The 104,423-nt window shown below is 40.3% G+C and overlaps 2 protein-coding genes across 12 annotated transcripts; one reads left to right on the forward strand and one right to left on the reverse strand.

Annotated features, from left to right (window-relative positions):
* Positions 1 to 14,012: 14,012 nt before the first annotated feature.
* tnfrsf21 (tumor necrosis factor receptor superfamily, member 21) lies at positions 14,013 to 86,383 on the reverse strand. Of its 2 annotated transcripts, XM_025899049.1 has the most exons (7): positions 85,986 to 86,383; positions 77,030 to 77,129; positions 63,981 to 64,680; positions 60,092 to 60,658; positions 30,347 to 30,612; positions 17,745 to 17,997; positions 14,013 to 16,122 (listed from the first exon to the last, which is right to left on the reverse strand). In XM_025899049.1, exons 2-7 carry the CDS (start codon positions 77,042 to 77,044, stop codon positions 15,893 to 15,895), a joined length of 2,031 nt encoding a protein of 676 aa, XP_025754834.1. In that variant the 5' UTR covers positions 77,045 to 77,129; positions 85,986 to 86,383; the 3' UTR covers positions 14,013 to 15,892. The 2 variants fall into 2 exon arrangements, with proteins under 2 accessions (XP_025754834.1, XP_019201833.1); XM_019346288.2 differs by lacking the exon at positions 77,030 to 77,129.
* On the forward strand, positions 40,898 to 49,086 carry LOC109194513 (uncharacterized). 10 transcript variants are annotated; one of them, XM_025899051.1, is made up of 9 exons: positions 40,898 to 41,068; positions 42,023 to 42,079; positions 42,201 to 42,248; positions 43,641 to 43,744; positions 44,722 to 44,867; positions 45,555 to 46,566; positions 46,758 to 46,914; positions 48,022 to 48,114; positions 48,257 to 49,086. In XM_025899051.1, the coding sequence occupies exons 6-7, from the start codon at positions 45,730 to 45,732 to the stop codon at positions 46,875 to 46,877; spliced, it is 957 nt and encodes a 318-aa protein (XP_025754836.1). In that variant the 5' UTR covers positions 40,898 to 41,068; positions 42,023 to 42,079; positions 42,201 to 42,248; positions 43,641 to 43,744; positions 44,722 to 44,867; positions 45,555 to 45,729; the 3' UTR covers positions 46,878 to 46,914; positions 48,022 to 48,114; positions 48,257 to 49,086. The 10 variants fall into 10 exon arrangements, with proteins under 10 accessions (XP_025754836.1, XP_019201838.1, XP_019201839.1 ...); XM_019346293.2 differs by having other exon boundaries at positions 42,201 to 43,744; XM_019346294.2 differs by having other exon boundaries at positions 43,641 to 44,867.
* Positions 86,384 to 104,423: the final 18,040 nt, after the last annotated feature.

Consider the following 104,423-nt stretch of genomic DNA (forward strand, 5'->3'; position numbering starts at 1 on the left):
GTGCGTTTCTGGCTGTTACATGCATTTGAATGGAGTTCTCGCTGAAACAAAGTATGGTTTTTAATTTGGGAATAACTTGAAAATTAGCTCAAACAGCTGCAAAATATTTCCCCAGCATAGAAATGCTGAATTCTATAAGACAAAGCCTTGAATATGTGTGTCAGAGTATTCTATCAAAAGTTACAGCTGTCTTTATGAAGTTAATGAAAATCGCTTTAGTTCGGCGAGACAGTGCGTTTCTCGCTATTACATGCATTTAATGGAGTTCTCGCCTGAAACACATTATGGGTTTTCATTTTGTGAATAACTTGAAAATCTTAGCTCAAACAGCTGCAAAACCTATTTCCCCAGCATAGAAATGCTGAATTCTATAAGGCAAAGCCTTAATATCTGTGTCCGAGTCTTCTATCAAAGGTTACAGCTGTCTTTAATGCAAATCGCTTTATTTCGCCGAGACAGTGCGTTTCTCGCTATTACATGCATTTGAATGGAGTTCTTGCCTGAAACAAAGTATGGGTTTTAATTTGTGAATAACTTGAAAATCTTAGCTCAAACAGCTGCAAAACCTATTTCCCCAGCATAGAAATGCTGAATTCTATAAGGCAAAGCCTTGAATATGTGTGTCCGAGTCTTCTATCAAAAGTTACAGCTGTCTTTAAGAACTTAGTGAAAATCGCTTTATTTCGGCGAGACAGTGCGTTTCTCGCTATTACATGCATTTGAATGGAGTTCTCGCCTGAAACACATTATGGTTTTCATTTTGTGAATAACTTGAAAATCTTAGCTCAACAGCTGCAAACCTATTTCCCAGCATAAAAATGCTGAATTCTATAAGGCAAGCCTGAAATATGTTTGTATCTGTCTTCTATCAAAGTTACAGCTGTCTTAATGCGAATCGCTTATTTCGCCAAGACAGTGCGTTTCTCGCTATTACTGCATTGAATGGAGTTCCGCCTGAAAGAAAGTATGGGTTTCAGTTTGTGAATAATTGAAAATCTTAGCTCAAAAAGCTGCAAAATGTATTTCCCCAGCATAGAAATGCTGAATTCTATAAGGCAAAGCCTTAAATATGTGTGTCCAGTCTTCTATCAAAAGTTACAGCTGTCTTTCTGAAGTTAATGAAAATCGCTTTATTTCGGCGAGACAGTGCGTTTCTGGCTGTTACATGCATTTGAATGGAGTTTCTCGCCTGAAACACATTATGGGTTTCATTTTGTGAATAACTTGAACATCTTAGCTCAAACAGCTGCAACCTATTTCCCCAGCATAGAAATGCTGAATTCTATAAGGCAAAGCCTTAAATATCTGTGTCCGAGTCTTCTATCAAAAGTTACAGCTGTCTTTAATGCAAATCGCTTTATTTCCCAAGACAGTGCGTTTCTCGCTATTACATGCATTTGAATGGAGTTCTCGCCTGAAACAAAGTATGGGTTTTCATTTGGTGAATAACTTGAAAATCTTAGCTCAAACAGCTGCAAAACCTATTTCCCCAGCATGGAGATGCTGAATTTTATAAGGCAAGCCTTTGTGTGTCCGAGTCTTCTATCAAAAGTTACAGCTGTCTCATGAAGTTATGCAATCGCTTTATTTCGCATGTAGGAATAAATATATTAAATTTTGATGATCACTGGGTTTTCATTTGTTTGTTGTTATGGGAGTCACGTGGGTGTAGCGGTGAATAAAGGGCGTTGTCTGTCTGTCATTCACTGGGTTTGATTTTGACAGAGAGGAGGGGCTGGGTAGCCGTGTTTTTGTTGACCGCTGCACAACATGTTTTGCTTTGTTACATTAGAGCCTGTGACGTTGTAAGAGTACAAATCGTGAGATGATCACTTACTCTGTAAACTCTCAAAGCACTTTAATAAATAAGCAACAATTCCACCTTTCGCATTATTGCATAAGTGACAGCGCGTCAGGCAAGAGGCAAGCTCCATCCCCGGCCTCTGGCGACTGTGGAAGTCGCTACATTTTAGTCAACAAAAACGGCATCTGGAGAAGCAAGCTGCAAGCAGGATCAAATAAATCAGATCAAGGAACCTGAAAGACGCCAAGTAAGTGCAGCGCATCTGTATGAGTGAGCCAGCAGCACCGACACACCTGACGCAATTCTGAGGAGCGCAGGTAAGAATACCTGTGCATGTCTGGTTGTCGAAAAGGAAGCCACATTGCATTAGCGCTAAGATGTTTCAAGAGAGACACTGAATGGAATGAATGTTGGTTAAATATGCAACGTTTTTGGCTGCACTCTTGGATTGATGTCTGCGCTGCGTCTCATTAATTATGCTGCTTGGATGACGTTCAAATGGACAATTAGAGTGCCGTTACGTTGAAAGGATTTTATGGTCAATGTTTATTGTGGCTTCCAGTGGATATATGTTTTATGGATGATCACTGAAGATTAAATTAAAAAAATCGAACAAACAACGGGAAATCATGAGTCAAACAGGTGGTGATGATTGTTCCTCTATGATTTGGGGGAAAGAGAGAAAGCAAAATGACTGGAAAAGCATTGTTGAATAAAACTGAAAATTTACAAAATGAATGCAAAAGATATGTCAATAAATGAAAGGACTAATACAAAAAATGAAAGAGCTCATGCAACACAATGAAAATCTTTCTCAAATTAAGCAGTATGTGGTGGATTTAAAAGCACTGTGTCAAAAGGCTTCAAGTTCACATGTTGAGGTGTTGCCTTTGGTGCCAGAGGAAGAAGTAATAAAACAAGAGGAATGGTTTTCAAGTATCATGAAATACACCAATGTGTTTTTAAATGAAATTCAAAATTGGATAAATCAAGAGAACAAACCCTGCTGTTTGTCCAAAGCAAATTAATTTATTGGAAAACAAAGTTGCATCAAATACTGAGGCTGAAGTGGAGGATGATGTCAAGCCAAGTGACAGTGTTTCAAATGTTGAAAGCCACAAAACTTCTTCATCAAGATCTTCAACTTCATCTGTTCGTATGAAAGCTGAGGCAGAGTTGGCAGCTTTAATGATAAAGCAGAAATTATTGGCTGAAAAACATGTACTGGAAGAAGAGGAGGAACGTCTTCGTAAAAGAAAGGAAAGGCTAAAGTTGAACACTGAAATTGCTGAAAAAATGGCACAATAAATGTCCTTAAAGCTCAAAGTATAACAAGTAAAAAGGATCTTCAAAAGTTTCAGATGGAATGAATTCATACATTTCCAATGAAAGATCTAAACGAACCCTTAATGTTGATGCATTGGAATTTATACCTCACATCTCTGTAAAACAAAATTCATTGAGTAATGCTGAAACTCAAAACAGGAGAAAAGAAAAAACCCAGGAATGTGTCATGCAACAAGCAGTGTTGACTGAATCTTCTCAAAATAATCATCCTCGACAATATTCAGTTATTCCTTCAAACCCATCTGAGGCAAATGGACAAAATGACTGTCATACAAATGGTATGGTGGAACTGGAACCCCAAAATGATGTTATTGAAATAATGACTAAACAAAATGAAATAACAACACTTTTAATTCAACAGCAAAGCCTCTTTTCCTTACCAAAGAGAGAAATACCTCATTTTGATGGAGATCCACTTCAATATTATTCATTTATTAAAGCATTTGAGAATGCAGTTGAGTGCAATACAAAAAATAACAGTGATCATTTATATTTTTTGGAACAGTACACAAGAGGCCATGCAAAGGAATTGGTGAGAAGCTGTCAACAAATGAACTCAGATCGTGGTTATTGGAAGGCAAAATCACTGTTAAAGGAGCACTATGGCGATGAACAGAAGGTCGCAGCTGCATATCTGGACAAGGCACTTTCATGGCCGTCAATTAAAACAAAGGAAGTAAAGCTCTTCAGAACTACAGTTTGTTCCTCAGGGATGCTGTAATGCAATGGAGGAGGTGCAGCATCTGAGTGATTTGGACATGCCTTCTAATATGGTGAACATTATTAAAAAATTGCCGTATAAATTTAGGGACAGATGGAGAAGCCATGTTTGTGACCTGCAAGAAAGGCATAAAGAAGAGCTAAATTTATGGATATTGCAGACTTTTTGGAGAAGCAAATAAGAATATTAACTGATCCTGTATTCAGTAATATTCAAGATTCTCCGCTTTCTTTACCAACTAAAGGAATGAGTAAACCCAAGTATCAGGCAGACCTGGAAATAAAGGAACAAGCTTTGCCACCACCATGCAAGTTGTGGAGAGTACACCTAAGCCTGCGGAAATGGAAATTAAAAATAATCAGGTTGGAAGGAACATCTGTATTTGTTGTGGAGGAAGACACATGTTGGACGTATGTGCACAGTTGGGAAAAATGGCTCATGAGAAGAAGATAACCTTCTTAAAGGAAAATGGCATCTGTTTTGGCTGTTTGTGTATAGGACACATCAGTAAAGATTGCCGTAAGAGGATTTCCTGTTCTAAATGCAGCCGGAAACATCCCACCATCCTGCACAAAGAAAGTACACCCTCTGAAAGACCGACAGGAACATGCAGCCGCATGAGAGCACATTGGTGTCGAGTGGTCTTACAGGGGCTGGAGATCAGGACTGTAAACTGCCCATTGTACCTGTCCAAGTAAAGTCAAAGAAAGGAAGCAATATTATCACAACATATGCTTTTTTTGGACCAAGGGAGCACAGCAGTTTTCTGCACTGAGAGTCTAATGTGCAGATTACACCTTGAGGGAAGGAAAGGAAACATCCTCCTCAGAACCATGGGCCAGGAAAGAATTGTGAGCAGCAACACTTTATCAGGACTGGAGGTTGCCGCTCTTTGTGGGGACGAATTTCTGGAGCTGCCAAAAGTGTACACACAGGAGTCCATGCCTGTACATAAAGGAAATATTACAACACCAGGAGATATAAAAGGATGGTCACATTTAAAACACATAAACTTGCCTCAAATAAATGCAGGAATCGAACTTCTGATTGGAACAAACATTCCCAAAGCCTTGGAACCTCTGGAAGTGGTGTGTAGTGTTGATGGAGGACCATATGCCGTAAGGACAAGGCTTGGCTGGACCATCAATGGGCCACTTTCAGGAAACTGTGAAGCTACAGGTGATCAGAAGCATCCACAAGTTACAGTCAACAGAATTTCTGTTGTCACGCTGGAGGAGCTTTGGCAGCAACAGTTCAAAATTGACTTTCCTGAGAGCAAAGTTGATGAACAGGTTGGATTGTCAAGAGAGGATCAGAGATTTCTGGAAATAGTGACTAACTCTGCCAAATATGTGGGTGGTCATATCCAGATAGCGTTACCTTTTCGGAATGCCAGTATCACTATGCCAAACAATAAGAAAGTTGTTCAACAACGTCTGCACTTTCTAAAAAGAGATTTGAGAGAGATACAGTGTTTCATACTGAGTACAAAGTCTTCATGAATGAGCTCCTGGCTAAAGGTTATGCTGAAAAGGTCCCGGAAGAGGAGATCGATCCAATGATGGCAAGCTGTGGTATATACCACACCATGGTGTTTACCATCCGACCAAGAAGAAACTCAGAGTTGTGTTTGACTGTGGAGTGAGTTATCATGGAACGTCTTTAAACTCCCAACTCTTACATGGACCTGATCTTACAAGCTCTTTAATAGGAGTGATCACAAGATTCAGGAAGGAGCCAGTTGTAATTATGGGAGATATTGAATCCATGTTCCATCAAGTCATGGTTCCAGCTGAAGATAAAGATCTATTGAGATTTCTCTGGTGGCCTAAAGGTGATCTGGAACAACCAACATCTGAATACAGGATGAACGTACATCTCTTCGGGGCAACTTCATCACCAAGTTGCGCCAATTTTGCACTCAGAAAGTGTGCAGATGACTTTGGACATCTCTACAGTGAGGAAGCTGTGAAGAAGTTGTTGTACTGTTTTTATGTGGACGATTGTCTTGTGTCCGTTGGAACTGATGAGGAAGCAGTTTTAATGTACCAAGAGTTGGTTTCTTTGTGTGCCAAAGGAGGATTTCTGCTCAAAAAGTGGATTACCAACAAGCCTGGAGTGCTGGAGGCCATTCCTGAAAGTCACAGAGCAACAGGCATGAAAGAGTTGAACATGGAATTGGATTCCTCAATGATTGAGCGAGTTTTGGGTGTGGAGTGGTGCATAAAATCAGACTCTTTAAGTTCAAGATTTTGCTCAAGGACAGACCACTCACCAGAAGAGGAATCCTTTCAATTGTCAGTTCTATCTATGATCCTCTAGGAATGCTAAGTCCTGTGGTCTTAACTGCTAAGAAAATCCTAAGAGATCTATGCAAGGAAGGAATCGGCTGGGACGATAATGTACCAGAGCTGTTTTCCAAAAGATGGTTAACATGGCTCCAGCAGCTCCAACTATTGAGCAAGTTTGAAGTGAGTCGATGTCTGAAACCTGATGGATTTGGAGAAATCACGAGTGCTCAGTTGCACCATTTCTGTGATGCCAGTGAGGATGGGTATGGAACAGTGACCTATCTGCTGATTGAAAACATCTGTTCAGAACAACACTGTGCGTTTGTTATGGGAAAGGCTCGTGTTGCTCCTCTTAAATCCTTTACCTTCCCGAGAATGGAGCTCATTGCAGCAACCATGGCCAGTCGATTAGATGTACTCTGGAGGAAAGAGCTGCAGATGGAACTTCTGGATTCTGTGTTTTGGACAGACAGTGCTTCTGTTCTTAAATACATCAGGAGTGAGACTTCAAGATTCAAGGGTTTTGTGGCCAACAGAGTTTCACAAATCTTAAGAGTTTCATCATCCTCACAATGGAGATATGTGGACACAGTCAGTAATCCAGCAGATATGGCCTCAAGAGGAGTGAAAGTCGATGTTTTTATGAAGAATACAAAATGGTTGTCTGGGCCTCCGTATCTTCTACAATCTAGGAGTGAATGGCCTGTCTACCCAGATGACATCAGTCTGCTTTCATCTGATGATCCTGAGGTAAAAACAGTTGCCACAGTGAGTGTTGAGCAAGCTGGAGAAAATTCTGTTACTCGCTTGTTTAAACGTTTTTCCACCTGGACACGTCTTAAGAAGTCAGTGGCATGGCTGCTGAAATTTAAGGACTTGCTTCTGTCCTTTGTGAAGAAAAGGAGAGAATTGTGTTCAAGCTTACCACAGTCAGAGGTCAGTAAAGAGCAACAGAAATCATTTGTGGAAGAAAAGCTGAGGAACTTTAAGAGGACATCTGTGATTAAGAATCTTACAGTGGAGGATCTGGACAAAGCTGAGGTTGCCATCATCAAGTTCTGTCAGAGGATGAGATTTTCCTTGGAGCTTGTGAGTCTGGAGAAGGAGAACACATCTCTGAGCTCTTGCTTAGACATATACATCAGGAAGTTGGACATGGTGGTCGTAACCACATGCTGTCTAAGCTAAGAGAAAAGTACTGGTTGATTGGAGCTAGTACAGCAATAAGAAAAGTGTTATCTAAATGTGTCATCTGTCGACGTCTTAATGCTCCACCAGTGAATCAACAATGGCGGATTTGCCCAATGAAAGAATCATTCCAGATGAACCTCCATTCACGCGGGTGGGAGTGGATTACTTCGGACCCTTCAGTGTGAAAAGTAGGAGGAGCGTGGTGAAGAGATATGGTGTTATATTCACCTGCCTTGCTATCCGTGCTGTTCACATTGAGGTTTCTCCATCACTGGATACTGACTCTTTCATTAATGCGTTCAGACGTTTCAATGCAAGAAGAGGTCAGGTTCGAGAACTGCGTTCTGACAACGGAACCAACTTTGTAGGTGCTGAACGTGAACTTAGAACTGCCATTGAACATTGGAACCAGGCGAAAATCAATGACCTCTTTCTGCAAAAGGGAGTTAAATGGACCTTTAATCCACCTGGAGGTTTACATCACGGAGGAACCTGGGAGCGACTGATAAGACTGGTTCGCAAAGTACTTAATTCCATAATGAAAGTACAAAACCTGGATGAAGAAGGTCTTCATACAGTACTTTGTGAGGTTGAAGCCATCATTAACAGCCGCCTAATTACCAAAGCCTCAATGGATCCTAACGACCTGGAAGCTTTGACCCCTAATCATCTTCTTCTGTTAAAGACCTCCCCGATATTACCACCAGGAGTATTCCATTCCACTGATATGTACACACACAGAAGATGGAAACAAGTCCAATACATGTCTGACTTGTTTTGGAAAAGATGGGTGAAGGAATACCTACTACAGCAACAGGAACGTCAGCGATGGATTGGAGTAAAGAGGAACCTCATCGTGGGAGATCTGGTTCTCATCATGGACAGTTCGGCACCTCGAAACTCTTGGCCAATGGGACGTGTGATAAAGACTTTTCCGGATCGAAGAGGATTTGTTCGTCAAGTTCGGATTAAGACTCAGACTAGTTGCCTGGATCGACCTATTACCAAACTGTGTCTACTGCTGGAGGCAGATCACAGTTAAAGACTTCTAGATCCAATTATCAGACTTTGATTGTAGTTGGACATAAAATGTCTCTCATTTTCCTTTAAAATAGACTTTAAGACTACCTATGGGATTCCTGTGGATAATATTGAAATACAGTAAATGATTGACTTTTCTCTGCATGTTTTTATGTGTCCTACTTGGTTAATTCTGGGTAATTATTAGAAGGGATCCTAATAATTAGGGGCTGGTGTGTAGGAGCCATAACTAAATATATAAAATTTTGATGATCACTGGGTTTTCATTTGTTTGGTTGTTATGGGATTCACGTGGGTGCTAGCGGTGACATAAAAGGGCGTTGTCTGTCTGTCATTCACTGGGTTTGATTTTGACAGAGAGGAGGGCTGGGTAGCCGTAGTTTTTGTTGACCGCTGCACAACATGTTTTGCTTTGTTACATTAGAGCCTGTGACGTTGTAAGAGTACAAATCGTGAGATGATCACATTACTCTGTAAACTCTCAAAGCACTTTAATAAATAAGCAAACAATTCCACCTTTCGCATTATTGCATAAGTTGACAGCGCGTCAGGCAAAGAGGCAAGCTCCATCCCCAGCCTCTGGCGACTGTGGAAGTCGCTACATGCCAAGACAGTGCGTTTCTTGCCTGATACAAAGTATAGGTTTTCATTTGTGAATAACTTGAAAATCTTAACTCAAACAGCTGCCAAACCTATTTCCCCAGCATAGAGATGCTGAATTCTATAAGGCAAAGCCATAAATATGTATATCTGAGTCTTCTATCAAAAGTTACAGCTGTCTTTATGAACATGTACAAAAACGCTTTTTTTTTCGCCAAGACAGTGCATTTCTTACTATTCCATGCATTTGAATGGAGTTCTCGCCCGAAAAAAAGTATACGTTTTCATTTTGTTAATAACTTGAAAATCTCAGCTCAAACAGCTGCAAAACCTGTTTTTCCAACACGGGGATATTGACTTCTATAGCATGAAGCCATAAATATGTGTGTCTGAGTCTTCTATCAAATGTTACAGCTATCTTTATGAACATGTACAAAAATGCTTTATTTCGCCAAGACAGTGCATTTCTTACTATTCCATGCATTTGAATGGAGTTCTCGCCTGTAACAAAGTATACGTTTTCATTTTGTGAATAAACCTGCTTGCCAGACACCTGGATATTGAATTCTATAAGATAAAGCCATAAATATGTGTATCTGCAACACGTTCTCACTCCCAAAGCCTAACATTTTACGCTAGGTGACAAATCCTCAACATATTACGTTTTCGGGCACCCAACGCGTTCCTATGTGACGACATCGGAAAACTGCAGACACATGAGAGCCGTTTGGACTCAATCTACACATCCTCGCTCTTTCCCTTAAAATCGCTTGGGAAAACACTATTTCACGTCATTAAAGTGCTGGTTAAGGTTAGGAATGAGGTTATGGTTAGGTTTAGGGATAAGGTTAGGTTTAGGCGTAGGGATATGGTTATGGTTAGGCTTAGGGATAAGGTTAGGTTTAGGGCTGCAATACAGGGCTGGAACCCGCCGCGTACCATAATAACGTGGAAGGTCACCTTTCGCGTTCCTCAGGAAAGCCGCAGGACGTGACAAAACGTCCGGATGTTACGCCTTGGGAGTGAGAACGGGCTCATCCAGCAGACTCCAAACACAGCACCCTCAGGCCCTTTTCCTGATCTCTGGGGACTTTAATCACATCTCCCTTTCCTCCACTCTCCCCACCTTCACCCAGTATGTCACCTGCCACACCAGAGACAATAAAACATTGGACTTATTATATGCCAACACCAAGGAGGCATACAGCTCATCACCTCTCCCTCCCTTGGGGGCTCAGATCACAACCTGGTTCATCTCCAGCCTGTGTATAAACCTCTAGTACACAGAGAATCAGTTGTGAAACGCACAGTAAGGAAATGGTCGGCAGAGACTGAAGAGGCCCTGATGGACTTTTTCCGTTCTACTGTGTGGGACAACCTCTGCAGCCCCCTGGAGGATGACCTCATCAGCATCACAGACTGCATTACGGATTACATGAACTTCTGTGTGGACAGCACCGTACCCAGCATAAAGGTACGGTGTTTTTCTAACAACAAGCCATGGATAAATCCTGAAATAAAGGCTCCCCTCAAGGAGAAGGAAAGAGTCTTTAGATCTGGAGACAAACAGGAGCTGAGAGTTGTCCAGAAGAAGCTGAAATGGAAGATAAGGTAAGGGAAGGAAAACTACAGGAGGAAGATGGAAGAGCAGCTGCAACAAAACAACATCAGAGGGGTTTGGAACAGCCTGAAGACAATCTCAGGACAAAAACTAACCCCCCAGGCGACAGGAGACTTGGGGTGGGTGAATGACCTAAATAAATAATTTTAATAGGTTTGATCAACCAACCACCGTCCCCCAGCATCATCCCCCCTGCTGCAATCTCCTTCATCTTCAGGGACTGCCTGTCCTTCATCTCAGGACTTCACACCTCTCAGCTTCACACCTCCCAGCTCCCAGTCATTACACCCACCCCCGGCTTCTGTGGACTCTAACATACACCCCCCTCCCCCAAAATCCACTCTTTCTATCTCAGCACTTCAAGTGAGGAACGAGCTTCGCAAGATCAAGGTGCGGAAGGCTGCAGGTCCAAATGGCATCAGCTCCAGGCTCCTGAGGTGATGCACAGATGAACTGTGTGGCATCCTCTGTTCAACCTGATCCTGTCACTGGGGAAAGTACCACAGCTGTGGAAGACATCCTGTGTGGTACCGGTACCAAAGACCTCCCATCCCAAGGACCTCAGCAGCTACAGGCCGGTAGCCCTGACATCACATCTAATGAAGACCCTCGAGAGGTTGGTTCTAAACCATCTGCGCCCCCTGTTGAGGTCTTCATTGGATCTGCTGCAGTTTGCTTACCACCCTGGCATTGGGGTGGAGGACGCCATCATCTACCTCCTGCACCAAGCTCTGACTCACCTGGAGAAGCCTAGAAGCACTGTGAGTAGGGATGGGTATCGAAAACCGGTTCTTGTTGAGAACCGGTTCCCACTGTTTCAATTCCTTGGAATCGTTTGCCATTTTTGCAAACGATTCCCTTATCGATTCCAGTCGCCCCGAATGACGTCACCACGTTGCGGAGCGTCGGAGCGTACCTGGCAGGAAACATGGCGCCTAAGCGGCTCAAACGCTTAAAAGTTTGTTTATACTTTACGAGAACGGATGACAACAGGGCAACTTGCAATACTTGCAAAGTAGATATTTCATTTAAGGGAGGAAACACTACGAATATGCAAAAGCATTTGCTCACAAAACACGCGATGACCTTAAATGAATGTCGTGTTTTTAATTCCACTCCGGACTCGTGAATCTCAACCCAGCAGCAGCGGTAACGTTCGCACGTCCTCTCCCGTTAATGCGGCAGGTAAATAATCAACTAACAGTGCATATTATGTTAGCGCAATCTGCCTTATTACAAAACCTGCCATTACTGTGCATTTAGGTGACTGTGATGAGACAGACAGAGTCTGGCTGGCGCTCGCTGGCAGTTGTCGCTGCAGTCCACCGGTAGCGTCTCTTTTCAGGCCCGAATGTCACCGAGCAGTGACTAAGTTTGTGGTCAAAGCCTTGCAGCCATTTGCCACAGCAGATGGTAAGTGAATGTGTTTAATTGTAGGCGGGGACATTACTGAATATTCTTGTGTAATTGCTACAGAATAATTTATGTTATACTTTGTTATTGCTACAGAAGAATATTTATTTTATTATTTTACGTTTACAATTTTCCCCGGGGACCCTGTGACACCCCATTGAAGAGCCGTAGGCTGGATCTCTTAAGATCTCACTGTTGGGTTTGTAAGGCCATGTTACTCCTAAATTTCTATCTTGTTCAAAGAGAAGATATAAAACAGTTCTAAGCTAATCAACCTTAGTGTTCTCCTTTTTAAAACTAAGAATCGATAAGAGAATCGATAAAGAATCAAATCGTTAAACAGAATCGAAAATGGAATCGGAATCGTTAAAATCTTATCAATACCCATCCCTAACTGTGAGGATCATGTTCTTTGATTTCTCCAGTGCTTTCAACACTATCCAGCCATGACTTCTGAGAGACAAGCTGGAGCTATCGGGAGTGGACCACCACATGTCCCAGTGAATACTGGACTACCTACAAGGACGCCCACAGTATGTGAGGACACAGTGCTGTGTCTCTGATATGCTGGTCTGCAGTACGGGGGCCCCACAGGGAACTGTGCTGGCACCGTTCCTCTTCACCCTCTACACTGCAGACTTCTCCATCAACTCCCCATGCTGCCACCTACAGAAGTTCTCTGACGGCTCTGCCATAGTCGGCCTCATCACAGGTGAGGATGACTCAGAGAACAGATAGTGGACTCTGGACTTTGTAGACTGGTGTCAGTGGAACCACCTGCTGATCAACGCCGGGAAAACCAAGGAGTTGGTGGTGGACTTCCGGAGACGCAGACCCACCACACTGACACCGGTGAACATCCAGGGAGTGGACATTGAGATAGTGGACTCTTATAGGTACCTGGGTGTTCACCTGAATAATAAACTGGACTGGAGCCACAACACTGATGCTCTTTACAGGAAGGATCAGAGCAGACTCTACCTGCTGAGGCGGCTGAGGTCATTTGGAGTACAGGGAGCGCTTTTAAAGACCTTCTATGACTCTGTGGTGGCATCCATCATTTTTTACAGTGTTGTATGTTGGAGCAGCAGTTTATCGGCAGCTGAGAGGAAGAGGTTGGATAAACTCATCAGGAAGGCCAGCTCTGTTCTGGGATGCACCCTGGACCCAGTGCAGGTGGTGGAAGACAGAAGGACTCTGGCCAAAATAACATCTCTGATGGACAGTCTCCCACCCCATGCATGTAAATGTTGCAGAACTGCAGAGCTCCTTCAGTGACAGACTGCTACATCCTAGATGCATGAAGGAGCGTTTCCGTAGGTCCTTCCTCCCTGCAGCTGTCAGACTGTACAATCAAAACTGCTCCCAACAATCATAGATGTTTACATCTGCGCTGTAACTGCAATAATTTAATCAACCGATTTGCACTACAACCTGGGTTCGCCTCTTATCTGTAGTTAATTTTATTTAATTTAATAACTGTACAGTACTGTTTATAGTAACCATTGTCCTTGATGTAAATATGTAAGAAAAAAAAATTGTGTATGTTTCTGTTCTGTGTCCTGTGTACTGTTTGTTTGTATATGTGTCTTTCTGGCTGCTGTTACAACCAAATTTTCCCTTGTGGGACAATTAAAGGATTATTCTATTCTATTCTTCTAATCAAGTCCATTTTTCCTGCTGTCAACTTTTAACTTTGAGGACAAAATGTTCACTTGCGCCATGATACATACTTCACCTGTCAGTGGTCATAATGTTATGCTTGATACCCTACAGTGTTATTTATAGTTTTCTTTAAAATTCCTTTTTCTAAACTAGTGAAACAACCTTGATTTTTACCCAGAACAGTTCAAGCCATCATAACTAATACTGTTACACTCATACTGTTAATGTTCCACTTTAAGCAGCAGTCCTGCAATATAATGTATACACCGAAATTGACATAACACAACAGCTACTCATTTAAATGGACACAATCACACGTAAATTTATGACAAATATTTTAGCTTTAATTTGTGGATTTTAAGAGGTTACATAGTAATAAACTTACTGGTTACATGTGTGAAATTTGATGATCAACCACTCAATCCCCATGTGCATCAGAAAATAAAACGCTCACATCCAGCAGTTAATTTCTACCACCAATCTAGGGTAAGGGCAGTGGGCACGGCTAGGGTTTGAGTTTGATTAACATGCACCACTTACAATGTTTTACAGTACCTGTTTGCAGCACATGTATGGCAAAGCTTTTAAAAATGTATTCCAATTTATAAAATAACATCCTGTAGTTTCTACAAATGTGTCAATTTAGCTTGTGAATAAAATGAAACCAAGCCCTAGCTTTGCATCACCAGTGATCTGGTGGATGTTCAGATGTTGAGAAAGCTCACAGTCCTGCAACACAACCACAACTCTTTCATTCAGTCAGTATTTTTCTTCTTTACCCTGGATTCGCATATCTCTGCCCTTGTAAGGCCAGCCAGTGAGAGATCAGACGTGCACCAAATGTTGATGTTTTGTTTTTTGTTGAGGGGAACATTGAGGGAACGGAAATTGCATTTTTTTTTTCTGTTACATCATGTAAAAGAACCAACTAGACAAACTTAAAGTAGAGTATGGAGTATGTATACGTTACATCCTGGCGAGGTGGTCTCGTACCACCAAGTGGGAGCACATATGTCTGAATGCTGGTGAAAGAAAAATGGAAACATTGTGACAGAAGTATAATAAATGGTAAAATGGCCTGTATTTATATAGCGCTTTTCTAGTCCCTAAGGACCCCAAAGCGCTTTACATATCCAGTCATTCACCCATTCACACGCACATTCACACACTGAATAACCAATAAAAACCAATAAAATCAAATGTTAGTTATAAAACATTAAAGACAAAGAAAGTACAACATCTGTATCTCCAATGGAAAATAGTGCATCATTATGACATTTTCTCATCAACTACATAGTACAGGTAGCAAAATACTACTGCATATAAAAGAAAAACACTCTTGTATTTTATCATTTTTACTCTAGCACTGAAACACTCAGTTTAGTTCAGCTTTTTTTTTTTTTTTTTTTTTTAAAGAGTTCTTTTGCAGAACCATATATCAGAACATTAGACAAAGTTTAGAAAGTCATTTAGTCCAATATTTTTGAACTATGGTTTTGGATGCAGAAAAGCAGGACAACCATCTAAGTAATGCTGCTCCCTGCTGGTGGTTACGGTAAGAGGGAGGGAGGAACAAAGCTTTGGAAGGTTCAGGCACATGACTTACAGTTAAACCTACACATGGGCAAAAATATTCTTTACAAGAACCCTAAAACTTAAGAATAATACCAGCATTGTTTGAAGTTATAGCTTATTTACCTTTACCATGTTCATTGTTAAATGTAGCTTGTTACACTTGATCCATATTAAAGGCATGAGAAGCCTGAACGACAGGCACAAACTACAAAAAAACCCCACCAGTTTTATTCTTTAGACGTGAAGGCATGAAGACCGTTTCAGATAAAGAAAGTGCTACGTGTGATTTTCTATGGAGTCCATTTACGTCTCGCTACTTTTCAACCCAGCAGGCTGTTGAGCCTTTCTCTCTGTTACATTGAGTTCATCGTGGTATAGGCTGGGTTGTTTTAAAGGACTACTTGTGTTCAAGAGAAGGACAAGAAAAGGAATAAAGTAAACATTTGAAAGAGTCACTGGAGGGAGCAGACACAGACCATGCTCAAATGAAGTGGCATGAGGACAGCTTTTTAGATGAAATGCCACCCCAGACTTAACTGGAACACCACATTGTATTCATCCCTCGTACTTCTTTTTATTCTTGTGCCAACTCCAGTCTGTGCTGTTTCCTGCTCTTTCCTCCGCTACAAGAGGTCAGGGAGATGGCTGTACACAGAGTCCAGCAGCTTCTGGCTGGCCTCCTGACTCTTCACTCCCGCAATCTCAAAGAGTCTGTCCAATTTGTCCTCAGCGGCTGGGATCTGTTCGATGATATGCAACTCCTCTGGGTTCAGGATGTGCAACATGTCATCAAAGATGGGCTGCAGGTCACATGGGTCCAGACGCACCTGCCGGAGCACCGTGTCTTTCTTCTCTGAAAGACAAAAAAGAGACAAAGATTACCCTAAGTAACTAAATACTTCCCCTTAAACAGGTGTAACTATCAAGGTTGCAAGCTGGCTAACTCAGTGAATTTTGTTCCAAACTTTATACTGCCAATGTGGTCTAGCTTTTTCAAGTTTTTCATTTATTTATTCAATTATTTTTTGCTTAAGCAGAACTAGGAGTTTTATTTGTGCAATATATAAACAAAAATATCCCCTTTTTCTTAAAATAAAGAAAACTGAAGGATCTTCAGAGCAGTGTTTTTCTATAAATATTTATTAATCCCAGACATAGGCACAAAGGATATCAAAAACATGTAACAAGTGACAACTTTGACCACATGAGGGCAGTCGGCACTCACACATTGGTGTTTGAAGTCGGTGCCCTCAGGTGGTGACACAAGGTTTTCAGAATCGTGTGAAAACAGCCTGAACCATGTGAAATTGCTTCTATACATTGTATTCATTTCCTTTTATATTAATGAACTGTCTTGGAGACCAGAAATCTGCCTCATCAGATTAAAACACAGGGTTAAACAGTGGACAGACTTAATAATGTTGATGAGCAGAGAAGCTGCGAGGATGTATTTAAACACTTTCTGCTCACAGTCATGTGAAGATATCGAAACACTATAGCTACACAACTGTAAGTAACAACAGTAATAACAACAACATAATAATAATAACAGTAATAAAAGTATCCACTAGGCAGTGCAATAACAACACAATGAATATGTTCAATTTCAAACTTGAATATGGTGTTATGGAGCGTTTATTGAATCAGACCAGAAATTTCTTCTTTGTCTTCATTTCAGGTTCCTAAGATTTAATATATAGACTGACTGAGCATGCACCTACTGCATATTTAAGTCAAAAATTAATATATATGCATATTAAAATTAATATTATTATTTTCTGTTATTTGTCTTTCTTTTTATTTCATAAGAAAGTTCTGGCATTCTGTTCATGGTTCAGGCTTTAAAGGGCTAATTATTAGGCTCAAAGTAAAAATATGTTGACTTACTTATTTACTGTATAGACTACTTAGTCAAAAACAACTGTAATATATAACTCGTAACATCTACCAATGGTATAGATTTTAGAAGTGTGATGGTTTGTCCATATTTGCCGATCCCAGCAAGTTCTGCCCACAATCAGATTTCTCATAAAGCCTCATAATTCCATTCCGGGATCCCATATCAGCTCGAACTGGATGGAAGGCATACTAGACAAAAATTTGATGCTTATTGGCATAACTACATTTTTTCAGTGAGGATCTGCTTGTTCACTGAAGGAGAGGTCAATACGACCTGAGATTTGTTTTGGTGAGACTGTTGTGGTCTGTGGGTGGTTTTCCATTTTGTGGTTACACTGCATTCTGTGTCACATTACAAAGTACCTGCAGGTCATGTGGGACCATCTATCCTTCTAGTTTAGTTGAATATGAAGTGCAAGTGGATGCTTCTGGAGGATGCAAACGCACCGAGAAGTGCCACTAACCAAGGGGGAAGCTGGGAACTGCAAAGGTGTCCCAGACCACCAAGCGCCCCAAAAGCACCAAATGAATTCAACGAACTTAGTTGGAACAGATCAGTTTGTGGTCATGTCTCACCTTTGGTAATGAAGGAGCCATTCCGACTCAGGGCGGAGTCTTTGCTGGAGGTGGAGTCGCAGCGAAGCAGGGGCTCTGATTCATCAGGGAAGAAGCCTTTGGTCCGCTCCACTGGTGAGTGCTCCACACCCATGCCACTGACCCGGCCTATGCTACTGTTGCTGGCAATGCTAATAGGAGACTCCGTGGGCTTCTGGATTGGACTGTGACTATTGCTTACATTCACTGAGGTCATCAGCTGGTTGACGTCAAACTGTAAATATGAAGGAGGAGTGGAAAGTGAGGAAAAGAAGAGGAAGATGAGGAGGAGGGGAATTGAGAAGAGGAAAAAAAACCAAGTATTTTAGGAGAATGGTGGAAATGGCTTTTAATGACAATTTGATTGATGATATATGGCACATCCATAAGATAATGACCTTTAGTTGAATCACTGAAAGTGCAGAGACATATCATATTTATGTAAAAAAGATATTAAGTTTGACATGCAGGCTTTCACAAAGTAACTTTTAATGCACTTGCCGGAGAAACTCACGATAAGATGCAATGTGATAACTCCAAAAAGTTCCTGGCTCCAGCTGACTCCCATTAACAAGATCTGAACATTTATTGATGGCTCAGAATGTCTGCTGCATGGTCATCAGTTGAACCTGTACTCTCTTCATCTGAAGATGCTGCTAAGGAATATTTAGGTAATACAGAACTATATCTGCCCAGTTTGCATAATATAGATAATCAGAATGTAACCTCCAGCACTGCTATAAATTTGGGTATTAACCTATATGTTAAATTAAATACTACTGTAGTCACGCTGGAAAGCTAGTGAAGTAATCTTCTGCTTCCTTTGTCACTAGCTACAGAGCTATTGTTAGGCTAATAAGGGGGAGATGTAGCTGTCAATGATTAGCAGAGAGAAAAGCAATCAGGAAGGAAAAGGACACCGAAAATAGACCTCCACCAAGAGAACATCTGACGCTATCCACAAAACAAGACTCATTAATATGGCTTGAATACCTTGCAAAGAAAAAGCCATCATCCTAAGCTGAGTCATCGTAAGTGCTAATACTACCCCCAAATTATGGACAAAGGCCAAACTGACTTTTTTATGTGAATAGTTTTGCTTATCAGTTAGAATGATCATTTGTTCCTATGTTCCCTGGTTGCCAAAACTGGAGAAAGTACAATCTAGACTTCAGAGAGTTAATAATGTCCATACTACCATCTTAGCTGGCTTAGTGATTTTCCATCTTTCTCCTTCTGTCTTCTTCTTCTTCTCATGTTTCTCCCTATAGTTGCACCACTTCTCATCCCCTCTTTTCTCTCTCTCTCTCTCCCTTTCTTTAGTGCAGCAGCGGACCTGTGGTTTGAACTGGTTTTTCGGATGAGATCATGAGAGTACTTGTTGTTTTTCACAGCCCAGGCGGGCCTAAAGGTCGCTGCACAGGTCATTTTACTCACCACATGCACTGGAAATGGAATGGTCTGAAAACTAGACGGGACAACAATAACACAAATGGAATTAAAGTGCTTTAAACTCAGCTTCTTTCTCCTTTGTTTTCTTTCTCCATTCCATAATGTCTGGGCCGGTGCGCTGCAGCATGACACAGCTTACATGACGTTAATGGAACAAATGCACTCTGTTTGTCTAACAAAGGCAAGTTTACTTAATATACTTTAGTATATGCACAGACGCACATATGCACACAGTCACAAAAACACACTGACTTTCACACAAATCAGCACTAGAGCAGAACAGTTTGAAGGGGCAGATGGAGAGAGACACAGATCCTCACAGGATGCGGCGTCAAGGTAAAAGGAAGTCACGTCAGCGTAATAGCAGATCTTATTCTGGCTGCTGAATCTGCCATTTCCATGCAGTTTAAACATCTTTCATTTAGTCCGCCACTTCAGAAAACATATACTGGCCTGAAGTTTCTCACTAAAGTTTATCAAAGACTAGAACACAACCGAATGAGCATAGAAAAGTTAATTGGAAAGGTATCAGAATAAAGAGATTAAAAAAAATCAATATATGTTATCAGTTACAGCTGCAGTATTTCTATATTTCTTTCATTATCTGCCATGTGACAAATTTAGGCTACAAAAACAGCAGTTCAGTCAGGACTGCTGTTGTCCAAACAAAATTATTTTCATTTGCAGTGACTTGGCAGTATGGCCCCCTTCTGGGGTATCCCTATAGTCTGATCTGGGAAGCAAAAGGTAGAAGAAGCAACAGCAACGTTTATCCGTCAGTCCATCCATCCATCCCAATCCAACTCAGGGTTGTGGCAAGAACCTATCGCAGCTGTCACAGGTTGAGAGGTGAAGTGCAACCAATCCTTCACAGAGCTATAGATTAATCAGTCAGACTTATAAAAGGACATTAGTCCATCCATCAGCTTAAATACAAGGATTCAGCTTAAATACAAGGATTCAAGCTGAGCCTGCCAGATCTAATGCAACTTCCATTCATCCCATTAACAATCTCTCTGACTTCTACTAACCCAGACAAGTCATTCAACACTCTGTTTACCACATCTCCAAAAACAGAATGAGACGCTAGCATCATAACCCACCATGCAGGGTACACCATGGACAGTCACATAGAGGCAGACAACCATTCATTCCAATGTTCACACTGACGGACAATTTATAATCTCTAATTAACCTAATTCCATGCATGGCTTTGGGTTTCAGGAGGAAGCTGAAGCACCCGAAGAGAACCCACGCAGACAAAGGAAGAGTATGCAAACTGGGGGACTGATCTCAGACTGCATTACAGCATTCTTAATGTCAGATACACTCACAAACATATGCAAGTAATCTCCCTGAGCTGCCTTTAAAAGAGTTAGTGCAGTTTCTGGGAAATTTGTGTCCTTTTCCACAGAAAGTAATGGATGTGGTTTCCTTTTATTATCTATGGGGCTTTTTATGAAAGGGACTGAAAGGCATCTAATGGGACTTCAGTCATAAACACTCAATTAGGGCAGGGTTTGTATTTAACTGTGCCTCACTGTGGCAGGAAGGGTAAAAAAAAAAAAAAGCCAGTGTTGCAGTTTTTCGTATATTCACTTCACACAGAAGAAGAGGAAGAAAGCTAAGAGGTCGAAAGGACTCCAGACAAACAGATGGAGGATTCTGTTTGTCTCCTCATATGAACCACAGAAAATCCATCCATCCATCCATTTTCTTCTGCTTATCCGGGGCCGGGTCGCGGGGGCAACAGCCCAAGCAGAGAAGCCCAGACTTCCCTCTCCCCAGCCACCTCCTCCAGCTTGTCCGGGGGAACACCAGGCCAGCCGAGAGATATAATCTCTCCAGCGTGACCTGGGTCTGCCCGGGGCCTCCACCCGGTGGGACATGCCCAGAACATCTTACCCAGAATGCGCCCAGGAGGCATCCTTGTCAGATGCCCGAACCACCTCAACTGGCTCCTTTCGATGTGGAGGAGCAGCAGCTCTACTCTGAGCCCCTCCCGACTTGGTTGAACTTCTCACCATATCACTAAGGGAGAGGCCAGCCACCCTTCGGAGGAAGCTCATTTCCGCCGCTTGTATCCGCAATCTCCTTCTTTCGGTCACTACCAGTGATAGGAATAACACCGTTACGTTTTTCAGTAACGAGTAATCTAACTAATTACTATTTCTATCGTCGTTACCGTTACTAACCAGAAAATGAGGTGCGGTCGCGTTACTATTTTTCAATTCATTTTTCGCATCTTATATCAGTTGCACGGAAGTAGCTGTAAGTAATCTGGGCACTACAGCTTTAAGCAGCTGCGCGCGCTCCCGCGGGCGGCAATCACTTTCTAGCAGACAATCACTTTTTGGCACAACAGCTGCAGCTAGGGGGGAAAACAATCGGATGAGTGCTGCTGTTTGACTGAGGAAAAATAAAGTAGTCGTGGTAAGCCAATCACATGACCACTTCAAGATGACAAACCAACAAGGTAATATATACCAGTTTTTAAATTGTGTTGATAGGCCACGTAAAACCAGAGTCATGATAAACAATATATACGCAGTGTTTTTTCCTGAATAGTTTCGTCACGTGTACTGTCTAAGGACAGCGTTAGCAAGCACTCTGTGCTTATGACCAAAAAAAAACAAAAAAAGACAAAACAAAAAACAGCCCTTTCGTTTTGGTGGGAAAATGCACCATGTCGACCAATCAAAAATGATATGGCAACATGACCTTTGGTTGTTTAGGAAGAGGGGGAAGTTTTAGGAGTGACGGCGAGAGAGAGAGAGTGAGAGAGAAAGACAGCAGAAAAAGAGAGAGAGCGAGTTTTGAGATGTGAGAGATTTGTGACGTTTAGTGTGATGGAGTGTGTAGTTAATGTGTTGTCTTGTGTAGTTAGTGTGTAGTGTTGTGGATAGTTTTGTGTTGTCTGTCAGAACAATGAGGTGACTGCTGTCTCCAGGTAGAAAACAGGAGTGATACACCTCCTGCTGTCAGACCTGCAGGTATCAGGGCTGTGATGTTCTCCTTTATAGTGGACAGAAGTTTTTGGAGTGGCACAAATAATTTGTGTGGCATCTTATTGAATGCAGAACACCTGATTGTTATGTAAATAGTTTGAAATGGTTATTAAAAAAAAAGGGGGGTAAAAGGTAAATGGCTGCAAATAACTTTGTTGTTTGCAAAACTTGTCCATATGATTTTAAAATTGACAATTTGTATTTGCATTTAAAGTTATGAAATATGATTCATTAATGTTTGTGGTTGTTATAGTAAAAAATATAACTTTTTCTACTCAGATTTTATGTTTTTTGTCTGATTTTAGATCAATTGTGTTAATACAGTATGCCAAAATGAAAACATAACTGTAAATTCAGACACGTGAGGTTGTGCTGAAAAGGATGATACCAAACAAGGCAAAGTAAATAGTTTTTAAAGGTGAAATGTAGAGGTAAAATCAAAAGTAGTTAAAAATGGCCAATTATAACCTGGACCCCAGAGGGTTAAACATTTTTTTTAAAGTAACGCAATAGTTACTTTTCAAGTAATTAATTACTTTTAGAATCTTGTAACTCAGTTACTAACTCAGTTACTTTTTTAAGTGACGTAACTACTAACTATAATTAATTACTTTTTCAAAGTAACTTGACCAACACTGGTCACTACCTACAGCTCGTGACCATAAGTGAGGGTAGGGACATACAGCGACCGGTAAATTGAGAGCTACGCTTTTACACTCAGCTCTCTCTTCACCACAACAGACCGGTACAGCGGCCGCTGCCTGTCGATCTCCCGCTCCCTTCTCCCGTCACTCGTGAACAAGACCCCGAGATACTTAAACTCCTCCACTTTCAGGCAGTAACTCGTCCCTGACCGGGAGTGGGCACTCCACCCTTTTCCGGCTGAGGACCATCTAATCACTGAAATCTGAACACTGAAACCCAGAAACCATTTGTACAAAAACCAAATATGGATAATCACATAGAAGAAGAAGTTTACTCAAGAATAAACTTCACACAAAGTTTATTCTTTTTTTCTTTTTTTACAATGGGACTGAATCCAAAGATTATCATATCGTGTATGTCATGATCCTCAGATGATGAATACTGCTGACATTGGTGATTGCTTCTATTATTTGCTCTTGGGCAACCGGAGGAAGACGTTTTGCTTAGTGAAATATATAGTGTCAACAGGTCTAGTGTCAACAGGTCAAAATTTCAATATGGCTGGCGCCAGTTTAGCTCAGTGTGTTGAGCGGGCAACCACATGCTGTACGGCTGAGAGCTACTGACCCGGGTCCGAATCCGACCCGATGGCTAGTTTACGCACCTGTACTTGGGAGTTTCCTTGTCAGACTTGGTCCAAGAATAATAATGATTTTTTTTATTGTAATATTCAACTCTATACGAGTGGACTGACTTAAAATTTGAGACTTTTCTGACTTCCTGTTCTGACAATTTGTACTCTGCTTTGTTTGGATAAATAGGAAAGACAGAAGGGCAAAAAAAATCCTCTTCTTTCCCCTTCGCTGATACCTTCGGGTTTTCATCTTTCCCTGAATACAGCAGCTGCATGACACGATACATTCATTACCCACTGACAGGAGACTTATCGAAATGAAACAGTATGGCAACTCTTTAATTAGTTTTTTGCACACATCGATGGCAGGGAAACAAAAGCAGGCAGCCACATCAGTAAGCCTATATAACATTAATTTGACACATGAATAAAACATATTTTTGGACTTTACTAAACTGAACTTGAGTTAGTGAAAAGACATAAACTTTGTGCTAATGACTTAATGCAGATTTTGCAGCACTTAAGGTGCAAATATATCTGTGACTTGTGGAATCCTGTGTCAGTCTCACTTTAGAAATTATAACTACCCAAGATTTTATTTTTGAGATTGGTTCTTTGTGTGGCAAACTCACATTCTGAGAGGATCCTCATAGTAAGGAGGGAAAAAAAACGTACGGGTGAGAAGGAGAAGGGAATCAACTCCCATGCAGCACTGGAGATAAAAAAAGAAACATCCATCAGACTGCTGATGCTCAGTTTTTCCACTGGGAACACCATCAATACTAAGATGATCCAACATCCAATGGCATGCATCTCTGTTATGTAACACACACACTGATATGCTTCCCATAAGTGAATGACACTGACCTAATGGGAAATGGGTGAGAAAATACAATATAGCGCCCGACTGATCAGAGCCTTCATAAAATCCCAAACATGTTCTCTTTGATGCACTTGTTTTCTATACGTCTTTTGCTTAAATCTACCATCACTTAAGTCCCAAAAACTCAAATTTCTTGATTGGCCACTTAAGGCTGGGTCTAAATGCTGATCAGTCCCTACAGACTATAATATTAGAATTCTCAACGTCACAGCAGACATAAACATATTTTTAGCCTGGTGTTAAAACAACCTAGATACAGGTTTGGCCTCCATGGCTGGTTTTCCCCTTTGTAACAACTGCACGGTGGTGAATTTTTTTGATAACCCATGCATTTGCTGGTAAAGTTTAAAGTATATCTCCCAATAGTTATCTGCTAGGCCTCACCTCTGCTATTTCAAATGTCTGAACTGGACCTCTTGATCTTATTGATGTATTTTAGAACTATTAAGAGTTACAACACTGTGTGAATCACAGAGCATTTCTTTACATTTTGCTAAAATAATGGGAAATAGGTGCAGTGATTTATTGAAACGTGCAAATATACATGGAATAACTCAACTGAAAAAAAAAAAAACAGAACTTTCACCTTTCCAACAAACTTGAGAATAAGCCTTGATATGATTAATCTTTGACAGTCTAAACTCTCGTAGGCAGCTTTCTGTCTTTAAGCAGTCTTCAAGAATAGGTCCCAAAGGTTCTTCAAGGGCGTTCAAAGCTCTTTTTCAGATGTTGGCTGCCTTCTGTTTAGTTCTCTGTCAACATGATCACAGTGCTTCATTAATGGTTAGGTTTGGGCTCTGGGGAGGCTAATCCATGACTGATAGTGTTTTGACCATGTGTTTTTCTGTCCAGGTCTGCTTTTACTGCATTGGCAGTGTGTTTGAGATCATTGTCATGCTAAAAATTGAAGCCAGACACATTGCAGATTGGATTGTACTGTACTGTTTGATTTTTAATTCTAAAAGAGAACTGAAAAACAGAAAACCTAACAAATAAGGCGTACTTAAAATCCTTGCGCCTTATAATCTGGTGCACCTTATGTATGAATTCTGGTTGTGTTTACTGACCTTGCACCGATTTTATGTGGTACACGGCGCTCAAAAATCTGTCAAATCTGTTAGTACAACTTTGGTAAGCTACAAAGCCGCACCGCTTGATGGATTGTCAGAGCATTACGGCTACTGTAATCAGAAGCCTCGCGGAGTAATCTGGATCCAAAACTCCGTTGTCTTCAGGTCCCAAAGTCAAACGAACACTGCAGCATTACTGAGAGTTAAAAACTGTTTAAATTCTTTCATCTTTAATAAAATCATTAGCGTTGCTGCTTAACCAGGTGTAACAATTAAGTTTAACATCCAGGCATCCATGAAAACAGAATTTATTACATTTAACGGAGTTAGAAGTTAACAGGAAGTTAGCTGGCTAGTTTCTCACCTAAACATGATATACCATGTTCTGACTGAGAGATTTGTGAAAAAATTAAAATGTACAGCTCTGCTATCACTTCCAACATAAATGAAGACAGAAAACTAAACAGCAGTGACTTTTGTAGGGTTACTGAAGTTGGACTAGCTGGTATATAATGATGTGCTACGTGATCACTAGCAACACAGCTATGTTAGCATAACATAAACACAGTGAAGCTGGAGGATGAAAGATAACTTTTTTCCACTTGATAAAAGTTAACACGAGGTTTCCCAATGATTAGGGACTAATGCAATTGTATGGCAGGATGCTGTAAACGGACCAAACTTCAGTCAGGAGAACAGCTGAGATAATCCATCTGAAATATGAGGTTAGTTATTAATATACTGCAACAACATGGGATTAGAGCTGTGAGAGAATTCAACATTAACGAATAAATGGTACGGAAGTAGAGCTGGCAAAAAGAATGAGTTGAGTAAAGTCTGACTGACTGTTTTCTTTCGCTTAATGTGCCTTATAATCCGGTGTGCCTTATTCTCTGTCTAGCTCTAGACAGAGAATATAAAATATGATGTGGAAATCCCTAGGACAGGGGTCAGCAACCTTTAACACCCAAAGAGCCATTTGGACGCGATTTCCACGCAAAAGAAAACACTGGGAGCCGCAAATACTTTTTGACATCTAAAATGAAGATAACACTGTATATATTGTTTTTTTTACCTTTATGCTTTGTGTAAACAACTAAGGTGTGTTGCTTAAATCCATGAAGTGCTACAGAGAAAATTACATTTTATTTATGTAATTAACACATTTTGAACTTAAAGAAATATAACAAAAGGAAAGACACCCAGCTGAACTAAAATGATCCATGTAGCAAACAAAAACTGTTGTGAGCCGCCACCCTTATATCGCCTTTGGAGCCTTGACCTGACTTTTAAAAAATAATTGGAAAAAAAGCACTATGCTGCTAAAAAATGAAAAATAGATATTTGCAAAATTCTGCCTAAATATGTATTTTACCTGGTTAATGTGTGTGGCGGGGCGTGGTCTGCAGCGCTGCTGCAGAGGAGGTGGACGCACCTGAGCGGCACCCGCAATCACGCCTCGCCGCCTTTACGTCTGTGCTATCTGTGCTGTTGTGTTGGTATGTGTCGGGCTGTGAGCTTTAACACCAGCTGTATGCGTACAGCAACCGTGTGTGAAAAGTGGTCAATAAAGAGATGCTGAAAAGCATGTTCATGGAAACATCGTCGGGTCTTCCGTGGTATGTTTACAATGGGACTTCTGCTCCTGAACCTCTGCGCACAGTGTCTGCAAATCGGGGCTGTACGAAGTCACTTTCATCTTTACGCAGGACTGTAAGCTGTCGTCTGTGAGGCGTGAGCGGTGTTTGTTTTTAACATAGGTCACGGTGGAGAATAGCTGCTAACATAATGTGGATCCGAAGATCCATAATTGGCCTACCTGGGGTTGAAAGTCTCGATATATGCATGGCGTTTCAGCGGGTATATCGGCTTCTGCAAGTGTGACGCTTATTTTGAGCGATCAAAAAATAATAGAATATAATTTTATATTTATATTTCAATATCACAATAATCTTCCAATTTAGAACTGCAAGTTAAAAAAATAACTAACATAAATAAAATACACTTCAGCTAATTACTTAAAAAAATATATATATTTTCCCAAACCACGCAGAGCCGCACTAAAAGGACTAAAGAGCCGCATGCGGCTCCGGAGCCACAGGTTGCCGACCCCTGCCCTAGGAATTTCTGCTTCCTCTGGGTGTGCAGGCAATTGAATGGTTGGTGTAATTAACTGTTGCTCTTGAGCTGAATCCAGATTTGAATTTGAATCCAGGAACTGCTTTAAGCATTCTTTACCAATGGTGTGGGGTTAATTTAGCCTTGGCAGTGGTATGCAGTCCCTGATTGTTATCTTATACCTGATATCTTGTCACTGGAAATAATATCTGATTATTAGTTAGTGATGAAAGACAAATTTACAATTAGATGGTGCATTTATTTAATTTTTTTTTTTTTTTTACAAGAACAAGGCTCTGAGTGTGTAGCGCTGACCTTGGTGAGCATGCTAAAGAGCACTAATTTGATACACATCATTGGTAGGTTAGAAGTGAAGGATGAAGGAAAAGGAAGAGAAAAGTAAATGGTGATGAAGGATCCGGCATGTTCTCTATGGCTACGTTCACACTGCAGGTCTAAATGCTCAATTCCGATATTTTTGTCTGCTTGTTCACACTACAAGTAAAATGTGACAGCAAATGCGCTTTAGTGTGAACCCTCAAAGCGGCCCGCATGCGGAAAAGAAGACGTCACACACAACGCGCTCTGTTTAGACCCAGACCAAACAATATTGTTTGACTGATGGCCCTTAATATAAAGACTTGTTTCGGACTTTACGTTTCCCAATTTTCCTTGAAGTTATAAAGTTATTTTGTTATTTAAATATGGCCTAATAATTATCCTTATTGCTGTTTTAGAGAGGAGCGGTGCTTCAAAGGATAGTTGCAGATTTCTGTCAGAATCTGCAGATTATACAGTACAAATTAAATGTTCACGTTTCTCCAACGTTGTCTTCCAAACAGTTTCACTGACATCTACACGGGATGGCCAGGAAGCGTTCGCGATGTCTTCTCGGGCGCTTCTCCAGCGCTGATAATTGGCGTCTGTCTTGTGTCAGTGACGTAAAAGACAGATTTAATGCGACATGACCATTCAAACAGCAGTCGCTTTCTAAAACATCAGATATGTATCGGACTCAGTACCACATACGAAAGTGACCCAGATCGGATTTGAAAATATCGGATTTGTGCTGTTCACACTGTCATACCATGATCGGATATGGGTCGCATAGCGTCAAAAAATTTGGATTTGATGCGCTTTCGCCTGCAGTGTGAACGTAGCCTATGTGTCCCCATCTGACTACAGCAGGAGCCTGAAAACAGGCTGTTCACTGAGGCTGGACACATGTGCTGTTTACTGAGATTCATCTTATTTCATGAATACCAACGAGAGACGAGAACTTTAATGAAACCCGCAAGGTGTCATAAAAGTATGGTTGCTTGCTCCCTATAGAATCAATTCATAAAAAATTAAATTGGACAGGGAGTTTTCACTTCTTTTTAGCTGCAATGCGGTACTGTGCATAAAAAATTGTTAGCAGTTTGTGGTCAGGTACAGCTACTTATAAGCTGTAGTCATCAACCCTTGCTTTGAATTTGGATAACTACCAATAAAAGGTAGATTAGTGTTGCTTTTGTTTTGTTCTTTATTCTGACTTCTCTGTTGCATTCTTTAGTTCAATTACTGTATGTGAAATGCCAAGTCACTTTGTTTCAATAAAAATGATTTTAAATTATTTCAATATAGTGGGAAAAATCCATCCGTTCGCTTATCCTTTTCAGGGTCGCTGGAGCCTATCCCAGCTCACTGTTGCTGTGCTAACGCACAGAGACAGACAACCATTCGCACTCACTCCTACATTCACACCTATAGGCAATTTAGATTGATCAATTAACCTATCCCCACTAACTGCATGTCTTTGGACTGTGAGAGGAAGTCAGAGTACCCGGGGAGAACTCCATATAGAAAGACCATGCCTGATGGTAGAATTGAACTCAGAACCTTCTTGTTGTGTGCCAGCAGTGCTTAGATATCATTGATATATAAATGCAGTAGTATTCTGGTATATAACCAAAGATCGTTAACACAGAGTGTTTGTAGCAAACCAAAGGCCTGGAAAGATTAATGATTTATTTTCCATTTTTCTAGCAAAATATAAAGAAATACATGCTTATAGAACTTTAAACATGAAAAAGGCATGTCTCAAGACTTTTACACTATCCTCTCCAAACAGCAACGGTGCAATGGAAGATGATACACTAGGTGCTTGGACAACATAAGATGTTCAAAACACCTCTCAAAAAAACATTTTTCTCAGAGCCAAATGTACCCCAGATGTTGTCTAAGCTACAGCACGCTAGCAAGCTATTCCTTCAAAGCTTTGTAATACTCTGATGATCCTATTAACATCTAACATGTTTTGAATCAAATGATACAGCATCCAACTTAAATACTAAGTACTGTCATGTATTTTAGACACAGGCAACAAATGACACCAAAAAAGAATAAATAACTGAAAAGCTCTAATGAACTGCTGCCTAATCCTGGCCTCAAAGAGACTGAAATCTCATCCAAAGTCGCACCACATCCTCACTAATTGACTTATCCTAACGAGTACGCATAGAGAGGTTACAGCACCATGTGCAAGTGCTTTTTAGATGTCAACTCTATCTGTCCAAGTGAAGTAACCCAGAGGGATCAACTTCAGAGGGACATATCAGAAAGATGTCCTCAAAGATTAGCTGTCAGTTGAAGAGACATTCAGAAAACAGTTTGTACTACAGAGCTGCTGATGTGATGTGAAGATGTGAAGAAAGCAACATTACAGATATCCTTAGTGAAAACAGGGCAAGGGGGGCAGTAGACTGTCTGTCCTCGACATTAATTAGACCTACCTGTGGGTTGTCCTCCATTACACAGCGGATCTTCTCCACCACATCGATGCGGCGCTGCCGGTGCAGGGCGTTGATCAGCTTGGCCAGGTTGGCATCGCTGTCCCGGATCGTCCAGTGCTGCAGCGCAGCGTACGCCCTCTCATGATCAGAAGAGTAGCCGTTGGAGAAGGCAGCCACCTCACGCTCGGTGACATTAGCCAGCGACTGATATATGTCGATCCACTGTGCGCCCACCTGGGCTGCCACGAGCTTGAGGATATCCACTCCTGAAACACCAAAAGATGGAGAAAAAACAGTTAGAGAACACAAATGATCATTTGTTCAGGAACTAATGGGTTATTCAAAGAGAAAAAATGCAGAAAGGAGGCTCAGATGGTTTATTAATTGTGAGAAGCAGGTCAGCAGACTGGATGTAACAACAAACATACTGCCTCATATCTCACTCATGAAGCCCTGTAACTGTTCTTCAATGAAGTAAAAAAAAAACAAAAAAAACCCAACATCCACATTTCACCAGTTTTAACTGTTCTTGTTGTTTTTAATGCACTACAAAGCTGTGAGAGTGTTCACCTTTTTGTAAGTATCTTGTGATTCCAGCTGAAAGCAGAACAAAGTCAAGACCACAAATTATTCCGGCACAGAGACAGAACTATGATTCCAGTTAGGCTTGTAAGTTTCACTGAAGATGCGTGTCCACTTCTTTTGCCCGTCACTAAATATTGTCCACTCTCTATAGTGTCTTGTCACCATGTCGCTGCAAATCACTTCCAGTGTGCACAAAGCTTAAGGCCTCTTAGATTAAAGCCAACCAGGTTTTACTTTGTTCTAATTGATCAAAGAGGAAAAATTACTTTTACATACATGGTAATAATACAAGAACACAACATTAATCACATTAATTTACAAGCTTGGGTCATCACTATGTCCGTTCTACTGCATTGAAAACCACAGCCTGTACACAGAGGTGACAAGACTCACAAGTGTTACATTGTGTAACCAATACAGGAGGTCGAGGGTTTTCATCACCACCCTCTGCTGTATATGATGTACATACACAGCATAGATAGATAGATAGATAGATAGATAGATAGAAATTCCTCTCTCGCGCGGTTTTTATCCTTGAGCTTGAGTGTCCTGCGCAGCTGTGCCTAGGACTGCGCTCTTCTGGACAGAGATCTCCGATGTTGTTCCCGGGATCTGCTGGAGCCACTCTCCTAGCCACTGGGACCATCTTGATACTTCTCAAGCTGCTCGTGTTCCTTCTTCCTGATGTTCCTGTCATACGGTATCGCTACATCTATCACTACGGCCATCTTCTTCTGTTTGTCTACCACCACTATGTCCGGTTGGTTCAACACATCGCTTTGCTTTTTCAAATTTTACTATCAAATATAATTGGTATTCAGTGGTGCATTACTATAAATTATTATCTCATTTCAGGATACTGGTGCTGTGCATGCATCTATGAGTCACTGTAAATTGTAATGAGGAAACATGATCAATCAGAATGCCTGCTTTGAATAAGGTTGCACCTTTCATTAAGACATTGATCCTGTCCTGTTTCTTTTCAAACTACCAGAACTTTTTTAATAAGGATTACTGAAAGTGGCTTTTGAGGAAAGGCCTTCTCCAGCCTAGACTTGTAGTCAAGACCGCCTAAACCAAGACCAAGACAATACCAAGACCAGAGGGTATCGAGACCAAGACAAGACCAAGACCAAGACAAAGTCGAGATGAGACCAAGACAAAGTCAAGACGAGACCAAGACCGAGACAGAGACAAAAAAGTCTTTAAACTGCAGCCAGATGCTGCTTCGTTTACGGGTGTCAGGCATATTTATGTGTTTTTGTGATGCACTCACACAGCCCTCTTCACCACTGTCTACTGTCTTACTCACTTACTGAGAGGACAGACGCACGTTCCACTTCACTGTTGCGTCTCTCACCCTCTCTGTTTTTCACATAATGATATTATCCTATATCCTCGCATGGGATTGGCCACAATATGGAGGGATTGGAGCATAGCTGAGCCACTGTGTGAGAGCTGAGCAGCGAAAGGAAATTAAGTGAGGAGCCGGCTCTCGCTCAATGGGAGTCGACTCTTCTGATTCACTACAAAGCACTCTCTAAGCACGGCTCTTAGAGCTGATGCTTTTGCGCATGACACATTATCGAACGTTACGTTGTGTGTCATGGATACTGTTGACTCCAAATCACCTGACCACTATGTCGATCTGAGACAGCAAGACCGAGACAGGGAGACCAAGACAAGACCGAGGGATCCGAGACCAAGACAAGACCAAGACCAAAGTCCGTCGAGACCAAGACAAGACCAAGACCACGTAAAAGTGGTCTCGAGACCAAGACCGGTCTTGAGACATCCAACTCCCCTCCAGCCTATAACAGCTGTAGTTTTTAGAGAAATAGAAATGGCTGTGACAGATTTAGTGATCAACTAAGAAGTTGTTCTCCTGACTGAAATTTGGTCTGTTTACAGCATCCTGCCATGTGATTACATTTGTCCCTAACCTTCGGGAACTCTTGCGTAAACTTTTATCGAGTGGAAAAAAGTTACCATTCATCCTCCAGCTTTATTTTATGGTAACATAGCTGTGTAGCTAGCCACCATGCAGCACATCATTATATACCAGCTAGCCCAACTTCAGTAACTCTACAAATGCCACTGCTGTTTAGTTTTCTGTCTTCATTTATGTCTGAAGTGATAGCAGAGCTGTACGTTTTAATTTTTGCTGTGGCGGTTAAGCTGGCAGATTTTTGGCTTCACGACCCTCCTTCGTGGTTCATGCACATCGAAGCTCAGTTTGCTTTTCGTGGCGTTTCAGCCAACATCATGACCCTCTTCTGGGATCCCCCCACCCAAGGGAAATACACCGCTCTCAAGGTGCTGCTGCTGTGGCGCTACTCCATCTCTGATGCAGAGCGGGCCAAGAAACTCCTCTCTCTCAGGCCTGGGTGATGGTACTGCTCTTTAGCTCATGGAGGGCACACTGTCCTTGCTAGGAACGGATGATGGCAGATTCCTCTTCACACACGTCTCCAACAGTTGTTGGTACGAGCTGGCCTCACCTTTTACTGCTCACTCACACAAGAAGCGGATCACATTCTCGTGGCTACCAGGAGCTTCGGGATCCAGGCGATAGTTCCCGATTCACCAACGGCATCTCCCGCGCTCCCACCATTTCTCCTAGAGGCCTGCAACTCATCAATGGTGGCTGGGATCGCTGCACGGCAGCACTGCGGAAAAGGGCTGTGTTTTTATCATCAGCATGATAGCGCTGTGCCGCCTTTGCAGTTTTAAGGCCCAGGGAAACTAGGCTGCCAGCATTCTGTATCGGCCGCAACCGCAGGTGATTTAGGTATGCAAAGACGACCCTGAGGCCCTGAGTACTGATAAATTGCTGACACATTGCAACCATGAGGTCTGCTATTTGCAGTCAGTTCAACAAACATAATCATTCTGATTTTCTCAAGGTAAATACTAGTAATATTGTTTGCTTTGCACCAGGCTGTCAGAGATGCAAAAATTGCATTCAGGTAGTTTTCTGCTTTTTATTTTGGTTTTTTTGGTTTTTTAAATTAAGGACAGTAGGAAGAGGAGGTCTATAAATGAAATGTTTTTGAGTTGATTTTGTTCTACATCTATCTACAAGTTGTTATAGTTGTCCTTTTGTATCCATTTGATTAAAAATTACAGTTGATTAGCTATTAAAATGCCATCTTTTCATATGTTGTTTTATTATGTCAGCAGAATGGCAAGTGAGTTTGACCAGTGCAGTGCGGGACGGATGACTACTGGAATCTCCAGCGATAATGATGTTTGTCAAATTGCATAATAATCAATGGAAAAAAGGTGCAGGAGAAAGACGGGTTGTCGCTGTTACAGCAAAACCTTATTATTACCCACAGAAGCTTCTTGTACTACATTAACACAGCATCAAAAAAGGATTAATTCTTCCACTTTCAATAAGGATCAATTTGATCTCTGATTAATAGTGAAGTGCATAAATCTGGGATTATTTAAAGAGACTGGAGCAGAGAGATTAAAAGCATTTTAGCCAGCAATAGTACTTGAAGGCTTAAGCATCTACATACACACACTCACGCGCACATAAACGTATACACACAAAGATGCAAGAACACTCAAGCCAAGAAGCAGGTATACACAGACATGTGAAGTCTGTACACGTTTGTAGAAAAAAACGTGTTTACTCTAATTTCCCATCTGAAATTTTGAACCCTTTCCTTACCCAAACGTATGAAGCTAAATCTAAGCTGAAATCAGAGCCCTAATTCTAAACTAACCCAACAAAGAAGTGACCAGATCAGTTTCATTTGACCTCATTTTACAAGCTTCTCCCAGTCCAAAAGGCTTTACAACTCATGACTGAAAGAGCACACACATGGACACATATAAATACATACACACAGTCAATCCCCTACTACACTCTAGATTAATACACTCACACAAATGCTGGAGCCACCCAGAGGACCTCGTGTGCCAGCCTTCTGGGCTGGGAGACTGTCGACTCTCATCGACATCGCTGGCCATAAAACACAACAATAGACAAGAAATCCCCCAGCTCTGCATGCCTCACTGCCACAGCTAGCTGGACACATTTAAATAACCTACATAGGTCTTGTTATTTACTATTTCAGTCAGCAGATGCATTTACATGTACTCTTTTTTTTTTTTTTTTTGGATAGAGGATTTTATCTTCTCTACCTGAACACTCAGAGGACTTTATGCAACTTTCTTCATTCACAACCATGCATACAAACCCTTTTTTCTATGCTTTTTTGACCTTGGTGCTCTTCTATCTAGCATTCACACACATTCATAGTCTGATGGATTCATCAGACAGAAATTTGGGGTTAGTATTTTGCCCAAGGATATTTGGTATGCAGGCTGGAAGAGCCAGGGATTAAACTAGCAACTTTCCAATGAGCAGATGACCTGCTCTACCTCCTGAGCTACAGCTACTCCACTTTGCAAAAGGCATGATTACTTTCTTTGTCCCCTATATATCAAGACCTTAGTGGAAAAATCTGTGAATTTGTTTTTTGATACCACAGAGTTAAAGTTTAGTCTCATCACTGATGACTTCACAGGATTAAGAAAGTGTTTCATTTTTGCATGAATGACTGGAAGGTTGGAAGGGGTTGTTTTACCTATTTCTCTTCCTCCATTGATCAGAAGCACTGATTAACAGTTGTGAGAGATTTGTTTTTAATGTTGTGTTCTAAATCACTGAAAGTTCAAAACTATTGTATGCATAATTACAAAAACTGACTAATACAAATGTATAAATCTTTGCTATTGAGTCAGATTTTTTTTTTAAAAATCTGAGTTACTGTTAAAACCAACTTGATATGAACTCATAACTGACAATTAAAGTCCAGTGGTGCCTTGTTTATCGCGGGAGTTACGTTCCAAAAATAACCTGCGATAGGTAATATCTGCGAAGAAGCCAAATTTATTTTTTACAATTATTATAGATGTTTTAAGGCTGTAAAACCCCTCACTACACACTTTATACACTTTTCTCAAACAGGCATGAACATTTTCACACTTTTCTCTCTTGTTTAAACACTCTCAAAGTTCAAACCTTCGTAGAAAAATAAGTCCAGTATTATAGAATGAAACCAAAGGCACGACAGTGCAAACCGTTTCGTCAACATTTTTGTGTTTGTTGGGGAGAAAACTTACAAACATACAGTACAGCAGAGGAAATAAACGGCTTCTTCGCCCACTTTAAAACACCACAACACCAGCACTCATCTACTTCAGCTCTGCTCCCATCCTTACCTGGTTCCTGCACTGCTCCAGTCACTGTAACATAACATGATGTCAGACGTGTGTTCCTAGCAGTGAACCCCAGGAAGGCTGCCGGTCCAGACGGAGTACCTGGCAAGGTGCTACGAGCATGTACCCACCAGCTTACCCTCATCTTCACCAGACTCTTCAACCTCTCACTGGATCAGGCAGCCATCCAATTCTGTCTAAAATCAGCCACAATCATCCCAGTGCCGATGAAGTCTCCCATCACTAGCCTGAACGATTTTCGCCCTGTGGCTCTCACACCCAGGGCACACACAATCATGAAATGCTTCGAGAGATTAGTCCTTCAGCACATCAAGGACTACCTCTTCCCAGACTTCGACCCCTACCAGTTTGCATACCGCGTGAACAGATCCACAGAAAACGCTATCGCCATAGCCCCCCACTCTGTGCTGAGCCACCTAGAACAGCGGCAAAGCTACGTCCAAATGCTCTTTGTGGACTACAGCTCAGCTTTCATTACAATCATCCTGGACATCCTCATCACCAAACTGGTCACTCTTGGCCTCCCCCCCCCTCACATGTGCCTGGATAAAGGACGTCCTTACAAACCGGCCCCAGACTGTAAGACTTGTGCTCGGTGTGCACCGGCTCCCCAAAGGGCTGTGTGCTGAGCCCCCTCCTGTATTCTCTCTACCCACAACTGCAGTTCGACCCACAACAACAATCTCATCATCAAAGCTGCTGATGACACTACGGTAGTCAAACTCATCTCAAAAGGGGGACGAGGCAGCCTACAGAGAGGAAGTCCTGAAGTTGGCAGCATGGTGTTCAGAGTTGATATATTTTTTTAGTCTAAATACTGTTCATATGTATATGGTGCTGCAGAACTGTTCGCACCCCACCCCCCACCCACCCACACACCCACCCACACACACACACGTTTGCACTGCATAGGAGATGCTCTGTATCTCACTGTACATGTATAGTGACAATAAAGGCATTCTACTCTATTCTATTCTATTCTACTCTATATCATGAACGTGACACTGACTTTTTGATCAAGAAAATCAAATCAGTTCATCCTTGAGTTTACCTGAATGTTTGTTTAAAGATAAAACTGTCCTTATCAAGGATACCTACCATCTGTTACAGGTCTCATCTGTACCCCTCAGAACCCAAACCCAGACCCACAGACATGTTTCAGTTTTTGTTTTCTGTCTTTTTACATTTACTAGCTTGCATACATGTTCTCATTCATTTTCAATTGACCTCCTAAATGTGATGTTAATTGAACCAAACACTGGCGAGGTTCAACATGCCACCCACGCCGATTACCAGTCATGACTCACCTGTCAGTGGAGCCAGAATCCAGGAAAAGGTCACCAACATGTAGCCACACATCTGAAAGCATTTTGATTTGCTCTCCTGATATTTAGACTGTAGTATTGATATTGATAGTTCTAGTTGTTCCCAGAACGTCACGTTCACAATAAATCCTCTGAAAAGAGAGCCGCAGAAACAACATAAAAGTATATTGCATAAATGTTGACCTGTGCATGATTTTGGACATAATGGTAAATGGCCTGTATTTGTATAGCGCTTTACTAGTCCCTAAGGACCCCAAAGCACTTTACACAACCAGTCATCCACCCATTCACACACACATTCACACACTGGTAATGGCAAGCTACGTTGTAGCCACAGCCACCCTGGGGCGCACTGACAGAGGCGAGGCAGCCAGACACTGGCGCCACCAGGCCCTCTAACCACCACCAGTAGGCAACGGGTGAAGTGTCTTGCCCAAGGACACAATGACCGAGACTGTCCAAGCCGGGGCTCGAACCGGCAACCTTCCAATTACAAGGCGAACTCCCAACTCTTAAGAGTTGGGAGTTCAATATTTTGACCTGATTGCAATGCCAATGACACCACTTCTGAGACTTATTAGCATAAAAGCATAGTCTAAGCAGTTAACACTTAAAATTTTAGAATTCAAGAATATTAGACTTCTCAGTAATATGGACATGCAGTAAGCCCCAATTACTGATAATATTGCTACAGAACATGGTCCAGGAAACTCCTTAAAACCCAACTGAGAATTGGGAAATTGGGGAAAACAAACATTAGATCCAACAGGTGGTCTCACCTCTGTATCGTTATTTTGTGTAGCACGATGGGAAGCAGGGTGCTGTGTGCGTCAGCGTCTTTACAAATACCATTTTGTTGAATTAATCACATCAGATAGTCCTCTCACGTTCATCCCAATTTAGGAACACAAAACAATAAATTAGTGAATAGTTTATGTGGCTGTGTGGGAGTGCAACAGGAACTGTGTACCTTTAACCAGGCAACAAACCCCTCAAACTCTACTCCACAATCAATCCCAGGCCGAACAGAGAGCAGGCTACCCCAGCCCACCCTGTTACTGCACAAAGTATATTCTAACACGACTCCCCACTGGGCTTGGATGTGGAACCTGGCATTATTAACGGTGTGGATGTTTAATGAGGAAGGATGGTGGGTAGTTAGAATGTTGTTTTCCTTCATGTTTTCCTCAACAGTGTGCAACTTACTTTGGAAATATAGGTTGTAAATAATATGGCTGGAACCACACTAAGTGCAGCCTGCCTTTATTTGATGTCATCAGACAGGAATACAATGTGTGTTTTTCCATGTTTGCAAGCCATCACTAAAAACTGCATACACCAAATGTCACAGCTGTTTTGGACTGATTGGAAAGAGCAGTTTTAATAAAGCAACAAACCTTGTATGAGAAACATAATCACATCACTTTACATTATTACATACTCAAACACAAGCGATGAAAGGAACACATATCAGTTTCATTATGCAGTGTCAAAAAGCACTTTTCGGTCCAAAGAGTTCTAGGGACTCCCCTAGGTTATCTGATCACTGTTGAATTTTCCAAGTAATATATATCTGCTGTATGCATTTGCATCACAAATAGGAATGCTAAAGTCATGTATTAGCCAACTGCTGGTTGGCACAACAACATCTACAACCACAACAAATAGATGGATGTCTTGATAGCAGCTATCTGTTGACAATACAGAAAACGTAGTTGCAAAGGCAGGGTTTCAACCATGAAAGCTGTTAGCCAGGCAACTGGAACCTGCTCAAATGGAAAGAACGGAGTTGCAGTTTTAAGTTGTAGCGCTATGCACTTGCTGAAATGCTATGATGCTACACCTGGCACAGATGGAACAGTGAAGCTGTATCGAAACAGCTCTTTCCAGATCAAACTGAGAAATAACTCAAAGATTTCTCTTTGCCTCAACATTGCGCTGTAATTCTTTCATCGCAGTAGACTTAATAAAGTGGGAACTTCACTATCCTTCCTGTCGTGTTCAGGTCAAATCTGACCAATTTATAAATTAAAAAACTTATAAATATTGTGTTTTACGTCCCATTGCCTCGAGGCCAAATGACATCCTCCACACTATGCATTTGAACATATAAAAGTGATGAGCACCTCTATCGTTGATTTTTGAGTGTTTTAATCAACTTTGTTACATCTGTATGGGCTCAAAATGTGGTCATAAATATTTTGTACTTGTAAATCAGGATTTGTATGTGTAAAAAAGATTTGTGTGTGTGTAAAAAAGATTTGTGTGTGTGTAAAAAAGATTTGTGTGTGTGTAAAAAAGATTTGTATGTGTAAAACGAATTTGTGTGTGCGTAAAAAAAGATTTGTGTGTGGACTTAGCCAAAAAAAACCCCTGCAAGTTACAAGTACGAATTTTGACCCTATTTTTCTTCCTTTCATCTGATTGGTCAATGTCATGTCAATCACAAATGTAACAATCCAATCAGAGAACAGACCGCGGGGGGGTGGGCAGTGTTTTGGAAATGACAGTCTTCATTACAAAGCTTTCTTCCTTATGAATTAGCATACATGTTTTTGTTGAGCATTTGATGAACTAGCAAAGAAATACAGAAACTCTTGTAGAGGACATAAAGTCCGAGACAGAAACGACAAGGAACAGGTGCATCTAGTACAGGTAGAGCTGCTGCAAAAACCCACAGAGCCCAGCAGCCAGCACAACAAATTCTGGATCCTTTGCTTTTAGTTAGCATTAGCAGCACATCCTGCGTCCGATGTGAAAGGACTTTTATGCTGCGCACTGTGACTCACAGCAATGGTCCCGGGTCAGCCCTGACTTTGTGTTAAACTAATCCTAAAGTAATAATGGTATTTCTAACCACTGACATACCACAACTTTATCCTTTCAACAGCTGCTGAAAGTTAGGGGACCTAGCTGCTATCGGATATTTATATAGAGATCCTCCAGCTTCAAACTGTATTACCCTTCAAGGACCTGCAGTTCAAAAAAGTGCCCCTCCGACAGCCAAACCCATCTGTTCTCTGATTGGATTGTTACATTTGTGATTGAAATGACATTGACCAATCAGATGAAAGGAAGAAAAATAGGGTCAAAATTCGTACTTGTAACTTGCAGGGGGGTTTTTTTGGCTAAGTCCACACACAAATCTTTTTTACGCACACACAAATTCTTTTTACACATACAAATCCTGATTTACAAGTACAAAACTGCACTCTAAGAAATGACACACTGATGTTGTTAGCATTATGTAAATGTTTTATGTTAAAACTAATGCCACCAATTGATTTTTAACTTTAAACACAAGTATGTTGTTTTAAATTTAATTAACAACACAATATTTCAATACAACAAAATTCAGTAAATTAAATCCAATGTAAAAAGTTCATTTAAAATGAAGAGCACTTTAATTTAAAGAGGATTGTCCTAATAGGCTCTCCGTACTTCTGAGTTTGCACATGTGCAGTGTGGAAGTTTGATCATCCGCCATTTTCAACTGAGATTTGCATGTGCTTAGTATCCTGGATAGAATCCATCGCCATCTGAGGATTATTTGGTAAGTACAACAATTTAAGGATGACAAATTTGATTAATGTATACTAATTGATAAACATCTGACAATTTCGGGAATACTTTTGCATTTTTTTTTTAAACAAATGATGCCTGGTAAATTTTTTTTAACACTCTAGCTTAGCGGTCCCCAACCCCCGTGCCTCGGACCGGTACTGGTCCGTGAGTCGTTTGGTACCGGACCATGAGAGTTGAGGCTCAGGTGTGAAATGTATGGTTTTCAGGGTTTTTACCGGTTTTCAGCGTTATTTTGTTATCGTTTTTATCATTAACTTGGTTTTCCTGGGTCTTTTCACGTGTGTTATGAATAAATCATCTTTTTTCGGTACCGGTACTAGTTTTATTTTGTTGTATTTATCCGCGACACCTTAAAGGCCGGTCCGTGAAAATATTGTAAGCAATAAACCGGTCCGTGGTGCAGAAAAGGTTGGGGACCACTGCTCTAGCTTGTATACCTCTCTCACGTGTTAGAAGTATGAAGACATTTAACAAATATTGCTGAACCCGCTTCGGTGTAATTTTCCAAAATCTTTTGCGATTCCTGTTAAGGTGAGACTTGCCTACTAAGACTGATAGTTTTAAAATTACTCCCAACATCTACCGCACCTGCTGCCTGACATCAGTAATGACCGCCGGGAGCGCCAGCGATCCTGTAGTTTGAAGAATGAAATGTATGTATAGTGTGTTTTAGAAACATGGATCAATTAAGTTGCTACATTGTTTGAAAGAATTCGACTCCATGTTGATTTCTGGTTTAGTGTCAAACTCGGGGATTTGAGCGATTAACACTTTGATTTGTAAAGTATAAGACATGCGTTCATCTGTTGTCATTGAAGTGCAGAATAATGTGTAATACTGTTATATATAATGCATTTAACTCCTTGTATCAGTTTCCATTGCTCATCAAAGTAACAATTTGTGTGTTCCCTTTTCATTTTAGGTTGGTTAGCTAGTTCTGTCTCTCAATAGATGCAACAAAAGTGGCTCAGATGTGGTTGTAAGTATTTGAGGTATCAATGGAACATGTACAAAATAGATAAACAAATCTATGCTCTTTAAAAAAAAAATCAGTTATTGATGATGACTAACAAACTTCATTTTTTTCATTTTTTTCCTAGGTTTTAAATATGGAAGTGCAGACAGTGTGCTGAAAGTGTTTTGACAAGGTACCAATTACTAAAGCATTACAGATTAAAGCATGGCCATTATGGTCAAAGACACTCATATCCATGCACATACTATGAATGCCCTTGTTCATTTAAAACATGGAATGCTCTCAAAACACATTTGAGTCAATGTCATATTGATTCTTCAAGTAGATCAGGAGAAACAGTTATCTTTACATGCTCCTTGTGTCCTGGAAGCAAACTGATATCAGTTAAAGAGTATTTCTCCCATATAAACAACCATCTTAAGTGTTTTGAGACAGTCACTTGTATCTTTCAAAACTGTTCATTTCAAAATAATATATATGGTACTTTCAAATCGCATAAGAATAGAAAACATGGAAATTGCACAGAAAAAGACTTTAAACCTGAAGTTTTGAAAGGGTTTGTAAATGAAGATCAGCTATCTGAGGAACACTTAACAGATGATAGAGAAAATCACTCTAACTCCAGTGGTCCTAGTTTTGTTGAAGCTGAAAATGAGAACTTGCAGGAAACCATAATTAGGAAATTTGCTGCTGTCTTGCTCAAATCAGAGATTTTTTCACATGTACCCAGCTCTGCCATTGATGAATTGTTGGAAGAATTACACTTCATTTTTACTTCCGCTGTAGTGCCCATTTCAAACACAACCGCTGTTGAGGTATTCAGGAGGCACGAAGTTCAGGCTGACTTTCAAATAATTAATGAAGTTAACCTTGCCATTAATGCAAATAATCCTGTGGTGAAAGCTATAGCGAAGGGTGGTCCGCTTTCCACCTCATTTAAACGTAAACAATATTATAAAGAATATTTTGAAGTTGTGGAACCTGTTGAGTATAAACTTGAAGCATATTCCAATAAGACTTTTCAGTATGTTCCCCTGCTGAAGTCTTTACATCAGTTACTTTGCCGTAAAGATATAATTGATAAGCTTGTTGACAACTACACAACCTGCCTTGAAAGTAATAACCAATACACTTGTTTTCAAGATGGTGAATATTACAAAATAAATCCTTTTTTTTCTAGTGAAGTTTTGCAGATCTCTCTGTGTTTATATGTAGATGATTTTGAAGTTTGCAATCCATTGGGAACATTACGCAAGAAACAAGCTTTGTGCTGTATGCTGGACTTTTGGTAACTTGCCCCCTGGTAGCAGCTCAGCCCTTTCATCAATCTATTTAGCACTGCTGTGCAAAGTGGATTTTGTCAAAGAACACGGCTATCAAAAACTTTTTGAGCCACTGTTGCATGATCTAGTAACTTTAGAGCAGGAAGGTGTTTTTATTCCACAGCTTGGGTCATTCATTAAAGGGACAGTTCAGTGCGTTATAGCTGATAATCTTGGGGCTCATGGCCTAGCTGGATTTATTGAGAGTTTCTCAGGAAAATACTTTTGCCGCTTTTGTACAGCTCAGCTTTCAGACATCCAGAAGCTCGAAGTGAAATCAGGAGTCTTTGACCGCGGGACCAAGGAGGTTCATCAGTTGCACATTAAAACCTGTGAGGAAAAAGGGGTAAGCTGCTTTGGTGTAAGGACAGGATGTGTTTTAACTAAGAGCTTATCTCACTTTAATGTGATAAGTGGATACCCACCTGACATTGTCCACGATCTATTCGAAGGCATAGTTCCTGTTGAACTGGCAAAGTGCATTGCAGTGCTAATATCTAAAAAGTTATTTACTCTTCAACATCTGAATAATCTCATACTGTCTTTTCCCTACAAATGTGGGGATAAAACTAACCGTCCTCATGTGTTACCCAAAAACCTGCAGCAGAAGCACACAATTGGTGGGAATGCACATGAAAATTGGTGCCTTCTTCGATTACTTCCACTAATTGTTGGAAAACTTGTTCTTATTGATGAACCTGCATGGCAGGTGATATTGTATTTGAAAGATATTGGAGATTTGGTTGTGGCAAATGTTCATACTTTAGAATCTATTGCATATCTGGAGTGCACAATCTCAGATCATCGTAAATGCTACCAAGCACTCTTTCCTGATCAAAAGTTGTTGCCAAAACATCATTTTCTGGAGCACTATCCTGAAATGATTAAATGTTTTGGTCCTCTTGTATCATTATGGACTATGCGGTTCGAGGCCAAACATAGCTTTTTTAAGCAGGTTGTTAGGCACATACATAATTTCAGAAATGTAACATTTACACTGGCAAACAAGCATCAGCTAATGGTTGCTTATAATTTGCTTCGCCCTGACAATGAGAAGTCTTCATTGGAAGTTTTGCAAACCTCAAGAGTCTCAATTGATATCCTTCATGATGATGTTGTGAACTCGCTTGTACAGAAGCACCCAGAAATCTCTGAAATAAACCTGGCCCAAAGTGTCACTGTCAATGGTATCAGATATAAAAAGGGCATGATAGTTGTACATGGATCCTGTGGTGGTCTTCCAGGATTTTCAGAAATAATGCAGTTGTGCATTATTAAAGACGAGTTGACTTTTATTGTTAAAGAACTCAACTTCTATTATAGAGAACATTATCGAGCCTTTGAGTTGCATCCAACAAGAGAGTTCGCAGCAGTTGATCAGAAGGAACTTGCTGACCACTATCCATTGGCTGAATACAAAGTTGGATCACTACGAATGGTAACCTTAAAAAGATTTGTACATGTTGCTGGTAAGTTTAATTTTTTCTTAGTAGTGACTTCAGATCTTTGACACATTTAGAGTAACACAAGGCCTAGTTTATACTTCTCTACCAGGAGACCAATACATACACTCAGGCAGACTGATGGAGCTTTGAACCTTTCAAACTTCTCCGCTGCTTTGTGACTGTTTCAAAGCAATTTGCCAGGACAGCAAGGTGGTGCATTGCTTCTTGAGACTGGCACAACTCATGTGACTCGCTATCTTTTAATCCTTCCGGGACCAATTGTTTAAAGCTTGTATCATCAGACTTCATCAGCTAGATGTTCTTCAATGTGCTCCATGGTAGAACTCTGCTATTTACTCTCTCTTTACCTCTTAAATCACTGTTTTTGTGAGAAAACCGGAAGAGTGACTTTCCTGAATTGAAGTAGTTTGCTGACCAATCACAGGCTTGCACTGTCCATGGCGTTTGACATTTATCTAAAAACTTGGGCATGTCTCTGTCCGTCCTTGCGAGTCTGCTACAGGGTGCTTGCCTTGCGCAAAATGACACGGCACATCTCCTTGCCCACACTGACGAAGAAGTATAAACTAGGCTTAAAAATTAAATTTTAGATTGGTTTTCATTAAGAAACATTAACATATAATAAAGTTGCAAAAAAATTCCACCAAAATGAAAAGAAAAGTTGTTTGTTTTTTTTGTTTTGTTTTCCAGAATGAAAACAAGATGGCTGCAACTTTAAGAATCATTCTTGGAGAGGACAACGCATCGAAATTATCTCTTCCCAATGGGATACCCAGTTCACTAGAGTACCTCAAGGAAGAAATTAGAAGGCAGTTTGGTTTGACTGGAAACTTCAGGCTTCAGTACAGAGACATTGAATTTGACAATGAGTTTGAACTTGACACTGCCTTCAGAAATCAAAGACAAGTCCACAGTTAAAGTTGTTTACTTGCCAGTTGAGTCGGATGAAGTCTCTCTCAATGCCACACCCCGGGAAAGAGATGACTGTTCCACCCCATGTTCACTAGCTGATACAGACATTCTTTCTTCTGCTGAATCTACCTCCTCAGATTCTTCACTGAGATCACAACCATGGCCCTTGAAATTCCAAATACCTGAGTTTAGTTATGAGGTGCAGTTTCAGTTAGAACAAGGAAACCAAGCCTTCCTTAACAATGGTACTCTTCTGCATCCAAGTACCAAACTCAAATCTGATATATTGCAAAGTTTGGCATCAGAAATGGCCAAATACAAAATCTATCCTTCCAGCGCAGAATTTGATAATGTAGCGGATGCCCTGATAACAAAATATCCATGCTTAAAGGAGCAAGGTTCAGTCACTGGCTATTATGGATGGAAAATCAGCCTGAAATACAAAATGGCAAACTATCGAACCAGACTAAGGAACATCGGCTGCCAAGAGCTGACCATTAATTCAGTGAAAGAAAAGCGAAGTGTCATGGGTCCAGGTCCCAACCAGGTGAAGAAGCCACGGAAGGCAGAAGTCAACTTCTGTCCGGATTATCCACCAGGTGAAACTAAAGAGAGCCTTGAGGAAGAAAGGAAAGCTCTTCTACTAGAGGTCAAAAAGAAGAATAATGATCAACTAATAAAAAGAAAAATGGAAAAAACCTTTGCCTACCGAACACAGGAAATCATCAAAGACATGCCATTCATTACAGAGGTCAAAAACAGATGGCCTGCCCTGTTTTCAGAGACTGAGGTAATTCTTACCAACTTTGTTATTGCAAGTCATTTTCATAAGAACTTGTATTTGAAGAAGAACAAAGTACTGTAAATTGTTAATTTTAAAAGATACAAAATGTTTGACTGAAAGTTGTAACATTCTTGCATGTGGCCTCTAATAAAATTAATAGAGAATGCTCGCTAGTTGTAATTTTTAATATGTTTCAGGTTGTTGCAGAGTTCACCCACATCACCATGGTCCCTTTGTTGTCGACTTTCATGGCCAAGCTGGACCGCTATGCTGACCACCTTCTTAGAGTGTTCAAAAAGAAGGGGGGGGACAGCTAAACGCAATATCAACTTAATCATGGCAGCCATGGATGGGGTATGTATTTTGGATGATCTGATATCGTCGTGTTGGTGTTGTTCCAAGATCATCGTCGTCAAAGGAGTTTGCAAAGAAAAGCGTCTGGACTTCTTTAAGTTGCTTGAAGACGTTTCACCTCTCATCCGAGAAGCTTCTTCAGTTCTAAGGTCAAATGGCCGAGAGTCCCAGATTTAAACCCAGTGGGAGTATCCCCCCAATGAGGGACAAAGGACCCCCTGGTGATCCTCTAATCACATGCGCCAAGGTGTGAAAGCGGGTGTGGGACCTAATCAGCCAGGGTTTCGGGTGAGCCCATTGTGAAACCTGGCCCCACCTTGTCATGTGAATTCCTGAGGTCAGATGGCCCAGGATGTGAGTGGGCGTTAAGGCGTCTGGGGAGGGAACTCAAAACTGGATTATAGATGGGAGACAGTTGGTGTCGTAAACCACCGCCTCTGTTCAAAGATGGTCGCTCACAGTGGACATAGATGGCCTCTTTCACTCCTCTTTCAAACCATCTGTCCTCTCTGTCCAATATGTGAACATTGGCATCCTCAAAAGAGTGACCTTTATCCTTAAGATGCAGATGGACTGCTGAGTCTTGTCCTGTGGAGGTAGCTCTTCTATGTTGTGCCATGCGCTTGTGAAGTGGCTGTTTGGTCTCTCCAATGTAGAGGTCTAAGATCATCATGAAAATGTTGTTCCAGGTTTAACATTGCAAGTGACTAATCACACTGTTGTGACATTATTCTTTTGCGCACCAAGCCATTCCTGCATTTATGAAATTCCAATGTTGCAAGGACATAGAACAACATTTAGTATGATGATCTGGGAACAACACCAACACGACGATATCAGATCGTGCATGTATCGTGCAAGGTTTTAGTTGACCTTGATTGAGCTCTGAAATTATTTGAATGCTTCTTCAACTTCTGTGTCTGTCATTAATCAGAAATTCTAGAATTGATTAAAGCAAAAATGAAAGCTTTCACGTAATGTCAAAAATGCTTAATGCTTAATCACTTATCTGGATTATGTGTTAATATTTTTGACTTTGTTTTGTAAAGAGGTTGAAAGGAACCAAAATAGGAAACTTCCCTCATATTGAGTTCTTATCTCCACCAGAATCCCAGTGTTGATGTTCGACGGGAGTGCATTCTGAAAGCTGTCTGTGTCTACTTAAATGAAAAGCCAGATGACCTGTTCAAGGAATTCTTGGTAAGTTAAAAAAGGAAAACGATCAGTTATTTTCCTTTTTTTTTTTTTTTAATTTGGGATAGGAAATGGAAGGTGGACTTACTTGTCCATATGTATATGTATGCAGTTAACTTCTATATTTTTCTTTTCTTTTTATTTAAAGGATGTGGATCTTGGTGCAAGCAGAGAAACGGAGCAGCTGACTTTGGGAGTCTGTTGTCAGACATGAAGGAGCAGACTCTGCAGATACACCTGAGGACATTGGTGTCATCATAGAAGGATGCACTGTGCTGCAAGCTCTTAGTGATGTGGCAAAGGGGTGTGCCCTCCTGCTTGGACTAATCTACAGTCTAAATCTGAGCTACCCAAAGCACCCGAAATACACATTTGAATTTCTTCAGAAGGTGCTGATGGAGTTGGATGGGAACAACCTATCCATGAAGGTGCAGGTTCTGAAAAACAAACTGCTTGAGTGAAACAGCCTGCACTGAACTATAGAGGACACTGAACTTTAAGGTTCTCGAACCCTTCTCCTTGCACTTCATAAACTATTCAGTTTGAATTGCTGCAAGAACTTCTGCAAGCCTTTCACTTTTCTGCGTTCTTTGTTCTTGAACCTTTACCAACATCCAACTACACTGAAAAAGACTGCTCCTAACTTTGGACTTCAGTTTAAGTTTTGAAGCAAAGGTTATTTTTCTAAATATGGACAAAAATGACACTAAAGTAATTTCTGCCTGCTGTTTGCAGGGCTGTATTGTGGGATTTTCATTGTAGCCCAGTCAAGTTTAAAATAAGTCATGTTAATGTTAAAAATGTTGGAATCACAACACTTCCCAGTTTTAATCATTTATGTATCTTGTCTTTCTCCACTTATAATGCACTTGAATATATGTAAAGATTGTTTATGAAAAAAGATCTAAAAGCATTTGAATTACTCAAAGTGTTTACACACAAGTTTTACACAGTGTTATTAAAGTTAGGTTAACTGAACAAACTTGTGTTCGATTTATTTAATTTACAAACTTAAATAGAGTAAGTTGCAATTCTGTTAAAGTGATTTAATCCTATAGTTTCAGTAGAGCATGTTTTGGTTGAGTAGATTTATCAGATGTACTTAAAATTTCTTGTTCAAATTAAATGTATCATACATTTTACATTTCACTAACCCAGTTGTGTGGAACCGGTTGACATAACTGGGTGGAGTAAATACAACATTTTATTTCTTACGAGTGTGATTTACAAGTACAAAATATTTATGACCACATTTTGAGCCCATACATCTGTGGTGTTCCCGGTCAAAAGCGACCGCCATAGAAAATGAATGGGAATCCAACCCCCAACCCCACACCCCCTTTGGCCTCTGACCCCCTGAATGCCCCACTGAATGACAAAATGAAAGACCCACTTTACGACCTATTGAACCACCCACTGAATGGCCCACTGAATGACCACTGAACAACCCACTCAACGACCCATTGACCCAGCCACTGAATTTGGTGGTGAAAAATGTTTCTTATGTTAATTTAAGAACTGTTAAAACAGACTGGTCAATGGTGACCGGATTACTAAAGTAAGGTGGGTGGGAGTGCACACAACAGGAGGGCTATTAGTCATTCTATTTAAAGCTAACACATGCTTACATATCTAGCAACATTGTAGCCTTTGGCTCACTGACACACAGCAACTGATCAATTGGCAACCCCCTGGCAACATCTGGTAACTAGAGAAAAAATGTTTATCCTCTAACTAGTTAGTGAGTAGGGCTGGGCGATATGGCCCAAAATTCATATCTCGATATTCTTTAGGTGGATGGCAATATACGATATATATCTCGATATATTTTTTTTAGCCATAAAGTAGTGAGAGTTCTTAGTCAAAGCTGTGTCCCAGATCTCACACAGGCACTTTTATTAACATACAGCGTAGATGTACATGAAAAAAAATTACTCCGAAAAAATTTATCAGCATTTATTAAATAATAATGCTCCATAAATAAAATAAAACAATGTTATTTTATGCATAACAAAAAGCTTACAATTGTGCAGTCAAAATGTAAACTAAAAAGACGCTGAGCATAATAGCAAAGACAGATTTCGCAGCTGCTCTGTTCCTATGTTCTACTGCGTGACTGACAGCCTTGAGTTTGAAATGCGCTTCGTAACCATGTTTCTTAACAAGGTGCCATTTGTGGTCCTTATATACACACAATAATAATCCTCGTAATATTACATTGAAGTACAGTACGTATTACTCCACGAGGCTCCTGACTACAGTAGCCATAATGCTTCAACAATCCATCAAGCGGTGCGGCTTTGTAGCTTGCCAAAGTCGTACTAAAACATTTTTTGCCAGATTTCTGAGCGCCGTGTACCACATAAAATCAGTTTGCGGTCAGTAACCACAACCAGAATTCATACATAAGGCTCACTGTCAATTTTTGAGAAAATGAAAGGATTTTAGTGTCAGCTTATATTCCGAAAAATACGGTATAGGAGTTTTGTAAGGTGGTTTGTTTCGGGGCAGGAAGCTTTGAGACTTCGAGGTCTGGGATACAGCACACAGTTTCACACACTCTTCATTTTGCACTTTATGGCACTGTTGTAAATGGTGAAAATACTAGTAGTGCTCCAACTTTTAGTTGGGACGCTTTTTCGACATTCTCTACAGAATACATTATTCTGCTGCTCGTCTGATACTCCAAATAATAGTAAATAATAATTAGTGCTACCAGCGTTAATCTTGTTAACGCCATAACTGCATTAATGCGGCAAATCTCCATTAACGAGCAAACTGCGCTAGAGTGGATCACTAAAATACTAATCTTCAAATGTTTTCTTTTTACCAATCATCTCCTCTTTGATAGTTGCAGTGTCCATCTTGTTGTTGCCTGTAGGTGAAGCGATGGGGGAGGGGGAGTTGTTTTCAGTGAAGGAGAGAGGCGAGGCAGAGTAACGTTGTGTAGAGACAAAAGTGGACGTAAGAGAGGCAAACTTGCGGCTCCACAAGTATAATAATTATCGATTATATACATACACACTAGGGGTGCAACGATACACAAAATTCACGGTTCGGTTCGATACTTTGGTTTCACGGTTCGATATTTTTTCGATACAAAAAAAATGTTCATGCCTTTTTAATTTGTCATTTATTAAAATTATAAATATATATTTTAACTCAAAAGTACAGTTTTTAAATTTAATGTTGCTGAAACAACAAAATAATAGAATAAAATAAATCTATCTGATCGAGAAATCACTCATCTTTGGAAAAGAGAGTTTATTACAGAGAAATGGCTCTTTCCAAAATAAAAGCTATACTATACGCTTCTTCTGGGCTATATTCCCAGCAGCATATTAAACATATCAGGTCCCCATAAGGAGAATCATGTGCTAACGGCTGTCTAAATGACTCGGGTAAAGTTTGTAGCATGCGTGCTTCTTGTTTTTGTCTGCTTCCACTTGTCTTTGCACTAGGATGATGTCGGCGTAAATGTGCAGTCATATTCGTTGTGTTCCCACTAGTGCTGTCAGCGTTAATTTCGTTAAAATGACTTTAACGCCATAACACCGCAAATCTCCGTTAACGAGTTACCGCGGATCGCCCCGTGCGTGGGGCTGGACGGCGTCAACACGTTAACAAGCTAACTACGCTAATGCACTAGTTCCCACCAATTGAGCATTGCGTGGCACATCCGACATACTGTTTTACTTTTGTCCATGACGCGCTTACCATCAGGGTCATGCTTCACATGAAAACCAAGATAGTTTCAAAGGCCAGATCTGAATGAGAGTGGGGGGGGTTCAGTTTCGGGTAGCGTTGAGGCAGTTGCCATGTTGCAACGAGCTTAGCTTCTAGCTGTGTCCCACAACGTCGGCTGCATCCTTCGAAGGACCCGGCCCAAGGCCGGAAGTGCGAGGCTGTGAAATGGGACGGTCTAGCCTTCAGATTTGCGTCACCGCTGTGTCGGTGGAGTTTAATAAACTCGGCCGTCTGCTCCTTGCTATCTAAAATATAACAGGACACTGGCGTAAATTCTCGACCGTCTCACACTTCTGTTTAATCAGTTTTCTTTTTGACGTTTATTCAGCTGTGTGAAAATCCCGGAGGAACCCACCCGATGGATTAATAAAGTTTTATTTAATCTAATAACTTTGATCTCAGCCAACCCGATTTACTCACGAACAAATAAAACACCGAAATAAGGCAAACAATTACATTTTTAAGTTTTCCGAGTGACTTATATATCATGTTTAACCTGAGTAGCGAAAGAGCGGGGGTCTGAAAACGATGAAGCCGGGAGTCCGCTGCTCTCGCCGGCTTGAGTGACCATTGAATCCCCCGGTTTGCTATCGAGCGGGTGGGTAACAGACGTCTCCGAAAACGTCAGCGCACTTTTGCAAATATGCAATGTTTTGATAAACCAAGCAGATATTTGAAATTTACACCGCCACTTTCTCGCCTGAAAATATGTTAAAAGTTTATTTTGTGACCCAGAAAGATTAATAAGACCAATTTTAAAACTTAGTAGCGGCCGCCATTGTTGGCAGCTGAAATTTGGCTGTGAATTTCGCTATGAATTCTGGGATATGGTGGGCCACGAAGGACACACCCAACCCATCCTTCAAATTCGGGGAAATGAAGGACGCATTTGTCGGCTGCATTTGAAGGAGTCGACGAATTGGGACAGCCTTCGTCGCCGGGCTGTGACGTAATCGGCCTTCAAATGCGGCCTCCGGAGGATGCAGCCGACGTTTTGGGACACAGCTTCTGTCTTGCTAGCTTGCGCTGTGCTCAGTGGATCTGCACTTGACAGTGCAGCCTAGGCGGAGTAGTCGAACGCAGATCCACTGAGCGCTCAACACAGACAGCATCGTCAGAAGAAAAGTTGATAAAATAAAAAAATAAAAAAATTTGTATTGTTCGATACATGTGCGTACCGAACCGAAAGCAGTGTATCAAACGGTTCAATATCGATACGAGTATTGTTGCACCCCTAGTAATCAGTGGTTCCCATTGGGTCACTGACTGTTCTCTAGGACTCTGTGACTGAGCCAAAATGCCAAGTCTTTATGTACCTCTTTGGCACATTGCTTCTGTGCAAGGATACCTATACTGGAAAAAAGGGTTCCTAAGAATTTTGATAGTCGCTAGTTCGTGTAGCACAGACATAGAAGGACAGTGAACTTTTAACTCAAGAAGTCATAGGAGAAGGTTCCTGTGGTTTGAAAGTGCCTTATGTTGAAGCCCCTGGCAAAAGATTGAGCCAGGCTTAATCATCCGATCAAGTATATATAAAAAAAAACAAAACACACATTTCTGCTAGATAATATTTCATTATGAATTGTATATTCCTGTGAAATAATTCAAGATAATTTCATAAATCCATGGAACTGTTAATCAAAATTTATCTTCTTGGTTGGATTTTAGTTCCTTGATCTCAGTCTGTCATTTGTGTCTTAAGGCATAATTAATACAATGAATGAATGGGATTAGTACAATCTTTAGGCTATGCCTTACAGGCATTCATATTCTTAGGTGTTCACAAACACTGCCGCGTAGAATGTGTACTAGAAGTTAGACGATAAGCCTTCTTTTTGACTTCTGCACACTTGGCCAATCACTATGTAAACCCAAACCACAATCTGAAAGGTCATTTCAGACACTGCTAGGTGTCTTAAATGTTGGAATAACAAAGCATATTCACTGACTTTCATTTCATTTTAATTGCTGACCTTTGTTTCAGAAAACAAATATATTTCTCAGATCCCAATAACACAAATCTAGGCTGCAGCCCTGGAGAGCCCCATTCAACCCCTGCTTTGGAGAAGTAGCACATTTCACTACTTCCTGGCCAGCCCTGACCAAATGCCAAACACTGTATGTGTGTGATCTGTGCTTTGACGTTTCCCTTTCTTTTTCCCTTTATTGCACAAATGCTTTAATGGCCCCAGTAAAGGGGCGTTAGAACCTTGAAGCAAAGCCAGCCACACACCTTGGAAGTATTAAGAAGCTGTTTTGTTGTATGTTCCAGAGAGTAAATAGCAGTGTAAAGTGGCTATTTGGGGGTTGCATGTGTATACATATATCTCCACCTAAATGCATACACATGGGCAGTGGATTACTCATCTAATCAGGAGAACACACACATAATGCACAAACACAGCGTCATTTAAACAGGTTCATTTGAAAGCCAGTCTTCATTCACTTTAATGTGTTTAAGGAGTTTCACCAAGTAGTTTTTCCAAATGATTTTCCCATAGTCATACATTGAGGAACTGTATCCTAGGGGACACCTGTTGTAGATTCTGACACCAATCTATCCTAGCAGGTGCTGTTTATCTGCCAGCATTCTTTTAAGAAGACTAACATGTACTATGATGCCATGTCAAGGCAATGTTTTTTTTGTTCAGTTTAAGCACCAGTAGGGTTTTTGGTTCCGAGATTCAGGAATGAGAAACATTGTGGTAACACAGTCCAGATCATTTCCTGTGAAACGTAATCTGATTATAGACCCATTTGAAATAAAACAAAAAAACATGAGGCACAACTAACTGTTTTGTTTTTTTTTGTTTCTTCATTTACTTTTGTCACTTGGCAGAATCAGGACAAGCTGTAAACACAAAACTATTATTACCATATAAAGTTAACATGACAAACTTCAGCAATTAACTGCTTATTTGCACATCCACCAGAGACAAAACAAGCTCCAAACCAGGAGCTCCATAATTTAACTTCTTAGATTACACTACAGTAGACCTGAATGATCCATAGTTCAAAATAATCCTTATTTATATCAAACTGGGACTCCCAGCCACTCAGGTGCCCTTTTTGCTCCTACCTCTTAAACCCAAAAAACAAGGTTAGCAGCTGGGTGGGGCTTCCTGCACTCACAACCAAAGCTCACCATGACATTGTGCAGATCTAAGGGTAGAATGAACTAGAGAAAACAGTTTTTGAAGCATACTGAATCTTGAGTTGCTGTGGGATTACATAAGTCTTTGAAACTTTAGCCCTTATTTAAAAGCCCTTTTTTAAATATTTTGTTTCCAACTTCGCCGGGTGGTTGCGGTTATGGTTATTTTAGGTCCACCCACTATAAATAAGCACAGGGGATTTAGTTTTTCATTCAAATGACACAATTGTAAAGTTAAGCCATTCCTAGATATATGACCTATTTGAAGAGTTTCAGTCAGGTTTCAGAGCTCATCACAGCACAGAAACAGCTTTAGTGAAGGTTACAAATGATCTTCTTATGGCCTCTGACAGTGGACTCATCTCTGTGCTTGTCCTGCTAGACCTTAGTGCTGCGTTTGATACTGTTGATCATAATATCCTATTAGAGCGATTAGAACATGCTGTAGGTATTACAGGTACTGCGCTGCAGTGGTTTGTATCATATCTATCTAATAGACTCCAATTTGTTCAAGTAAATGGAGAGTCCTCTTCACACACTAAGGTCAATTATGGTGTTCCACAGGGTTCAGTGCTAGGACCAATTCTATTTACATTATACATGCTTCCCCTAGGCAGCATCATTAGAAGACATACCATAAATTTTCACTGCTATGCAGATGACACGCAGCTCTATCTATCCATGAAGCCAGGTAACACACACCAATTAGTTAAACTGCAGGAATGTCTTAAAGACAAAGACCTGGATGGCCGCTAACTTTCTGCTTCTTAATTCAGATAAAACTGAGGTTATTGTACTCGGCCCTGAAAATCTTAGAAATATGGTATCTAACCAGATTCTTACTCTGGATGGCATTACCTTGGCCTCCAGTAACACTGTGAGGAACCTTGGAGTCATTTTTGACCAGGACATGTCCTTTAATGCACATATTAAACAAATATGTAAGACTGCTTTCTTCCATTTGCGCAACATCTCTAAAATTAGAAATATCCTGTCTCAGAGTGATGCTGAAAAACTAGTTCATGCATTTATTACTTCCAGGCTGGACTACTGTAATTCTTTATTATCAGGATGTCCTAAAAACTTGCTGAAAAGTCTTCAGCTAATCCAAAATGCTGCAGCAAGAGTCCTGACAGGGACTAGGAAGAGAGAACATATTTCTCCTGTTTTGGCTTCCCTTCATTGGCTTCCTGTTAAATCCAGAATTGAATTCAAAATCCTGCTCCTCACATACAAGGTCTTAAATAATCAGGCCCCATCTTATCTTAATGACCTTGTAGTACCATATCACCCTATTAGAGCACTTCGCTCTCGCTCTGCAGGCCTACTTGTTGTTCCTAGAGTATTTAAAAGTAGAATGGGAGGGAGAGCCTTCAGTTTTCAGGCCCCTCTTCTGTGGAACCAGCTTCCAGTTTGGATTCGGGAGACAGACACTATCTCTACTTTCAAGATTAGGCTTAAAACTTTCCTTTTTGCTAAAGCATATAGTTAGGGCTGGACCAGGTGACCCTGAATCCTCCCTTAGTTATGCTGCAATAGACGTAGGCTGCCGGGGATTCCCATGATGCATTGAGTTTTTCCTTTCCAGCCACTCACTATGTGATAATAGACCTCTCTGCATCGAATCATATCTGTTATTAATTTCTGTCTCTCTTCCACAGCATGTCTTTCATCCTGTTTTCCTTCTTCACCCCAACCGGTCGCAGCAGATGGCCGCCCCTCCCTGAGCCTGGTTCTGCCGGAGGTTTCTTCCTGTTAAAAGGGAGTTTTTCCTTTCCACTGTCGCCAAAGTGCTTGCTCATAGGGGGTCATATGATATGATTGTTGGGGTTTTCTCTGTATTTATTACTGTGCGATCTATTGTACAATATAAAGCGCCTTGAGGCGACTTTTGTTGTGATTTGGCGCTATATAAATAAAATTGAATTGAATTGAATCTAATAAGCCTACTGTTGCTATTAGCCATTTGTTCAACATGTGAACTTCTAAAAGAAAGACCTATTTTATATTTTAAAAAAATCAAGAGGATTAAAAAGGAGTAACTGTATTTAACCTGTATAGCCAATAGCCATCCTCTGGGCTTTTTTGCTATTTCCTCACCCACTTTGTATGCACAGTTTCATCTGTACCTCAATCTTAGCATTACACTAAGCTGATAACTCAGTCTCACATTAACCCCCCCATTATGAAGCTACCATGTTTAACAAAAGGCAGAATCACAGCAAACAAATTAAAGCGTTCACAAGTGCCCACCTCTGCTGATTTTTTTTTACTTATATTTATGATAATAAGTCAAAAATGTGAAGCTTTGACTCAAGTCAAGACCATCACATTTACCATGTTGGTAAAGCTGGGAGTTGTAAAGTTGAATGATAATTGATAGCTTCATAAAATTTACTTGTGTTTCTCTAACTGCGTACCTTTCCTTTCTATAACAGGCATCTTAAGTATCAGGGCTGCTAGGTAACAGCAGGGAAAGCCCAATGTGGTTAACCAGCAACAGTATAACACTTCCTGTGTCAAACCTCAACCCCTCCAAACAACACACACACACACACACACACACACACACACACACCTCCAGCACTATCTCACGTTCCCTCTTCATTTCCTTCTCTCCATATATCTCTTTGTCGCTCTGTAAGAGACCAGATTGACCCACTAATGTTCCTTGCCAACCAAACAACAACTCTGATGCAGCTGAAACCAGATTATTCCAGTTCTCTGTGGTCAGTCAATGAGGGAGCAGAGAGGGGGTAGCGGATGGCTCAGCTTGATCAAAGAACACACACACACACACACACACACACGGTAACATACACACATACACAGATTTCTACTTGAGACTTGAGTGTCTCTGTCAGGACATGTCCCCTGAGTCTGGGTCTCTTGTTCTGTGTCAGAAATCTTTCTCCAACATTTGGGAGAAATCTGAAATCAAGATCTGTGCTGTAGGGTTGAATGTTTTCCGCCTGTAGAAAACATTCAACCCTACAGCTCAATGTGTAGCTACAGAGAGTGGCAATGAGAAACTGTGGAGGGGAGGGTGGAATGGGTACGAGGCTGAGAGTTGACAGGAAACAGAAAGAAAAAAGAAAAAACAAGTAAACAATGAACAAAAAGGAAATTAGAAGGTAGGGATATGATTAAAAGCAAACAGAAAGCCAGGGCCCGTATCCCTAAAGAATCTTTGTGCAAAAAGTGGCTCCTAGCGGCCAAATTCTAAGAAAATTCTCAGAGTCGTGACGTTTTCTTAGAATTTCCCCTAAAAGTGACACGACAATCCCAGTTAATATAAAAGCTATTCCTCAAGATTCCTAGCGCTTAAAAGGGCTCCTAAGGCGAGATCTGCTAAGAGCAGGGAAGAGGACTTTTAGTGGCTTAAGAGTTCCCCTAAGCAGCTGCAAAAAATGGCCAACAGAAGAGGCAGGAGAGATACCTTTATGTTCATTCACCAACTGGGCCAGCAACAAACCTTGCTCCTCAGTCCAGTTCGGCTTGCAAGTCCTTTTTTTCTCCATTTTCTGTGTTTGTAGGATATTTGTTAACAAGCCTTTACAAATAGACCAGCCAGCAATCACAGACATTGATAAAAGCTGAGCCGTGTTACCCTCGTTAAGACCACACTGGGACTTGTAACGTTGTGATTTCTACTTCATTAGGGACAGCCCCTTGAGATAGGCCATCTTGTTTTCAATGGGGTCCATATGGGAGTGAAAGTACAAAATATGCCAGCTAGGATATTGATATGAGCAAATAAGACACGAATCATTATTTGAACAGGGTGTAATGAGTTTAAGTTTTCACATATTTTAGATTCTAATGTTAGGCTATAACCCCTACAGCTTACTATTCATTTTCCAGATATTTTCTTGAATGTGAAATATTATTTACAATTACAGTCAGCATAAGATTAGAGTGTATAATTATGTTTATTGATTTGAGGGTACATCCTTTGCTCATTCTCACCAAAAGCTCATTTCCATCAAACTTGTAGGATCAACCAATCACGGCTTTTGAAATGATGACTCATACCTAGCAAAGGGGTCAACCACACCTCCTCACTAAGATAGGATTTTCCATCCATTCCTTGCTCAGAGTTCACTGAAAATGTTCTGGAATCACTTCTAAGCTAAAACTCCTGGCAAGGAATTTTTAGGTTAAGTTAGGAGCTCTCTGAGAGGATTCTCAGAATCTTTAGGGATACGGGCCCTGGTTTACAACAGGGATAATAGGACACAAGACTTAATAAAGGCACAGTGGATGAGGGGGAGAGGAAAAATAAAAATGAAAATTAAAGAAACAGCAGAAAATTTGTAACAGAAATGAAAAGAAAGACAAAGAAAAATACAATAAAGAAGATTAAAGTAAAACAGAGAAAAGGGGAAGAAAGATGCAATGAGATGAAATTGGAGAACTAAGAGCAGCAAGGCGACCTGAGCACCTGTTGGGGTGGTTTGTGACAGCAGGATTGTACAACAGGGTCATATCCTCGCTTGTGTAACCACTGCCCTGCACACAATGTGCTGTGGGGCAAAACTGATTGGGCTAGATACCAATAGAGGTCCAATAACATCAACAGACGGTTCTACGCAGTTCACAAGAAGAACTAACGGACGCTGTATCGTTAGCCTGAGATATCCACTGAGTAACTAAGAGCCTGCTGCCTCCTGTGAGCTGCAGATGTAGAGCATTTAGTATAAACAATGCTGAGTTTACAAAAACACAATGGCCGTGGTAACACCCTTTGTCATGTTAGTAGTTTCTTCAGTCACTTGATTAAAGGTTAGGAGTAGATTAACTTTGAAGCCCCCAAATTCACATCAAATGGTTAATTCTCCATTTATTCATCCATGTTGCTGAATTTTAACTGAATGACCCTAACTCCTAACCCTAACCCCTCAAACTAAGAGACATGATATAGATAGATTTTTATGCTCCACAACTTCAGCTCCAAACCTCAGGTTATCAAAATAATTGAATGTGTGCATTTTCAAAGTCTTACAGACTCTTCTGAAGATCTAACTGTGTGTACCTCAGTTGAAAAGCAGTTTCCAACATCAAAAGATGCAGGAGGTTTACCTTGTCCATTGGAATAGTAGATCCACTTCTCTCGGGCTTGAGTTAGTGGTGCAGGTGGTTTCTTTTGAATTGCCTTCTCCATGATGCTGCTTGGGTCCTGCATTGGCCCCTTCTTCAACACCTGAGAGCTCTGCTTCACGCTACACACTACGATCACCACCAGCACCAGCAACAGCAGCAGTACAATCATCCAGGGCAAGTGTTCATTTATGTCAAAGTGATTATGGGTGCTTGGCCTTGGGAATCCCCTGCGAGTTGGCCTGTAGTAGCTGGAGGCCCCACCTCCGCTACCTTGTCCATTAATCTTGCTTATGCTTGTTTCAACCTTGACTATTTCTTCAGTCCCCAGACCTTCTATTGCCCTCTTGTTAGGCCCTGGGTTTGGTTCAGAATTCAGTTGCCCCCTCTGCAGCTCATGGTCCATTGGTTCCTCATGAACTGCGAGAACTGGAGTCCAATTTGGTGGGGTGAGAGTGCCAGGATGGCTTAGGAGGTGCTCTTCTGCTCGCTGGCTTTTTCCACCCTGGGGTTCCTTCAGCTGAATGGCTGCTGACTGGCTGTGGGTACCTGTGTTGAGAGGTTGATGGAGACACAGAACAAGCAAGAAGAGAGATAAGAAAGAACAAGGAAAGCAAAGATAGAAGATAGTATAGGAGTAGCAGATGACAGACAACAGTGACACGGAGAAAGAGGGAATTAAACTCAGTCACTTGGGAGTTTTGTCTGACTGAGACAACAAAAACAGAAGGTGTCACGGGAGGGGGATCCTAACACCTTAATCCATCCAAGCAATCTGGCACAAACACGCTTTGTTGAGTTCCTTCATCACTGAGTGGACCGTGTACACCTTTTTAAAATTGTTATTACAATCTGAGTATTCATGAAAACGAAAAGAGCATTTAGATGATGTTAGGTAGCTGTCAAAGAAAAGTTTAACATACTGTAAAAAGGTTCTTGTGACTACCCTGTTCTAAAAATGACTTGCAAAAAGTTGTTAACTGCTGGGTCTGCAGATGTTCACAGGGGTCAAAATCTCCTTTTTTTTCCAGGCAGTGGCCATTATAGTCATTGTTGAGCATACTAATACTAATACTGTGCAGAAATTGCAAACCAGTGCAAATGACTAACAGATGTTAAAATCTATATACATATGCCCACATTTGGGGAGAACAAGGAGAAGCTGTACACAACACACCAAAATGACCAGAGAGCTTAATCTGAGCATCTCCAATTAGCATAGCTTGGTGCACAAACAGAAATTTTTTAATTTTGTTCTTACATTAGGTGCAGGAGTGGGTTTCAAGTGAAGAAAATTAAATAATAATATCCAAGATAGGAGCCTGAAAAGGCACAGCTTTCCAAAGGGTCTGCACAGAAGTGATGATGAGGTGCTGAATTTTGTTTCAGTCGTACTTAGTGTGAACACAACTGACTTGGGTGACTACAGTATGTTTGCATCCCTCAACAGGTAAATCATCCGTAAAAAAGTAACTGCAAATTTTTTCTAATCTCCTTCTCCTCCTTCTGCTTTGCAAAAAAGCTGTGCTCCGTCTTGTTATCTCAGAGCAGATGAGCTCTAAATTGCTCATTCATAGTCTGTTCATTAATTAAGGAGTGAGGGACAATGTAATCAGCCTGGGTGGAGGAACAGCGTTAAACCAAAAAAAGAGAGGGGACTAGTCAGACAGAACAACTTAAAAACTGCTTCCAATCAGTTGAAATGGTAGAAGAACAATTAGCAATGTGTTTGACATAAAAGTGGAGCAGTGCTTTGTGGGCACTGGAACAAACCAATGATCAATCAATATCAGTGCATTATTTACCACTATTGATTATCAGTGTGTCAGCCAGTACCACCCTGCTGCTCACAGAAGCAATTGGCTTCTGTTTATGCAAGACAAATCCTCAAAATCAGTGTGATATTTTGTCTGGCACTAACACACTGCACCATTATAACATGGCGTGACCGTCGTACACTAACTAAAGCTACGTAATGGTAAAGTGTTGGTGAAAAAAACTAGGTGGTGACTTTTAACTTTCATAACAACAGAATGTCTACGAGTTGGCACAAACACGCTTTGTTGACTTCCTTCATCACTTCACTTCAAATCACTTTCTGCCTCCGTAAGTATTAGATCATTGTTTTCCAAGACCTCTATAACCTTGTCATGTCTCCATATATGGATTTAAGAGTTGCTTGAATATATTTGGTTGCTAGGAGATTAGTCATGTACCTAAAAAAAAAAAAAAAACCCTCTACACTAACTTTTTATACACCTCATATAGCTAATTGATGTAGGCTTTTATCACTTCTGTTAGCACTATGCTATGACGTTTTAGTACACACACCCACTACAACTCAGTCACCACTCCTTTTCTTCCCAGAATGAGGTGGTCCTCTTGCCTTTTACTTCTACTGACAATAAGGCTACATTCACACTGCACGCGAAAGCACATCAAATCTGACTTTTTTGACCCTATGCGACCCATATCCGATCATGGTATGACAGTTGGAACAACACAAATCCAATATTTTCAGATCCGACCTAGGTCACTTTCGTATGTGGTATCCGATACATATCTGATGTTTTAGAAAGCGACTGCTGTTTGAATGGTCATGTCGCATTAAATCCGTCTTTTACGTCACTGACACGAGACAGAAGCCAGTTATCAGCGCCGGAGTAGGAAACTGGAGACGGAGTGAGTCAATGGACAGAAACTGAGGTTTTGGACTTGATTAGCATATGGGGAGACAATTCTATTCAAGCTAAACGACTCCGTGTCCATATAGACCTCTGCACGGAGGTAGCAGCCACTGCTCCAAACAAGGCCTAGGTTAAAGCACGGGCTCTCTTTTTTCTCAGTGTCCTTCTTTCTCTAATTAATTTGTCAAAATTTTGTCGGTTATGACTGTGCAGAAATTGATAGACTGTTGCGACAACACCTAGCTCTGTAGCCACCATTTTTACTTCCGTAAATAGAGCGCGTTGTGTGTGACATTTTCTTTTGCGCATGCGGGCCACTTTGAGGGCCGTGAACCATTCACACTAGAGCACGTTTGCTGTCACATTTTATTTGTAGTGTGAACAACCAGACAAAAAAATCGGATACAATCAAAAATCATAAATAACAATAATAATAATAATAATTCATAAAGAAGAATAAGCACTTTTAATTTATGCTTTAATTTATATGTGCACCCGACATGCTCACATTTCATTAGTAAGCAAACTACCAATACCTAACCTAAGCCAGAAGAAAGCCAAATGAAGGTACCTCAATGAATTGAAACTCCTGTAAACCACTTTGTGTGGTTTTTAAGGTACTGTTGAAATAAAGTTATTGCTTTTCATATTATAACTATAATAGTAATAATTATTATTATTTTATTATTATAATAATTTCCCCCCAAAAATGAGACTTTTTATTCTGACTGACGGTTAATGTTAGCTTACCTTCTAACTCAAATAACTTGCTAGCCTTTCAATGTATCTGCTTGCTGCCTAATTCTGCCTTGCTTTCTGTGTCACATTTAGTGTGTGGAACCTTCCTTGCAAGCCAGTTGTTTATTGTTATTGTATTTTTAACAGGATTATTATTATGATTAGCACTTTTTTGGCTAATGGTAGCTAATGTTGTTTGCTGTTGATAATGTATGGGGGGGGGGTTAAAAGAGGCCTTTGGGCAAGGCAATAAGGGAGGAGACAATAAATGCCACCTTTGATTTTACAGGAAACCCATAACATATCTTTCACATGGAAAATGTTTGAAAAATGCTACTTTTATTCAGTCAACTTTTATAAATGTAAAGAAACATAAAAAAACAGTTAAAGCGGAACACTATATAAATTCAAATAAAACATTATTGAACAGAATTCCCATCCCTCACCTTTATGTGCAGGTCCAGCCAGGGGTGCTGGAAAGATTGAAGAAATAATGGGTTCCTGTACAAGCACAGCCTGTCCTGAGCCACCTGAAGCAGTGGTGGAGGCAGAGGATGGAGCTGTAGAAAGAGGTCCACAGATATTATCTTTCTCTCTAGTCCCCGGTAAGACCAGCACCAGCCCCTGAACCTGGCAGTCTGTGTGATTTCTACACTGCGTTGCACTTGATTCCACATCTGAAAAAGTCCCCTCAGAGCACAGCTTACAGACCACGTCCTTTTTCTCACTGCCCTGCTTTTTCACCCTCTTGCCTGGGGGGCACAAGGAGTGGGGCTTACACACAGCACCACTATTGCCTGACAAGAATGTATTGGGTGGGCATGTGCAGATTCGATCCTGGGTGGCTGTGCAAGGCGTTTTCTCGATAAAGCCAGCTGGGCAAGGACTCCTGCAACGATGGCATTGCTGAACTCCATTCTCTCCCCGTGTGAAGGTGCCTTTGGGACAGGGGCTGCATTCCCTCACAGATGTTGGAGAGCAGTGGATAGAGACATAGGTGCCAGCCGGGCACTTATCACAGACCAGCTGGGTGCCCGTGTCTTGGTCGGTGTGCTGATAGTGCCGTTGAGAAAGAATGGGCGGGTCATCTGTGTTGGATGTGGTCAAAACCCGAGCTGAGATATCGACCACAACTGTACATAAGAGCTGAGAGGAAAAGAGAAGGCAGCTATTAGGCGAAAGACAAAAAATGTTTTTAAAAATGTTCTGGTGTAGAATTTTATGCACCAGGACAGATTGTCAACCCCTGAAGAATGCTGCATTCATTATACTGCAGTAAAGTGTTTAAAGCAAAAACCACACACTATCTGAATTCTTAGGACTGGGATCCACAATGTCAGGTTCACATATTAGGTGGTTTTGTCAGTACTGTCCACTGAAAGATGGAGTATGAAGTAACTTAATTTTACAAGAACCAAATAGATTAAGGCTTAACTAATATCCTGTTATGGAACTTATTAGGGCTGGGCCATATCATACCGTTCATGGCAATACAGGTATAATGTTGGGCAACGATAATAAAATGAAATATCGCGATAGAATATGGGTAAAACGCGCATGCACAGTGCCTTTCTTTTCATACGCACATGGCAGAAAAAGCATGGCAGCGACGGAGAATGAGAAGGGCGAGAGCGGATCGTTGAATGAAACGGATGAACCAGAATTGGTTTGTAAAAATGCTGCAACTTCAGTGGTGTGGAACTGGTTTAGCTTTCATCCGTTAGATACACAACAAAGCACTATTTTTGGTAGAGCATGCTAGCGGGCCGTCGTTATTACCGTGTTTTTTGGAAAATACGGCACACTTAAAATCAATCCTTTGATTTTTCTGAAAATCAACAGTGCCCCTTATAATCCCGTGTGCCTTATGTATGAATTCTGGTTGTGTTTACTGACCTCGAAACGATTTTATGTGGTACATGGCGCTCGAAAATCTGTCAAATGTTTTAGTACGACTTTGCTAAGCTACGAACCCGCACCACTTGATGGATTGTCGGAGCATTACCGCTATCGTAGTCAGGAGCCTCGCGGAGTGATACGTACTGTGTTTCAACATAATATTACCCTATTGTGTGTGTGTATAACCTCTTTTTAACTTTTGTGAATATTATACATGGCTATGCTGAGGATATGTCAGCCAATTTCCACTGGAAATGCCTTTTGGTTAAACTGTCAGCAAGGAATTTGCATTTGCACTGTTAAATTTTTATATAACTTTAATGCACATAAAAAACAGCTGCTTGTTTAAGTGAAAATACATTGATTTTTTTTTTTTTTGCACTAATAAAGTTGTGGAGTTGTAAAGTATTTTGTCTAGTGTCAATTATATCGTCAGTTATGTCGTTATCGCAAATTTTCAAATTTATATCATGATGAATATTTTTGGTCATATCGCCCTGCTCTAGTACTTATTTCCTTTACCAGCTACCATTTTTTATGCTGTCCATGGCTTTTTTATAAAATTTTGCCCTGACTGAAGCATTCCAATTTAATATGAAAACTTCAATGCAAAAATTTATGACATGTAGGAAATGTATCATGTAGTTTATGAAAATTTGCCTCTTGAGCATGTTGCTCTAACAAAACCAAAACCAACAGGTTGCCAGCGACGTTGTGGATGTTAAGAGGTTAACCATCTGAGGTCTAAACTGTCATCAGTGATGGTCCCAACCCTGGCCCTAAAACCTAAACTTAAACCTGCTTTGGAATTAAGCAAAATTTATGTTTTTTAGAAGAAAAAAAAAGTACATTTTTATGTGTGTCAGTTAAAATGGTTACTTGTCCCATGATAACAACACCTGGGAGAAGCACAGAAGGTGCCTAAAATCCTACATGTATTTTATTTAATATTAGGTTTTTACAGAGTCACAAATTAGAAATAAATAGTGAAATCATCTAATTTAAAATGTAATTCCAGCATACATTATACTCATTCATTCATTTATAAATACATTTTGGTAAGTCTGTGACCATTCTCTGGTTTATCATTGCCTTTTTTTGGTACTCAACATCCCTACCAGACAGAAAAGACATGACCTTAATATGAGTCAGCTTACATGGATACACTCATACCTCCATCTGGTATCGCTAATATCACTTAGTCACTACACTGACTCATCCTGGCCCTCACAACTTTAGTGTCAAATGGTGTGCATTCATTTCCACAATTACGAATTTTACTGATGTATCATGGGGAACTTTGTTCTTTTTTCTTCCCCAAGGCTTCCCTCTCACTGCTGCTGGGAACCTCAGCTCAGCGGGTTTAGGGGAACAACCCACACATGTCTAGGATTACACATTTACACAGGCCCAAGCTGAGTCATGCCAGAGTGATGTTATCAGGCAATGCTAGAGACTACACATGTCACGGTTCTGGGTCATTTTGACCCAGCTTTCTGTTTCTCATGTTTTGGTGTTTTTCTAGATTATGATTATGTTCTGATTAATCAGTGATACTGTTTTGATTCTGATTATTATTTAGTAGGTTTTGGTCAGTGTCTAGTCTGTCTCTCTCTGTCTAGTCCATGTCTTAGTAAAGTATGTTTTGTTTCCTGTTTTACTTTGAAGGATCATGGTCTTGTGTGATGTCAGTGTGTTCAGTTTTACTGCTCCCCTGTCTCGTTAGTCCAATTTCTCCCAGCTGTGTCTCCCTCCTGTTTCTCATTCCCTGATTACTTCCCTGTGTATATAGCCCTGTGTTTTCCTGTGCTCTCTGTCGTGTTGTACCCTCCACTAGCTGTGTGTTTTGCCTCTGTGTGTCCAGTGTTTAGTCTCCAGCTCCTGTTTAGTATTTCAGTTCCAGTGTTTTAGTCCTCCAGGGTTTTTGTTTGTCTTTTGGTGAGTTTAGTTAAGTAAGAGGTTTTTCCCAGCAATGAAGCTGCGCTTTAAGTTGTACTTCCGTGTCTGAGTCCTGCATTTTGGATCCACCACTCCTGCTTGCCTGCCTGCCACACAGCCAACCATGACAACACATGGCTTTACCATTTGATACTTTTAAACAACCAGTTGCAGTCTTTACACTTATTTACTTCAAAACAACCAATCATAAGATTTTTAGGGTAGCTATAACATTAACCTCTTACTCGTGTGAAGTCTAAGTAAACTAACTGTAAAGCAAAATTGTTTCCCCAATCTGATCATATGTTTATTTCTTTTACTGTAAATACAACAGCCTCCAAAACCTATACTCTCCATGACATCACATTTAGAAAAATTAGTAGTATTAACAGTCAGTCTTCAAGTTTTACTCTTCCCTCCATAGCTGATGTATCAAATCTTATTCAAAAATCTAAATCATCCACCCGTCAGCCTGACCCTCTTCCCACTGTGTTAGTTAAAGCTTGTCTTCCCTCATTGGCTCCTCTCATAACTCGTATTATCCACTCTTCCCTTAACACTGGAATTGTTCCTTCGTCCTTGAAAACTGCTTCTGTCATTCCAATTCTCAAAAAGCCTGGTGCAGATCCCAATCATTTTGATAATCTTTGCCCTATATCAAACCTCCCCTTTATTTCAAAAATCCTTGATGAAGTTGCCTCCCAGCTTCACTCATACCTCAATGACCATATTCTCTACAAACAATTTCAGCCTGGTTTCTGCCCCAATCATAGTACAGAAACTGCTTTGTTAAGGATTACTAATGGCCTTGTGATGGCCGCTGATTCTGGTCTTTTAACCATCCTCATCCTTCTCGATCTTAGTGCGGCATTTGACACCATTTCTCATAATATCCTCCTGAGCAGATTAGCGTCCATTGGCATTAGTCATACCCCCCTTGCCTGGTTCACCTCATATCTCTCAGACCTACTCAGTTTATCCCATTTAAATCACACTCCTCAAGTTTCTTAGGGGTAGGGCCTCTTTTATTCATTATCTACATGCTCCTTCTTGGCCATGTATTCCGAAAATATAATATAAATTTTCATTGTTATGCTGATGACACCCAGCTCTACATTTCCTCCAAATCTAATTCATCCCTTCCACCTACCTCCCTCTCAAACTGTTTTATGGAGATTAGATTATGGTTCTCTTCTAATTTTTTCAAACTTAACAGTAATGAAACAGAAGTTTTACTCATTGGTACAGCCTCTATTTTAACCAAATCTCACAGTTTCTCCATTAATATTGAAGATTCCCCCATCTTTCCTTCCCCGCAGATAAAGAGTTTGGGCGTCATACTCTCTCATTTCAGTCTCACATTAATTACATAACCTGGTCTGCATACTTTAACTTACGTAACATTAACCGACTTCGTCCCTTGCTTACTCCCCATGCTGCTGCCATCCTTGTCCATAGTCTTATTATTTCCCAGATCGATTATTGTAACTCCCTCTTATTTGGTCTCCCCAATAAGTCCCTCCATAAACTTCAACTTCTTCAGAATTCTGCAGCTCAGGTCATAACTCGTACTTCCTTAACAGGCTATATTACCCCAATTCTTCAACAGCTTCACTGGGTGCCCATAGAAGTCCATTCATAACCTTGCCCCTTATCTCTATGGTCTGCTTCATATCACCACTGTTTCCCGCTCTCTCAGATCTTCATCTGCCATTCATCTTGTTGTTCCTTCTGCTCGCCTAATCACTATGTGGAACAGAGCTTTCAGTTGCGCTGCTCCTCGGCTCTGGAACTCACTTCCTTCAGTCTTAAGAAATATAGATTCCCTTCCCTTATTTAAGTCACAGCTCAAAACCGACTTGTTTAAACCGGCTTACTCGCTTTAATACAGATTTTACTTGCTGTCAAATCTTGTTTATTTGTTTTTTTTGTTTTGTTTTTATTTGTTGTTTTTTGTATTTTAATTTATTAGAATCTATTTTAATCGACTGTTTTATTGATGTCTTTTTCTCTTTGTAAGGTGACCTTGGGTTTTAGAAAGGCGCCCTCAAATAAAATGTATTATTATTATTATTATTATCATTATTATTATTATTACCATTATTATTATTATTACATGATCAGCTGTGATGACTGGACTGTTATCCAAAGTCTTGACAATCAAAAGAAGGAAAAAGTAATCATTCTAACAGACACGCCTTCTTTGGTTTCTTCCAAAAGCAAAGAATTACAGTCAGCGTTTGTTGGAGTCACCATTGATGATGAAATAGACCTCAGGGGGGTTAACAGCCACCAGGTTGCCAGCTTGCTGTTTAGAATACATCTACTCTTGTACCAGGAAGGTTTTAGCCGAGTGGTGACACCTATTGTGCTGGAGAAGACTACATAGATCCAGTGAGCCCTTAAGCACCAGTATAAACACTGACGAGACTGTGTTGATGTCACAGTTGGCACATGACACCACTGATGCAGTGATCATAAACTTCAGGGACCGGTTGCTATTTAGCCACATGATAAACATGCACACTTTCAGAATCTGAAAGATACTATAATTATACTATAAAATCAGCCATCATCATGGACAGATAACTGGGCATGCCAAATATCCCATACACTCTGATACTGGAGGTAGACATCCAAACTGAAAGTTGTTTCGATTCATATTGCATCTAGCTAAAGCAGTTCACTCAAAGTCCAACATGGCGAAAACTTTGATTGTGTCAACTTTATTCTCACACAGTGAGCAGTGAAGTTCACACAGTGAGTATGGCTTAAAAAATAACTATCATGTGGTCTGATGCTGGGGCAACTATCAGACGAGAGCAGCCCAAAGTATGTGTACCAGTGCAGTCTGGAGAAGACAACTAAGTGACTTTATGAAGGATTAGCTGCTATTGTGTCACAACAGAAATAAAAAAAAAAGCCAGGGAGGAGGAGGATTAGCAAAAGTGCTGACACACAGTGGGAGACAGAGACAAACACAGACAAAGATGAAGACAGAGCAGGCTAAGTGTGGATCTGCTTGCAGAAATGTGTGTTTAATGGTGTTCTCCACAGCAGAATATGTGTGTGTGCAGAGCTAACAGGGCTGGTGGATTTGAAGTGATGCACTGAGGGGAAAATTTAGCTGATGACGCATTTGAATGTTTGTCAACCATGAGCATAGATTTATATCTTTCTGTGAACCAAAAGCAGGGGTCAGAGTGATACCAATGTGGTAGGAATGGGTGGATATAAACGAACCACACATGTATGTTTTGGTCATTGGAAATTACTTGTATGAATATTTGAAGGAACTTACCACAGACTACTTGCAATTAAACAGTCAAAGGAAGCCTAACTCTTTCTACGACTAGTGCTAAAAAGGATAAAGCTTTCCATTCTTTCAGCACTCTGTTGCCCTTTCCCATACCACTCCTTTGCTTCTTTGTGTTCATTCCAAGAACCTCATCCATAAACATTAGAGCATGTTTTCTAGGCGCTCCTCATAACTCACTTGCGTCACTCATGTCAATGCATTCATTCACATCAATGTTCAAAGTGAAAACACCCGCAGCAGTAAATGGGAACATTCTGCTTGTTACAGGACACAATGGATGTTTCCCTACCACAGCTCCTTCTGTTTGTTTATAGAATTTGATTACTGACACAGTACGCATTTGGAGATTACCACAAGTGATGGTATTAATCAAGAGGATTATGAAATTTTCTATCCCATTCCCCTACCATTGGTGCTGATGCTGTTATGCTGGAAGAAAAAATAAAAATATACCATTTGGTATATATCCCTGTGCACCTTTAATGTACGGTAAGGGATCATGAACAACACCACCTGACTTGGACTGCTTTTCATCCCATTAAGCTAGCTGTTCAACATTAAGCTAGCTCACATATTGTGTTTGCCTACTGTTCTCGTTAGCTGTTCTTCACAAATAAAATCAACCCTAAATAGCTGAACTACAGCATGAAACTAAATAGGAAAATATTATTGTGTGGATGCTTTAAGCATCCACACTATTGTTTTCCTGTTTCTCTTTATTCTTTATCTCTACTTTATTCTAGTTGCTCTGTACACTTTTTGGCACTTAACTACTTCCACAATTTTCAGCCGATTTTCACCGTTCAAATTTTAAACTATTCTGCTAACTATTCTACATCTTTTGGTATTTTTCACTATTATACTTTTTAAAATATTACACTTTTTTCCTTTAATTTGTCCCATTGAAATGAATGGGAAACTTCCGCAATTCTGCTAAAACTTGCTTGTTTTTGAAACTTAACTACTTCCTCATATTTTCACGTAGAACAACCATTCAAACTTTAAAATGTTCACAAATTATTGGGCTATTCAGGTATAAATCAGCTTTTTCAAATCTTTTACCGTTTTACTTTTATCCCTCTTAAAGTTTTGAGTTGCAAAATTGTGATTTTTCACAAAATACATGCGTTGTTATGGTTGCTATGCACTTGGCTTCCAGTATGCCACTGTAGGTTTCGCAGTCTTCTCTTCATGTCCGAACAACTTCTTGCTACTTGCTCAATTTTCACTCAACTTCCACAATTTATACATCAAAACGTAGGTATTTTTGCTGGCTTTCAGAAAATGTTGTGAGATTTATAGAATTTTGGCAAATCTCCTCAGACCAACACAAAGTCGGAAAACTCTCCATAGAAAGTCAATGGAGAGTTTGTTCAAAATCACCGCTTGATTTCTGTAATGAGAGGCATATTCGAATCGTCATATCTCCTCAACGAAGCGAAGTTAAAACATGAGGCTTGTCCCAGTATATCTTCAGACACTCCTGACGCTCACAATTCAAGAATTTTTTTCTCACCTATTACCGTTCTGAGATAAGTTAGACTTGTTTGAGGGTAGGAAATTCGTCCTTCGCTCAGATTTCTTCAGATTTCAAACTCTGGAAATGAGGCAATTTTTTCTCTCGTCATATCTTTTTTTTGGATTTCCACAGAGACCTGAAAATTTCCATGACTGTTCACCAAAGCCTGCTGTCTCTTACGGTGAAAGAATGATATCGATACTCCAAATAGATTTAGAGTTACAAAGCGTTGTTTGAGGGGAAGTCAAGGCAGTTTTCGCTTCGCCTCTACTCAGTTATGGTGCATTAGAAGTCAAATATCTTTAATAATTCATATTTTAATGATAAATTGTCAACACTTGAAGATTCCCCCATCTCTTCTGAACAAAACGGTGTAAGAATGAGCCCCTACGGTTAGGAAATTATGGTCATTTGTTTGAGGGGAGTCGTCACCAGTGTTGGGACTAACGCGTTATTAAGTAACGCGTTACAGTAACTACGTTATTATTGTGGTAACGAGCACGGTAACTAGTTATTATGCCAAAACCAGGAACGCGTTACTCGTTACTGGGATTTAGATAGGCTCGTTACTCGTTACTTCGTGTGGTGGATATCGCGGAGCTTCCACAGATTCAATAACATTAGCAAGTGGTGGAGGCCAGCAGGTGGATGAAGGAAAAGGGAGGCAAGAGGAGAGACCCGAAGCGGCCGCCGGTCCGCGTGTCAGGTGAACTGAACTTCAGGTAAGAAGTTATGACCTGCAGTCTATCGGAGTCAGATATAAACCAAGTTTAGGCGGAGTTTATTTTCGGTATGCTGACATTTTCGTACTGCGTGCTAGCTAGCATGACGGAGTTTCTATACAGCTGGGTGGGTGCTATGTTACTGATGTTGAACTTTTTGTTCATACGGTTAATTATTAGAGTTGCCAACCGTCCCGTAAAAAACAGAATCATCTGGTATTCAGAGAAAATATTACGCGTTTCGTACTGAGGTGAAAAGGAACACAGTTTGTCCCGGACTTCCGCTACAATGAAAAAGACACAAAGCTGAAGCTGCACAGCTGCCTCTTCTTCTCTCATTCTCTCTTCTCCTGTTTCTACTTCAATCACGAAACTGATCAATGATCAGCTGATCGGCTTTTCTCTCTTGTTTATTTATCGCCCACTTTGCGCCAGAAAGAGGAAACCAGCGGATGTCGCGTTAAACAACAGCAGCACGTTTAAGCTTGATCAGCTGTTGTTAGAATTTATTTAATATTAATTTCTAGTATCAGCTGATGTTTGCTGGAGCCACAGCTGTAAAGCTGCTGGTCATGATATCGGTTTGGTTATCTGGTGAGAGGGAAACATGAAGATGAAACCAGGAGATGTCCTTACTGAATCATCAGAGCTGAACAGGTGATAGAAACAGGTTTACCTTTTAGGTGACATGAATGAGTTGAAGGGAAGTTATGAACTGTTTCTGAGAGACAAATAACACCAGGATCCTTTTCTATGTAGCTGACAGCTGGTAACTGTGCAGGGGCGGGTCTAGCAAAGTGTTGCCAGGGGGGCAGGTAGGGCATTAACAGGGAAAGGGGGGGACAAGGAAATACTTTTCTTTATTATTCTCATTTAAAATGTCTCGCTTTAAAAAACATAATTATCTGAGTCTTACAACAAACAATTGATAGATTGATACATATATACCATCAGAACAGTGTACATCACTGTCACAACAGTGTTTATTTTCATTCAAAGGCTTTATGATTTTTCCTATAATGGTGGGCTATCTTTTTTGTCCCAGTCCAGCTCTGTATGCAGCTCATCTGCAGTCTGGTGTTACCTACATCTTCCTATTCAGAAGGCAGAATTTCCAAGTTCTGAGTACAATCAAAAGCACCACGACTGCAGTTTTTGTGTTGGATGTAAAAAGCAGGCTAGAATCATGGCGGCGGTCAACGACGGTCCAGGCATGGGATTTCTCTCGTGGAAATGTGCACATTATTTTTTCCTTTCTATTGGTAGGTGGCACAGTGCACTTGTGGCATGTAAGCAAACTAGAAGACTGGCACTCTTGCTGGGTATCCAGTTACGGAAGCAACACATTAACAAGAGAATTCTGAGTAAAACCAAAGTTACTTTCCCTAGTAACTAGTTACTTTGAAAGTAACGAGTAACTTGAAGTAACTGAGTTACTTTTTTAGAGAAGTAACTAGTAATGTAACTAAGTTACTAATTTAAAGTAACTTACCCAACACTGGTCGTCACTATGAGAAATAGACTGCAAAAATCCTGTGTCTCTCTGTGCTGTGTGCACCTGTTTTGGCGGGAAAAAGTACACAGCCTCTCTGATTGGTGGATTCAAATTCAGCAGCTCCCAGGCTGCTTGACTGACCTAGAAACTTACTTCTCTCTCCCTGTGTGTATGTGTGTGTGTGTGTGTGTGTGTGTGACAGAGAGAGAGAGAGAGAGAGAGAGAGAGAGAGAGAGAGAGCACGCCTTTTTATGGGAGCATCTTATTGTATGATTTAAATTCAATATATTTAGACTGGTTGACTGAATTGGATCTTGTGTGTGTGTGTCTCTCTGTGCATGTGTGTTTCCATATGTGTCCATATTTGTGATTGTGTGGCTGTTATATTTTTTTATTTGCCGATTTTTTTCATTTAAAAAGTATATTTGAGGGACCCTTAGCATGTTCAGCATTTTTTCAGCTGTCCATTTTGCTTTTCCAATTTTTCTGTTTAAGTTATTACTATTGTGCTAAATCATACTATTTCTGCTATTGTATAAGATTTGTGCTAAATATAGTATTTCTGCCAAATATAGTATTTCTGATTAATTATAGTTTTTCTACCAAATTATAGTACAGTATTTTTGCTTTTTATAGGATTTTTATAGGATATTTATGTTGCTTAATATAGTATTTCTGCTTTTTATAGGATTTGTGCTTAATATAGTATTTCTGCTTTTTATAGGATTTGTGCTTAATATAGTATTTCTGATAAATGTAGTATTTATGCTTAATCATACTATTTTTATATATTTCTGCCAGGTCCCCATCAGCCAATCCTCTGTGAGGACTGAGACATTCAAATTTACATATCAGGGCCTGCACGGCTTCCCAGCTAGCCAATCATATCTGAGGTCTGCCGTTTCTTCTCTCGTCATATCGCAGCGATGGATGTACAAAGAGCAATGAAAATCGCAGTCAAAGTACACCAAAGTCCGCTGATTCACCCAGTACAAGAATTATGCTTCTAGTCCACCTAGTTTTTGAGTTACACATCGCTTTGTAACTCCAAAAAACGTCGTTTTTCGCCTCTCACCGCGATCTAATTCTGACTGCTCATCACCCTGTTTTCCAGGTTTTCACTCTCTTTCCCAGTGGCGCAGTTGGTAATGACACGGGTCTGCAACACAAAGGTCATGGGTTCAATTCCACCTTGGTCAACATGTTTTTCTTTCCCTACAAATTAATACACTATCACAGACCAGTAATTCATATTGATCATTTATTACAATTCTGTAAACTTTTGTGATTTTAGCAGCTTTTCTAATATGGACCTCAGATTCTTGTTAACACTCCATGGCAGAAATACTGTTCCCTTTAGGCTCTGTGTATGTGTGTGTATATCAATATTTCTCCCATTTTAAAGTATTGCTCCTCCATAATTGTATTTCTGTTAAATCAAAGTACTTTTACTACATCTTAGTACTTCTGCTCAATCATACTATTTCTGCTAAATCATAGTATTTTTGCCAAATCATGGTTTTTGTGCCAAATCATAACATTTGTGTTATGTTATAGTATTACTACTAAGTGGAGGAATTTCTGTCATGTTACAGTATATGTGCTGATTACAGTATTTCTGCTAAATCATACTATTTCTACTATATTATATTTTTCTTTCTAAATATAGCATTTCTGCTATATAATTGTATTTCTGCTATGTTATAATATTTGTGCTAAACCAGAGTATTTGTGCTAAAACATAGTATTAATTTAAAATTACAATATTCATAGTTCATTACAGTGTCTCTGGTAAATCACAGTATTTCTGCTATGTTGTACTATTTTTCTAAATCATAGTGTTTCTGTAATGTTTAAGTATTTTTGGCTAAATATATTCTTTCTGTTATCTTATACTATTTCTCCTAAATTCTTGTATTTTTGAGAAGTTATCATGTTTCTGGTAAGTTACAATATTTCTGCTAAGTTCTGCTATGCTATTGTATTTCTGCCAAGTATTATGTTTCCTCTAAGATATTGCAGTTCTGCTAAGTTATTACATTTTAGCAAAGTTCCTTTGCTTCTGCAAAGTTTTTACCATTTCTGCAACTTTTCAGCTTTTTCAGCTAGTTTTAGCAGACAGCTTCAGCTTTAAAGCATCCACACAGCATTTTCGCAGGAAATGCAAATTTTTCTAGTTACTTAATACAGTTTTTTTAGCATGAAGATCTCCACTTATGTTCACTGATTATCCTTGTTATATGTAAAAGAGATGACTCTGTGCTTTCTCGTCATACTGGACCATAAAGCATATACTGTCTATATATTAATGTCATAGAATATGGTAATAGCCTGTGACCCTATAAGCCTGACACAGCCACAGATGGTAGCGACTTCCAGGTCTTAAAAGCAAATTCAACACAGAAGTGCCTGAAACTTGTATTCTTTTAGGCAACAAGGCGGCAGCAAGTGTGATTGCAAAAAATTGTCCAGTTCTATAGGAATGTAAGCGAAGATGACCCTCTTCCCAGAACCGGATTGAACCTGAACATCTCTGCAGAGATCTGAAAATGGCTTTTGTTTGATATTGTAGAATTCCCTCCACACACACTGTTTATGCTCACAGATGTCACGTTCATTTAGGGTTCTTTATGCAACAACCCACAGTCTGGTCAGCGCTGGTCTCGGCTTTTCCAACAACCCCCTTTCTCGTCTTCCGCCTCACTAAAAAGGGGAAAAAAGACCGTCATCAGTCCAAACGCCACCAGCTGTGTTCTCACCTGCCTCCCCGGCACCGCCCCGTTGAGCTCACTGCACCACTCCTCCCCTGCAGCTGAGCTAGGGACCACACCTCCGCCACAGATATGTTTAATAAATTTGCAAGAATTTAAACTGGATATTACGAGCATTATGGGTGTGTGGAATTTTGAAGTGAAAATGAATTTAATACAATTTGGAATAAGGCTGTAACATAGCAAAATGTGGAACAAGTGAGGTCCTGTGAATACTTTCTTGCTTAACCATCAACTGAATTCATACCTATTTAATTCCATTATATGCCCTTGTAAATTATGAGCTTGGTAATACTGAACAGTTATTAAAGGTGTGGAGAACACTGCTTAAACAGAACATTTGGACGTTTAAACAAAAAACAGAACATCTCCTGCTAAAAGGGAAGGATTTTATTCTATTCTATTTCTCTCATGGTAAAGCTGTTCAGGGAGCAGACTGACCTCATGACCCCTCTCTGTCTGCATCTACGCTTTTAAGCCAATGAAGGTAATTACTGCAACGGCTGTTAGTCAGCATGTTGGGGAAGCTGTGAGTAAGCTAATGGCAGGAAAGCACATGGTCACATTTGGCTGTGTGCCCTCTGCTTTTTTTAATCCTCCCTCTTTCTGCATTTTAGATACAAGACAAACTGGCAACAAAGACACACAGGAGCAGAAGAGGAAGCAAAGTGCAGTAATGGTACTTTGTCAGGACAGACAGACGCTGTCTGGAGAGCCACAATGAAACCTCTGCAGATTCAGGTTCAGTGGGTGTCTTGCTGTTTCACCTCCCATGCACCTGTGGCCATTTTTATTCAGAAAACTGAATAAAAAACTTAAGCTGCTGTGCGATCTGATTCCCCTCTTCAGTCACACCCTTGTGTGAAAAAAACATCTAATTGGTTTTTTTTTATAAAGTCCTCTCTGCCCCCAGAGAAGCATTGTACAGCTTTGACTCTGATGATCTCAACTTTGAGACTACACATTAAAAGAAACAGAGATACAAGTTCTCAAACGTGAGCTGAAAGATTCAGGCAAACGTTAGGCCCTCTCCTCTGAATACATTGTTCACCATGTTACAGTCACTCCCCAAGTGTCTGTGAACAGAACTCATGGCCACTTGATCAATGCTCATGATAATTTGTATATTAACAATCGTGAAATTGTGGCTTGTGACTCATTGTTAGGTAATGGTGCACATCTCTGTTATTATGCAGTGGTACTGTTTATAAGGTTGGGGAAACCTGCAGTCAGCTGAGCCTGAAGGAGTCACTTGGATGAGTGACGACGTTACGTCCAAATTAACAGAATCAACTTTCCGAGACATTCAGGATCTATTTATGTTTAGCTGGTGCTAGCTGAACCTGAAGGTTAAGGTTTTGCTGGTAGAAACTGTAGATGGAATCCCAGTGGACATTTGGCTGATGTCTCTGTGACTCACAGAGTGAAGCACAGAGCAGAGGATAGAGCGAAAGATCTGAGGGTGGAGTCTTCAGTCAGGAAGCTAGTGTTTACATCACAGAGGCATCAGTGTGGCACCACTGTACCACCACTGCAGAGCACACACACACACACACACAGTCACTGCCAGAAAACACAACTCTCAAACTGACTTTGTGACTCCCTAAGCACAAAACCTGTAATTCTACTTCCAACTGCAGCTACTGCATAGACGCCCAGGTGCCACTCTGCTCCCAAGCATCATAGCAGAAACAGAGCCAATAGGTCAGGCCTTTTTCACCACACTTACCGATTCCATAGCTTAGCAGCATTATATAACTGACATTATGCTTACAAACAAAAAAAGAAATCATGGGGAAAAATGTATTTGGAGGTAGTATCTGTAAGGTTTCCCAACTGGTTTGAAAAAGGGTAGAGTTTGGAACATATGAGCATGTCAATTACAGGTCATGCTAACAATTCTATTGCCTCTATTCTAAATGTTTTTCCTATTTAATCTCTAGGTTTTAGCCATCAAGCAACATATCAGTGCAATACTGAACCACTGCAATTACCCTTTAAGGCAGTTTTGCCCTTTTTTCATAGAGTCTGTATTATGAAGATCCACACACAGCCACATAGGTCCCAACAACACATCTCACTACTAAAAGATTCTGACACTCCATTATATCTTGGGAAATAATAAGGCACCCAGAAGCAACTTCCAATTCAAGCAATAACATTTTTAAAAAGTAAGAGTAGGAAACAGCAATAAATAAAATGTGAGGCATAGAATATATTTCTGTAAGTTAAGTTGAAGCATTTTGATAGTGAACGCTTTGTGTTACAGTGGAATGTGGATGATTCAGAAACCCGTGAGTTTATTATGGTTCCAAGTGCAGCTAATTACAGTAGCATAATAACACATCTTTAGTATTAGCTTCTTAGCAGTTAATTAGATAGAGGGTGCTCACACATCTTCAACAGCGAAGGCTAACATTTTATCAATACAAAACTATTCAGTAAGCTTTTCACCTCTCTGAATATTTTTATGGCTACCATCAGATAGGATTTTAGAGCTTGCAGTTCTTATTGTATACTAGTGCTGACTAGCTAGCTTGTTGAGCTATATGAAATAATAGTTTGGCTTTAACAAAGCAGGTAAAACTAAACAGCCAATTCACAATGAAAAGCAGCAGCCACTTGTCACTCAAATTTGTCACCACTGAAATTTTGCTAAACATTATACAGTTGTGTAAAAATTTGGCTCTAGAGACAAAAGGCTTTTACACTTAGGATGCAATAATCTGTAAGAATATTGGTTTTCATGCTGACCTATTCTTAATACAACTGCAGTTCCAGTAGAGGAACTGCATTTTTTGGCACTGCGTTAGTTACATTTTTCATCCCTGGAAATTGACGGTTGGTTACTTTTAGTAACCAGTGGTTCCTAATTAAGGTTTCTTGAAAAAAAAAATTCCATATAGGGTTCCATTAAAAGTGAGAGTGCTGCACTGGTTCAAAGACTTACTGGATACTGGAAGTGCTTTGTGAGTAAATGCTTTTGTGGATGCTGCTGCAAAACTGTTGAGTCATAGCTATTCATTCTAATATATTTCCCAAAATCAATACAGTACTGGACTTTGCAATGCTCTATGCAAGACTTTTAATTAAGGCTTAAATATTTAGGCTGAAGTAAATATGGCCCCTGAGACCTGTGACTTTACACAAATTCCAAATGAACCCACTGACTTGAAATATGTGCAACAGACAGAAGCACGTTTAAATGCTTTTAAACATACCACCATTGGTCAAAAACATGCAGGTAACATACGTAACGTGTGACCGCATGAACCCCGTCAGAGACACAGTGATTGTCTTCAAGACTTGTGATCTGAAGCAACTGCAGCTGTGCTGCACAACATGAACACATCCTGTGACAAGACTTACAAGGTTTACCACAGAACAGGAAGTGGACTGTCTGTGAGGAGTTTTCCATGCATCAATCTTACATGACTCGTTTTAATAAATGACTTCATTAACTGTACACAGTTGGTCATGACAGAAACAATCAGCTACTGTTTAGGATGGTGTACGTGTTTTGTGTGTGCGTGCATACACTACATGGGTGGGATGTTTGTGGCAGACAACATTACGCTGTAACTACTATCCAAATTTAAGTAATGCACATAAGCAAACATGCATGGATAGACACACACTAGCAAACAAACAGTGAAAACAAATACACACGCTTGCACCCCCACATGGTCTTATTAACCAGCGAACACACACATACACACATTTACCCAGCACCTGTTGCTGCATATCCTCGTGTCACTGCTCACTGGGAGAAGGAGGCTCTGTTTGGATTCAGTCGCGCTGAACATATCACTCACAATAGGCAGCAATGATTATTTCTGTAGATGTTTATTGAGTCTATTTGTAATGAGTGAAGAATGGGAGGACTGCCAGATGAGCTCATTCTTTGTGAAAAGAGAACTTAAAAATAGCACTCTTTGTAGCTTAGGGTTCTGTGTTTGTTTTCAAGTGCTACAGGAATATTTGTTTTTTTAGTGTGTTTGAGGTTAAACAGTACTGAAATATGCCATTAGCTGGGGTCGCCATTCAGCAGTAGAGATTTTATGTCATTTAAAAAGCACTAATCTAACAATTTAAATAAAAAATAGATGGATGCAGTCAATAACTTAAGTGATATAGGTTTTTTTATGTTGCTATTCATTGACTGTACTCTGTCATATTAAATTAATAAAATGGGTTACTCTTTTAGATTTGGGCTAAAATAGTGTCTCTGGGTTATGTCTAAAAAATAAATACTCGTCGTCTTTTAGTATGTCTCAGTTCAGAGTCTTCCATTTATTCAGTTCAATTCAATTCATGTTTATTCAAATAGCGCCAAATCACAGCAACAGTTGCCTCAAAGCGCTTTATATTGTAGGGTAAAGACCCCCAACAATCACACAATCCCCTATGAGCAAGCACTTGACAACAGTGGGAAAGAAAAACTCCTTTTTAGCAGGAAGAAACCGCTGACAGAACTAGGGAAGCTCAGGGAAAGATGGCCATCTGCCATTTCATATTTTAATGCCAATTGAAGTATGGATTTTTTAGTTGGCATACAGAAACAGAATTTGTTCTCGCTTCTCAATCTATCCCTAACCCTACTAACGCTGAACCCTAAAGGCCACCTTGTGAAAAAATGTCACAGAATTCCGAAATTTTGGATGCAAATTTGTTGGGTAACATCAGAAGAAACATCACAAGCATTGAGTGTTTACGAAAAATTCATCCTCAAAAAATGCACTGTGAAAAAATGTGAAGTGATGATGAGCCGGTCCTGAAAAAGAAAAAAAGATTCATGGTTTATCCAATTCTCACAAGAAGGCAGCAGCAGGGAGAAGTTCATGGTTTGATCCAGGAGTTAAAGCTGTAACACTTTTGTGCATATTTTAGGATGTCAGTGGGTCAGATTAAGCTTTTCTTGACAGAGGTGGGACCAAAACAGATTCTAACTGATTCTATCTAATCACGTGTCTGATGTAAAATAGTAATATTTAACTATTTCCACATCTTTGTATGTTCAGTACGAATGTGTGTTTGAACTATGAGCGCACCAAATGGTGTCATTGGTCAGATCTGTTTTGTTACATTCAAACAATCTGAAAAATCGAGTATGATCCGAAAAAATTAATTCCACAAATTCATCCTGTGAAAACACTCAGTCTATACTAAACGGCTGCATTAAAAATAGATGAGTCTGAAAAATATTCACACACAACTTGTTCACACGAACTCTTCTTTGGGAGCTGGTGGATGGCCAGTAGTTAATTTAGAAAATGCTTCAAAATAACTGCCCAAGCAAGTTAATGAAGGCTAGAAGAAAGACTGTCATGATATTATTAATGGCTGGATTCCATTTAACATCACTGCAGAACCAAATTGAAAATTACATAATTAAAAACATTAAAAAAATTTTATATGGTAAAAAATGGCCTGTATTTGTATAGCGCTTTACTTAGTCCCTATGTCACTGCCATCTTTGCTAATGTCTGACTGTTCACATGCCATGCCTCTCTCTTAAATTGTCTCCGGTATCATACAAGGTGAATTTCTGGTGATATCATTCACTATTAGACATTGATTTGTAATGTCATGTTTTGAAGCATCAGGCTGAGCGTTTTCACAGTCGCCATCCTGGTCTTTTGAAACAAGATGTGATGAGAAATGGGCGGGTCCAACAGTGAAACCACACCCTCATTGGCTATTGGCTTCTTTGTGAAGGACAGAGAGACAAAAATGCCCAATTTACTGAGCCCATAAGTTTAGTAGGAAAGTGTTTCCATGGATAAAGTCAGAAAGCTGTTTTCCTATAGACCTCTATAAGATTCTATTGCAAGTTGTTCGCTAAGCATCAAACCTTGGTGGCCAATAAACAGAATACACGTTTAAGGCACTTTGCATTGGCTTTACTTTTTATACATTTTAGATATTTTACTGTTACATTGGCTGTGGTCTTATTTTAAAATCTGTTGTAAAAAAAAAAAAAAAAAAAAAAAAAGCACAAAAGCTAACAAGTGAGACCGAAAACCTGAGCATGTTTATTGATGACCAAACCCAGGAGTTGTGTCTGTGCTTTATATCATCCATTACAGACTATTAGCCCACTAGTCTAATGCAATACATTGCAAAACATTGCATTACCCTAGCAGATGTCTGTCTCTGTTTTCCACCAGGCAACATGACATGACACAGGTAACTGGCAAATTCAAAGCAACAACTAAAGTTGCATGCAACAACTCGGACTAAACCTGATCTGACTTTTGTTGGGACACTTTTTTTAAATGCATAAAATAAACATAGATATATAATAGACAGAAAGCAGCTGACAGTGTTTGTAGTCTAACATGTGTACCATCCACACAAATCAGTTCTTATGGAGATAATTAGATGACACCATTAACAGACCCATAGAGGTGTAGCCATTAGAGATGGACCGATCCGATATTACGTATCGGTATCGGTCCGATACTGACCTAAATTACTGGATCGGATATCGGCCAGAAATAAAAAACGTAATCGATCCATTAAATATCAAAAAAGCACCTCACAAAACTTGCGACACGGCGTAACTCGGCTCATAACCGTAGCACGTCGGCGCAGTATGCATCACCTGATAGAGCGGCTGTGTGTATTTGTAGCCTCGCTAGCAATCCGGCATTTCATCTCCGAGGAAGTTATCCCAGAGAGAAGTAAAGCAAGTGTGTAAGTTCATCTCTGAATGTTTGTAAAGCGTTCCCATGTTAAGCTTAACAACCGATATATGGAGCGACTGCCTCTCTCTCCCTCCCTCTCCTGCCGCTACTTCATGAAACTGATTAATGATCAGCTGATCGGCTTTTCTGTCACGAGTCCGTCTCTCTTGTTTGTTTTTGGCACACTTTGCACCAGAAAGAGGAAACCAGCGGCTGAACAACAGCAGCACGTTTAACCTTGATAAGCTGTTGTTAGAATTTATTTAATATTACTTTCTAGACCAGGATCCTTTTCTACGCAGCTGACGGCTGGTAACTGTGCAGGGGCGAATCTAGCAAAGTTTAGCCAGGGGGGCCGATATGGCATTAACAGGGAAAAGGGGGAACAAAGACATACTTTTCTTTCTTAATCTCATTTAAAATGTCTAGCTTTTAATAAATAATTATCTGAATCTTACACCCAAAGTTTTAATCTGATGTAAAATGTATAGAAGTCCATTACTGTATATAGTAACTGTTAAGTCTAATATACCCTAGTAAGCTATAGGTACCATCTGTGAATTCTGCAATTCTGCTGAAGAAAGATGTTGAATCTATTTAATTATTGTTGAAAAATAATTTATTTCTGTGCATTTTTTTTCACACTGCATCAAATTAAAGTTGATTACATCGATTAAGCATCATGAGGTGGAGGGTGGGGGGTGGTTCCCTATTTTTTTTTTTGCTGGGAGTTTGCAACCCTATTGGTTAGGTTGCTTAATATTTCTGCTAAGTACTCTTTAAAATACCAGAATAGGAAGGATGGAGTAGGTTTAAGTTTATTAGATTGATCAGTGTTGCTGAACTATGAAATATTTTGGGCGCAGTGTATTTTTTACATACAGGTATAACAGAATAGCTTTAGTGTTGTTGTTTATTTAAACTTGAGTATGAACTTATACAAAATGCAGCAAGACATTAAAAAAAACTGTTTTATTGATTAAAAAACACACTATATCGGATTCATATCGGTATCGGCAGATATCCAAATTTATGATATCGGTATCGGTATCGGACATAAAAAAGTGGTATCGTGCCATCTCTAGTAGCCATGCAGTAGTGTAAAGTATAAATTGTGTGTTAGTCCTGCCAGCATGCTCCAAACCTTTTTTAGTGCACTGCAGATGGTACTTTTTAATTGCTTATTTGAAATTCCCAGTGGAGAGGTTAAATTGTTACTACCCCTAAGTCACATGCATTACCCACTGCAGTAAAGCAGAGGTTTAAAGCTTTAAAATGTTTGAAAATAAAAATCAAATAAACTTTTTTAAAGATATAATCACAGCAAAAGCTATTTTTGTTTAAATAAATGACTTTTTTCAAAGCTATGGATTCCATAAAATTGCCCATATGAAATAAGTATGATGCCTGCATAAAGCCAAGGGAAACACTTCACTCTTTGTTAGCACAAGTCAACATGACCAGGAGGAGACAAAGGCACAGTCTCATCTGCCTGGAGGCTGGGATGATGACACTGTAACTATATTAAAACACATGAAAACATCAGCTCATCCATCCCTAAAACTTGAGTGATGGCGATAACAAGAATAATAATAATTTGACTTTTTAAAATGAAAATCAATTGGAATTGTAAAACATTTGTAAAGAACCATTACATTTTTTTTTTTTTTTTTTTTACAGTTTTTCATTGTTTATTTATTTGTTTGTATGTTTAAATATCTAGAGCCATACTCTTTATCGGCTGTGACAAAAAACTATCAGTTTAAACTCCGCTAACTGACGTTTAGTTGTTCGCAGTGCAACAGGGCTAAACAATAGACTGTTGAGTGGCCTTGCTTTCTCCATCCTTCCACTGGAGACTCGTGACACAGTTTTCAAACGCTGAACTGAAAAAATAATAAATGAGTGACAAAAATAACTAAATCTATTCTTCACGTGTCAAATTCTTAAAGAAATTTGGATAATTCATTTGAAGTTGAATCAGAGCAGGGGGTAAAAAAACAGGCCCTGGCCCTTTAAATGGAGAACCTGCTGGAGGAGTCCTTAGAATAAAGAAAGAAAAACGCGCACGGAGGTGAATGGAAATGGGATGTACTCACCACTGCGGACACACACATGGCAGGCATGATCCTCATTTAGAGTATACAGATGAAGGTCGAGCAGAGGTCCAAGGTGACGGCCTGAGAAAGACTTCTCATCTCTAGATGTTTCTCATCATCATTATCATCGTCCTCCTCAGTTTACCGGAGGAGAGAAGCTGAGCCAGGCTCTGAGCAGTGACAGTCTCCACTGCAGTGTTTTATACTCTGTGTCTTCAGGTGAACCGGTTTTAGATAGTGCAAGGTGAGGGTCTGCTTCACAGAGGACGCTGTGTTAATTCCCATAGCGACGACAGATGGGGGCATATACTGGGGCCGCCGCCTCGCCCTGTCCTGGCTTGTCAGCGTGCAGTGCGGCTCTCGGTCCGCTATGCAGATCTCCACAGACACTGCTGACGTAAAGCGGAGAGGCGGGACTTAGCGAAGGGCTCTCGGCCAATCCTAGCTCCGAATGAGTCGTGCACGTGTATTGAACCCTGCTTCTGGTTAGGAAAACAGGGGTTGCAGTGGAAGTAAGCCCAGGCAGTTACCAACAATGTCAAGACAGTGTCCTTGGTGTGCAGTGAGTGTATAGGACAACATTTTGCTGTTATGTAACCTGCTCTAAAAGACAAGGGGTTCTGTTGTATTAGTCACAGTAAAAAAGATACCTGTCGTAGCCAAGTTAGACCCAGTGTGCCCATGTACAGTCATGGTGTCACAGAGCTAACCAGTATTTTTTTTCTCGAAAAGTAAATGAAACTGCTTACATTTAGATAATGCTAGACAATTACAGTTTCAGCTACAGCTGTTCTCAAAGTGTCTCTCAAATCTACTGTCCACCTAGATGCGTAAATTTCCCAACTCTGGGACTAATAAAGGCTAGCTTATCTATCTGTGTTGGGCCAAACAAAGAAAAATGGCTCCTCTCAGCTGGAAGTATGGAGTATGCCATGTTTGGAGGCTTCTTAAAGTGTTTTTGAATTCCATATTTAAATTACACATAATTACAAAAAACCCAACTTATTTACAGTGTTAGGCACACTTAAACTGCTCCTTAATGCCAGTATCTAATCATTTAAGGCATGTAGACATGATCTAGACGAGTTATTCAAGTTCAAACAGAGCATCAGAATGAAAGGTGATTTAAGTGAATTTGAAAATGGCACGGTTGTTGGTGCCAAATGGGCAAATCTCAGGATTTCAGAAAAGCTGTTTTGCTACTGGAGTTTGTTTAAATGCTGCCATCACTAGGGTTTCCATAGAATGAACCGAGAAAGAAAAAATATCCAGTAAATGGCAGTTCTCTGGGTGGAAAAAGTTTGTTTGCTGTCCAGCTTTAGAGGGGAACAGCCACATTGCTTTAAACTCATAAGATGGCAACAATAACTCAGATAAGCACTCATTACAGCTAAGGTATGCATAAGGGCATCTCTGAACACACAACATGTCAAACCTCAAAGCAGAAGGGCTACAGGAGCAGAAAACCACACCCGGTGGCTCACCTGTCACCTAAGACCCGGAAAGTGGAGCTACAGTTCACACAGGCTTACCAATATCAGAAGATAAACACAATAGAAGAAAATAGGACAAAAATATCGCCAGCAAGATTCAGATGGTAGAGTTACAATTTGGCACTCACAACATGTATCCACTGTGTTGGTTTATGCTGCTGGTGGTGGCATGATGTTATGGGGGGTATTTCCTTGGTACACTTTGGTCACTTTAGTACAATTGAGGATAGTTTAAATACCCTTTGAGATCCCTTCCCAGATGCCTTAACGCCCACTCACATCCTGAGCCATTTGACCTCAGTAAATCAGATGATAGGGTGGGGCTAGGTTTCACAATGGGTTTACCTGAAACCTTGGCTGATTGTGACGCACACCTGTTTTCACACCTTGGCTCATGTGATTAGGTAGAGGATCAATAGGGGGTCCATGACCGTCTTGGAGAAACTCCCATAGGGCTTAAAATCTGGGACTCTCCATCAGTTGCTCTTAGAACCGAAGAAGCTTCTGGGATGAGAGGTGAAACGTCTTCAAGGAAACTTAAAGAAGTCCAGACGCTTTCTTTTCCAAGCTTCTTAGACTACGATGACCTGGATCACTGAGAACCTTCACAGACATATTTAAATACAGTATTGTTGCTGACCATGTCAATCCCTGTATGACTACATGCTAGTCATAAAGGGATGGACAGGGATGGACAGTAGTTAAGTGGTGACTTATGAACCCTGTGTTTATTAAGGCTGTTCTCTTTTTAACATGTTTTAATGCTTTGTATGTTGTTTTATTTAATCTAAACAAGCCCCTAACAAAAAGTCAGTGATCACTGTTTGCCTCTCTAAGTTTTTATTACCATGTTTTAAAGCTTGTTTTAAGTTTTTAAAATCGTACAATGTAACTACAGCCCAGCAGCACACGGTTTGCCAGACATCAAATATTTAATCGGGTCAAAAAAGAATCACTCTGCTGCTAACAAAGATATGAATGAGTACATGAGGCTGAGGATCATTAAGTTTTCAACTTAACTTTTACTGAGGGGGAAAAAGTTAGTGTTCATCCTCCAGCTTCACTGTGCTAATACATTTATATTAGCCTAACCGTAGCTCTGTAGCTAGCCACCACATAGCACACCATTACATGCCAGCTAGCCCACCCAACTTCAGTAATCCTACAAATGTTGCTGCAGTTTAATTTTCTGTCTTCATTTATGTCCAAAGTGTAGCAGAGCTCTACCTTTTCATTTTTCCGAAATCCCTGTCACAACTTGACAAATGTTTCTAATGTAAGGTTTAAATGTAATTTTACTGCATCTTTACATTTGCTGATGACAATTTGTGTGATACACACCACACATTCAGCTTTTTATCTTCTGCTAATGACCCACACATAGCTCCAGAGGCCTTAGTCATTTGTCCCATTTGTGCCAAATTGTAACTCTACCATCTGAATCTTGCAACAGCAACAAAGACTTGTCAGACCAGGCGATATTTTTGTCCTATTTTCTTCTATTGTGTCTATCTTCTGATATTGGTAAGCCTGTGTGAACTGTAGCTCCACTTTCCAGGTCTTAGGTGACAGGTGAGCCAAGTGGAAACCAAGACTTGTCAGACCAGGTGATATTTTTGTTCTATTTTCTGGTTTACATTATACTAGATGGTTACACCATTTCCCCCTCAGCACTGGGGTATTCTGAATGTGTTTTGCTATTTTTAGAAATTGCCTGTTCAGTCCTGCACTCTTTCCCTGGGATCCAAGGTATGATTTTTATGGGGAAAACAGATAAAGGAATCTACTCTGTGACTGAGAGAGTAGTATCTGAAGCACTATCATACACTGATAATGAAAATGACAAATCTAACACTCTTTTGTAAATCCATTTCAGCCTTCTCTATGTCATCGCTACATTTTGGTTTTAAATTAAAAAGGTGTGGAACCAAGAATCCCGTTTGGCGCTAAGATAAAACACCACCAGTGTTAAGAAGTTACTTTTAAAAAGTATTCCACTACAGATTACAAAATATATGCCCCAAAATACATTTTTTGTAACGTATTCCGTTACATTACTCAATGAGAGTAACATATTCTGAATACTTTGGATTACTTAATATATTGTTGTGCTTTTTACAACTAGCTGAATGTACTATTGCTGTGTGATTTATTACTATTATTAAAGGCTACTCGCCATACCAATAGCAACTAGATTTTTAAATCTTAATATAAAATGAGTAACAGTAGGGTGGACACTGAGTAAGGCTGCACTTTTTGCAGCAATCTCATATAGAAAACTATTCCGCGCGTATATAAAACAGGTCCGCGACTTCGAACCGTAGTAAAGGGACCTCTGGCTAATACGTCAAGTTCCCTGTTGGGCTCATAGGCGAAAACTAGCTTTGCTTTGTTGTCTGGGTCAACTTTGCTAGCAAGAGACAGAGAGAGGTGTTGAAAGGCTGCTTCAATGGAGCTTATTGTTTCGGAGGAAAACATGAACACGTACAGTCGAGTCTTAATAGCTTACTTACAACTGGGCTTGTCAGGCACTCTTTTCAGCTGCAGTGGTTATTATTATATTTACATGCTTCCATCTACCGTTTCAGGTCAGTCATTTTTTGAATAATAATTTTTAAAAATATTTCTTCATGTCATTATGCGGCCACAAGTAGAGGTGACATGGGCCGCGAGATTGAGACACAGGCACTGGAGCCTCTTAATTCGTGTTTCGTTTGGGTTTCCACTGGCGTGGAATTACCAAAAATAGACAGGGCATAGCCTAACATATGAAACGGGAAAAGGCCTCCATGTAATCCATTTATTTCAACAAAGTAACAGTATTCTGAATACCACCTTTTTAAAACTATAATGGAATACAGTTACTCATATTTTGTATTTTAAATACGTAATGCCGGTACATGTATTCCGTTACTCCCCAACACTGAACACCACAGAGGAGAAATGTTTACACTCCTGTTCCAAATGGTGAAAAGTGACTCTGGAAGACCATCCTGACATAAATTGTTCTCACAGTGTGGTCTAGTATGTTTTGGAATCCATTACTGAGACTGGCATTTACAGCATCTGCAAAGGAAGAGACACAAAACGGAAGTTGCCTGAAGAAGATGTCAAGCACCTCAAGATTATAAGTTCCAGAGACAAAAGGAAGACCTAAGAAGCCATTATTGAGGCCCGTGAGCATCCAGAAACACCTCAGATTTGCTACATAGCACAAATATTGGACTGTAGATTACTGGAAGAAGTCACTCTGGACAGACGAATCCAAGTTTGAATTCTTTAGTTGAGAAGGTTTTGATGCTAGATGTATTGCACACACAACACAATGGAGATTCCATTGTAGTATGCTTTTTCATTTCTGAGAACACCATGGGTAATAGCGTCATGAAGAAGAAAGTCTACCAAAACATCTTCTGGACATGATTGGTCATGGGTTCACATACTAACAAAACAGTGACCACAAGCCTACTTTAAAGCTGTGCAGAGACTTTTTGACCAAGAAAAAGGAATCTGGTCAAAGTCTGGACTTGAATCCTATTGAACAGATTTGGGATTTAGTGGATTCAAAGACAGATCAGACAAAGCAAGTCTCTGGGAAGTCAATAACAGCATAAAAAAATGGCAGCAAGAATGCAAGCTTCTATCAGGGCCAAGAGGTCATATAAATATGAAGATGTTTTTGGTTATTGTGTGTGATTAAGGAGTGTTTAATGGTTTCAGTTTGCTATTCTTGTTTTTATGACAGGTGGTCTAATAAATATGTTAAGCCACTGTATATACAAATGGTTTATAAGATTATTCTGTGTCCCAGATTACCCTGGGTTGGTAAAAGAGATTTAGAGGTACACAAAGGTGCTCACTGCCAATTTTAGACAAATCCAGGATGGCTTTTCCCTGATTCCAGTCATAATGCTAGTCCATTTTTTATAAACGGACATACTGTATCAATCTTCTCATCAAAGTGTATTTCAAAAAATATGATATTTTCCCTTAAATTGAAGTGATTTTAAGTGATTAAATATTCTATTAAATAAAAAGTGGTGACTCCAAATTCCAACATTTTGGAACACCATGATAACATTTATATAACCAGATGGCAGGTGAGGTTTTGCAGCCTGAAGCAATGGCCCAGTAGACAATCACCTGTATTTGGTCCTGGGTTCCCCTGGATTAATCTTTCATTGTGGTATCCGGCTCCAAGAGAGGGACAGCAACTGTCAGTGGAGCAAACATGGCTGCTTGAGCTAGCCACTCAGTCATCTGTTCTCAACCCGTCACCACCCATTTACCGTCCTGCTGTCGAGCTATCCAGACACAACACATCCAGCTCTGTGGCCCGTCAGGCAGGCTGTTAGTGAGCAGTCTGCATACGCACGCAAGCTGGCGCACTTATAGCCACAGACTTTTCCGGAAATAGCAGCCAATATAGGAGCGGAGCACCATCTGCCCTGCACGTGGAGCGGAAGACAGTGGACAGGGAGGAAAGGCGGGGTGGGGGGGATAAAGGGATGAAACATGCCGCTTTGCTTTTTGCTGTTGGGGGAAGAAGAGAGTGTAAGTGGGTCAGTGACTCACTCGGAATGAAGGGAAAATCCATGAAAAATCAAGATTTTGATTCAATCCTTCTTAATATAGAACCTCCTCCTGGAAGAGATTAATGGGAAGACAAAAATGAGCAAAGCCAGAGAGCATGTTGCACATAACGCTTGCCTTGACCTACGCAGCTGCTCAGTCATGCTGCAAAGCAGAGCTAGCATTCAGTGGGCCAAAAAGCCTGTATTGCCACAGGGCCACACATATTCTCAAACAGCAGTTACTAGGTGAAGCTGCCTTATATAGAAGTGAAGTTATAAACAGGCCACTACGGTGGAGAGGAGATTGGTCTGTGTTTGTGTGTGTGTGTGTGTGAGAGAGAGAGAGAGAGCGAGAGAGAGACTGTGTATAGGTGTGCAAAAAGGAGAAACCGACCAGGTGTGAATGAAATTGTGCCTCCATCCATCCAGCCATTATAAGATGCACGTGTTTGTTTGTTTGTTAAATCACATATGCTTCAACAGCAGTGTCGCTCTTTTTCACACACACAGACACACATAAGCATCTACTATCAACAGCCGCAAGCACACACAGCCTGGCAAACATTTTAATCACGGCTGTCGTAATTCCTTTTAAAGGGTAGTTCCGCTTTATTACAACTTGGGTCTATTATTTTGGTAGTTTGAGCAACATCTGTAAAAAGAAGTGAGGCAGAGCGAGGAACACGAGCAGTCAGACGACCACACAGGTCGCAAACAAACCCCGTGGTTAGACATGCTTATTCCTAAGTGAAAACAAAGGCACAAAGCAAAGTTGTTGGAATTAAACACACACACACCCAAACAAAGGTGGTGCTGACTCAATCATCTGACTGTCTCTTTTTCTGGCTTTGATGTGGGTTTGTTCCTAGAACCCAGCAACAACTTTCGTAAAGACAGTTTTATAAAATATGAGAGAAATGAGGGCCGAGCTGCCAATTATCTTTCAAACTTGGCTTTTACAGTATGCACTGTGGCAAGAGTTCCCAATCATATAGCGCTGAAAGTGTGTAAAGCATGGGTTTTGTTCCTTGTTTATTCACCTGAATGTTTCAGTTTTACACTGATGCATTTCCAGATTTTTCCTCTTTAAGGGTCACACAGTCATCTGATTATGAGGGACAGTTTGTCTTTGTTTACCCTGGAAACAGTTTTAAACTGGGTACTATATAAAAAAAAATCAGTCAAGGTCCATTTAAAACAGATTTTAGCAGAAATCAGACTCAGAGAAATAAAAGTTAACACATTTATTTACAAAGTGGCAAAAGAAAAACAAGGTGTGACAGCAGGAGGATTCCCAGTTAGTCATTCTGAGGCTCCAGTTCAGACAGGCATCGAATTAAGGTTTTCCTTCATCTTAAACGGGGAGCAGCAAATCACATCATTACAAACAGGTGAGTTCATCAACCCAGGTGTGCAGGACTGAAGGGTGGGAAGCAAAAGAAGGACCCGCCCCTGAAACACAAGATGTGGTTCATACACATACGGACACATGCACAGAGAGACAGAGAGAATGGCTGAGCACGCTTTTAGTTTTTTCTGGCTTTCTCAAAAGACAATATGTTTTCAAAACAGGATGTAAAATCCTTGAAAGCAAATTGTTTCTTGTTAGATGTTAGTGATTGCAAATGTTTCAGGACACTGATGAAAATATTTCATTCGAATCACATGCAGAAAAGTCCATTATTCACAAGAGCTCATGCATCCAGCAAAACACTATAGTGAAAATGCAGAAGTCCGTAACTAACCGAGTACCTTTAAATCATGTGACTGAATGAAGTTTTGGTGTCAGTGAATAAGTCATCTTTGTCAAAATGACAAATTTGACACTGTGTCTACCAAAGTATTCAAAAGATTTCGATGCTGTGCCAGAATGACTTGTCCTAGTTCCTAAAAGTCTTGTCCCACCTGTTTTCACTGATACTGCGTGTACTACTACACTTGTTTCAGAAAAGGACTGCTGTGTCAAAGTGAAAGCCCTTTAGATAATGATTCCAGTAAAAGAAGATTTTACATTTTACTTTGTACAGAAAAAGAGCACATTTTCATTTTTATTAGGTGGGGGATAACTATTAACAAATAAATAAATAAAATACAATTAAAATGTACACACTTGTGCAGAGGTCTTTCACAGGTCACATGGGCTTTCTAGAATTATTTGACTTATTCTTTGAAAAACTTTCACTGTCTTTGAATTTCAATTCAATTCAATTTTATTTATATAGCGCCAAATCACAACAGCAGTCGCCTCAAGGCGCTTTATATTGCACAGTAGATCATACAATAATAGATACAGAGAAAAACCCAACAATCATATGACCCCTTATGAGCAAGCGCTTTGGCGACAGTAGGAAGGAAAAACTCCCTTTTAACAGGAAGAAACCTCCGGCAGAACCAGGCTCAGGGAGGGGCGGCCATCTGCTGCGACCAGTTGGGGTGAGAGAAGGAAGACAGGATAAAGACATACTGTGGAAGAGAGACAGAGATTAATAACAGGTATGATTCAGTGCAGAGAGGTCTATTAACACATAGTGAGTGAGAAAGGTGACTGGAAAGGAAAAACTCAATACATCATGGGAATCCCCTGGCAGCCTACGTCTATTGCAGCACAACTAAGGGAGGATTCGGGTCACCTGATCCAGCCCTAACTATATGCCTAACTATATGCTTTATGCTTTAGCTTTATATTGTATAGTAGATTGTACAATAATAGCTACAGAGAAAAACCCAACAATCATATGACCCCCTATGAGCAAGCCATCTGCTGCGACCGGTTGGGGTGAGAGAAGGAAAACAACACAACATCACATGCTATGTGTTTATACACCTCTCTACATATAATTAATTATTATTAATCCCTGGCTCTCTTCCACAGCATATCTTTGTCCTGTCTTTGTCCACTCACCCCCAACCGGTTGTAGCAGATGGCCACCTCTCCCTGAGACCGGTTCTGCCAGAGGTTTCTTCCTGTTAAAGGGGAGTTTTTCCTTCCTACTGTTGCCAAAGTACATTCAATTAAATTGAACATTCTTTTTTGTGGGAGTTATATAACCTAAAAAATGACTTGCTGTACCTTTGTACCTTTAAGCTACCTATCACCGGCTGCATTTTTGTATCTTGGTGGGACATCATTGTGTGGTGCCTGTCCATCATCTGTGTTACAGACAACTGTTTTTTCTTTCTGTCCCTGTACTCATTTAAAGGTCTGACTGAAAACTAAATGTTTTCGGTGACTTGTTTTTGATGCTCCACTCCTTCTAAGACAACCTGTTTTTCACGTTTTTTTCACTATATTGTGTAAGTGGTGTCTGCCATAGACCATATTTTGGAGTTTTAGGTCCTGAACAATTGAGTCTCCTGGTAACAGACTACACAGAAGGCATAACACATCTAAATGGAGAGCCCTCTGCATACACTTAACATCCACAAGAAGTACACTGCTGCACCACTGTGTTCACCAAGCCAGTTTACTGCAAAATGACAACTTAAACAAACTCTGTATTTTCCCCTCCATCAGCAGAGCAGTCGGTAGCTGTACAGAGAAACATGCGTGAGTCAGTGGGTAGCACAGATTTTCCATCCTGATTAAAGGAGGTTACTTCAAATGTCTGGTTTTTCCAAGTCCTCATCAGCAAACAATACTTGTGAGGACTCTGTGAGATGTTACGCATATTTTAATCTCATTGACAGTGAATAATTAGCTCCATATTTTCAGCCTCATGTTGTGTTCTTTGCTGTTGTGGACACAGTAGTTGTGTTATGGTCCCTGGATCTGGTTTTCAGTTTTGGATTCTTGTTTTTGTGATTGAGTTTGCCCCACGTCTCTGCCAATCAACATTCACCCAGCATACAGGTCATCTACAGTTGTGCAGTTGGGATTTTGGAGGAGGGCATTGGAGCACATCTGCAGTGCATCAGTACTACTGTCCGTACATTGTCTGAAAAGAAACCCTTACACAGACGGACGTGTTTGCAGGACCATAAATTACATTTGAGCAGGTGCAAGAATGGAGGAGCTCTTCCCAAATAAGCTTCAGGGGGAAAGAGACAGAGAGGAAAGACCAAAACAAAAATAACCCAACCTGCCAGGACCATAACGCAACAGAAACAACGCAACACATCACCAAGGAGGTTCCAATATGCAGACACTTGTTCAACTTTCTGGAAGTATAAATAGTCCTCTACAACAAATTCCTGCTTGTCACAGTAGGGAAACAGCTTCTGCTGATGACAGATCTTTGAATTTTGCTTTCTGCTTTCCTTTGGAGGGATCATCCACTGTGTGTTACCCTCTTTAATCCAAATCCCACACATGGACAGAGATAAATCCTGGTCTGTTTACTGAAAGGACCTGCCGACTTTTGGACTTTGAAAGAAAACTGAATAGAAAAAGTCAATAAATGTGAGAGTGAATTGTTGCCTCTGTAACTCTCTCTGCCTCTTTAGAATGGGAGGGAGAGCCTTCAGTTTTCAGGCCCCTCTTCTGTGGAACCAGCTTCCAGTTTGGATTCGGGAGACAGACACTATTTCTACTTTCAAGATTAGGCTTAAAACTTTCCTTTTTGCTAAAGCATATAGTTAGGGCTGGACCAGGTGTCCCTGAATCCTCCCTTAGTTATGCTGCAATAGACGTAGGCTGCCAGGGGATTCCCATGATGCATTAAATTTTCCTTCCAGTCACCTTTCTCACTCACTATGTGTTATTAGACCTCTCTGCATTGAATCATATCTGTTACTAATCTCTGTCTCTCTTCCACAGCACGTCTTTCATCCTATTTTCCTTCTCTCACCCCAACCGGTCGCAGCAGATGGCCGCCCCTCTCTGAGCCTGGTTCTGCTAGAGGTTTCTTCCTGTTAAAAGGGAGTTTTTCCTTCCCACTGTCGCCAAAGTGCTTGCTCATAAGGGGTCATATTATTGTTGGGTTTTTCTCTGTACCTATGAAGCGCCTTGAGGCGACTTTTGTTGTGATTTGGCACTATATAAATAAAATTGAATTGAATTGAATTGTAACATGTTTTACACCATCACGTAGCACAAGTGGTATCCTGAAAGGTCACAGGTGATTTTTAATAGGATTTCACAGATAGCAGCTAGGGGTGCACCGATACACAAAATTCATGGTTCGGTTCGATACTTTGGTTTCACGGTTCGATATTTTTTCGATACAAAAAAAATGTTCATGCCTTTTTAATTTGTCATTTATTAAAATTATAAATATATATTTTAACTCAAAAGTACAGTTTTTAAATTTAATGTTGCTGAAACAACAAAATAATAGAATAAAATAAATCTATCTGATCGAGAAATCACTCATCTTTGGAAAAGAGAGTTTATTACAGAGAAATGGCTCTTTCCAAAATAAAAGCTATACTTTACGCTTCTTCTGGGCTATATTCTCAGCAGCATATTAAACATATCAGGTCCCCATAAGGAGAATCATGTGCTAACGGCTGTCTAAATGACTCGGGTAAAGTTTGTAGCATGCGTGCTTGTTGTTTTTGTCTGCTTCCACTTGTCTTTGCACTAGGATGATGTCGGCGTAAATGTGCAGTCATATTCGTTGTGTTCCCACTAGTGCTGTCAGCGTTAATCTCGTTAAAATGACTTTAACGCCATAACGTCGCAAATCTCCGTTAACGAGTTACCGCGGATCGCCCCGTGCGTGGGGCTGGACGGCGTCAACACTTAACAAGCTAACTGCGCTAATACACTAGTTCCCACCAATTGAGCATTGCGTGGCACATCCGACATACTGTTTTACTTTTGTCCATGACGTGCTTACCATCAGGGTCATGCTTCACATGAAAACCAAGATAGTTCCAAAGGCCAGATCTGAATGAGGGTGGTGGTGGGGGGGGGTTCAGTTTCGGGTAGCCTTGAGGCAGTTGCCATGTTGCAACGAGCTTAGCTTCTGGTCGTGTCCAAATTCATGGGCTGCATCCTCCTGAGGCCGCATTTGTAGACCGATTACGTCACAGCGACACGCCGAAGGCTGTCCAAATTCATAGGCTGCTCCGAATGCAGCCGACAAATGGGTCCTCATTTTCTCCGAATTTGAGGATGGGTCTGATGTATCCTTCTTTGCCCACCATATCCCAGAATTCATAGCGCGGCCCAGCCAAACTCTAGTTACCGGCAATGGCGGCCGGTACTACGTTTTAAAATTACTCTTATTCATTTTTCTGGGTCACAAAATAAACTTTTAACATATTTTCAGGCGAGAAAGTAGCTGTGTAAACATCAAATATCTGCTCGGTTTATCAAGATATCGCATATTTGGAAAAGTGCTTCGACGTTTTCGGAGACGCCTGCTACCCACCAGCTCGATAGCGAGCCGGGAGCTCGAGGGTCACTGAAGCCGCTGAGAACGGCACAACTCCCGGCACATCATTTTCAGATCACCGCGGACTTTCGCTACTCGGGTTAAACGTAGTGTATAAGTACCTGAGACAACCTAAAAATGTTATTGTTGGGCTTTTTCAGTGTTTTGTTTGTTCGTGAGTAAATCGGCTTGGCTGAGATTAACGTTATTAGATTAGATTAGATAAAATAAAACTTTATTAATCCCCCGAGTGGGTTCCTCCTTGGTTTTTATACAGCTGACTAAACGTCAAACAGAAAACTGATTAAACAGAAGTGTGAGACGGTCGAGAATTTACGCCAGTGTCCTGTTATATTTTACATAGCAAGGAGCAGACGGCCGAGTTTATTAAACTCCACCGAGCCAGCGGTGACGTTAATCAGAAGGCTAGACCGTCCAATTTCACTGCTGTTTACTTCCGGCCTACGCGACCGTCTGAGGACCCGGCCCACGTAGACCGCGAAGGCCGGGTCCTCAGGAGGATGCAGCCCATGAATTTGGACACGACATCTGTCTTGCTAGCTTGCGCTGCGCTCAGTGGATCTGCACTCGACAGTGCAGCCTAGGCGGAGTAGTCGAACGCAGATCCACTGAACATCGTCAGAAGAAAAGTTGATAAAATAAATAAAAAATTTTGTATTGTTCGATACATATGCGTACCGAACCGAAAGCACTGTATCGAACGGTTCAATATCGATAGAGTATTGTTGCACCTCTAATAGCAGCCCCAGTGTCTGGCTGCAGTTCAACAAGTTATCACTATCGATTCTGTTGCCAATGATCAGGCATGTCTGGCCCTGAAACTTAGAAAAACCATGAGGTAGATTTGTAATGGAGGTTGGTAAAAAATTTGTCTAAACCTGCCTCGCCCTGTATGAAAAAGTAAATGCCCCCAAAACTTAATAACTGGTTGCGGCTATGAGTCTTTAACGTGACTGTGGAGGAATTTTGGCCCACTTTTCTTTGCTAAATTGCATGAATTGAAAATTGGAATGCAGAAGCATCACAATTAAATTCAAGTCCGGACTCTGACTAGGTTATTCCAGAACCTTTATTTTATTTTGGGGCTTTTTTTAGCCATTCATAGGTGGACTTGCTGGTGGGGTTTCTTGGTCATTGTCCTGCTGCATAATCCAAGTGAACTGATGGTCTCCTTCAGGATTTTCTGGTAGAGTGCAGATCAGTTATCAGTATCAGTTAAGCTGTCCTAAAGCAGCAAAGCAGCCCTAGACATCCCACTACCACCACCATGTTTGACTGTTGTTATGATGTTGTTTTTATGAAATGCTGTGTTAGTTTTATGCCAAATGCAATGTGACTGAAACCTTCCAAAACATTTAACTTTTGTCTTGTTAATAATTTTCCTGAAAGTTTTGAGAACCATCAACATACACCAAATGTGAGATGAGAATTTGTGTTCCTTTTGATCAGCAGTGGCTTTCACCCTGCAGGCATCACTGCAGACAAGTGATGCCTGCAGTTCTTTAAATGTTGTTCTGGGTTCTTTTATGACCTCCTGGATTAGTCTATGAACCGTTCTTGGAGTAATTTTGGTAGGCCGGCTGCTCCTGAGGGCAAATTGACGAGGCTGAAAAAAGAATCTCCAACGCGGAGGACGAAATCACCTCACTGAAAAACAAAATGGAACGCCTTGAAAGACGGTCCAAATTTCTGACTAAAAAGGTGGAAGACCTGGAGGGAAGAAGTCAGCGTAATAACATCCGAATCAACACCATCCCTGAGAAAGCAGCAGGTACAGATGCAAGTACTTTCATGGAGAAGTTTATAGCGGACATTTTGAAAATCCCTCCTCCTGTCCTTGAGAGAGCGCACAGGATAACCACAAGTCAAAGCTCTATTGCAAACCAATCGAGAACTTTCATAATAAGTGCTTAAGTTACAGAGATCGTGAACGCATCATGAAAGCCGCTTGGACAAGAAAAGAGCTGACATACAAGGACAACAAGATAAGCTTCCTGTCGGACCTGCCTGCAGAGACGTATAGACAGCAGTAACAGTACGATGGTGTGAGGAAGAAGCTGCGGGAGACTAGACTGTCGAAGCATTGGATCATCTATCCAGCGAGGCTGCTTTTGACCAACGAGGAACGCACGCATGTATTCCATACGCCAGCGGACGTGGAGGCCTACATTAAGATCCTCAAACAAGTACAAGATGACACAGTGGTATACTGTTAATCCTGGTCGAACTGTGTTCATGAACCATATATAGACAGAACTATTTATTTTATCGCTAAAGGTTTGTTGGGTTAGACATCGTCTGTTTTGTTCGTTTAATAAAATCTACTAGTAATTTCATTTATTGTGTCAAGTGTGTAAGAGTAAATATTGGACAAGGTGAATTTATTTATATTTTTATTTTTTTTTCTTTATGTAAAATTCTTTTATTCAATTTAACAACTGTTGCTAAAACACGGGTGAATAGTTCCTCGGTTTAGGATGGACCTGTTCCAAGAAGTCGGCAGAAGTATTTTTGGGGTTAAGGGATGCTTGTATGTTCTTAAACAGGCAAGGGTGTGGGAAGGGTTGCTCTCTCAAATCGCTAAATTCTCAACATGGTACAAGGGGGGGTTGTTTTGTTTTTTTATATCTATTTCTTTGCTAGTGCAGCTTTAACACTTGATTATATATGGGTGTGGCTATATATTAATTGACTGTGTTTCTTGGAATTGTAGAGGTCTGCGTAAGTTAGTAAAAATAAAACAAGTCATAAGTAGGATCAAGCAATTAAAGGCCAAAATTGTGTTTCTACAGGAAACTCATAAGCTAGACAGTGAGACAAATAGAATGAAACATAGATGGCCAGGTCAAATTTTTTTCATCTCCTTACTCCTCCAATTCTAGGGGCGTTATGATAATGATACACAAATCTATACCTTTTCATGTTGAGCATGTAATTAATTAAAATTTCAGATATACAAGGTAAATTTATAATTTCTGGGGACTTAAATTGTGCTCTGAACCCACAGAAAAATAAATCATCAGGAATGGATAACACTCATAACAGAACACGAAAGGTGATCCAACAATTTATGAAGGAGTTATATACATAGTTATATAATTGACATAAGGCGAGATCAAAATCCAACCAAATTACAGTATTCTTGCTGGTCAGGTACACACAAAGTGTATTCCAGAATAGACTACTTTTTGGTATCAACTGAGCTGGTTCCTTTTATAAAAGATTGCCAGTATAAGGAAATAATAATATCTGACCATGCAGCCCTTAGACCCAAAATTGATTAAAACTCGAATTAAATGGAGGTTTCAATTGAAGTGGATGCAGTACTAACAGCTTCTTGAGTTTTTAGGCAAGCAAATTAATGAATACTTTGAGCACAATTCAAATCATACAAGTGTGAGATGGGAAGCCTTCAAGGCATACTTAAGAGGGCAAACCATAAGCTATACTAGTAAGAAAACAAGAGAAAGAAATCAAAAGATAAAATATCTGGAAAAAAAAATAAAACTGTTAGAAAAGACCAGCTTTCAACCGGGCCAAAATAAGGAGGACAAGGTAAAAGAATTATTACTATTGAGAACGCAATATAACAAAATGACAAGCGAAACAGCAGCTGCAAATTTAAAGCAACAATTCTATGATCAAGGTGAAAAATCCGACAAGCTCCAGGCTTGGCGTATAAAACAGCAGGAATCTAAAAGGCAATTACAAACCTTGAAATTTCAAATGGAAATATCACAGTAGGCCCATTAGAGATAAACAATGGAACTAAAATGTTTTATGAAACATCATATAATTTTGTTAAAAAAAAAAAGGACATACCCAGTAAAAGGCCAGACACTCCGCCTATGGTCATTACTGTGATATAATGTGGCATTTGAAATGTTAGTTCCTTCAGCAAATGGCAGTGGATTTGTTAATGAGCACAATAAGTCATTTGTTATTGTGAAGGGATACAGAAACAGCATTTAAATAAAAAAAATTAAAAACTGCTTTGATGACTTAAATCGACAACAACACAGTCTTCCTACACTGTAAACACACTGCAGATTAATGAGGAGTTTAGCATTTAGGACAGAAAAATGTGTCAGAGTGACTGCAAGACCAAACTTGTCACTTGAGATTCTGTGTTCCCGTTTTCCTGTTAACTGTCACCAGCAGCTTTCTTTCATCTCCTGCTCTGCTCTCCTGCTGCAATGGCAAAATTCCAGTAGCCACATTTTCCTGACATCTACTGGACAGAAATTGTCATTGCAATTTAAATATCCCACCTATCATTTTCACAAGTGCTTCTTTGGTTTCCACACAGAGTGCCCCTTTATTTTTGTTTTTATTTATTTTTTAATTTTTTATTATTATTATTATTTTTGTCTGTCCTGTTTGGTTTTTGTCTGAAGGCCAAGAAAGATGCCCAACGGATATGCGAAGTTATTACTGGCATGACTGGGGGATAGGAAAAGGAGAAGGGGAATGTGGTTGGGGAAGATAGGCTCCCACACTTGGGGGGGGCTGAGATATTCCCAGAGAGGTGGAGTCTAAGACCCAACCTGACATATAGACACAGACAAACAGGTACACACAGACACAAACATGCATTCAAACCCTCATGCATACATATAAAAATACTTTAGGAGGCAAACATGCGCCAAGGGCTGAAGAGAGATAATGTACACATTGGAAAGTTTTATCTAATGTTTAGTGGTGGTTTATTAGAATTAGGATTCAACTTTATTGTCATTACACATGTAATTGCACAGGGTAACAAAATACGAAGTTTGCATCTAATCAGAAGTGCAAAGAGCAAGTGTAATAAGAGCAGATTATGATGGTAACTTTAACCAAGAATCAGAAGATCCACTATGAGCAACGCTTGTTGATGATAGGAAGAAAAAAACTCACTTTTAACAGGAAGAAACGTCAGGTGGAACCAGGCTGAGCCTATAACAACCTAACTGAGGGAGGGTTCGGGCAGAGCCCTTCAGTAAATGGGAATTATTAATGTATAAATGCATTAATTTTCAATATTTACATACCACATACAATTGTTTATACAGTTACATCAATATACATGCATTTTAACAGTAAAATATGTGAGGATTTGTCTGAACACTTACTGTTACCCAGAGTCGTTCAGTAAAATGTATTATCCAGTTTTAACTTCAACTTTTTGCAAAAACACAGCTAAAACTTTTATTCTCTATTTCTGAATCCAGACTCTGTATCTGCCATTGCCATTGCTGTAAAAAACAATTGTCCATTTCAGTGAATCTGCTGTGTTTATATTTTTCTAATCATAGCTCTTTAGCTAGCCATCACATAGTACGCTATTATATACCAGCTAGCTCAACTTCAGTAACCCTACAAATGTTGCTGTTGTTTATTTTGTCTGTCTTCATTTATGTCAGAAGTGATACCAGAGCTGTACATTTAAAGTTTTCAGAAATCCCTGAGTCAGAACATGGTGTATCATCTTTAGAGAGCTAACTAGAGAACTAGAGAGCTAACTTCATAAATCCTGTTTTTCATAGATGCCTGGATGTTAAACTTCATTATTACATCTGGTAAGCAGCCACACTGATCATTTTATTAAAGATGAAAGAATGTAGACAGTTTTTAACTCTCATGGATTTGTTTGAGTTTTGGGAACTGATGCCAAACTTAAAAGGCGGCTAGAAATGACGTGACTCTTCCATTCAACGGGTCTGGGTTCAGGGTCACCTGATCCATCCCTAACTATATGCTTTATCAAAAAGGAAAGTTGAACCCTAATCTTGAAAGTAGAGAGGGTGTCTGTCTCCTGAACACAAACTGCGAGTTGGTTTCACCGTGAGCCACCAAGTTGTTCATTTTTGCCACAGAAAAGTACTGCATTAACTGTTCAGCCACTCAGGGATAAATATATATGTATAAAGGTGTCTGTAATTCCTGAACAGGTAATGGGGTACTTTTCTTAAAATTCTAAGTCTGAACTTCAGTCACAGCTTGGTAGGCTGATTTCAAATGCGCAATACAGAGGCATCCCCCCTACAG

The sequence above is a fragment of the Oreochromis niloticus genome, linkage group LG15, assembly GCF_001858045.2.
Source record: "Oreochromis niloticus isolate F11D_XX linkage group LG15, O_niloticus_UMD_NMBU, whole genome shotgun sequence".
NCBI lineage: Eukaryota > Metazoa > Chordata > Actinopteri > Cichliformes > Cichlidae > Oreochromis > Oreochromis niloticus.

What these genes read in the sequence shown, in the direction of transcription:
- LOC109194513 (XM_019346291.2), top strand. Translation starts at nt 43,292, where the DNA reads ATGATTTTGAAGTTTGCAATCCATTGGGAACATTACGCAAGAAACAAG.
- tnfrsf21 (XM_019346288.2), bottom strand. Translation starts at nt 86,021, where the DNA reads ATGAGGATCATGCCTGCCATGTGTGTGTCCGCAGTG. An exon ending in GGCTGGACCTGCACATAAAG is followed by an intron (nt 60,659 to 63,980) that starts GTGAGGGATGGG and finishes CTCTCAACACAG; the next exon opens with GTACCCACAGCCAGTCAGCA. An exon ending in TGGCTCCTTCATTACCAAAG is followed by an intron (nt 16,123 to 17,744) that starts GTGAGACATGAC and finishes TTTGTCTTTCAG; the next exon opens with AGAAGAAAGACACGGTGCTC.